The following is a 143,380-nucleotide window of genomic DNA, read 5'->3' as shown; positions in this document are numbered from 1 at the left end:
GGAAGGGAGGGAGGTTGAGAAACATCGATGTGTGGTTGCCTCTCGTGCGCCCCCTCTTGGGGACCTGGCCCACAACCCAGGCATGTGCCCTAACTGGGAATCGTTCCACCCTTTGGTTCTCAGGCCTGCACTCAATCCACTGAGTCACACCAGCCAGGGCTCTCTTCAGTTTTTAATACAATCATTTACCTATTCAAGAAGATTATTAACTAGAGGACAGCTTAAAGTAGGGAATAGATAATCTCCTCTCAATGTTTTTTGTTTTAATCTTCATCTGAGGACATGCTTATTGTTTTTGTTTTATTTTGTTTTGTTTTGCTTTTTTTGAGAAAAAGAGGGGAAGAGAAGAGAGAGGGGGAGAGAAACATCAATGTGAGAAAGAAATATCAATCAGTTGCTTCTCGTACACACGCCCACCAGGGACTGAACTGCAATCTAGGCATTGTACCCTGACCAGGAATCAAACCCAAGCCCTTCCAGTTTACCTGGCTACTCTCCAACCAACTGAGCCACACAGGCCAGGGCTCCTCTGAATGTTCTGAGTTAGTGAACTCTCAAGACTGAAATAACAAGGAGATACCATTAAAAGAAGCCAAAAATACCTCTAAGAAATCAAATTCTCTATAAGCTATTATCTCTCAAATTTAAGCCCTTCTATACCACTGTAATTATGCGTGTTTCTACTTCTAATGCTCCCTCCCAGAGCCCCACAAGTTTTGAAGGGAGAATAAAACCCCTGAGAAGTACTATAAGCTAATGGCCACAGTTCAAATATCCCATCTTGTCTTTGGGGAAATACTGCATACTCAAATTGTTTCCATTTTTTTTTACACTGGTAACATCAATGCAAAAATATAGAGAGAATAAACTGGAATAAGAAGATAATTTCATTGTTCTATGAACCAATTCTTAATAAGCGTGATTAGCATAAATATTTTTACACTGAGTAGAATGAGGCTTCACCAATGAGATTAGACTACTATAGGTCTGCAGTATTCAAATTAGCTTTTAAACTATGTAATAAAAGTTATGTGAGAAGGGAACATAATTACTTGCCTGATTCAACCTAAGCTTATTCCCATTTATTGGTTGTGTGATCTTGGATAAATTAGTTAACCTCTCTGAGTCCTCCTTTCCTCAACAATGAAACTGAGAGAACAACAGCTATGTTGTATTTTGTCGGACTCAATTCCTGACACAGTTGATAATCACCAGTAGGTGTGTATGAATCCACAGCAAAACTTCCGGAAGAGAGTATGTGCCCCTGTCTGAAAAGTGTCCTTGGGGGAGTTTATCCCAGCCACTTTGCATAGGATATAGTATTTTATCAATTGAATAAAGTAGAGGGCTTTCTTAAAACTTTGTCACCAAGGCAGAAGAACAAATCTTCCCTACTAATAAATGTATATTTACTGGAACAACCAATTCAATTAGATTAGCTTGGATGTTTGTGGAAGGACCTGACTGTAATAATGCACCAAAGTTTGCCTAATGGCTGGCCCTTTGCTGGCAAAGGCATCTGTTTAATTACTGCAGCAGCCCCTAGATTGGCTGTGGTGCTGAGGTCATTAGAAAATTCGACCCTGTGGTACTTGAGATACGAGAACATCTTCTGCTGATGGAAGCCTGTACCCTGTGGAAATGTTTTAATGTGATCCTTGAAGCATGTCCTAAGGAAAGCTGTCAACACATATTCTTCCTTGTCAGGCCTTTATTTGGTCAGGAATACTCCAGAGCTCTCCTTCTGCCTGTGGTTCACCACACTGTCTCCCGTTTACCTTCAGCTCTGGCTTAGCTGTGTTCAATGAAGCAGAGGCAGCTGAATTAGGGGGGCATCATCAACATTGCTCCTCCAGAGACAATTTCCGTCAGATAAATCACTAGACCAGCTACCATGTTCTCAAGCACAGACGCCACTTCCTTGCCGCCTGATCGTTCACTTGCAGGACAGTGTGGTCTCCACATACTGAGCACAGGGCGTGCCCACAGACCACATGGAAAGCAGAGGCCAAGTGCAAGTCCCCAATATAAAGAATTTCAAAAGAAAAAGAAAAAAGCAACCAATAAAAGGACAACTTATACACAATTCACACTCTCGAGGTGATGTTTTAAAATAAAAAATAATAAAAATGGTTTTTGGAAAGTACTATTTAATGTAAGCAAAAAGATATGGCATATCTTTAAAAATCCACAGATACTACATAAAAATAAATGTTGTATGCTATGAATTGATAAATTAGGGTAAAAGAGTACTAACAAACATAAGAATTTGCCATACCCACAGGAGTGGAGAGGTTCCCCCAAAGTATGTTGTTGTTGTTATTTGATTTTAATGCATAGGAATTCACAGGGACTAAGAAATTGCCTTAACTGCCATCATCTGAACAATTAAAAATCTTACTGTTGCCCTGGCTGGTGTAGCTCAGTGGATTGAGCACGGGCCTGCGAACCAGAGTATAGCGATTCGATTCCCAGTCAGGGCACATGCTTGGCTTGCAGGCCAGTTCCCAGCAAGGGACACACAAGAGGCACCCATACATTGATATTTCTCTCCCTCTCTCCTTCCCTTCCCCTCTAAAGATAAATAAAATCTTTTAAAAAATCTTATTGTCATGGGCTTTTTACTATTTCTAAGAATGCAGCATATCCCAGTGCACAGAACTAACTTTGTATATGTTTTTTGCTGTTCAAAACAACTAGAATTTTGATTAAAAGTAAGGCTTAGTGTATCCTTCATTTCTAACTGGGTCTTTTTTATGCTGCTGAGGCTTAGGGAACCTATCTGTGTGCTATAGGGAATGTAGCCTAGCCCCTACTTGGAAAGGCCAGTGGGGAGCAATGTCAGCACACAGGCCCCATGCCCATGGATAGGTTTTTCCGTGGGGAATCAAGCCTGCATTGCACCTAGGCTGCTATGAGACTCATTTTTGCTAAAACTCCCTCACCCTGGATTGAGGCAGCAAATGTTTACTGGGTATCTTTAACTTCCTAGAATCTATGCTAAACCTTCCAAGTATGGAGTGTAGCCAGTTCAACCACTTTTCCCCTTGCTCTGCAACATCCTTCTTTTTGAAGTAAATAGCAACATTCTTTCCTCTGTTATCTGTAAAAGGTAATCACCTACAGGGAAACCGTGCATAGCAAATGAGGACCATCCTCCATGTAATGTACCCAGAAAAGCAATAAAAACCTGTCCAGACAGGGGTCGGGTCTCTCTCTCTCTCTCTTAGAGAGTGGCCATGCCATCCCTTTTTCTCCACAGGACTTCTGTAGTCCGTGTGAATTTGTTTGTCACAGCCACAACTCACTGACCCTGTGGGCCAGGGTCTGCATAACTGAGGTCCTCACTAAGTTCCTTGAGCTTCCTTATAAACAGTGTTTTGAACTCTGCAACTGATAGATTGCTTATCTCTATTTTGTTTAGCTCTCTTTCTGGCATTTTGAGCTGTTCTTTCATTTGGGCTATGTTTCTTTATCTCCCCCTTTTGGCAGCCTCCCTGTGTTTGTTTCTATGTATAAGGTAGAGCTGCTTTGATTTTGTGTCTTGGTGTATGGCCTAAGGTAGTAGGCGCCCTGCAGGGTCCAGTGGCACAGCGTCCCCTATTACCTAAGCTGGGTACTCAAGGTGTGCCTTCTTGTGGGCTAAGTACACCCTCCTGTTGTAGTTGAGCCTTCGTTGCTGTTGGCAGATCAATGGGAGGGGTTTACCCAGACCAGTCAGCTGCAAGGATTGGCTGTGACCCCTTACCACCAACGTCCACCCTCCATGGAGGATCAGCTGTGCAGGGGCAGGTCAGTGGTGCTCTGGTGTGGTCTGTAGCTGTCCACCGGGTTCACTGGCCCTGGGGCTTCCCAGGTGGTGCAGGCCAAGGTCAGCCCCCACCTCTGTTTTGCCCAGGACCACCCTGCCTGAGCTATAACACAATCTGAAATGGCTGCTACTTATGCTGAGATTGAAGATTTCCAGACAAAACCAAGCTGTGACTCTAGGCTGACTGCTGCTAGCACCCAGCCTGTGGCTCACCGAGGCCAGATGTTGCCTGTTTGAGAGGAGTTAGGAAGTTGTGAAGCAAGAGCCAAGCCAGCCATTCAAATGGAAAAGTAGCTTGTGTGGACCTGTAAGTTGGGTAGGGCAGAGACTCTAGGGATCTCCAAGATAAGTCAAACAGTGTTAGCCAACTTGGTGGAGTCTCAGATATGGCACCAGCTTATTGGCTCTGAGCAGGGAAGGTTTAGAAAAGGGACAATGGCCTCTGCTTTGCTTGATACTAGATACTTCAGTTTCTCCCAGTTTGCCACTGGTGCCTTTCAAGCTGCTACCCCAGTGCTGGAGCTCAGAGGGAGTGAGTCTGTACAAGTGAGTCCATGTGTGGGTTCTTTAAGAGGAACTGCATGGGAATCCAGCAGTTTCTTCCACCAATTCAACCACCACTGGTCTTTGCATCCAGAAGTTGTGGGGCTTATCTTCCTGGCACTGAAACCCTGGGCTGGGGGACCTGGTGTGGGGCAGGGACTCTTTGGCTGGGACTACTCGCTCCCAAGATATCCCTTTCAAATTTTTATCCACCACACGTGAATGTGGGACCAGCCTGTTCCACATCTGCACCCCTCCTACCAGTCTGGGTGGATGTGGTTTCTTTAATTCCACAGTTGTCAGACTTCCATTCCACTCGATTTCTGCCAGTTCTGTGTGATGACTGTTCTATACTTTAGTTGTAATTTTGATGTGGTTGTGTGAAGAAGAGAGCCATGTCTGCCTACACTGCCATCTTGACTGGAAGTCTTTATTTATTTTTAGAAAGAGAGGAAGGGAGGGAGAAAAAGAAGGAGAGAAAAAACAGTGTGCAGGAAAAACATTGATCAGTTGCCTCTCGCAAGCCTGCTGACAGGGGACCTGGCCTACAACCAGGCATGTGCCCTAACTGGGAATCAAACTCGTGACCTTTCAGTTTGTGGGATGACACCCAATACATTGAGCTATACCAGTCAGGGTGAGTCCTTTCCTACTGAGGAATGACACTTCTAGAATTAGAAGCTTTCCTTCCGAGTCACAGAATGTTACAAGAAAATGAAATTCCTCAGTTTGAATTTATTGCTAAGAAATAATGATAAATTCATCAGAAAAAGTCCATGAGAGAGTTTATCCATGCAATATTTATGTACAAGGGGGGAATATGAATACATATGCAAATGCACGAAACTACAGCAATGGTCACTTGGGCAAAGGAAGCTTGTCTGCAGGAACACGAGGGAAGGCTGGATGCGGGAAGGGGAATTTTCACCCTATACCTGTCCATAACTTTGAAGTTCTGAGCAATGTGAATGCATGTCCTATGAAAAAATTTAAACTAAATTTTCACTGGACACTTTTCCTCTATGAATTATTTGGAAATTAACATTTTTACATTATGAAATGACTTTGTAAGTATGCATGTGACAATCCCTATTTTTTAGATAGAATCGTGGTAAAAGCAATTACTATTTCAATTAGAAATAGTAATTTCGAATTTCTTTCTGCTATTTAACTTTAACATAAAGTTTATCCCATAACTATAATTTACAAACAAAAAAATTCTGAATATCTTGAGTATAGCAATCTCTCTTGATATTGAGGAAGGCACAGGAAGATAAATGAGAAAATAGACTTTATGTAATATGTATTAAAATGTTTTTATATGTTTACATTTATTTAAACACATTTCTGTATAATATTTATTTATTGTATTTATTTATATTACATCCATACATACACAACACACATTTACAAAGGGACGGAGGGTAATCTTTAGGCAATATAGCACTATCTCAGTTCTTTATCACTTGTTTATACTTACCACACAACCAACATATCCCACAACACACTGATCCTTGTTCACATGTAAAGAAGTAGGAGGCTCCTCAGCCAGTGTGGCCCAGTTGTTTGGGCATCGTCTCGCAAACCAGAAGGTCCCTGGTTGGATTCCCAGTCAGGGCACAGGCCTGGGTTGCAGGTTCGGTCCCCTATGGTGCATGCGAAAGGCAATCAATTGATGTTTCTCTCTCACATCAATGTTTCTTGCCCTCTCTTACTCCTTTCCTTCTCCCCTCTCTAAAATGAAAATAAATAAATAAAGTAAAATATTTCAAAAGAAAGACAAATGTATGGGTATGTTTAAACAATGTTATATTCACTGACTCGGGAAAAAATAGTATCACATTGGAGTCAATGGACTTCTGCCCTTGAGGATATGTAACGAATTCTTTATGGAGAAATGTCCTGTTGGGCGCAGTGGGGAAGGGCACAGGAGTTTGGAGTGAGGCCCATCTAGATCAAATCCACTGCCTACGTGACCTTGGGTGAGTGACCTATAGGGCATTGTTTCCTACCACATACTAGATTCCTCATAAGTGGTTTATTAAATAAAACAATGAGTATAAATAGTTTAGCACAGACATCTACCTGAACTCTGCCTCCATCCATTATGAAGCCTCTCTTCTTTAAATGTCTCCACATTCCTGTAGGTATACAAGCTTGCAGAGAAAAAAAAATAAACAAAAGAACACAAAACAAGCAGACACTAGGGAAGTCATTGACCTTGCTGACACAATTTGAGGGGCTTGAAAAAGGCTTTCCTGGACAGACACATCCCACCAAAGAGGTCCCCAGTATTCCGGAAACTTAATTTGAGAAGTCAGTCCCCGGCTAGTCCCCTCTAGAAGGAGATTAATCCATTAACTATTAATATTTAGCACAGCACATTAAACAAATGTTACTATAATTTGTTTATCTTAAGCTCTTAGAGAACGGTCTCTGGGGAGAGACAGCACCTGATGTGCCACTTCGGCTGTGCCCGGAGTCCTTGGGACATGGTTTGAATGAGGCAGGAGTAAGACAGAGGGAGCAAAACTATTCTCACACACAAAAAAGAGGGATTTGTGGGAACAGGGAGTGCACCTCCTCAGAGAGAAAGAACAGACTTTGAAGTAGAGGGAGAGGGACCTCTGGGCCCTCCTCCCAGTCCAGAGGAGTGCAGCAGCCCGGTGGCAGAATGACTGAGGGCTTTGAGAACAAAGATTTCTGAAATTCAATTGTAAGTAGTGTGCACGGCTTCAAAGCCCCCAAATCAAGACTTCAGGCAGGGAAAGAACTGGAATGACGTCCAAGCAGAAGACACATGCCAAAGCAGGCAGCAAAGAGAGTAGGACAAAACGCACAGTGAAGGCTCCCAGAAGTGGAAAGGCAGAATCAAAGGGCCTTAGTCTGTAGCATAGGTCCCCCCAAGAATCCTCAGACACAATAGGAATAAGAGCGGGGACAAGGATTGCCTTCATTCCCACCACATGAGATGAAGGGTTCAGTCCACTGAATTAAGTCTCAATGGATGGAGTTACCTGGCTGCATGTTGGCTTCACCAGCTCCCTTTCATCCAGCTCTCTAACAACAGGGGGAAGCTAAAAGTCAGGAGCTGGAGGGCCTAGGACCCAGGGCCGACAGAAGAATAACACAATTTAGAGGAGGAAGCTTAGGAGAAATGATACATAACAGGCATCAAATGGGGACCCCCTCACAAGAGACTGTTGCTCCGAACAGGGAGAGGCACCATGGGCTGTGCATGCCCTGCACAGATTACATGTTATCATTTTAATATTATTCACCTGAAGTTAAACGTGGTGTATGCTATGTGGGTAAGTGATCAAATACCAAATTACCTGTGATAAGTTACTGAAAGGAAAATATTCAATCTGTTACCTGACAAATGCAATAGAAAAAACCTGGAATTAAGGGGAAAAAAGCATGAAAATGGTATGTTTTCTCCCCAGCAGTCTGTTTAAGAGAGTCAAATTAAGACATGAAGCAATCATATCAGCCTTAATTCTTCTCTGTTATTAATTGAACACCTTCTTGGAAACATGCAGATAAAAGTCTCATCTCAGAGAATTTTAGATAAGAGTGAACAGAAAGGAGGAGAAATTAGCAGGCTTTACCAGTTCACACTCAGAACCATCACAGTCTTTGTGCAAAGCTGCCTACAGATACATAATATTAAACTGAACCTTTAATGTATTCTGACATGGGGAGAACTTACCATCATCAAGCCTGTTCTTAGGTCCACACTTCTCTTTGTACTTAGTATGAGCCGTAAAACTGGGTGAGTGGCAAAAATCTGTTGTGAAACAAGAAAAATTAGAGTTCTGTTTGTTACAAAGAAACGTAAGCTGCTTTCTAGGATGGAAATACACATATACTGTAGATATGCCTCAGCTAAGGACAGCGGACCCTCCAGTGTCGTAGTTTAAACACACTAATATGATCAGAGAAATGCTGAGATTTGGTGCTTTGCCTGAAGGAAGATTTGTTAGAAACAGTAAAACTGGCCAGATGTCCAGTGATCCTAAAAATAGGTAAGTTTCTCCTGTAAAACCTATTACTTCATAGGGAATAATGAAAGAAACACAGCCACGCTCTATGGAAAAGATCAACCAAGAAATAGCCAAGATAATTTCCTTCATTTGACCGTAAACCCATCAAAACTTCATGAAATGTGGTTACTTTATTTATGCAGTAATTGTGCTCAGTCAACCACTCACCCTGTAGGCTTCCTAAATAAGGAGAGAGATAGAGAGGCCGCCTCGGGGCCTCTGCGTTCACAGGATTCCAGTACCAGTGCGTCTCCAGAATCCTGAGCAATCGGCGACCGAACTTAATTAGTCGCCCCCACAGACTGACCTAAAAATAGGTTGCATCTTATTCTTCCTTGGCATCACTAAACATTCATCTTTTAAAATATAGCTANAAATAGCCAAGATAATTTCCTTCATTTGACCGTAAACCCATCAAAACTTCACGGAATGCGGTTACTTTATTTATGCAGTAATTGTGCTCAGTCAACCACTCACCCTGTAGGCTTCCTAAATAAGGAGAGAGATAGAGAGGCCGCCGCGGGGCCTCTGCGTTCACAGGATTCCAGTACCAGTGCGTCTCCAGAATCCTGAGCAATCGGCGACCGAACTTAATTAGTCGCCCCCACAGACTGACCTAAAAATAGGTTGCATCTTATTCTTCCTTGGCATCACTAAACATTCATCTTTTAAAATATAGCTACTTAACATGAGCTACTTAAAAAAGAGAGTCCACGAAGGAAGAATATAATCAAATACATTGATTCTGAGAAGCTGATCATCAACTACAGAAACAAGGAAACAGTAATTTTTTAATGAAAATACACAATATTAATACGGGCCATAAAAACACTTGAAATCTTGATCCATATGGTGTCATGGAAGTTAGGCCTGTTCGACACCACCATGTGTAATTCACTTTTTCTGTTTCTTTGTATTTCCTTTGTGGCTTACTGCTTGGTGACGCAGTAGCAGACTCTTGCCCTGCTTCCCCATGGTTCTGTCGGAAAACTGCTGTTTTTCCACCCAGTCCTCCAAAGAGCAAATTATCAGTGGTACTATTTTGCCAAAAAGATGACTTGTTTTAAAATACAAAACAGGCTGTGGTCAGGATGTGGGTTCAATTCCCACACACATACGGCACGTACGTAGGGTGAATGTTCAATCCCAAGTCAGGCCACAATGGGAGGCAACCAATGGTTTCTCACATCCCCCCGCCCACCTCTCTCAAATCAGTAAACATATCCTCAGGTGAGGACTTAAAAATAATAACATAAAACACAAAACAGAAACTTATAGCCAACAAGCAATCAACTTAGTACCAAAAATTACGTCTTCGGGGTATATTTTAATGAAGATGGCATTCATGGAAGTTCCTAAGTAAAAGCTAGAGAGTTGCAGTCTGTCGATACGTTTCCCTCATCATGGTGCACCGTTGGCATCTTCAAAGGCATGGATGATGTTAGATGTTAAGGGGTTACCACTACATCTTAGCCCGCTTTGAAAAATCTTGTTTATTGGTTTATCCCCAAAGTAAAGCTGGTGAGCCCGTGCGCAGCTAGTTTGCGGCACCATCAGCTGTGATTTTTGAGATTTTTGAAGCCACGGACCTATTTCTTCAAACAAACACTAGAAATCCTCTTTGTAAGAAGTGTAACTGCTCTGGCTAAAGAGATCAGAAGGCCCCCGGATCTGAATCTAGACCCCATTCATTCCCTTCACTTCCTTGAGAAGCAAAGAGTAACCGTGAACCTTGGGTACAAAACTGGCCTTGTTTTATTTCTTTATTTCCTATTTTGCTTCTCAAATATAAAAATGTGTGAAGTTTAAAATTTCTAAGCAAAACATACTTTGGAATTTAAGAAAATAAGCACAAAACCTCTCTGCATATGGAACAAGATCTGAGCGTAAATTTTAACAGAACGAGCTAAAAATTGTTAGCTTAACCTGTCTCGTTCTCGTCTCTGACTGTCTGCCTCTAGGTTCTCTTTGTTCACCGCAGCCCGAAGCCTTTCCAGAGCCACCAGCCTCTCCTCCTGGGAGTGAAAAGAGGCACAGTTTTCTCCTCCTCATGTATGTTTGGGCCCCTTCAACCAAAATTTTAAAAGTAAGATTGTACTGACATGCAAACCGTTTCTGGCTTCAATTTAAAAAATTTAAATAGTCTGATTTCACTCCACGGGGTGGGAGGGAGAAATCTAAGTCTAGAGTTATTACTGTGATTGAGGTTTTTGCTACAGATGAACGGATACTGCCATCTACTGTTGAGAAAAAAGAAAATGGTTACGCCAGAAGTTTTCAACCTTTTTATTAAGGTTTTGACAAATTGTAAATTCAAAATGGGAAAAAATGTCTTTACAAAAGTCGTCAATGTCTCTTCGCTTACACAGCTATTTAGTGTCTATAAAATAATTTGAAAACTAAAGAGAATAAAAAATATAACAATCCAGGAGACTTTCTTCTCTAAAATCAGAAAAATTGCTGTGTGTGATTATTCTTACTTTTGATTAAAGGTTGAAAGAAAATCATTGTTTTATAAGTTACCTCTTGGCCCACCATTTTAGATACTATAATGAATATGAAATGTAAGTAATTTATCCCTTTTTAATTGTCTTAACATTATTTCAAAATTAAAATTAATATATAAATTAAATTATTTTTTGTTTTCCTATAAAGCCACTAGAAATGCATACAGCAAACCCAGTTTTAATTTTATGTTTTAAAGATTTTATTTATTTATTTACTTGGAAAGGGAGGGAGAGAAAGAGGGAGAGAAACATTGATTAGTTAGTTGCCTCTCGCATGCCCCCAACTGGGACTGCTACCCAGGCATGTGCCCTGACCGGGAATCCAACCAGCAACCTTCTGGTTTGCAGGACGACATTCAACCCACTGTGCAACACCAGTCAGGGCTTAATTTTAGATTTAGTTATAAATAAATTTTCTTTAGAAAAATAGGGTAATTAACATGTAGCCTTTTTTAGGACTCTACTAGGGCACACTTAAGCTGAAATGTAGAAAAAGCCCATGTAGGGTAAAATGCTACCACAAAAGCACCGCATCTGCTTCGGAGAATCAGCCACATTAAAACTCCCCTGCTAATATGGGGAGACAGAGTTCTGTGCCTCCGGATCCACCACTGTGAAGAATGAGTTGTCTGTATTCTGGTGGCTGGGGTTGAGCTGAAAGAAATAATTTGGTGGCCAAAATTCAGTTGTTTTCACACATAAAAGAGCATTTCCCCTTTAAAGAATATTTATTTAACTCTGTCAACAGCCGAGCACCGTGCCATGTCCTGTCTCAGCTATCTCACAGTCCAGAGAAGCGGATGTGGAGTGTGACGTGTGGATGGTGCAGAGCAAGCTCCCAGCATGCACGTCTAGGAAGAGGGGAAAAAAAGACCATAAAAACCACAGGGTGTCACTCTATGTGTGAAAGCTGATTACACTCTATGCACTGTGTAAGTATGTACGTGTGTGTGTGTCTATGTTTAGAGGTATTTAAAAAACTGAGGACTGATTTTGTTGTATCAACAATTCTGGTTCCATACCTTGTGGATTATTTTGCTGACCTCATTAAGGAATTTTCTTTATAATTAACATTGGTCTAGAGCTGTTCATAAGGCACCCTTACCCATGCCACAATTTATTTGCTCACTTAACAAATGTGTACTGAATATAAGCCACATGTAGGGCTCTCACAAGCATCAGAAAAACAAAGCTAAAGAGAGAAAGAAGAAACCTCACAGCTGAGTTTACAAAACAATGTAAACCTGGGAGAGGAATGAAGGGGAACTATGTCAAAACCAAAGATAGATAGCAGATCTGTTTCTGCTTGGGTGACAGGCAGGAATCAGGAAGGTGCAGGCGATAGAAAAATGCATAGCACATGAGCCAGCAGAAGAAATATGTCCTGAGAACCACAGGTCACTGTTGGGTGTGACATGCACAGTGGCATCAGTAGGAGAGTCTGGTGAGGAAGTGTCACTCAGAGGAGTCCCAGGCATATATGCCTAGTGTCATATCAGCCGGAAAGATATGAAATTAAATGTTATAAGAGAAGAGCTTATAAGCAGAGAAGTAGGGTTGTGTCCACAGTCACTCTGAACTCTCATTATCCCACAGCTTAGAACCAGAATAGATGGTCCACATGCCTCATGGCTAATATCCCAGCCCAAAGGGGCCCTGCCCCATAATACTCTAGGGGCCAGGGAACATCTCTGTGCCAGGGATGCTCCCTGGTCAGAGACGTGACCTTGACAGAAAAGGAAGACTTCTGAAGTCCACACACTGATACCAGTTCGTTCTTCTGGTGCGCTAACTCTGACTTGCTATGCCAGCTGTCTACTAAGATCTACCAAAAATGAGGAGGAGATGAGGCTCTAGGACATGCAGATATCTTGGTCCTAAGAGGAGCATAGACTAGGAACGGAAGGCTCTGTTTAGTTACCACACTGAGTTGACTCAAGCCGCAGGCATCTGGGAGCCACTAGCTATCCCTGGGCAGAGAAGTTAGAGCATCTGATTTGTATCTTAAAGAAGTCATCACCATTGTCAAAGACAGGAGGTCAGATTGGAGGCCAGAGGTGGGGGGCTGTTACAGAATGTCAAGCTACAGGGTCTGCAGAGGCAGAGAGGCTGGAAGGACGGCAAGACCAGAGACATGCACACTAGGGGTGGAATGAACAGGGCTTTGAGACACCCTGGTTACTTCAGGGTAAGGGAAAGAACGGAAGCTAAAACTACTCAGTCTCTGGCTGAGTAACAAGCTGGATTAAGGAAGAGGAGGTGGGGAGGGAGATGAGAACAAATGGCTATTTTTTAATTTTTTATTTTGAAGTAATTATAAATTCACAAGATACATATAGATTGGCAAATACAGTACAGATAGGTCCCATTTACCTCTCATCCTGTTTTCCCTTATGGAATCATCTTGCATAGGTATAACACAACATCAAAACCAGAAAAATGACCTTGGTACACTGTATGTGTGTAGTTTGTTGTCATTTGATTAAGTGTGATTTGTGTAGCCACCAATGTAATCGAGACATGAAGCTTTCTGTAAGTATCTCCCTCGTGCTGCCCTTTTACAGACACATCCACCCTCCCCTTCCCTTCCCTATCCCTATTCCTGGCAACCACTAATCTGTTCTTCAACTCTGTAATTGCGTCATTTAGAAAATGTTATGTAAATAGAGTTACACAGTGTACGACCTTGTGAGACTTGCTTGTTTCACTAAGCGTAACGTCCAAGATGCACCCAAGGAGTCACATGTATCGATCGTCTGTTCCTTTCTGTTGCTGAGTAATATCCCCTGATGAGTATAGCACATTTTGTTCAACCTTTCACCCACTGAGGGACATTGTGGCTGCAGGTTTGGTTATGAAAAATACAGCTGCTGTGCACACTGATGTATCGGCTTCGTAACAACGTAAGCTTCATTTCTCTGGGTTAAATGCCTGGGAGTGTGATTTCTGGGACATATGGTAAGTGTATGCTTAGTTTTGTGTATGTTTAGAAATTGAATAAGGCTTATCTTTCACCTTAAGTATGGTGAAAGAAATCATACCTTAAGTATGATCATACCTTATCATACCTTAAGTATGATTTTCTTCCTGTTTTGAAAGTAAGAAATGAGAAGCATGGTGATTAGTAGCTCAGGCTTTGGAGGCGAACAGTCTTGGGCTTGAATCTGGCACTGGCATCATCAACTGTAAGACTTGGCAAATTAGTTAACCCTGCTGTACTTACGTGTCGTTTTTTCTCATGTGTAAATTTCTGTAACCTGTCCATGGCACCGGAATAGCACCAGAATGATAATTTGCTGCTTTCCTTGAATACAGGACAGGTGGGATTTCTAGGAGTGAAATGTAGAAGTGTGCCTGTTATCGAGTAAGGAAAAGAGAAGCTGGGCTGGATAGAGCTGAGAATGTAGCTGACGAGGCAGTTTACACTTCGGTTAACATGGGTAGGGAGCAAACTGGAGACTGAGATGAGACAGGAGAATGAGGAATGGATGAAGGTTTATAACGGGGCAGCTGCAGGGAAATCTAGACTACGCCAGTCCCAACGTTCACACAGGAAAAAACGAATGGGGTATGTGATTTGATTAAAAAATGAAAAAGACTCTCAGTCTAGCAGGGTTCTGGCTGAGGTGGTTTTCTGAGCTACAGGTGTTGTGAGGGATTCAGGGGTAAAAGGAGAGGGAAAGTGTGATCAAGTCAGCAAATATTATGACTCATTCTTCACATGTGGTTTTAAGCTCCCAAGTAAAGGTGTATCATTTGGGGTAGAGATGGCATTATAGGTGATTTAAGAAAGGCTGGCTCTAGGTAGAAGTCTGCAGGAAAGGTCAAATAAAAGCAGAGTTTGGACAAGGTAGGGTCCAGTTGAAAGAGGCCATCAGGGGCAATAAAAGGCAGAAACATTCTCAAGTCCAGGCAACCAGAGTCAGCTATCAGGAGACCAGCAAAATGGATAAAGGAAGTGGAGTGATACACTTCCGATTCTAGAACACGTATTTCTGCTTTTTATTTGTTTTCTGCTGTGTGCTGCTTCTGTGAAGCCCTGTGCCTTTAGGCATTAGTTCTAGCCAGAAAGGGATCAAAGACTGGGCTATCTTTGAGGAGAATAAAGGATTGCAAGATTAGTGGAGGAGCTCTGGCCAGTGAGGGCCAGTTGGTAGGTGGCTGATTGATCTTTCTCTCTCACATTGATATTCCTCTCTCTCTCTCTCTTTCTCCCCCACCATTTCCTCTCTCTCTAAAATCAATAAATGTAGTTTGAAAAAAAAGATTAGTACAGCTGAATGTATTAGGATGCTTTTGAATGCAAATAACAGTTAAAGCCAACTGAAGGAGCCTCAAATAATAAAGAAAATTATAAGTTCATATAACAAAGTCCAAGGAAGAAGGTTCCAGAGCAAGTCAAAATAGCAGCATAAAAACACCAAGGATTCCTCTGTCTGTTCCATCCTTCCTTCTGCCGTCATCTTTACACTGACCTCTTGTGGCCATGGAATGTGGATGGGCGAACAAGGTACTAATCCCAGGATAAATCCAAGAAATTTCTTTTAGAGGTTTAGAATCAGAAAATTTAAAAGCTAATCCTGATTAAAGGCTTCAGTTAGTTGAATTCTAACTAACTGAGATTCTCTATGTTTCCTACTTGCCGAGGATTTCTCTCTAACATCAGGATCAGGCCATCTTCATGGGTTTCAATGAACTTCCTTTATTCTCATTCTCAGGACATGGAGAGATGTCCCAAACTATTTAAGAAAAGAAGTGTATACTTAAATTTGCGTAGTAGAGTACTTTCACATGGCTTGTTTAATCTAATCTTTATGAATCCTTGTGAGTTAGAGCAGACATTAGAAACCTCATTTTGAGATGGAATAGGCTCAAGTGTAAGTGAATTTCCTCAAGTTCAAGTTTAAGTGAAGGTCACTGAGAAACTGCATTGCAAAACTGAGACTTAAGACCAGATATTTTATTTCTCAATTCAGTGCTCTTTCTAATTTCGAGGACAATAAGTCTGATTTCTCTGGGCCAGTCCAGGGTTCACACGTGAAGTCAGTCTCTCAGCACTACAATAATAACTGTTGGAACACAAGAGTTGGTTTTTATATTAAGAATACACAAGCACTATAATCAAAACTGTGGGAGGGCCCAAAAGAGGAATCAGGTCAGACACTCAAATACTCTAAATTTCAGTGTGATGAATAAATGGCTATCTTTCATCCCCTTCCATTCCACCCACTAAAGTGGAAATGAGGAAAATTAGATTAAGTACCATGGGGCCCAGGTAGGTGGGAAGCACAGTGGAAGCATTACTTAAGGGAGAGGTATCATAGACCTTGCTCACCTCAGTTTTATCCTAGATAAAATTCAGAGAATAGTACCTACAGTACACTTTTTTACTAATAAAATAAGATGGTGATTATTTAAAAAAATATTCAGCAAAGGATTATTTGAGTATTTGAAGAATAAGGGACCCCTTGCTAATATATGACCTAACTCTAACTTCACAAGGGGGGAGGGGAAGATAAAAGTTCCAATCCCCCCCCCAAATAAATTTTTTTTTTAAATTTTAAAAACGTTCCAATCCCCTAAACACCCCATTGACTCCCCTAGCAACCGGCCCCCATCCTTAGATGCTTTCCAAAGTCACCTTGTAACATAAACACCTGTGTGGCTCAGAGGGTTTGTTGTGAATATCAAGACACCTTTATCACTCTTATCACTCAGGAAGTTCTGGGAGTTTGAGGAGCTCTGTGCCAGAAATAAGAAGGAACACCAAATACATATTTTTATTATAAATAACATGCCTCTCCCCAGTCCACCAAGACTACTCTAACCAATACACAGGATGACCGTGTAACTTATTGTAAAACCAGGATTGTTTGGAATGAAAGAGAACATAATTAACAATTACCCTGGAATGATAGGTATAAACAGGATTCATCCTATACACATACTAGGACTTACTGCAACTCTATAAATATTTCCACTTGGATGTTTTGAATCTTACTCAATGTAAAAACACTGAACCTTTGATTTTCCTAGACAAATATGTTCTTCTTCATGTTGTTAAATTCCATCTATATTCATTCTGTTTGCTCAAGCCCGAAACCTGGGAACCATGTCCAATTTACCCTTCTCTCCTCTCACATCCATTCCATAAAATCTCTATCACAGAACTGTCTACAAAGTATAACCCAAATGTATATACGTCTGTCCTCCTCCATCTCCTAAAACCTTCTCCCCTACCCATTGTACCCTGTTCGTTTCCTTCACAGGCTGTAATACGGACCAAAGGGGGCGCTGTAACAAATCATAAATCCCTCACTGAGCAGGGTATGGTGAGTAGTCACACCCCAGGCATATAACGTTTTAGTAAAAAATTAATCTTCGCCTTAAGCAACCTCTGTCCATCGTTTCTGTGCACCTAGGTTAACACATCTTCAAAATGCTAAGCCCAATTTCAGCCACCCTCAAGAGAGCACATAATTTTGTGACCTATCCTGGAATCCAATCCTCACTCTCTCCCCCTTCCATGCGACCTTCCTTGTGTTCCCTCCTTAATTTCAAATGCTTAAAAGAAGCTGCAAAACTGTTACTCTGAGGAGCGTTTGAGATTCTCTCCCTGACACAAGTCATCAAATAAATTCAGTTTGCCTCCAATAAATTCATAGCATTCTCTACAGGTTTGGATGTTTCTTACTTTGACAGTAATTACAGATTTCCTAGTGCACTTGTCATTGTCTTGTCTAGTGTGCTGCCAGGGACCCTAAGGGACCCAGTGCCTGGCATTCTTAGCACCCAGCATAATGCCAACACTGACTTTATACTCAATAAATATTTATTGGATGAATGAATACATGAATAAATGGATACAAAATAAGCAAACCTCCTGCAAAACACCTTTGGGAAATTTGGTGTAAACAGTGTGAAATTGAGAATAATATAGCTGAGTATTTGTGGCCCTATCAAAAGATCAGTGTCTGAATCTTTGAGACAAAGACCTAACAACCAAGTAAGGTCAGAGTTAATGCTAGGATATGGCAAGAATGAAGACAGACTTGGAGAAAAGCAGGGAACTGGTGAGTTCAAAGCATTCCCTCTACTCCTCTCATTTTCTCTCTGTGTCATTCCATTTTCATCCATTCCAATCTTGCACTAGCAAAGAAGATTACATTGATAAACTGGTAAAACCAATCTTTCTGGTTAAGGAATGAAGAGGACCAAAGTTTTGCCACCATGAAACTGCCTTTTGGGATATTGATTTTAAGCCATTTATTAAGCCTCAGAAAGAACATTTGATCGTCTCCCTTCCTGCCTAAGAGATTAGGAGGAAAAGACCTACCCTGGGAAGGGAATTGCAGGATGTTGCCTTAGCCTAATTTAGCCAAACTGTAGAAAATAGGGAGGCCTCCAGCAGAGGCCTGTGGGTTAGAGTCCCTGTGTCCCATTACTTTCCAGTTGCCTAAGATTTGCCTGTCACACCGGTGCGTGTTCCGTTCTTCTTCAACCACATGTAAAGCCCCCGTTCTCACTTCTGAAAACTAAGACCCTGTTATCTGCTTTTTCCCTTTGTCCAGAACATCATATATGCCCAGCATTGCCTCACTGTCTTTGGGAATTTTTATGCATATGTGAATTCCTAAGTGTGTGTATCAAAATCTGATTTTCTTTCATTAATCTGTCTTTGTTCCTTTGATCATCTGCCCAACAAGAAGAAATTAGAAGGTAGAAGTAAACGTATTAATTATTTTTAGATCCCCACAAGAACACCCTTCTGTCTGATAGAATCTGGAAGTCAACCATTCAGAAGTATTATCATCAACAGTGTTTTATATATATATATGTTATATATATTACATTATATATATAAATACACACACACATTTTCTCTAGAGTCAGGTTGTTGCAATAAATACCAAAGGAGGACTCATTCCCTAACAGGAATAACACACTGGACAATCATCCAACAGCCAAAAGTATTAACGCTTTTTAAGCATTAACTCTAAGACAAAAATTAAACCAGAGATATAGTCTCTGGCCTAATATAGTCTCTGATGTTCAGTTATAACATCATTCATATGAATCTCTCTGTAATAAACAACCAACCGAGTAAGGTGAGAGCTGCTGCCGGGAAAAGGAAAGAATGGGAGTGGGAGATGAAGAAAGGCCACGAGCAGGCAGTTTTCATTAGTTCAGCTCATTTTGGAAAGCTGCGCACCAACACAAACACACACAAGAGCAGGGTCCTTCACCTCTGAGGAGGAACATTTCAAGCACACTCTGTGGTTGCAACTTGCTAGCCTTTGGCCTACATCCCTGAAAAGCACAGCGCTGTTGTCAAGTTCGGCTCTGCCTCAGAATTACTTACTGTTTCTGTACCTTTCCTATTTGATATTGGAATCAATCACAAAGTACATGCTTGGTAAAATTTGCTGTTACGAAACATCTCTAATAGGAGAAAACTTACTTGCAAATATATCTGGAAGTTGAAAGTCTTGCTTTTAGAAATGGCAATACCACCTATTGTTGTGTGCAGGGCCTAGAAATACAAAGTGGGAGAAGAGCAGACCCCAGAAGTCTCTGAGGCGGGTCTCCTGGTCGGAAGGAACTTTTCCTCCAGGACAAGAGCCGCCTTCACCCCTCCTCTGTGGGCCGTGTCACAATATGGTCATGTGGCAAGAAAGCCATCCTATTTCCGTCATGCCAATCCTCCTGCACTAGTTAAGGTACTTTGGAGTGGAGGCAAAAAACCTCAACTCTGATTGGCTTAAACAATCAAGGTAACTCGTCAGCTCATGTATCTGTAAAGTCCAGAGTAGACAACGCTTTTAAGTAAGGTCCACTGAGGGCTCTACCTCTCCTCTGCTTCTCGGGATCCTTCCTTTCTTTACATGTTGACTCTGTCCTCAGACTGGCTTCCCTTTGAGCTACTTACAGCAGCAACACTGGTTTCTTGCTTCTTTGTTTCTTTTTTTCCTCTTCAAGGACAAAGAACCTTACTTCACTCAACCATTAGCCTGAAGTGCTTGACTTGTTCCAACTGGATAACCCCAGAAGAGATCATGATGGCAAGGAAGATGGGATTAGAACTATCCTGGATATAGGCAAGGGTCAATCCATCCCACCTACAGTGCATGGCTGCAGCTGAATGTAGGAGGGTGTGACGTGCCGAGGCATCATGTCCACATGCAGCCTGTGGGTGGATTTCCTTGGTCCATCGCTTAGAACCACAAACAAAGCTGAGAACAGATTCACTCAGTGGTTTTAGTCATTCTTTCTATCTCCCTCCTCACTTTCTCTTCTTCTTTCTCTTCTCCTCCTCCTTCTTCTCCTGCCTTCTTCCATCCCTCCCTCCCTCTCTCCCTTTCTCCCTCTCCCTGCTATCTTTCCCTCCTGCTTTGTTAGAACTAGCAGTGAAAGCAAGGTAGGAAAGAAGATGAGGAAAGGTAGGGCAGCAAAGATATAATGTCTTTCATTTTGGTAAAGGGACTCTGGGAAAGATCCAGTTACTCAGTCTGCAGTTACACAAGGTTTGCAGCTGTGGCCAGATCTAGTGCTTTAGGTATATAGATGTATGATCAAGAGAAAACCTATGTGGGGAAATTTTGGAAGAGGAAGTAAAACAGGTACTATGCAAGTCTGGACAATTATTCAAACCAACTACAGTTGGCTTTCTGTATTTAGGAGTTTTACATTCTCAGATTCAACTAACCACAGATCAAAAATATTCAAAACAAAACCCCCAGAAATTTCCAAAAAGCAAACCACTTGAATTCGCCACTGGCCAAAAAGTGTACTGAATCCAGAGGAAATAAGTGATGTATAGGCATAACCTGCTGTAGCTGGTATGTATAAATACTTTACCATTTTATACAAGGGGCTTGAGCATCTCAGGATTTTGGTATCTGAGGGATAACAAATCCCTAAGGAACCAGTGCCTCGAGCATACTGAAGGATGACTGTAGTACTGCTTTTGATAGCCAGGAACTCTTAGAAATTAAGTGAAGAAATAAAAATAATCCTGGCTGGTATGGCTCAGTAGACTGAGTGCCAAAGGGTCACTGGTTTGATTCCTAGTCAGGCCAAATGCCTGAGTAATGGGCCAGGTCCCCAGCAGGGGGTGTACAAGGGACAACCCCGCGCTGAGGTTTTTCTCCCTTCCTTTCCCTCTCTCTAAACATGAATAAATAAAATCATTTAAAAATACTGTAACTATTGTGCATAATAATTATTCACAATTGCTGAGAAAAAATCGAAAACAACGTAAGTATTCACCAGTGGGTGAAGTGTTATGCAGATGAGGGCACATCCATTCGATGGAACAATGGGCAACAACATTAAATAATAGTTCTGAAGGCTGTGTACTATTACAAAATAAGGCTTAGGATTTACTATTAAGTGAAAAAGACAGAATTTGAAAAATAGTTATGTAAAATGTGCATATCAGATATAATTAGGTAAAATATATATGTAAAAAGAGACTGAAACATATATACTAAATGATACTTGAGTTTTACTGACATATGGTTGTTTTCAACTCATTTTGTGATGCTGCTACATTAAGTCTATAAGTGAAAGAAATTAGAAAGCACTGTTACTTGGCAGATATCTTCTCAGCACTTTGCCTATGTGCTGGCAAAAAAGCAGTTACAGTTAGGTGGTCTGTTGTCTCTCCCAACAATACTCACTCATTTATTCAACAAAAAATTATTGAGCACTTATTATGTACCGGACACCAGGGACAGATCAGGAAGGTGAATGGCTGGGTCCCTGCCTTTGTCCTTGCAGCCCAGTGAAGAAGATGGGCAATAAGCAGATAATGTACTACAAATCAGGAAACATGGTATAAAGGTAACCAATACAATATCATAATAGGAAGTGGAACCTATTTTTTAATATATTTTGTTGATTATGCTATTACAGTTGCCCTATTTCCCCCCTTTATTCCCCTTCACCCTGCATATCCTCTCCAACCCACATCCTTGGTTCATGTCCATGGGTCATACATATAAGTTCTTTGGCTTCTACATTTCCTATACTATTCCTAACCTTCCCCTGTGTATTTTGTACTTACCATTTATGCTTCTTATTTCTTATAACTTTTCCCCCATCCCACTCACTCCACCTCCCCCATGATAACCCTCCATGTGATATGCATTTCTGTGGTTCTGTTCCTGTTGTAGTTGTTTGCTTAGTTTATTTTTGTTTTTTTTTTAGGTTTGGTTGTTTTAAGTTGTAAGTTTGTTGTCATTTTACTGTTCATTTTTTTATCGTCTTCTTTTTCTTAGATAAGTCCCTTTAACACTTTATATAATAAGCATTTGGTGATGATGAACTCCTTTAACTTGACCTTATCTGGGAAGCACTTTATATGCCCTTCCATTCTAAATGATGGCTTTGCTGGGTACAGTAATGTTGGATGGAGGTCCTTGCCTTTCATGACTTTGAATACTTCTTTCCAGCCCCTTCTTGCCTGCAAGATTTCTTTTGAGAAATCAGCTGATAGTCTAACGGGAACTCCTTTACATGTAACTGTCCCTTTTCTCTTGCTGCTTCTAAGATTAGAGCTCTCCTTATCTTTAATCTTGGGTAACTTCATCACAGTGTGCCTTGGTGTGGGTTTCCTCGGGTCCAACTTCTTTGGGACTCTCTGACCTTCCTGGACTTCCTAGAAGTCTATTTCCTTTGCCAGATTGGGGAAGTTCTCTTTCATTATTTGTTCAAATAAGTTTTCAATTTCTTCCTCTCTCTCTTCTCCTTCTGGCACCCCTATGATTCGGATGTTGGAACATTTAAAATTGTCCCAGAAGTTCCTAAGCCTCTCCTCATATTTATGAATTCTTGTTTCTTTATTCTGTTCTGGTTGATTATTTATTTCTTCCTTCTGGTCCAAACTGTTGATTTGAGTCCCAGTTTCTTTCCTGTCCCTGTACATTTTCCTTTATTTCATTTTTCATAGCCTTCACTTTTTCCTCTGCTTTGTGACCCCTTTTTTTTTGGTCTCAGCATGCCTGTTACATAGTAAAGGGCGGAGCTTCAGGTATTTGCCAGGATGGGGCAACCCAGGTCACTGTGTTGTGATGCTGTACATGGGGGAGGGGTCCAAGAGAAAACAATGCTGCTTGCTTGGCTCTCTGCCAGCTTTCAGTCACTTTCCCTGCTACCCACAGGTAAATTAGGCCCTTCTGGTGCAGATTCCCCGGTGGGTGGGCTTGTGTACATTCTAGCACCCTGTGGGTCTCTCCAATAAGCTCTCTTGTGAAGCTGGGAGTTTATCCCACCACCTCAGCCCCCACAGATTTTTTTCAGTCAGAGGTTTTAAGGCTTTATTTCACCACACTGGAACCCTGGGTTGCATGGTCCGTCTTGCTCCCCAATTATTCCTCCTGGTTTATCCACATGCAAATGTAAGACTGCCTACTGCCCCAACTGCCACCTTGCCCTATCCGCCACCCACTACCTTGCCCCACCCTTGTGCCCCAGCCACCACCTTGCCAAGAGTCTTCTCCACCCGGCTACATGTCTCTACCCCTCCCACTGGTCTGAATGAATGTTTTTTCTTTAACTCCTTGGTTGTCAGACTTCCACACAGCTTGATTTTCTGTCAGTTCTGGTTGTTTTTTGTTTTTAAATTTGTTGTTGCCCTTCTTTGGGGTGTGCAAGGAGGTACAGTGTATCTGCCTATGCCTCCAACTTGGTGGGAAGTCCCAAGGGGAACCTATTTTAAAAGGGATGTTAGAGAAACTGTGGAGTAGGTGGTGTTTAACTTGAGGTAAAAGTGAAAAGGTGCCGGAACTGCAAGTGGCAGGACAGCAATCTGAGCAGAGGACCTAAGGTGAGAAAGAGCTCGGCAAGTCCTGGGAACTGAAAGGAGGCCCCGTGGCTGGAGCACGATGCAAGAGAAGAGGGGTTCAAATGAGGTTGGAGAGGTAAGCAAGGACCAATTCACAGAAAATCTTGGTTCACAATTTTGTATTTTATTCCAAATGCTATGTGAAACCATTGAAGGGTACACAGAGAGAAACATTGTTCAGTTTGCATTTTGTAGGGATCATTTAGGCTACATTGTGACGAATAGGGACAAGATAAAAAGCAACGGGCTAGTCAGAAGGACTTTACAGGAGATAGTGAACTGGAATGGGGTGGTAGAAACGGTAACGGATTAGACTAAAAGGTTTCTGGGTATATTTTCAAGATAGACCAGATGATATGGTGGGGAGGGGGGTGAGTCAAGGATAATGTCCAGATTAATGGTTTGAGCAACGGGGTATATGGCAGTGGCACTTGTAGAGATGGGGAAAATGGAGAAGAAAATAGATTTGGGGGATAAAATGGAGAATTCAGTTAAATTTAAATAGCACTGAACTGCAACCCATAATCTGCTTATGTATACTCCTTCGCTCCAGGAAGACCTTAAAGGACGGGGAACGTGTTTTTCACCTTTGAAGTCTCAACATCTTGAACAATGCACGTGTTACAGACGAGGCACTCAGTGTTTGTTAAATGAACATTACAGCTTTGCAAATATTTCTTTCACTCCAGTGCAGTAATATTTTAGTTATTGTGAAAAGCCGGATTTTAGACAGGGAAAACTTGGTTGGCCATTAATTATTCTTTAACGTAAGGGGAACAAAGTACGAGATTCTTTATTTTTAATCGTTTGTTTATTTTTCTGTAAACTAAAATGGAAGTTAAATGCTTTAATGTGTGTTTAAATTCTTGGGCCTGCTACTGACCTTGTTCAAGTGATTTTACCTCCCAGTGTTTCCGTTTCTCCATTTGCAAAACAGAGATAATGGTAGTTGCCTTATCTCACAAGGATGTCATGAAAATAAGTCAGATAAATTGCTTTGCCTTCCTTGAAGAGGGACTCTAGAAAGTACGCATTATTAGATACGATGATGAATACCCGCAACTTCAAAGATATTCTTAAATTGCCCCCTCCCCCAGTCTTTGAACGTGTTAAGCCTATGAATAGCACTGTGTTAGGTGTTTATACATTTCTGCCAAGCGTTCACCTCTTGTTAAGGCAGTAAATGGTCTTTGAACAAATGTATTTCTCAGTCTTTGATAACTATGCTTCCTTGTTTGTACACTTGAAAGATGATTATCATCTGGCATATGAGGTCAAGTCGAACTCCTTGCTGCCATTACAGTTCAATTGCTGCTTTAATTGAGTTTTTCTCCTAAGGTTGAAAATAAGTCATTTGTTTTATGTTGGTAAGCTACGTGCATTCTAAAAAGCAACTGTGAGGTAAATACAACTATTTTCTACAAATGATATGTATAAATAATTCTTTTCATTTTAGCTATAATAACCTCATTCAAAAATTAATATAAAATTCGATATTTTTATTTCTTCATTGACATATTGTCCAATGGTTTTTTCTAAAATTGCTTTTAATAGCTATGATTATGCATTTTAACATGTTCAATATAGACAGCCATGGCACACATATAAATGTCACCAAAGTGAAAACCTACAGCCCTCCAGACAAAATACAAAATAGTAAACATCATCTAGAACAACGCTTCTTATTGCAGGTGGGCGTCTAGTTCACAACAGTGTTACCGAACAAACTGACAAGCCAGTAGCACTTCCACCCTCACTCACACATCCCTTAACCTATAGACACCACACAAAATTCCCCTGCTGGGGCAGCCACGGTACTCCCACCATCCCAGCAGAGTGCCGTACAAGCTTTCCTTGCAAAGGAGAAGAACACGACCTGCCTCTCCTCTTTAATGATAACAGCCTTCCAGTGTGTTATTGTTCATCTGACAGAGGTGGAACCTGAAGTTGGGCGAATTACAGTGTGTCCCCGGCTGGCTCGGAATACAGGCTAAAAGTGCTTGCCCACAAGGACACCCCTATTCCCATTTCTTCCTGTTTCCACTTTTCTCTCAAGGAAGGAATGAGAATTGAGACAACACAAATAAAAACACTGCACACTTTGATGAATTTCTAAGAAGGGAGATCTAAATCAGGATAGAAGAAGGCTATAGGGGAAATAGTCTCAGTTCCACCATGCAGTGGTGGAAGCTTCCTCACAGGCCCACCAGGATCTGACAGAATGGACACTGAAGGACCGGCTTATTCCTCGGGCAGAACCACTGGTACAAATTTCCTAGGTCCTATATGTGGGGAAGGAGTAGTACTACTATTTCAGAATATCACTAAAGTTAGATTTTGAAATTCATCTTTAGTAATATTCCCAGGGGCCTATAAAAGAGCCAACAGCATAGCCTCTTCTCAAATACGATTATCTTGCGTAGGCCTTGAACGCGTGGAATGGCCCAAACTCCATTTCTGGGGAAGGAATTCCTAACTTCTGGTATCACTGAATTTGCATAGGCCAAATGTTGTAAATTAGTAGCCTATAATGGGCTACATTTCATCTCAAAAGGTTTAAAAAGAAACTTTATTTTTATTGTTGACACTATTATAGAGATCCCCAGTTCCCCCCTTTGCCCACCTCCACCCAACTCACACCAGTCACAAGTTCAGGGGACCCCAGGCCACCTTTGCTTCTGACCAGCAGGATACAAATTCAGAGGTTCCCACTACCCTCTCAGGTTTGATGATTTGCTAGAATGACTCAAAGAACTCGGGGTAGTGTAGTACTGATGACCACAGTTTTATTACAGCAAAAGGATTCAAATCTGAACCAGCCAGAGCAAGAGACGTATAGGGTGAACTCTGGGAGGGTCTCTGATGTGAAGCTTCCATTGTTCTCTCCTGTGTCCTCGGGGACACACGATCCTCTCAATGAACTGATACGTGATAATTCAGAGTACTGCCAACCTGGGAAGCTCATCCAAGCTTCAGTTTGTCCAGAACTTTTATTGGGGCTTCATTACTTTGGCGTGATTGATTGAATCATTGGTTGAATCACTCAACTCAGTCTCAGGCCCCCTTCCCCTTCCAGGCCAGACTGACGATTCCACTTCTGGTCTTTCTGGTGTGACCAGCCCCACTGTGAGTCACATCATAAACTATTAGGTGTAGTCTCAAGGGGTCCACCATGATTATGAAAGGCGCTCTTACCACTCAGGAAATTCCAAGGAAATAGAGGCTACTTCCCAGGAACAAAGGCCAGACAAATTCCTCATTATACACTCACACAATATTTAAATTTTATTTCAAAGTAGCTACCAACACTTAAAAATCAGTGCTTATACAAAGTCTAAATTTTTTGTCCTCCACTTAAGTACTGGCAATTTTGGGTCTCCATTTGCACAAGGCTACTACCCCCTTTTAAAGTGACACTCATTCTCCTCACCATCTTCACAGGGTCTATTTTCCAGATTCTCGCCATGATTTACTGCTTTGTATCTTTCATGTCCACTGCAGACATTTAGATTTACAAAATCTGGCCTAAGCCTTGGGTATTTTTGTTGTTTTTATTTTCATCACACATTACTACCCTAAAAAATTAATGGGGGAAGAATGATAATCACCTTTTCACATTTCAGTCTCGTTATGGTTTAAAACCCCTCTCTTCCTCTCCACTCTGTGTGAGTAGAGGTGCATGTGAGCATATAGGTATGCTTGTGCTATCTATTTGTCTTTTAAGTCTTGAACCAAGCTAACCTGAAACATTTGACTGCAGAAACAGGACAAGGTGAATTAAAGCTCATGTCATATCCAGGCTCAACAACTACAGCCGTTCCAGCAGTTTAAAAAAGAAGCCCTTCACTCTAAAGACAAAACCAAATCTGTTTTTCATTTTTAAAGCTTTTTATACCTTCCTTCAGGAGCATAAAATTCTCACATCCCCCTCCTGTATTATTTGAAATTCAAAATAAGTAACAAAAAGTAAATGGGACAAATACTTATCTTCAAACTTCATACCTTCTCAAAGCCACTTCTGCAGATGACTTGTTTAAATAATATGAAAGGCATGAGGGAAGCCCCAAGTACTTCAGGGACCATGTGGACACCTACAGACTCGGGTACAGGTGTCACATTGACCTTGATGTACAGCAGATGCCCCCAAACTGTAGATTCTACATCCGTGAATTCATCAACTCACTAAAATTTATTTGTAGCCTTAAAATCAGTATCTCCAATGTTCTCAGGCATTTATAGACATGTGCCAAGCAGGGGGAAATTCCAGTCACCTAATAAGAAGGTTCCCAGATAAGATCAAACAAGGTGGCACTCTACCTTCTTGTTCCAAAAAAGAACACTGTACACAAATGCCTTTTTTTAACATGTGCCCTTTTTGTGGTGTATTTAGTGACACTTTGTGTGTGTGTGTTCTTTTTGTGCTTTTCATGGGTGATTTTGCTGTTTAAAATGGCCCCCAGGCATAGCAGCACTGTCTGCTGTTTCTAAGTGCAGGAAGGCTAACAGGCCTCCAGAGAAAACACCTGTGTTCTTGTGTTAGATAAGCTTTGTACAGGCATGAGTTATAGTGTTGTTGGATATGAGTTAGTTGTTACTGAATCAATAACATACATTAAACAGAAACACAAATAAAACAAGATTATGCATTGATCAGTTGTTCAAAATGTTGTGACCAGAGGCCCACAGGACCCACATTTTATATTTTCCCTAGGAGAAATGGTTTAGTATTCACTAAGGCAGCATTTATGGTGACTTTATAGAACATAACTACCACCAATAACAGGGATCACCTGTCCTTCTATTATAGTGAAACATAACATTAGACTTTCCAGCACATAATCGCATCAAAGAAGATTGTGGAGGGAGGCAGAAGGGATGAGGGATTGAAACTAAGCTCACAGGCAAGTAACCATAAGGATGATATTTTAAACCAGAAAGTGATTGGAGTTAATATTAGCCATCTTTCTTTCCCAGACAACATTAAGGTGCTATACAGTACCATAAAGAGGACACAGGACTTGAAATTGTAAGGCCTTTGTCACTGGTCCCAACTCTGCAAATAATTAACTGAAGCAAGTAATTTAAGCTCCTCTAATTATCAATGCTAGAGAGATTTAAATATTGTAGGAATAAGAAGCCATAGCCTTTACCAGCCCTTGCTCAGTTGGTTGGGCATTGTTCTAAAAATCAAAAGGTTGCTAGTTTGATTTCCAGACAGGGCACATACAAGTGGCAACTAATGAACTGACATTTCTCTACCACATTTTCTCCCTCCCTACCTCTCCCTAATAAATAAATAAAATACTCAAAAAAGTCACATTTGCTATAATTATTTATTATATGCAAAAGGTTTTCATTTAAATCATCTCACTGGGTGAACTTGATGGCCCTTCTTGCTCCCAAATTACGTAACTTAAGAGAATCATTTTGCCAAAACAGAAAAAAAACATATCAAATATTCACAATACTAAGAATTTTCCCCTGAAATATTACAAGACAGAGGGAAGGATTTCAAATGTAAAAACTAGACAACAGCTCTGGGCTCCTTTTTGAATTGTATTTGTTACAGTATTTTCTTCTTAAAAATGAGAAAGAGAATAGGATTCCCAGTAGATGGCCATCCTTTGTCTCAGGCCAGACATCACCCCCACCTTTGTAAACGTGAGGAAGCAAAAGTACCACTAGATGGAGCAGGAACAAAAGACATGTATTTACTTGTAGTTGCGAGAACCCTGGCAGTCCAAATCTTTAAAGGCACACCTTCCGAGTAAAAGGAACCTCAGTGAAGCAACCTCGGTTACTTTAAAGAATCTAGAAAATCAAGACTAGAGCTTCATTCAGGTGCCCTGAGAATCCTTTCCACAAAACCACACTGCCTGAGGGTAATTCTTTTTCCTTAGAGAACATTACCGTCAACAATGCATTCCGGTTTATCCACATTTCTGAACAGTATGAAACTAAGAATTGTATTAGACAAAACTTAGGGACCTATTTCAGTTAATAGGCTGAGATACTATAGAACTACACATTCATAAAATTGTCAGGCATGGTCCTCCCGACTAGCTTTTTTGGACCACAAGGTCAGGATTCAGGCGGGGTGACTTGCCTTCATAACAGGTCACTGGCTACTCTCTCACAGCAACCGCCCCCAGAATAGCTGCCCGATGGACAAAGGCATTGACTTGGGATGAATCCACACATAAGCCTAGAGTGAGGTTTTGGGGATAAGTGGTCAGAATAGCCTGTGGGTTGTTTCATTTAACCTAGTGGGCCATCAACTTATCTTTTCTGAAAGGAAACCAGACCCAATTCTTTGGGGAATGAGGATGGGGGTACACATTTCCTTGTAAACTTGTTTTCTGACTGACACCACTTAATATCTTGCATTCAAAGGCAGAGGCAAAGATGAAAAGCAACGACCATCAAGGAATGTTTTCATTGTTTTGAGAACATACTAGCTCTCCTAGTTAATAAATACTTATAAAATGTTTAATAAGCTCTGGGAGAGAGAGAGTGAGAAATCACTGCTCTTCCACACTTGATTGAACTGGTCTAGATCTACTTTGGAAACATCAAAAACTTCAAGAAAATTCCCAAGCAGTAAATATGTTGTGCTACAATGATGAACAACAAAATCAGAGGCGAGGGGTTTTCCTTCATACAGGACTGGCTGGCTGCCTACTCAGCTCACCACTGCCCACTCACATGGGCCAGCTTTGCAGGCGCCTTCACGTGTCCTTCGGCCACCTACAAGTACCCAAGTCCCAGCTGCAGATCTGGAGGCCCAGGAGCCTACTATGGAATGCAAACCGAGACGGACTGGTACAACCCAAGCCACCCTGCACCCCTCTCAAACCCCACGGCCCGCGGCAGGCTGCACGTGTCCGAGCCCAGTCCCTGGTGCAAGTCCCACAGCTCAGGGAAGTGCACCGTGCGCGGGGACCCGCTCCGTTTCTCTCCCTGCGTCAAGTGCTTCACCCTCAGCCCCCCGAGAAACCCGCGGCTGACAGAGCCCAACTCTTCGCGGCGGCAACGGGCACCTCCGGAGAAGCCCCAGGCCGACCGCGGCCTCCAGGCGGGGCACGGAGGCTGGACGGGCGAGCACTGCAGGGTCCCTGGACGGGTGAGATAGCCAGTCGCTGACTTTTTTTTTTTTTAAGTGCTAAACTGGATGGTGGACGGCGGTAGGCCAAGGCTTTTCCGCCCGCTGAAAGCCAGCGAGAAAAACAGCGGGCGGTGAGCAAAAGCACGGCGCCTACGCCCAACTCAGTTAGGGTTAGATTAAAAGGCGGCCATCACCCGACTCACGAGCAACCCTCCGCACCCGACACGCACTAGGCTGCGCCTCCTTATAAAGGAGCGGCCGCCGCCCGCCCCCATTGGCCGAGGCCCGCCCGCCACAGCTCTCGCGAGATCAGGCCTCGCGAAAAAATTTTTTTCAAATTTCTATTTCCGGCCATGACCGTAGTCGCTGCGTTTTCCCAATGTCCCAGAGAAGGTTCGGGTGTTTTGTTAAGGTGTACTTTGAAACTGATTTGTACTTCAGAGTACTGTACCCCATCTGCTGCAGACCAGGCACTATGCACTCGACTACCTACAAGAAATTAGATTTCACAGAAAAATTGGCAGGCGGGAGATACAAGAAAGTGATTCTTAACTCTGATCGTGACATTCAAAGCACTTGGATTCTCGGGCAGCACTAAATAAATGACAATCTTGGCTGGCCTTATTGGGTTGCGTCCAACTTCCTGTCCCGGTCCCTTCTCCTTAGAATGAATTGTCTTCAACATCTATAGCAAAGTATGGGTTTTATTCAGTGTAACTACTTATTACAGGAAGGACTAAAACTCCCTTCTGTTCCGAAGGGCTTTCAAATACTGGTTTTGCCTTCATGTAAAAGCAGGGAAGCTATCAGCAGAATTTTTACATTTTGTTACCTATTCCCAGGTTTCCTGACAAGGATCACTTAGAGCCTCACATTAGAAGCTGGAATCATAGGGGAAAAGGGAATGGACTCACATGAACAAGTATAAAAGACACATGGACAATAACTAAGGGTGGGGGGTGGAAAGGGGAGGGAGGCGGGGAGCATGGGGTGGGGGGCGGGCAGGGTTGGGATTATAAGACAGAAACCTGTACTTGAACAAGAATTAAATAAAAATTATATTTAAAAAATAAAATAAAATAAAAAGAAGCTGGAATCTACATAATATTCCAGGCTGGTTGTTGGAATTAACTACTTAGAGACCAGGATTAAGGATTGTGTGTATGCCTGCCTAACCTAGCAAACTACTTCGGGATTGCTTTAAATTTAAATCTCTTAATCTGTTTAAATCTCAGTGTCTTAACTGGTAAAATAGGGATAATACTTGTCTATTTTTCTGGGATGTTGGAGTTTAAATTAGGTAAATGATTATTCCCATTTTAGAAAAACAGCACTTCAATAATTATAAAGTGAGCAAGAGATTGTGATCAGTCTCTTCAGTGCTTGTGAGTCTGAGTGTGGCATTAGTTGTTTAAGCTGCCCTGGGTTTCTACAATTTACCCCATCTACTCTTGCTTACACTCACTAAAATGGGAGACACATGCCAAACATTTGAATGCACCACCTGACAAATGCTTGACTCTAACCAAACTGAGTGAGTTACTGCTACTTGTACATGCCTATAATTTTTATACCTTGGAGCCTTTGCCCTAGTGTTCCCTCTGCCAGGAATGCACTCCTGGTCAATTCTCTTCATCTATATGCCTACTTGTAGTCCACTATAGAAAGCATTATAGAAGGGGACATAGATGAAAAGGTAAAGTCCTCAATCCCTGTCTTCTAAGAACATATCTAGTGAGGAAGAAAGACAAGCAAATGAAATGAAGACTTAGACTAATCAACTTAGACTCCATGGAGGAAGCAGCATCTGAACTGGACCTATAAATTCTCTATTAGTTTGCTATTATTTTGCTAGAGCAAAATAGTTTCTTTGAGGATATCTACTTATCTGAACCTCACAACAACCCTGTGATGGATTGGGATTAGCAACTCCACTTTATAGATGAGGAACTTGATTTTCAAGATGTTTAAACAATTCCCTTAAGTTGTGCAGTTGGCAGGTACATGGCAGGGCCTGGACCCAAGCCCACATATGTTGCCCCTAAATTCAGAGGGAAGGGTACTCCATTAAATTCCAGCTGTCCTTCAAGTCCTGCCTCAGAGCCAAATCTACAAGAAAGTCTTCCTTGAGCTCTTAAGGCATATTTGCTTCTATGAAACCCCAGAGAAGTTTTATACTTTCCTTAGGACACCAAATTACTCTATCTTGTATTATAATTAAAGTATGGATTCTCCTGTTATGCTAGACTGCCGGCTTCCTCAGAACAGGGTCTGACTCCAGATTTACCATGTAGACAGATTTGCATAGGGCAGATACTAAATACTTTATGTCAATACTGCCATCATTCTTTCCACTACACAGGTCATTTCAGACCTTTCTTTCCCCTTTAGACCTATCTAATTAGGCACCAAGACTTGTCCACTTTTTATCATTTCTTTTTTCTATTGCCCATAATCTTGAGTATAAGACTTAACTACTTTATCTCTAGTTTTTAACTGATTATCAAATCCTCAGGGCCTTCCCAGTAAAATTTATCCTCCAAATTATTGCCACATCCATCTAATTTCCTAATGTCTTCTGTTTTTAAATCTTTGTTACCCTTAAGACATTTAACACAAGGCCTTCCAGTCCCTGGTTTTAATTTACTTTCCTAGTATTTGCTCTTGGTCTGCTCCATATTTTTCTTCATTTTATCAAAACCATTCCATTAAACATGCCTTGATTATGCTTTGTTCATTTTCATCTAGCCCCTTGCTCATTTCAATTATGCTTTTCTGGATATCTGCTCTCTTCTCCTCTCTCTCTACCCATCCCAATGCCACCCCATCCATGATGGCATACCTCTGCTATGCAGTTTTTTCTCATAGCCACTTTCCTGAAGCTTCACTGAACTTAACTCTATGTCATTCATTTAGCATATAGCATGTTACATCACAAATTGCACTTTCTCCAAAGGAAATGTAAGACCTCCAAAGTCAAGAATAATTCTTTGCAAGCCCTGGCTGGGTAGCTCAGTTGGTTAGAGCATCATCCCAATACCAAGGTTATGGGGTTTGATCTCCTGCAGGACACATACAAGACTCAACCAATGAATGCACTAATGCATTCAGGAACAACAAATCGATGCCCTCCTCAAATCAATAAATAAAAATGCTAAAAAATGTTTCCTCCAGCATTTAATTTGGTCCTACTCAATAAACATCTGCTTCACCATTATTTTTCTGCATTATAGAAATGCAACAGAAACATGGATATTCCAATAATTGAAATATTTTCTCTTTTCCCAGAAACATAATATCCAAAGTTTTCTGTCCCACACACTCAAAACATTTTCTTTTAGCCATCCGTCTGTGTTTAGAAGCATCTCTGGTGTACTATGTTGGGACCAATTTCTTTAAATTCTGCAGCAGTGATCCACATGTCCTGGAAGGCAGACAGGGACGCAAGGATAGAGCCTCCCATCCACACTGACATTTTTCTTTCTGGGGGAGCTATAACTTGCACAGGGGTATTGGCAGGTGCCACGTTTGCCATATCTTTAACTAGCCGCTTGTCTAAACCAGGGAACAAGGTTGACCCCCCAGCAAGGATAATATTGGAGAAAAAGGAATTCCTCAAATCTGAATCACATTTCATTATGCTGCTGAAGCACATCTTATCAATGCCAGGAGTCTCAAGGTTCATGAGAGATGGAGAGAAGAGGGCCTCTGGACATTGAAAGAGCTGGTCACGGAGCCTGATCATCTTCCCATCAGGTAGTTGGTAAACTTTCTCTATAGTACTAGGTTTCCTGGCTATTTCCTCTTCATAGTTCATTGCCACATAACAGGAGGTTTCCTTAATGTGTGCAACAATCTTTCTGTCTGCAGCACTAAGCAGCATGATGCCATGGTCCTTCAACAGCATCGTGAGGTAGTTGGTGAGGTCAAGGCCAGCCAGATGTAGCTGCTGGACACCATGAGGAAGACAGTAACCTTCAAAAATGGGCACGCACTGGGTAATCCCAGCACCTGAATTGACCACAAAGCCAGTTGTGAAGCCAGCAGCAAAGAGAGCCAGCACCCCCTGAATGGACATATAGAAGGCAGGAACCCCCAGGTGCTCAAAAAACACTTCAGTGATCTGTTGTCGGTTGGCCAGTGGGTTCAGTGCTGGCTCAGTTATCAAGACTGGGACGTCACAGGGCTTTAGCTTCAGGTTGTGGTCATAGATATGCTTCCATGTGATCTCCATGTCCCCCCAGGAAGTAATGAGACCACGCTCCACTGGGTAGCTGTGGGAAGAAAAATAGCATAAATAAATGGCAGTTTCTACCTTTCAAACCTGGGTCAATCCCCACATTGGGATTGGTCAATCCCCAATGTCCCTATATGGTCAGTGACTGCCAGAGCCTCTCGGAGAAGTGAAGTACCAGCTTAAGTAGCACTCCCTTCCTCTGCAGTTTCTGTTGCTTTCCATTCTCCCTAACCACTTTGGAAGACCTTTCGTGACTTAAAAAAAAAAGTTGGTGGAGGCGGGGTTCATCTCCACATAATAGTTAATTGAAGAAAATAACCCAAACAACAAAGGAATGTTAGCATGAACTAACATTCTTAAATGAATTTTAATTTTGTGAATGATAACTTTACACATTTGGGTACATTCGCATAGATACAGAGTGCAAGTAATATTCACTCATTAGATGACTGGTATCCTCGGAGATTCCCGGCCTGGGTTTGCAATAACGCAGGCTAGCTGAGGCTCTCCTGGCTTCCTTACCTTTTCTCTCACCCTTACCCACCTCATCAGGGCTCTCGCTCCTTCCCCTCCCCGCAGGTCGTTCCAGTCAGAGAAATGCCAACCTGATGCACAGCGAGCTTCTCCTGTCCCGCACTTGGTCACCCACGCGCAGCTCCAGCGCGGCCTCCGCCGCCCCACTGTGGCCTTTGGCGCGGCCGACGATGTTCGGGTAGATAAACTGGGGCTCCCGGGATCCAGCCAGGCCCGCCTTAATCACTCCCGAGCCGTTGTCGATCACCACCCGCAGGGGATAGTTGCTCATGCTGCCCACGCCTCCGCTCGCCCGGCTGCTCCTGCTGCTGCGAGCACAGCCTAGAGGACGGGAAGTGCGGGGTGCAGCCCTTAGGCGGCGCTACAAGGTTCCAGGGATGCGCGGGAGCCGGCGGCCCGGAACGCCGCGTCACAAAGGCCCCTCAAAGGCCCTCCGCGCCCAGGCCGGTAGACTCTGCGGACACGGGGTGCGTTCCACAGTGCCGCCCGCTCGGGGGTCTCACCGAGGTCAGGGAGTTCACCTCTGGCATCCCGGAACATCTTTATCAGGAGAAGGCTATTTTCCTCCCCAAAGATACAATCCAACCCTTCAGAAGTGGCTTTCTCTAATTCCTCCAGTGGCTTTCTCTATTTCCCCAAACCATTGAATTCTGGCTAATAAGCGTTGGTCTAGGAGCCTGGGAAAGCTCTGGAATACGCTGTTAAATGGAAAGAGATGGAGACCTAATTAGACAAAGGAAAGTAGTCCCAGTAGGGTGCGTAGGTTCCTGCTTTTGAAACCTTGTCAACTTCTGAAAAGGCAGGAAAAATGCTAGGATTTAAAGTGAGTTTAAATTTTTGTTATTGTTTCTACATACTGGGCAATGGTTGTGTTTCCTGTGGTTTGTAAGCATAATGTACTCAAAACCAAAGGGGTAGAATCTCGATGTTTATTTATTTGTTTGTTTATTTAAGCGATCTCATCAGGTTAGTAATATGGAAACTCATTCTCATAACGAAAACTTCTGGATTTTTAAATCCAGAGAGACTAAGGAAGTCTCTCTCTCTTTACAAGAAAAGTAATATTCCTTAAGTCAAATGAAGCTCGGGCTTAAAAAACATTGTGTTCCAGAAAGGGCATCTTGGTGTCTGATTTTCCCCTCTCAATTTTGCACATCCTGAAGAGGATTTTAAAATAAGTACGCAACTTAGAAGCTCTGATTTACAGAAGCAAGGAAGGCAATCCAAAAGCTGTTTGCACTTCCCTCCAATAGCGGCTTGGAAGAGTCGCTTTCTCGGCAGCTAAATCCCGGCTCGGAGGTTTGGGGATGCGCGCTGTTGCGGAATCAGGGAGTGGGGTGCTCCGCGAGGGCGCACCCTTCCAGGCCGGGGAAGTCCCGACGTTCGCCTGGCACTCTCAGCAGCCCAACGCAGGAAAAGGATAGGTAATAACCACTTCTTTCCCATGGAAGAAAGTGTACCCACAAGAAGGGCAACTAGCGGGTGGGTAGGTGGGGACTTTAAAAAATATTTTTAAAATGCACGCAAATTCTAACTTTTGAAACAGTAGCACTGTTCCATTGGACATTTAGTTATTTTCTCTTCCCCCGTTTGATTATTTCTTTCGGATAAAAGTTACACTAATACTGTTAGTTTTAAGAGCAAGCACACCGCACGTTAAAATACTTACATATAGCCCTTCTTGAGAGGGCTCAAGTAGCTGGGTTTCCGTAGTGTAGTGGTTATCACGTTCGCCTAACACGCGAAAGGTCCCCGGTTCGAAACCGGGCGGAAACAACGCTTTGGATTTTTAAATGAGAGTACTTACCAGACAATGTATGCCATGTGCAGTAAGGGCTACAAACTTACATTTTTTAAAATTCAATTCACAACTTGATGCTGGGAAAATAACGTACAGCTTAGAAAGGGAGATCCGTGTGAAAACTGCCTTAGCCCTATCGCTCCCTGAGACTCTCTGTGTTATGTCATTTGGTTTTCCATTAGTTTGCCCCCTAAGACTGTAGATTTTTCTAAATGCCAGACAGAGACCATGCTTTATTTGTATTCTTTATACAAATTGTCATGCTTGACACCTAGGAGAGACTCATACATTTTTCTGAATTCATCAGAAAGGGTTCCGACAAAAATTAAAGTGGAATCAGAAAGAATGGCATACTCAGAAAGCTAATTTTGATAGGACGAGGATCTCAGGGTCTGGGTCATTCTCACTAAATGTTAGAATGTAGCATAGCATTTTACATACCAGTTGTAAACAGGATCAGCTTGACAGGAACTCAACTAGATAAGTGTAGCCAACTGCAAAGAATAAGTTGGCGTGTAATTGACCGAATAGTATATATAATCAATGGCTAAGCCTCCCTTCTGGGAGACAGAGCTTTGGGTATGAATACCCTGTGTTCATTTGTTACAAGTAAATAAAACTACCATGCAACAACCACTTTGTTTTTTAATATAGCACCTCAAGCGGCCAACCCCTTGAGTTCAGTAACAAAATCAAGAACCAGCCTCAATTTTTTTCTTCATAAACATAACAGTTGTGGTTTTATGCACCAAAATGATTCTGAGTAGAAATAAGTTACAAAAAAAGCAAACAGAATCTGGTTGGAAAAGTCTTGGAGAGAAGAAACGAATAAATTCAAGTGAGATTGTCCTTTAAAATAAAGTTGCCAATACGTTTCCTATGATTCTGACACAATTTTTTAACAATTGATGTTGAAGTTTTGTTTTTCTGAGATTTTTTATATCCGCGAATACGCGAGAATACGCCTTAACATAAATGACTGCTTATGGATCTTACTGTTTCTGATCTTTTTGTATATTATGCAAACTGGCTTCCCTCTGCTTCATTATACAAAATATGAATTAGATGTAAATAATTGTATTAAAATGTTTCTAGCCCCGACTCAGAACTCTTTCCGGTATAACGCCCACCTTCCTCCATTGCTGCGCATGCCCGTGCGCCCTACTGCTCTGCTCTGCTTTCGTGCTTCAGACTTCTGTCTCCAGGTAAGGGTATCCTGGAAACTGGGCTACAGTTGGCCGATACAAACAAAACCCAGGAGGTACCAAGAGCTTTCGGGTACGTAAACTGACAAGGGGTGATCAGTGTCAGCTCAAATATTCCCCACAGCGGAGAGCCCAGTACACAAAGCAGTTGTTCATGAGGAAGGGAAGGATGATGGGAGAAGACAAGCAACTACAAACCCCAACATGCAGTGCGCAGTTTGGCTTCTGGAAAGAGGACTGCGAGGCAGCTCTGCCAGGCCTCGGGCCAAATTCGGGCAGAGCGCGAGACACCGACTGTCGTCCGACCAGAATGCTGAGAATCAGGAAGACAGGAGGGGCGCCGTGAGCGAACCCTGAGGTCCCTGATCTTTGACGCTAGCAATTTGGGGGGCCCCTGGCATGTAAGTGGGTGTGCATGTGTTTGTGGGCCAGCCAGTTCGGCCCAGGCCAGTATTGGCCCTCCACGGTCCTAGAGCCTCCAGTGTTGCCAAGGGACGCCTGGGCCGGATGTGACGTTAGCGTAGAGGAAGAAGAGAGAGGCGGAGCGTGGCGCGGTGACGTTCTCCCAAGATGGCGGCAAGGGAGTGAAGAAACAGTGTTTCCGCTTGGTTTGCTATTAGGTGAGTTCTCTCTTCAACCCCAGCCCCCTATCCCCGTGCTCTTCAGACCCCGGGCCACTGGGAGGCAGGCGCCTTGGAGTTCGAGCTCAAGTCGGGACAAAATTGTTAGTATGGAAAGCTTGGACGAGGCAGCCCGGTGTTGGCCTTGGCTACAACCTTTGCTGTGGGAATTTGGGGGAGTGGGAGCTGGGCAGGGCGCCAGAAGACGCGAGAAACCGGCTTTCGTTGTCACTCTACCGTGCCACCTCGAGTGGAGAGTGGGGGAAGTGAAGGGGTGTGGCCTCTTCTTAGAGAGGGACGGAACCTTTGACAAGTCTTGGCCTTGCTCCTTCTCCACCCGCTGGACACTCGCCGAGCGTTTTGAAGCAACTGTACCGCGAAAGCTTAACAGGTTTCGGTGACTTGCAGGCAGTTTTGAAGATCTCATACCGTGTCTTTTCCTCATCTTTCCCATGGAATCACTCCTTAATGTGTTTTTTTTTTCCTTAGCATGTATGTTTGCGTGCTGAGCTTGAAAATCTGAAGTTTCAGCTGGTGCAAAATCGAGAAATTTTGTGGTGCTTTTTTCCCCAGCTTTTGGATGTGTTTTTTCACTCTGCCATTTATTGATGTGACCAAATATTTGTCACACCAAATATTTGACAATATTTGTCACATCTTGGCCATCTGGCCAAGATGAAACGAAGATAGAACTTATCCCTTTAGCATTTTTCACCATTATGTATTTGATAAGAATTTTCTGGTGGGGAGATAAAATGAGAACTGACTTTTTTCTTGTTCCTGTTATGCCCTTACCAATTGCTTGGGTGAAGTGTTTGATGGAAACTTAAAATTGCTGATTTGATATTTCTTTTTGTCTTTTAGAGCAAAGGTAAAATTCCATTGAGATATCAAGATGCAGTATTCACACCACTGTGAGCACCTTTTAGAGAGACTGAACAAACAACGAGAAGCAGGTTTTCTTTGTGACTGCACCGTAGTGATCGGGGAATTTCAGTTTAAAGCTCATAGGAATGTGCTTGCCTCGTTTAGTGAGTATTTTGGTGCAATCTACAGAAGCACTTCTGAGAACAATGTCTTTCTTGATCAGAGTCAGGTGAAGGCAGATGGATTTAAGAAATTGTTGGAGTTTATATACACAGGAACTTTAAACCTTGACAGGTAAAGTACACAGTTTATTTCATCTGTAAAAGCTAATCAAAAGTCTTAAGAGCTAAAGTAGATGTGTACTTTTTATATTCAGTCCCTGAACTCTGAGTCTTCAAATATCGATGTGTACAATGTTGTTTTCTGTTTGTTTTCTTTTTTTTAAGAAATCAGTATCACTAATTTTGATACGCAGACTGTATTTTTAAGTACAAAAGCTCGGATGTTAATACGACTGAAGTGCTGTTTCTGACACTTACTGAAACAAAGCCTATGGTTTCAGTTATGTAAATTGGAAGATCAAACATAATGAATTCTAAGTGAATTCTAGTTTTCCCTTGCTTTTTGGTCTTTATGTTCCTCTAGACTTCTCCTCACTTTCTGTCCCCTATAGTGTTTGGGGTGAAGGACTGTAGATAAAGAAGAACCTCTGTGTTCATTTAATAGCGCTCCCATTTCCAACTATAAATAGCAATGTGCATAGCAATAAGCTGCAGTGTAAGAGAGGAGGATTTTGCTTAACGTTATGTGCACATATCTACAAAGATCATCTGGAAAAAAACGAAAGACTATTTTTTCAAAATGTTAATAGTGGTTATCAGTGAGTGGCAGAATGTCAGGTGTTTCATACTTTTCTCCCACTTTTTCTCTAAGAGATGTGGAATTAAAGGGGGAGAAGGGAAAATCAAGGAAACTAATTTTCATTGGGAGATGGGCCTTCAAATAAATCCTTAATCTTCATAGTAACACCAAGGTGGTTATTACCATATCACTTTTACAGATGGGAACTGTGAGGCCCAGAGAGCTTGCATCTTGCTCAGAGACATAGTGACTGATAGGCAAGATCTAATTCTAAAGCCCACAGTTTTTCTGTCAGGAGATTATGATCTATTCATGTTCATACTCTCATACGAGATAGAGGGAAGAAGAGCAATATGGATTCTTTCCTTTAACCCCCCCCCCCAAATAAATGCACTGCTATCAAACTAATTATATTGATCATTATGTGTGGGAGACACACAGTGCCTGTGTTATCCAAGTCCTCAGTACCTACTTCTTGTTGGTGCAGGAACAGCATTCAGCATACTGGAGAACCATTCTAGCACCTTGGACCTGTCTTCAGCAGTAATATTGGACTCACTGCCATTTAATACTCCAATGTAGTTATTTTTGTGAATCAAGATCAGGAAGAGGCTGTAACAAAAGATGATCTTAAGTATTGTTTTCTTGTCTATGGGAAAGACTCCCTTTGCAAACAGATGTTCCCAAACTGTATTTGTAGTATGTTTAGGAACTTGGAGTGGAATTTCTCAGAGAATTAAATGTTCTTTAGTGATTAGGGTTACAAAGTGGCCTATAAATCTAGTCAATAATCAGCTGAAAAATGGTTATATATATAATAAAACAAATTTTTAACAGCTGTTGTAATGCTAAGTTTAAAAAGGTGAAACATACAGGTGGCACTTGAGGCAAAGCAGATTTAATTAGATTATGAGAAAATGGATAGAGAACTGTAGATACTGTATTACATATATTCTCAATGATCTGAGGTGTTCATGACACTAGTTATTTTTATTTCAAGTTTTATTTCTTTTTTTAAAGGTATATTAATAGTGCTATATTTATATTATTAGCTATGACCAAAACCCTTTTCTTGCTTATACACATAATAAATAGGAAAATGAGTTATTTTTTTCCTGGAGAATTAAATAATATTTGGGGAAAATGGCAAGTAGAAAAGTTACTTGAGAAAGGACAGTGTGTGGGTGTGTGTGCACCCCCTCAAATTATTAAAAGGGTCACATTTTTGGTGTTAATGAAAACTCAATTCTGATTTTACAGTTAAGAAAACTGAAGCCAGTATTAGAGTAATCAAATAACCTTTCACTACATTGTAAACTTCTGGAGGGCAGGGACTATTTGATAATTTTAATATCCCTCTTAGTACAACATGTGGTGGGTGTTCAGGAAATACAGCCTGGAATGTTGGACAAGGTGACTTAAATGTTTCTATATAATTTTAATATGACAAAGCCTGGTATCTCACACGCAAACACAAAGTGGAAGGGTTACAGGAGAGGGAGCACATTCTAAAACCTCTTTCTCCAAGTGTGATCAGCAGCATTGGCATCACCAGAGTATGTGTTAGAAACACTCAGGCCCACTGCAGACCTGCAGACCTTCTGGATCTGAGTTTATGTTTAACAAGATTTCTTGGTGATTCACATGCTCAGGAAAATTAGAAAAGCACTGTTAAAGCCTCTCACAGAGGGAAGCAGGGAAAGATAATAGGAACAGTTTTTAAGACTTTTCCTGTTGTAAGGTCAGAAGAGTTGGTTGCAATCTGAAGAGGGCTCAGGGTGAATGGGAGGAGGCAATAAGTTATGTTTCAAGTGTTGTTTAAAACAGGTAGAAATTTTAAGATTTATTTTTCAGTAGTGGTACCTTGATAGCTATGAATAACCATTATTTTTCAACTTTTCAAGTTCTGTAAAGCTGGAGATTTTTGCTTAAACATTTTCTGAGCAAATGAATAAATTTGTTCTCTAGACAAATGCATAGTTTTGTTCTCTTAGTTATGCCTTTCTCATCTTTCTACTTCATTAGATCTTTAAAGATGTTGAAATATATGTGCAACTCTGTTACCAAAAGTTTTCTTTGATCAGAATAATGTCATTTAGCCTTGTTTCTTTACAGTTGGAATGTTAAAGAAATTCATCAGGCTGCTGACTATCTCAAGGTGGAAGAGGTAGTCACTAAATGTAAAATAAAGATGGAAGATTTTGCTTTTATTGCTAATCCCTCTTCTACGGAGATATCTAGTATTACTGGAAACATTGAATTGAATCAACAGACCTGTCTTCTTACTCTACGAGATTATAACAGTCGGGAGAAGTCAGAAGTGTCTGCAGATTTAGTTCAGGCAAATCCTAAACAAGGGGCGTTAGCAAAGAAGTCATCTCAAACTAAAAAGAAGAAGAAGGCCTTCAATTCCCAGAAAACAGGGCAGAATAAAAGAGTGCAATATCCCAGTGACATTTTAGAAAATGCATCTGTTGAATTATTTCTAGATGCAAATAAATTGCCCACACCTATAATAGAACAGGTTGCACAAAGAAATGATAATTCAGAACTCGAGTTGACATCAGTTGTAGAAAATACTTTTCCAGCACAAGATATTGTGCAGACTGTTACAGTGAAACGAAAACGTGGAAAGTCACAGCCAAATTGTGCTCTGAAAGAACACTCTATGTCTAATATAGACAGTGTCAAGAACTCTTATGAACTGGAGAGCTCTGGGGAAGAGCTGGATCAGAGGTATTCCAAGGCCAAGCCAATGTGTAATACGTGTGGGAAAATGTTTTCAGAAGCCAGCAGCTTGAGAAGGCACATGAGAATACATAAAGGAGTCAAACCTTATGTTTGCCACTTGTGTGGAAAGGCATTTACCCAGTGTAACCAGCTGAAAACACATGTAAGAACTCACACAGGTAAGACTGGTTTGTAGGAAATATAATTGTTTTTATATTGTGACCGAAATAATAGTTTTTATAGTGAACATATTAATATACAGTGACCAAAATTTGATATCTGCTTGTATGCATAAAAGTACTTAGCATGTTAAACTGTTGAACATTTCTTTACAATTGTGAGCAAGTATTTAATGGCTGTTTTATCGTAACTGATACTCTGTAGTCCTAATACATGAGTTCTTTCCCCCATAGTTAAACAAATTTTGGTTAAGTTTATTAAGTATTTAACACAAAGATACTAAAACTAATAACAAGAAGAAGTAATTACAACTCAGGCCAATACTCAGATTTTGCCAATACATCTCACCACCTGCTTCCTAGACTTTGTCTACTTCCGAACATTTATTGACATTACACAAGAGTCCTCAACTACAGTTACCTAGTGGTACACTTAGGTTTGTACTTTGTAAGTTGCAATATGTATTTCTCTAATTGATCACTTTTTACTATTGTGAGTTAAAAACACTAATAATTTTTAACTCTACTCCTGTTTTTAATAGTTAATCTGGAAGAAGAGATTCTATTTGCTTTTTTACTCCTTGTAATTAACATTTTCAGAATATTGAAACTAGTATTGTTGATGGACTCTTGATATGACTTATGCAACTAAAACTATTTCTTTCTAAATATAGATTTTATTTCTTTTTTTAGGTGAAAAGCCATACAAATGTGAATTGTGTGATAAAGGATTTGCTCAAAAATGCCAGCTAGTCTTCCATAGTCGCATGCATCATGGTGAGGAAAAACCCTATAAATGTGATGTATGCAATTTACAATTTGCAACTTCTAGCAATCTCAAGATTCATGCAAGGTAAAAAACAAAAACAAAATAAGTTGTTTGATCTTCGAGTCTGTCATTCACAGTAATCTTATGAATAGTACTGCATTAGAACTCAGGATAGTGGAGTTCTAATATTCTTAGTACATACAGTATTCTTAGTACAGTCAAGGAACCACAGGCTCTAGTGGGTGGAGGAAAATAAGTGAGAAAGTGATGTAAGATCAGAATGGTAGTAAGGCATCCAGATGGTGTAAGGTTTTATGCTTGAGATTGAGAAATAAGTGATGTGATATTGCTGGTCTTTTATGAGGATCGTTGTGGCTGCTATATTTGGAAAAGATTGTAGGATTGCAAGAGTGGAAGCAAATTTTCCAGTTATGAAGTTCTAGGTAAAACCTGAGTGAGCATGATGTTGGTTCAGTTAAGTGGTAGCAGTGAAAGACAAGTAGTAGGTTCTGGATATATTTGTAAATGTAGGACAAACAGAATTTGATGCAGATTGGATGTGGGGTATAAAAGAAAGGAAAGGAAGATTGATCAAAGATGATTTTGACATTTTGAGCCTGACCACTTAAAGAGATGGAATGACTACTAACTGAAATAGAGAAAATTTGTGAAATGAGCAGTTTAATCAGGAGTACAGAAGTTGTTTGAGTTCTGAACATGTTAAATTTTAGATGACTATTAGACATCTGGAGATATACAATAGACAGTTGGTTATGTAAGTCTGAAATTCAGGGCACTTGTTTGATCTCAAAAGATACACATTTGGAAGTCATCAACATGTATTGGGTTGGCCAAAAAAAATTTTTTTTCCTACACAATAGCTCTAGTAGCTCTTAGTTGTCTTTAACTTCATTCAAACCAGTTTTGTTAGATTGTATTGTGACAGCTTTCCTATTGGGTGCATTTAAAAAAAATCAAAGTTGGTGAATTTTTGTGCAGCCATTTTAATATTGAAAATGGAAGAAAATAAACATTCTCATTATATTATGCTTTACTATTTCAAGAAAGAGAAAAATGCAACTGAAACACAAAAGATTTGTTCAGTGTATGGAGAAGATGCTGTGACCGATCGCACTTGCCAAATGTCATTTGTGAAGTTTCGTGCTGGAGATTTCTTGCTGGACAATTTTCCATAGTCACGTAGGCCAGTTCAAATTGATAGTGATCAAATTGAGGCATTTATTGAGAACAATGTTCTACCACCCAGGAGATAGCCAGTATACTCAGAATATCCAAGTCAATAAAGTTATTGGTAAAAATGAAAAACGTGTTTTTTATTTACAGAAAAAAACATATGGACTTAGATAGTATAGTATTGTATTGTATAGATAGTATAGTATTCCAATAGATAGTATTGAAAGCTGTACATTGAATGAGGTTTTAAATATATGTATACTTGGTTGGTTAAGATGAACTAAAATGAAAGTTGGAAGTATGAAAAGTATGAAAGTTGTGTGAAAAATGCTTGCTCTATAAATTGACCTCCAAAATGTTTTACTTATTAGCACATAACTCTGTGTATTTACTAATAGGAAGCATAGTGGAGAGAAGCCATATGTCTGTGATAGGTGTGGACAGAGATTTGCCCAAGCCAGCACACTGACCTACCATGTTCGTAGGCATACTGGAGAAAAGCCTTACGTGTGTGATACTTGTGGGAAGGCATTTGCTGTCTCTAGTTCTCTTATCACTCATTCTCGAAAGCATACAGGTAAGAACTTAATGCAGAGAGATTGCTTAAAGTAAGGGAAGCTGTAAATAAAATAAAAAGGGAAGTTGAGCCTTTACGGAAAGTAAATTACAGACCGATCGCACTTGCCAAATGTCATTTGTGAAGTTTCATGCTGGAGATTTCTTGCTGGACAATTTTCCATTAAAATAAAAAGGGAAGTTGAGCCTTTACGGAAAGTAAATTACAGACTGTAGTTACATACCTGTTGTGTTTGTACTTTTTGAAGCTTTTTATGTTTATGATTTTTGAATGTATATAAAAACACTTATTTTTTTAAATAATATACAGTGGGTAAAAGTTTTATTATGTAACATACATTAAAATCATAATTTTGACAATCTACAAATTTGAGTTGAAAAGCTTTATGACCTCAGAAAAACTCCTTAGCCTCTTGAAGTTTCATTTCCCTTGGATAAAACTATAGAGTGAAATTAAGGGGTAGGGGTGGATTTGGGAAGAACATTGATTTTGTGACTTCCTACACAGACATTCTGAGATTTGCATATTAAACAGTTTTCAGACAAATTCTGTTCAAAGATTTTCATTATTCGTAGGGTACATTTTTAATAGATTTTTTTCTAAATTTTATTCTTAATAATATACTAGATAGCAAGAATTGAAATATGGATTGATGAATTTACATGTTATTAATCATATAAAATCAAATTTCTTGCCCAGCTCTAGTCTACTACAAGGACATTTGCAGAAATAAAGTTTTGTTATGCGAAAAGCATTAGGTTACATGAACAGTGTAAAATAATACTAATTTCAGTTGGATCACACTGAAAAATACCTCTATAATACAATATAAAGAGGTTTTAATTTAAATATTTTAGAACAGCTTACTTTAGATTATTATAATTGATAAATATTATATTGGTATAGTACACCACTTCGCTTTTATTTTTCATCTAGGTGAAAAACCATACATATGTGGTATTTGTGGGAAAAGTTTTATTTCCTCAGGAGAGCTCAACAAACACTTTCGATCCCATACAGGTCTGTGTTTAGGGGGAACGTATTATTTTTTGTTCTCTCTAATTTCTTTTTATGTAAACCTTGACTTTTAAACCATTATGGACTCTATGGTATCTATATAGTACTATTTTAATGCATAAATACCAACTTTTCATTTGCTTATTTTGTTTTTTTAGTTGTTAGGAGTATGAATTGAATGTGGTTGAGAATTGTGTAATTTTCTAAGAAATATGCCAGATAATCAAGTTTTTTAAATGATTTGGATTTAATGGCAGATACACCAAGAAATGAAAAGGGATCAGTAATACAATATTAGATTTTCATATTAAATAGTGTTCAGTATGCAAGTTTTAGGAATAAATTTTAATATTGACGTGTTCATTTTAAAAGGTAGTGTGTAAATAGTATGAAGAAAATACAGAGTGTAAAAAAATGTAAACAAAGGAAAAAGCCATCTTGACAATGTGCTGTTCTGACTTTTTCTTTTTAAACATTATCCCTCATAATTGTTGCCTTGGATAGTGTGAGCATCTAGGAGACATTTAACAAATCATTGGCAACTTCTCTATTCTAATGCTGTTTGGTTTGCATAATGAAGCATCAAATAGTTTTTACTTCAAAAGAACTACGCTTTTGTAGCACTTTATTTTGTTAGTTTTTGAAAGGGTTTTTCTAGTAATTTGTAAGCTACTTGAGAACAGAAAAACATAGTTATGCTTCTTCCCCATTATATGTCTCAGGCAGGCTCTGGCATATAATTGTACTCACTAAATGTCTGATAGAAGTAAAAAAAATGTTTTTTTTAATTGATTGGAGAGAGAGAAACATCAATTAATTGTTCCACTTACTTATGTATTCACTGGTTGATTCTTGTATCTGTTCTGAATGGGGATCAAACCCGAAACCTTTGTGTATTGGGACAACGCTCTAACTCACTGAGCTACCACCAGGGCTTAAGAGAGAGGGTGGGGGTTTTTTGTTTTGTTTTTGTTTTTTAAGTTTAAAATTTCTGTTAATAAAAATGCTCCGTTCTCCCTAAATTGGGGATGCTTTACATAAAGTAAAGGAGTGCCTATATAGAGAGTTTTTATTTCACTATATTAGAACCATGTGATTAAAATGGTAATTTGAAACTAAATTTAAAGTGTAGTAATGTTTGCCTTGTGTTCCTAAACATGGATATTTTTGTCTTAGTTAGCTTCTAAAATACTGATGTTTTAAACTTTTAACTTGTTTTTCAGGAGAAAGACCATTTATCTGCGAATTATGTGGAAATTCTTACACAGATATTAAAAATTTAAAGAAGCACAAAACAAAAGTTCATTCTGGTAAATGCTTATGTTTCTTAAAAATTTGGTGTGCTCATATTGGTGCTCTTACAATGCTGAGATGCACATAACAGTTTAGATTTTTTTTAAACTAGAGACCTACAAGTAAGGCAGCTTTATAATTTGCACTATGAATGTCTTTTTATGTTGACCTGATAAGTAGTATTGAAATATTTCCTCCTTTAAAAATCTGGTTTATGAATAGTTTTAAAAATGAATATATAAGCAAACTATGTTTGAATATATAAGCATATATTCAATGAATATATAAGCATACTAGAATCTGAGTTGCCTAGAGTTTACTGTAGTTTTATGGGGTGGCGGGGGTAGGGGGGAGATCCATCATGAACATTAACCCAAATATGTTTGTGTGTGTTTGTGTGTATGGAAATAAGGAAATGGGAAGCTACAAATTGTTACATAAAAATAGAACTAAATATGATTATGAGACCAAATGTGGGCTATAATAGAGACAGAGAAGTGCTGAAGAAGAGTCAGTACTTCCGAGGTATTGGAAAGGCTGAGTTTTAGGGAACTTGCAGGACAGAGAAGAGCCCGGAGGGTGGATGTGGGAAAGGAAGGGCTGGTTCCAGGCAGCATTTCTTGGACAAGAAAGTGCAGGCTGTGTCCTTGGCTTGTTGAACTGAAGAGTGCTGAGCAAGAACTGAGTTACAATTTCATAAGAACAAACAGGCAGTTTTGCCTAAAGAGGATAATGGGACTCAAATCTTGTCAATACTTTGGACTGTCAGGAGCACAGTAAAGCTAGTAGAAAATCTGAAGGCAAAATATGTCTTCAGTCAGTGTGATAATTACTCCCTTGACTAGAGTAGGATTCCTCACCTCTGAAAATGTACGAACGTGCCATTCTGATTTTGAATTTACAGAATAGTATGAACGATTCATTAATACAATCAGTGAACAAATAGAGTATTTATTATGGGTATAGCACTATTAGGTATTTCAGTCTAGTTGAGGATTAGAGCATACCTAAGTGTTAAGTAGCACTGACAGATGGGATGTCACAACAAGGCAGTATATGAAACATTGGAAAATGAGTGATAAAATAGATGAGAAACAGCTAACCCTGGGCTAGAACAACTAAGTCCATTTTTACTGTGGAGCTGGTGTTCAGATCTAGTCTTGAAGTCCATATTGATTTGTATGGATAATAAGGGCAACTCAGCAGAAAAGTAGCTTGAGTAAAAGTGTGGTAGTTGAAATGCAAGTTCTGGGAATGGTAAGAGTTTTCGTTTTGTTTGTAAAGATAGTATAATTTTTTTCCCCTTTCATTTCAGGGGAAGATAAAATTCTAGATTCTAGTATAGAGGACCATCCCTTATGTGAACAAGATTCCATACAGAAAAGCCCTTTATCAGAAACTTTGGATGTGAAGCCTTCTGATATGACTTTACCACTGGCCCTTCCACTTGGGACTGAGGACCACCACATGCTTCTGCCTGTCACAGATAATCAGTCTCCTACATCAGATACATTGTTGAGGTCATCCGTGAATGGGTATTCAGAACCACAGTTGATTTTTTTACAACAGTTATACTGACTTTGTGAGGAATGTGGAATTGCTAAGACGTCTCTGGTAGTAAACATAAACATCTCTGGTAAGGTGCAGATACTCATCTTAAAATACTGTGTATTTGAGTTGTGGCCATTATGATTCCTTCACTCAAGTAAAGGCGCCCGATGCTGCATCGTAACCGCCATGCCTGTTTTGAGTTCCGGCTTTTATGTCCATAATACACCTGCAGTTTTTTTAAGAGATGAATTCTATAATACAGTAGCACTATTTTGGGTGGTTAGGTTTCATTTTCTTTTAGAGCTGCCTTAGTTCCATTTTTATTTTGCATCTTAGAATTAATTGCCTTCCATGTGTTGAAATGGAATCTATCAGTTTATATGATTCAGTTTGACCTGTGTGATTTAAAACTTTTCTTTCCCTCAAAATTGAAGCAAAACCCAGGATGGCATCAGCCCAAGAGTTGCTGTTACAAAGCCCCACAGACCAATGCGTAAACTGAGGGGAAAAATAAAACTTCATATTTCTGCCTGAGAAAATTTAGGCACTAATAAGAATTACACTATTTCTCTATTAATATAACCCATTGGAGATAACTTTTCTAATGAAACAAAAATAAGTCTTTCTCTTAAAAGCTGGAAAACTGTATACATTTTGTTCATTTTAGAACTCAGTAGTCTGGAGAAAACTAATAATACTTTTGAGTTACCTGAGACTCAAATTCAAAATAAGTTTATAATAGATATTTGGTGTTTTTACCTTGTTACAAGACATTTTCAAAATTTGACTCTGGTTATGTTTCAATAGGTTTCTAGGTTACTGAAGATGAGGAAAATTTTGATAAGCCTCTTGTTACGCACTTTTTAAAATATTAAATTCTAAAAAGAATTTTCTAAATATAAACGTAAAGCATACTATAAATCACTTGGCTCCTGAATATGATTCATTGTATTACATAGGTTTAGGAAATGAACTTCAATTGTAAGTAAACATCTGAGTTATCAGAAAGCCAGTTTATTAAACGTTTTATATTTGAGTGTTCTATAAGTTTTGGAACTTAAAATTTTATAGTAAACCACAACATTTGGTGGTGGTGGTAGCCTCACAGTAGCCCCTCTTCCACTGAACGTAGAACGTTCAGTCTTACTCTCTTTGCCCCCACTCTTCCTTATCCTGCTTTTCCCACAAACTGACTTATTTCACTGTGTGATCTTTGGACATTAAATGATCAGTTTCATAAAATCAGTTCTTATACTGCTGATTGAACACCATGGTGACATTATATTTTATTTCCGCCATGCGTTAGTTGTGGTTTGTTTTTGTTTTTAAAGTAAACCTGTAATAAAGTTAATGTATTTTCCATTGGTATTGATTTCATTAATTGTATTTTTTCTGGGGTCCTGGTCATAGGAACCAACTAGAGGATATAATGAAACTACGTAATTCTTGTAAACTGTAGAAATTGTCACCATTTCACAGCACACTCAGCATTTTCACAATAAATTGCTACCAGTGGGATTGACTTAATTGAATAGAGTTTGAAATATTGCCTTGTATTTCCATGAAACATAGTACTTAATTATTTATCTAAGAAATCTATGCATGAATATTAATATACTGAGTTTAAGTGCAATCTATAGAATTATAAAATGTTCAACTAATCTGTTTTGGCTTAAATACAATAGGAATTTATTGGAATGTGAATATTTTGAAGAAAATTAAAAGACTTAGCTTTTTAAAGAAGTCTGCTGAAATGGAGAGGTTATATTTAATTGACATCTTCATTAATCTAACATCTAATGAGCAAAAGTTCTTTTAAAAACACCATAGTGATGTCATAATTCTGTGAGGGTAGAAAGTACCAAATTTTCTCGAACATGGTAATTAGCATTCTGCCTTTGCATAAATTTAAAAAAATACCTTCACATTTATTATTTTAAATAATTAAATAATTTTTAATGCCTAGATTAAAAAATACCTTTCACATTTATTATTATTCTTAGTCTTAGTCTTACTGGATTAGAGTGGGGGTGTAGTTGATTTGCTGTGCTTTTTTAATTACATCTGCTTCTTAAATAATTTTATTTTAAATTGGGATGGCTTGATGCTCTTCCAGAATGACAGGTAAACAAAGATTGAAAACTGAAGTTACTGTCTTGTCATTCTTGTACCACCATTGTTTGTTATCATGATGTGCATATATTTTAGTTGTATCATCATTCTAAAACGATTATCATTTTAGTTCAGTTCATCTTTAAATATATTACAATACAGTGTGCTAAGAAGGATCTATAAATTATTTAAGTATTTTGAAAGTGTTTGGGATAATGATCTTACTGAGAAACAAATTATTTTCTAAATTTTGTTTTATATTTGTATTAGATTTTTCTTACTGTATTGATAGAGATTAGACTTTTCAAAAAGAAACAATAGATTATATATAAATGGGTTTTGCTATTTTTATTTTTATTTTTTTATTTTTTTTTTTTTTTTAGCAATATTTCTTTATTATCACTTAATCTCCAGTCTGTTCATTTCCAATTGAGTAATGAAAATAACTTAGCTTGACTTTTTCAAATCAGGATCCAATCAAGGAACAAACTCCTTCTTCTTGTGTTTCTTTTTTTTTTTTTAATATATTTTATTGATTATACCATTACAGTCGTTCTATTCCCCCCTTCTTTCCCCTCCACCCGCACACTCCCTCCCCCACCCTTCTCCCCCCTTAGTTTATAACCACGTGTCTCAAGTTCTTTAGGTTCTATATTTCCCCTACTATTCTTGCCCTCCCCCCTATCTATTTTCTACCTACTGTCTATGCTATTTTCTGTACCTTCTCCCCCCTTCTCCTCCTCCCACTCCCCTGTTGCTAACCCTCCATGTGTTCTTCATTTCTATGGTTCCACTCCTGATCTAGCTGTCCTCTTGGTTTGCTTTTGTTTTAGGTGTGGTTGTTAATAACTGTGTGTTTGCTGTCCTTTCACTGTTCATATTTTTCATCTTCTTTTTCTTATATAAGTCCCTTTAGCATTTCATATAATAAGGGCTTGGTGATGATGAACTCCTTGAACTTGACCTTATCTGAGAAGCACTTTATCTGTCCTTCCATTCTAAATGAAAGTTTTGCTGGATAAAGCAATCTTGGCTGTAGGTCTTTGGATTTCATGACTTGGAATACTTCTTTCCAGCCCCTTCTTGCCTGTAAGGTCTCTTTTGAGAAATCCGCTGACAGTCTGATGGGTACTCCTTTGTAGGTGACTGTCCCCTTATCCCTTGCTGCTTCTAGGATTCTCTCCTTCATTTTAGTCTTGGCTAATGTAATTATGATGTGCCTTGGTGTGTTCCTTCTTGGGTCCAACTTCTTTGGGACTCTCTGAGCTTCCTGGATTTCCTGGAAGTCTATTTCCTTTGCCAGACTGGGGAAGTTCTCCTTTATTATTTGTTCAAATAAGTTTTCCACTCGTGGCTGTTTCTTTCCCCCTTCTGGTACCCCTATAATCCGGATGTTGGAACGTTTAAAGATGTCCTGGAGGTTCCTAAGCCTCTCCTCATTTTTTTGAATTCTCATTTCTTCATTCCTTTCTGGTTGGATGTTTCGTTCTTCCTTCTGGTCCATTCCATTGATTTGAGTCCCAGTTTCCTTTCCATCACTATTGGTTTCCTGGACATCTCCCTTCATTTCAATTAGTTTAGCCTTCATATGTTTCTCTAATTTGTGACTGTACTCTACCAATTCTGTGAGCATCCTGATAAATAGTGTTTTAAATTGGGCTTCTGAGAGCCTGGCAATCTGTTGGTCGCTTAGAGTTATTGGCTCTGGGACTTTGAGTTCTTCTTGAGCCATCCTTTGGGCTGTTCGTGCCTGTTAAGTAGCAGGAACGGAGCCCTAGGTTTTCACCAGAGCAGGGCAACTCAGTCACTGGGTTGTGACGTTGTATGTGGGGGCGGGGTCAAAGAGGGACAATGGCTTCTCTCCAGCGCCCGCCGCCGCCGCCACCGCCGCGACCCCCACCAGCACCGCAGCCACCACCGTCACCAGGGCCACGCGCCCCACTCCTTGGCACGCGGGTGTGCCACCGCTGTCCGCCCTCCACCACTGGGTTTGCCCCCTGGGGCCTGTGTGGTCCGTCTCACTGCGTGAGAGTGTGCGACCTTGGTCAGTCTGTTCCGCACCCCGACTAGGTCCGGGCTGCCCGCGCGCCTAGATCTGCCCTGGCTGACCCAGCTCTGCTGCTGGTTCTGCCTCTTACCGTCCTCGTTGAACGGTTCGTAGCTGTCGGACTTCCGTATAATTCGGTTTTCTGGCTTCTGGATGTGTGGTAGTTCACCAGAACTTTTGTTGTATCCAAACTTGGTTGTGGGAGAAGGCACAGTGTTTCCACCTATGCCTCCATCTTGGCGGAAGTCCGGGTTTTGCTATTTTTAAATGGTATTTGTTTTGTGTTTAAATCCATAGAAGGATTTAAGAGACAAATTTTAGAAAATTGTTTTTCTTTCCAAAAGAAAAGGTTTTATTAGTTCTGTTGCAGCAATAGTTTATCATTTTTCTGTATGTTTTAATTCTACAGAAATTGTGCAAATGCATAGTTGAAACATACTCATGTAAAGACATGTATTCATGTTTCTAAATATCCAAGAATAATGGTTCTACCACTTGATGCATATCCAGAACATCTTTATGGAATAATGATATCCAAACCCTGCCCCAGCTTAGGCCTACCGAATCTTCGGGCCAGTGGGGCTGGCAGAGTCCCACTGGTTATTTTAATGTGTACTATATGGAGGACTATTATCCCACATATTTCTTTATGTTCTTTCATTGGGAAGCATTTATAAATGAAACTCCTGATACAACTTTCCATCTTTCTCAGAGATTTTGAGTCTGTAGAACTTAGCTAGAAATACCACTGAGTAAAAAGAAATTGTATTTTAACACAATACTGTGAATTCAACATTTTTTACTCATTTATGAATAGTATTGAGATAATAATATGGTTTATTCTTTTGTCTTCTGCAACCTCTATTCCTGTTCATTCAAGTGAGATTTGGTATGTTTGTTTAAGGAATTAAGTAATCATGCAGAAATAGGTTATCTCATTTCTAGAAGAATAGACTAAAATAAACACTGGATGTGAAGAGATATTTGAATTAAAATATCTGGCTATTTCAAATGCTTGAAAGTTAAATCATAATACATAATAGCAATAGAATAAACTAGAATGTTGAGTATTACAGGGGAGGAAGGCAAGAAAGGAAATGCTGAGCAGAGAAGTGAATGGACAGAGAAAGGACCATTGCACCCCTGGATCTGCAAACAAGATGGCCGATGGGAGCATGTTGCGCACAGCTGATCGAGACAGGCAGAATGGGAAGCAAGTATGAAATGAGGAGACAGACGTCTAAGACATGTCCTGTAGACACGGTCTGTACTTACACCATCTTACTTGCCATAGTCCTCGACCCTTAGCCTGTGCTGAAGGAATGGGATTAGACAGCCAAGTTTATAACCCGTGCTCTCTCACACACTGAACTACAAGTTGAGTGCTGAAGGGCAGGGTTTGGACAGCCACATGTGTACCACATACCACCACAGCTGACCGAACACCTTACTGGGAAGAAACCATTCTTAGGCCAGACTGAACTAGTTCTTTCTGTGAAATGCTGAGGCTGTTATGCATACATGTAAGTGAAAAGATCATTTACAAGTAGCCCACAGTTGGTGAAGCAAGCCAAAGTCTAAAGGAAACAGCAGAGAAAGTTGATCTGTAGAGCAGAGCCAGGGGAGAAAATAGGTTTGCAGAACCACACCTGAGGCCTTGCAAAAGGAGTGGCCTGGGTTTCTGGCTTTTCAGTCCCATTTTGGAGGTGGCACAGCTATACTTCATTTCCTTGTCCCTGGATGCCAGTGAATTTTTTTTTTTTTTTTTTTGCCTGTTAACATCCTTACAGTAAATCCCCTTTTTCTTAGGCTTGGGTCAGCTTCTGTTCCTTGCAGTTAGCCCAACTTAAAGACTCATAAGTTTTGATCCTTAGTGATTGAAATGGTGATGTCAAGGACATTTATGTGTGATAAGACTTTATTTTGGATGTACTGAATTTGATTGGTGGTGAGGTATCCATGTGAAACCATCTAGCAGTAGTTGGAGATGGGGCTTGAGACCCAGAGGAGGTTAAAACTGGAAATACAGATCTTGCAGAATAAGACTAATGATTACTGTGATAGAAATGACTAAAGCAGCCCTGGGAGATGGTACAGAAGAACAAAGGATGAGGACAAAATCTTGGGGAAATGCTTTTAAAGAATGAGCAAAAGACAGAGAAGGAGATGGAAGGTGACTCACAGAAAAACGGTGCTGCAAGTTTCACAAAGACGAGTGGCTATGGGTTGGGTACGTGGTGCAGGGAAGTTAAAACAGATGCCAGTCACAGACAACACTGGGTTGGGTGACTGGGAGGGGGATATGGTTTGAGTAGTAGGTAAGACATACTACCACTTAGTTTGAAAAGCAGGTCGTGTGCCACAAACCAGATCATTATTTTATCGAATATCTAAAAAGTATAAATCAGTTGTTTCTTGTTTTGCTTGAATTTGAAACATTGTAAAATAGGCATTAAATAATTTGCAGCACTGTGATACAGCATATCAGCCAGATCCTAGAGGATTGCTAAGAGGAAAATGGAAGGAAACTTCCATTGAAACACATGCACAGGTGCAGATTTGCTCATCACACGTCACATGTGCAGAAGTAGAGTTTTCCTACAGAACTTAACCTGTCCTTCCTCTTGACCCCCCACCAGTGGGAGATCTGGAAAATAACTTAGTCTTAACCACTGTAAAACCTAGCCTTATAATATCTTTAAATAATGCTTAAACTCTTGGGATACTGTTATCTTATTTTCTGCCCTTCTATCCAAAATGGTGTCCAGATATATGGAGGAGGGGGCTTACATGACACAGTGGCATCGAGGCAGTCAGGGTCTTCAGCTCTTCCATTCTCTGGGCATCTTCCTGGCCTCCGACACACTAGGCAACGGCTTATGAAATATGTGATCAGGTTTTTCCTATGCTGGATGGAACCCCAGTAGTTCTTGACTAGACTGGCCTCATCTTGGTCCTCTTAGGTGCAGAGAACTCTGGAGACTTCTGCAACTCCGTCTCCTGAGTCTCCTCTTGGGAGGGAGAATATGGGAACTTGTGGGACCCCAACCATAGCACACAGGAACAGAAAAGCCTGGAAAAGCAAGCCGGGTTACCAAGGTTTACTTGGATGTGACTGTGTCCTAGCTGAGAGGCAACCTTTCCAGAATGCTGTAGATTCCTCTAAAGCCCAGCATGTTATAGAGTATTTCAAAGCAGTAAAAGATGGACAGCTGTTACGTAATATAAACGAATCACTAATGCTGAGCAACCAAAGTCAGATACAAAAACGTATGTACTGTTTGATTCCATTTATATACTATGGAAACAGCCAAAACTGTTCTGCTGTGAGGAGTCAGGACAGTGGCGTCTATGGGAAGGGGGTTGGAGGAGCATCGGGGAGGCTTGTGGCATTTGCTGTCCACCTGTCGTGGTTAGCATAGGTGGCGAGCTTTGTGATTAGCTTTGCTGCTCACTAATGGTTTTTGTACTTTTCTGTGTGATTGTTATACTTCCATTTAAAAGAAGTATGTATGTATTTTCTAAAAAACACAAATTTGAAGAATGAGAAAACCAAATAATTGGTTCTTAAACTGTAGTGAGATTAAAGGTAACCAGGATTGTAAAAATACAGAGTTCACAGACTGCCTAGAAATTCGGATTCTGTAGGTCTGACTCTAATAATCTAAATGTATTTTAAACATTTGCCCCAGGGATTCTGATGCGCCACACTTTAAACAGTGCTGATTTAGTATCTGTAGTTTGACAAACTGTGCTCATTAACTCTGGACAGATTTTCAAGTATAAGAAGTTTGTCACATCAGTTGTCATTCAAGCTTGAGTTTATTGGATCTTTAACTGCTAGGAGTAGCAGTTGTTTAAAACATTTTTATTTTTTTCCTATACATGGTTTTATTGGCTTCACTGAATCCTGCAGGTTTTCAAATTTGATTAAGAAATTTTATCCTCTTCCTATTGCATTTGTAATTATTACATAGACACTTTGACTTTCCTGGGACATACAGCTTTTTAGATATTTAGTTCTAGATATATTTGGCATGTAATGATGTAAAAGAACTTTGTAAAAAAACAGCAGTCTTTTTATCTGCAGGTGCGGGATCTTAAAATGGAAAGAAAAGATTTGAAGCATGTAGAGAAGAACACTGCCATGTAAGGCTTAATAAAAATAAGAGTAAATTGTAAGAGTCAGGATATATTCTGTGCTCTCTACAGCTTTATTCCATTGTAAACATTTGCTGACAGCAAATACTCAATGTGGGTGTCTTTTGGCATCATGGAAGGTCATACATAAAATTCCATTCCCAGATATGGTAGTTTTATACTGTTATTAAGCAGTATAAATATTGTTTATACATCATAATGTACTGAGTGTATATTTTCACCCGATTCCAGACATTTTCAGATACTGTTTTTCAGCACAGACTCAACCTGATGGCAGCCGTCTCTCTTGGCTGATTCAGATTGATCTCTGCAAGCACGAGAATGAATGTGTTAAGGCCTTCAGGTTGTTTCTGGCTCAGTGACTCCCTAACATTAAAATAAAATAATGCCCGATACAATTTATTCAAATGTTCTTCCCATTTTATAACCACCACCACCATCCTCACCTTCCTAGGGAGTATGGAAAGGTACTGAATATAAGGAGAGACCTGTTAAACTTTAAAAATAATGAAAAGTGAGGAGGAGACATTTACCTTAATTGTTTAATCTACTAAAGTATGGGCAGTGGCAGATATGTTTGGGTTTTTTTAAAATGTTTCATATTTAGACGACAGCTATGATTTGAGGGATTCACAATATCAAGAACATCATTACTTTGATAACTGTAAAGCTGACCACCACCTTTATTACACCACCTTTCTCAACATTTAGAGATAGACTGTCTTTACTTTTAGACTGCAGAACCTCAATTCAAAGTACCTTTTAAAAGCTGTTTGTATACTTTTTTTAATATTTTGTCTGGCTTGAGCAGTAATAAATCATTCAGATTAAGCAGTCTGTGCCTGTGTATGAATCAATAAGTTTGTGAGTGCAGTCTCTAATCAAAGGATCCTACTGTCAGTTGCCTTTTCGTGGGCATCTTAATTTGAAAACAAGATTGGACTCAGGCAATTAAATCATTAAATCATTTAAAATGTTACTGGCACCCTCCGAAAGAAAACTATCTTAAAAAGTTCATTAGCAGCACTGACTTGTTTGTAAAGATACATGTATTTGTAAATGTTTATATTTATATATACTTGCCTTTATTTGTGAGGTTCTACCAACACCCATCTGTATTACCTAAATAAGACATATAAAATACTTCAACCCCTAACCCCTTGCAATTCCATCCCCTAAGAATCTGCCACCTGAAACCGTTTTACCACTTCATGACAACTTGCAGTTGGCACACCTCTAATGACTTGGCTTCACTGCTATTCTACACTTTTTCTTTATAAAAATAGTTTAGTTCCTTGATTCTCCAGGGTTAAAATTTTAGTCTCTATTTTTGTCAAATTTCTTTTAAAAATTACAGCCCTGGCTGGTGTAGCTCAGTGGATTGAGTGCGGGCCTGGGCCTGGGAACCAAACGACTATGGTTCGATTCCCAGTCAGGGCACATGCCTGGATTGCAGGCCAGTTCCCAGCAGGGGACACAGGAAAGGCAACCATAAATTAATATTTCTCTCCTTCCCTTCCCCTCTAAAGATAAATAAATAAAATCTTAAAACAAAATAAAAATTACACTAGTCAGGTTTTTCATAGTGCATAGTCATACAAAGTTTAATATATCTTTTATGTATTTGACAAAAGTAACTTGTTCTAAGTTATGAAAGTTAATAGGCAATAAAATGCTAATCTGTGACTGTAATAAGACAAATGTATGAACTTGAAGCGCCTTCTCTCACAGCTGTTTACCCACTGGTACAATACTAAAACCTGCATTAGACGAGAGGCGGCAAGCTTCTCCATAAGTTGGTGTCCAGTAATAGTGCTTTTTAAGGCCGTTGGAGACTTCTGCAAGATACGCACGTCCGTCCACCACGTAGGGCTCCACATCTGTATTGTCTGGTTTTAGACGGCCCGTTTGAATTAAGTCAGAATATGCCTAAGATTTTTAAGAAAGGAGAAACTATATCATTAAGAAAATAGTTTGTTCACTGTATAATGCTTAAGCAAATTAGTCGTGCTAATTTTCAGTGTATCAATAAATATTCTGAGTAACACTGCCAAGTCTTAATATTTTCCAGGTACTGTGGTTAGGCTTTATTCATTTAATTTCACACAATGAAATTATCATTTTGTAAAATTTCTAATATTTTAGGCACTTTTTAAAAATGATTATCAGAGTTAACAATTTTCTGTACTACCAACTGTGTGGACCAAAAGATCCCACGGTCAAGATTTTCAAATCTCACATAGAGGTGGTTCAGTACCTGGATTTGAGTACATGAGATCTTGAAGATCTGATGCCAGTGAGGAAACCACTTCTCAGAAAAGTGAACAAGTGCAGATTTTGTCATACAACTATGTGGAGCCACTGAAGCCAATCTACAGATTTAGGCTAAAAGAGTAATCCCCATAGTATTAGATGCTGACCTGGCTGACTGCGTAAGTATTTCTTCATTGTAGAAATTACCTTGTATAATCTCATGGATCATTGGTATCTGTGTAAGGGTGTCATCCAAATACATTCAACTGGTTTGTCAATAAGTTGTAATTATAGAGAAAGGCAAAAATTACTACAGTAAAAGATTTAAAGGTCTAGTCGCTTTCTGCTTTAGCTTTTCACTACTAGTTCTAAACCCAGGTTTTAGTATATGACCTTACATTTATATGTAGTTTGATATCTTTTGCAATTTCAACCCCAAAATTTCCAGTAGCCAATTTTTAGGACTTAATGTTAAAATGTATCAAAACAAGTGTCTTACTCTACTTTGTAATCATTCCTAATGCACTTGTAATGGTGTAAATAATTATAATGTCTGATGTTACAGAGAAGACCCCAAGAAATAAACCTTCAGTCAAGAAACAAACTTACCACACATGTAGCCTCATCAAATTTGTTTCCCCAAATGTAGATATTAGAGAGTGTGGTGTTTGTTTTCATCGACTGTGAAAGCGCAACAAGTCCTTCTCCCTCTATGCTGTTGCTGACTACTGACAACCTGGGGGAAACAGAGAGCAACAACCCTAGAAACCAGTATTTCCATGAAAAGAACATGTAAGTTAGCAACAACACTTATTACAAACAGGTTATTGTGTAAAGTAGCATTATCCTTAAATATGTTTAGTGTAATAGTCAAAATATTGACCATGTAATTCCTAATATCCAGGAGACATAGTTTTCTAATCGTATGCTTCATGTACCTACTAGGGCTACCTACATTTTGGAAATTGTTTTACTATTATTCAGTAAACCTTTGGGGATGGATTACAGATTATTTTTCAAGATAAAGTCACCAAAGTAATTTTTTATTCCTTTATTTTTAGTTGACCAATATGAATAATTATGCTTTTTGTTAGAATTCAGAATGAATATAAGCAGTAAGAATTTTCTAATTTTAAGCAATCATAACTAGAATCAATCTTATTTTACAAGTACTTTTCAAAAATGGAAGAAATTGAAATGTTTACTGTAAGCTTAATATTATGTCACTTTAGAAAATGAGTTTACATATTTCATCATGAATCTTAAGTGCTTTGAAGTTACATTTAGATTTTTCTGTTATTTTGATTAAATATAAAACCATACTAACGCTTTAAGACTTCTGTTGTGTGAAGCAAGAGTTTCACTGAGTTTCTTTGCTCCTACATTTTCTATTCTGTTAAAAGAAAGATCTATTACTTCCAGCGTAGTATTGCTTTTCAGGACATCAGCCAAAGAAATGATTCCATCGTGAGTTATTTTATTGCTGTGAAAGGAAAAGATATGTAGTTATATTTGAAAATATGAAGTATTTTATTCATAGAGATAACATGCTTAAAAACTGCTATATAGTGCCCTGACCAGTGTGGCTCAGTTGGTTGGGTGTCGTCCTGCAAACTGAAAGGTCACCAGTTCAGTTCCAGGTGAGCGCACAAGCCTGGGCTGTGGGTTCAGTCCCTGGTTAGGGCATGTATGAGAGGCAGCCAATCAGTGTTTCTCTCACACATGGATGTTTCTCTCCCTCTCTTTCTCCTTCCCTTCCTCTTGCTCTAAAAAGAAAATCTTTTAAAAAACATAGTGATAAACAGTACTAGTTTAGTAAACATTTATTTTTAATCACTCAATTTCCAAAAATAAACTAATGAAAGTTTACCATACAGTATAAACTAAATTCTAAAGCTTAGGATAAAAGGTTGATAACAATGGTTGTGCTTTTCTAATCTTTGGAATAAAATATCCTACATACCATGAATATTTACATAGATTATTCCCACGTCTTAATTTCTGAATCGCTTATTGTCTTACATCATCACCTACCAGCTGATATCAAGGTAGCGCAGGCTTTTGTTCAGATACAGCGAGTCACTCAGCTGCTTGAGGCCAGAATTTCTTACGTCATGCTTACTCATGTACAGTTCCACAAGGCAGTGATTTTCTTTTAACATGTGGCCTAGGTGAACTGTGGACTCTTCCTAAAAGCAGATATAATCATTTTTCTAAAGTAGAATTTTGAAATAGTACGTGTTTGCTCTGAACATACGCTAAATTATTTTTTTAAAGATTTTATTTATTTATTTACCTTTAGAGGGGAAGGGGAGAGGGAGAGAAACATCAATGTATGGTTGCCTTTTGTGAGTCCCCTGCAGGGAACTGGCCTGCAACCCAGGTATGTGCCCTGACTGGGAATCGAACCGCGATCCTCTGGTTTGCAGGCCTGTGCTCAATCCACTGAGCTACACCAGCCAGGGCTATGCTAAATTATTTTTAAAAGCTTTTTAAACCTGGCTGATGTAGCTCAGTGGACTGAGCGCGGGCCTGCGAACCAGGCGATCAAGGTTCAATTCCCAGTCAGGGCACATGCCTGGGTTGCCAGCCAGTTCCGGCAGGGGCCAGTTCCCAGCAGGGCATGCACAAGAAGCAACCATACATTAATGTTTCTCTTCCTCTCTCCTTCCCTCCCCCTCTAAAGATAAATAAATAAAATATTTTTAAAAAAAGCTTTTTAAAAAGATTACATCAGTTAAGACAGTCTACAATTTGCATTTTGTTTGGCCCAGCTTTTTTTAAAAAACCATGTTGCCATGATAACCTTTACCATTTTTGCCACATAATGGTATGTTCACGGTCTTAGAAACTGGCAGCAGGCACTTGTAAAATGCAGTGACTAAGTAATGTAAGGGGCGAGTTAAAAAATCATAACTGGTACCAAAAATAATCATTTCAGAAAGAAAAGAAACAACTGGCCCCATGATGTATTGAGCATATAAGCTCCCTTACCGCTGTCCTCTGTAAAGGGTCTCTAAACCGTTCTTGACCTTCCACATGTTTCTAAACTCTGCTCTTGACCTCCATGCTTCACAATAGGCAAGATACAAAGGCATTTCCCAGTCTCGAATCTATTTTAAAGTATTCATTTTAACCAACTGATATATCTGATTCCTCCCTTTTATAATCATCCCAATGTCTAAATATGTTTTACTCTTGTTTTCTGATCACTGGAAAACTTTTTTTTAATCTTCAAATCTAGTTGCTCCCAGGCAAAAGGTATATAACCTCAAATGAGGATTTGAATACCAAGCACGTCAAATTTTTAACAAAATAAAAAATGTGCTTTTAAATGAATGGGCCAAAGTATTTCATGGTCCTCTGGCTTGACTGTTGCATTTGCAGTAAGTTTTAGGGTAATTGGAAATGCTGATCACAAAGATTGATAACTATACATGAGTTCCATCCAGAAAAAGTCTAGCCATTGTTAATATAACGAGAACAGTTTGTGCCGACATCAATGTAACCTGGCAGCCAGGGAGAGGGGACTGGAATGTGTATATGTGAACAATGATGACTTCACTGTACTAGTCAGTGGGGGCGGTAGACAACATTGAGCGTGTACACTGTGTGGCTGTCACATTCAAAGGACTGAGCAAGAAGAGCAACAAATTTTGTGTTAAGCTTGAACACTCCTCCATGGAAATTTTTTGAATGATTCAGAAAGCCACAGCTAAGGGCAACTGGTGATGAACAGCTTCATCACGACAACACATCCACTCATGCATCACGTCTCCTACAGAGCTTTTTTATGAAACATCAAATCACCCACGTGACTTTGACGTTCTGTGACTTCTGGCTTTTTCCAGAACTAAAATCACTTTTGAAAGGGAAGAGCTTTCAGACCATTGACAAGATTCAGGAAAATATGATGGGGCAGCTAACAGCAATTGGGGAAAACTGTGTGAGGTCTCAAGGTTCCTACTTTGAAAGGGACTGAGGCATCATTGTCCTTTGCACATGTTTCTTGTATCTTCTTCAATAAATGTCTCTATTTGCATGGCTGGATACTTTCTGGACAGGCCTCCAGAAAGTACTTTGAAGACAAACTTTAAAATAGTTTTTTTAAAATTTATTTTTAGAGGGTAAGACAGCTAGAGAAACATCAATGTGTGGTTGCTCTGGCCAGCAACCCAGGCATGTGCCCCAACTGGGAATCGAACCAGTGACCCTTTGGTTCACAGGCCAACACTCAATCCACTAAGCCACACCAGCCACGGCTATGACAAACTTTAAAAGTTAAATGGAACTACACAGCAATAGCAGATTGTACATATGCTTTATAATAAAACTGTCCAAATGCTAGATTTCCCTTTTGCTAGCTATATGAGCAAATTATTCCATGTTTCCTTTTCTGTGAAATTATACTTCCGACACAGAATTAAGTACCTACACGAAATGAGTTCTATAGAAAACTATAAAGCATTTATCACTGTTCAGTACTCTATAATCCTGCATCTGGTTTGTTTAAATTATTGCTTTGACAATGATAACATATACCCAGGAGGAAGCTGTAGTCTGTGATGTTTACAAATGCAAACCAATCACTCAGGAAATCCAGTACTGCTCTGAATGGTGCCTGGAATGGAGGACATACTCAAAAATGTTTGTGTTTTGAGAACAGGCTGACAGTGACCATGGGGGCGGGGGGAGGGGAGGGAATCTCAGGGAAGGGGGGAAGTGCAGGAACTAGTATAAAGGACACATGGACAATAACAAGGGAGGAGGGGTGGGGACAGGAGGGAGGAGGGGAGGGCTGGGTGGGGTGGGCTGGGATGGGGGTAAAGGGCAGAAAACTACTTGAACCATCAAAATAAAAAACTTTAAAAAAATTTTGTTTTACACACCTTAAACGCATTTTTAGGTTGAGAAGTTTGAAAGAGAAAACTAGTGTCAGAAATAGTAAAGGGTGTTTTTTTTTAGCCCCATTCACTGAGTTTGTGATTTAATTTGTCTGGGGTAATAATTTGGGTAAGAAAACTAGTGTCAGAAATAGTAAAGGGTGTTTTTTTTAGCCCCATTCACTGAGTTTGTGATTTAATTTGTCTGGGGTAATAATTTGTCTTTGTTTGTGATTTAATTTGTCTGGCATCGATACTTTTCCAAGCTCCCCAAATAATGAAAAGTAAAACTTTAAAACAATAATTCTGCAGGCTTACATTTCAGAACTGCAGAGTATGAGGAGGCATAAGAGGATTCTGCTCCACAAGTGTGTAAGAGAACACTCAGTGACAGGGTGGGGGTGTCCAGCAGAGGAAGAGAGGGCAGGCTAGAGTTTATTCAGCTGAAGCTCTAGCCTGAGAGCAAGGGCCTGGGCCTGAGAAAGAGCCCTGGGCTTGTAATAACTCTTCTCAGGCGGATTTGGGAGTAATCAATGATCCCAACATATTTGAAAGAGAAATTGTGCTTCTAATGTGATTTCACACAATTTAACATTTATTTCCTTGGGACTTTAATCCAGAAAATGTTTAGCCTTCTTATTTGTCAGGCCCTCAATCTGAGAACCTACCCAGCCGTCTCTTGGCCCCTTCCTCCTGCTCCCAAGGCACCCTGAGCCTGTCACCCTCCAAACTCGATCCCACTCCATGGACACGGAAAGCTCTCTGCAGACAGCTAAGTGCTTTGTTTGACTTCTTATCCCTGACAAGTACTGTGTCTGATGTAGGTTGCGTTCAAATATTAACTAAATAAATCACAAATGAAGCAATTCACTGAATCCTTACTTTGAGCCAGGTATTTTGCTGGCCTTTAAAGAAGGGTGCTTGTATTTGAGGACTCTGAATGTCTTGTTAAACAGATTAGATTCATGTACATGAAGCAATTAACATGTAAAATTCCCAAAATTTTGATACAGAAGAGTGCAGAAGTAATTCAAAGGAGAGATCCAGGTAGGCAAAGAATACAAAAACACAAATACGAAAAATACTTTTAAAACGTGGTTAATTCTCAATGACTCAAACTAATGGAGAACTATAAAATAGATTAATTTAATGGCTATATAAAGTACTTTGAACATTATTTTGGTAGATAATGTTTTGGTTTAGATCAGTAATACAATGAATTCTCATTCTCTAGCTTTTACAACCGATAAGAGAGGGAAGCCACCTCCAAAGGAGCAAGGAGAAGCTCTGAAAGTCGGAACCACATTTTTACTCATCCTTCTGTCTCCAAGACGCAGCTCACCTACAGGGTCAAGTCCAGGCTTCCTGGACTGCCATTCACACACATTTTGCCATTATTACTCATGATTTCAACATGACAAAACGAAACAGTTCACGCTTGGCTTATGACATAGCCTTTAACATTTTTAATCTTTTATTCTTTCATTGTAACTACTCTGACTCTCACAGGTTTACTCATTAAGAATTTGAGTTTATGAGAGGAAAAAAATGGCATGTGATAGCTTAAATAAGCAAGCTTAAAACATATTTAGTTTTAAACTCTTATCCAGAATTAATAATTTTCCTTTAAAGTTTCTTTTCTGTAAACAGTTTACAATTCTAAAAATGCGATGCGTTTGTGAACCTTGTCATAACATTTATTAAGTAGTACCTTTGTTTCCTTCACATGTGGTAATAACTACTACCATTCGGAATACATACCTGTTCACCATACAGTATAGGTCGGTTTAGGTTTATTCCTTTAATTGTTTGGTTTTGCGTCAGAGCTGTAGAAAATGCTATCACACTTTGCATTCCCTAAAAACAGGTGAATTCATTAAGGAAACTGGCAAGGTATATAATTTCCCTATAAATAAATATTTCAAGGTTAGTAATTGAATCTGATAAATCAAGTTGTGCTTTTAAAAAGTTTAAGCCTTTCCTGCTCCTCGAATTCTAGGTTGACCAAACTCAGAAATGGACTGTTACGCTCTCTGCGCCCTGCCCTGACACCTGTGGACAACACCCACGGGGAGCCTCAGTACCCATTTCCTAGGGCATCTGCCTCCGTCTGCGCCCAAGCGCTCAGGGCGCTATATGGCGCAGACCTCAGACACACAGACACACATGTGGGTCCCAGTTGGGGCTCTGTCCTACTGAGGACAGACATCCTTGTGCGAGCATTCTTTTGTATTCACACTCATACTTTTAAGTGTGTGTGTGGCAGGGTAGGGTTCCTAACAGCATTTTCACCACTCCACAGGCCTCCCTCTCTATCGTACTGGGTGGGCCTGGTCCTCCCCATCTCAGTGACGGAACCACCACACACACCTGGCAGTCATGCCATAAAACCTGGGCCTCCTCTCACTCCACAGTCCTGCTACCCACCCCCCATGCAGTGAATCAGTAAGCCTTCCAGATTCTGCCTCTAAAAAAGGCTCAGATTACTTCACCTCGGTGACTACCCCCTACCCCCAGTCCTCATCACCCACGAGGACTCCTGTGGTAACTTCCTACATGGGCAGCGGGTTTCTCCTCTTGCCTGCCTCTAATTCCCCACAGAGAAACCAGAATGATCTTTGGAAAGCACCAGTTAGATCACATCAACTTAAGGGCTTCACATGATTTGTGTTTATAATAAACCCCCTCTTCTTCATGGGAAGACCCACACCCATAGCCCACACAACCTTCACGGGCTGCTGCGAACCTCTCCACCCTCACTGTGAGGTGCTGTTCTAACTCCCGCTGTCCAGCCACTGGCTTTGCGGTTCTCAGAACCTGCCAGACTTGGTATCTCATCACTCATGTACCTCCCAAGTGATTTTTGCCATATCTAAACATCATTTTACTATTTATCTAATACTTTTTCATGAAGTCAACTCACTTTTTCACTTTATTTTAAAACACTGTACCACTGCTATAAATGGAAAACCATAATCCCTTGAAGTAAGTAGAAACACCCGCAAAATATGTACCTGTGTATTAAAATCACCCCAGTCTGTATCAGTAACACTACCTACACCACACTTGGAGAAGCACTGTCTGAGTCTGTGTATCGGACTCCTTGCGTGGAATGTTCTAGACGGACCCTCTCCGATGCAGGTTTTTCTCATCCTTCCTGACTCCTAAATGTTGCTTCCTCAGGTCTTAGGCCACGAACCTATTATGCAAATTACCTCCTCCCCATCATCAAGAGTACTTACTTCACTATCTTGATAGCATTTTTTGTTTATTGATATTTTCCTAACTAAACAGAAGCTTTATAAGGGCAGAGAGCATATCCAATGCACTCATATATCCTTATAGGAATCTAGGGTTGCGGCTGGTGTGTGTAGAAGGAACACACTGAGTTAACATGCTTTCCCAGAGACATGCTGGCTGCATCCACTACTTTTTTTTTAAATTTAATTTATTTATCTTTAGAGAGGAAGGGAAGGAGAGAAGGAGAGAATTATCAGTGTATGGTTGCCTCTCGTTAGTCCCCTGCCGGGAACCGGCATGTGCCCTGACTGGGAATCGAACTGCGATCGTGTGGCTCACAGGCCCTCACTCAACCCACTGAGCTACACCAGCCAGGGCTGCACCCACTACTTTTTGTGGCCCAGAACCTATTACCCCAAAGAGCCTCCTGGACCATCTCACTGTTTCCATGTCCTTGCATAACAGGTTCCCAACATTCGGCCTCAAGGTCCGGTTTAAAAGCACATTGAGAAAACAAAGCCTGGAATTTCAAGACATGCAAAAAACACAGGCTTCTCATTGTCAGGGCAGGTGGAGGCCCAGAGCAGCTTTGGCATTTTAGGTGTTTATGCTACAATGTAACCACTCACCCCCAAATTTTTTCAGAAGTAAACAATGTAAATTACACTAATAAAGTAGTATTTGTTTAATTAAACTGAACACAGTCTTTTTCTTGTAAAATCCCATACAGGTTAAGAAGGGTTATGGATGGAAGTGTAGTAAGATCTTTATGATACTGGGGATTTTCCTATAATGTTATTTACTACAATCATTTTATTAAGTAAGCACTATCATGTCAAGAAGAAGAAACTTTCTGTCTGATATTCTCTACTAGACATTAGGGGCAAGGCAAACCATTTTTTCCTTTTCCAAAATATCAGTGTAATATCATTACATTTAGTTTTATAGATAGAATAATCATAATTTCCAGTAATTTTTGAGGAAAGTTTACTTTTTCCATACATACTTAAGAAACTGAATGCTAAACCAATTTTACCTTCAAAACCACACTAATTTTTCTTTTTCTAATCACTTTTAATTGTTATTCTATTACAGTTGTCCCAATTTTCCCCCTTTGCCCTCCTCTGCCCATCCCACCCCCACCCCGCTCCCCCAGTCAGTTCCCACACTGTTGTCCAAGCCCATGGGCCATTCATACATGTTCTTTGACTAGTCCCTCCCTCTTCTTTCCACCCTTACCCTGCCCCCCACCCCGGCTAATTATTTATAATGGTGTCATGTAGCTGGTCTCTATGCCAGTTCCCAGGAAAAACGATCCATTGCCTGGGTGACCTCCTCATAACCAATGTACTCACCAGATCGCAGTCGCCCAGATCTAACTTCTCTAAGGACGAATTAATTTGTAGCATGGCAGCAAAAAACATCCCACCTTCATTTTCGACCTTGTTTCCAGTCATTCTTAGGTATTTCAGAGTTGTATTTGTCTGAAAAAGAAAACAAACAAGCCTTGGTTAGGTTTTTTGTTGTATTTTTCCATTACCATGTAGTCCCCTTATGCCCCTTCCCGCTGCACTGGCCACACATGTCTGAGTCCTTCTTCCTTTTTGACTCATCAGTTTTTGATAGAATAGGATGTGTTTCTCAAAGGTAACATTCAATTTTCCATAATAGATAAAAATTGAGTTTAGCAGAGAAAATGCCAAGGAAGTCGATGCCAAACAATGACCCATTAAGTGAAGGAGACTTTTAATATACTCTCCTTTCATTGGAAAATCTATAAACTTATCTTCTAAGAAAATTAGACCACTTTGTTATTGGGGTGAAATTCTCATAGCACAAAATTAACCACGCAGAAGTGACCAACTCACTGGCTCCTAGCCACTCCCTGGCTTTCAGCATTGTGCAGCCTCCATCTCTTGCCAGTTTCAAGCACTGTTGTCACTCCCAAAAGAGACCCTGTGCCCATTACGCATCCCTTCGCTGTGTTACTTTTAAAGATCCAGTTCTCAGGCATTTGCAAAGTTTAATGCCTTCTCTTATTTCACTATTTGGATAGATCTTTCACAAAGAAAATTACAGATATTTCATTGTCCCAATGAATAAATATAAATATCAGGACACATAAATGCAAACAATTATCTTTAAAACTAATTCAAATTCCCCTAAGAGCAGAGAGAAGGCAAGGATGTCCACTCAGCAACTCTTAACATCGTATTGAAGATTCTAGACAGGGCCATCAGGCAAGAAAAAGAAATAACAGCAACAACAAGGCATCCAAACTGGAAAAGAAGTAATATTATCTCTGTTTGCGTATGGTATCACCTTGTAAGTAGAAAACCCTAAGGAACCCCCCACACACGAAAGTCTGACAAGATGAACAAGCTTAGCTGGGCTGCAGGACACCACATCAGTATGTAAAACGCAGCTGTATTTCTACCCACTAGCAGTGAACAATCCAAAAGTGAAATTAAGAAAACTCCATTTACAATAGCATCAAAAAGAACAAATTTAACAAAAGAAGGCCAAGACTTTCACATTGGAAGCTACAAAGCACCACTGAAAGAAACTAAACAAGACCTAAATAAATGGAAACATCCCCAAGTCACAGATCAGAAGAAAATATCGTTAAGATGGCAATACTCTCCAAATTCACATGAAGTTTTAAAGCAATTTTACTCAAAATCCCAGCTGCTTCTCTTGAAGAAATTCAAAAACTGATACTGAAATTAATCTGGAAATGCAAGGGACCCAGAAGAGCCAACATGGTCTTGTAAAAGGAACAAAGAAGTCACACTTTTGAAGTCCACACTTGAGGACTTCAAAGCTTACAATACCACAGTAGTCAGGATAATGTGGGTGTGGCCCAAGGACAGGTAGATGGATTAAAAGAACAGAATATAGAGTACAGAAATAAACCCTCACACTTATAATCAACTGGTTTCCAACAAGGGTGGCAGGAAAATTCAGGAGCGGAAGGACAGTCTAACAAACTGCGTCGGAACGACTGGGTTTGTCCACAGGCAGTCGAATGAAGTCAGCCTCCAGCTCCGATCACACAGCGAAACTCAACTCAAAATGGATCAAAGAACCAAAAGGAAAAGCTGGAACATAATATTGTTAGAAGAAAATAAGTATAAATCTTTGTTTCTGAGTTAGGCAAAGCCTTCTTAGATATAACACCAAAAGTACAAACAACATGAGGAAAAATGGATGAACTTAATCAAAATTTAAAAAGACTGTCCTTCAAGGACACCATTAAGGAAGTAAAAAGGCAAACTACAGAATGAAAAAATACTTGCAAAATATTTATTTGGTAAATATTTGATATTTATTTGATTTTGTATCCAGAATATATAAAGAACCTGTGCAACTCAAAAGGACAAACAATCCAATTTTTAAATGGGCAAAGAATTTAAATAAACATTTCTCCAAAGAAGACCAACAAATGGCTAAAAAGCACACATATTACAACGTGAAGAGGCTCAATGCCACTATTTATTACAGAAATGTAACTCAGAACAACCACAGAACCTCCTCATACTGCCGGGTATGGCTGAAATCGGGAAGGAAGTAACAAATGCTGGTGAGGATGGGGAGAAATTGGAACATTCACATACTGGCGGTGAAACTGTAAAAAGGAACAGCCACTTTGGAAAAGAGTCTGACAGTTCCTCAATATATTAAATGATCCAGCAATCCCAATCCTAAGTAAATACCCACAAAAAGTAAAAATGAGTGCACACAAAACGTGTGCAAACATCCACAGAAACATTATTCATTACAGACGAAAATGGAAACCCAGATGTCCATCAGCAGGCAGATGAACAAAATGTGATATAGCCATACAATGGAATATCACTTGGCAATAAAAATAATAAACCTTGAAAACACTATGCCAATCACAAAATGTCACCTATTGTGTGATTCCATTTATATAAACTGTCCAGAACAGGCAATCTGCAGCGGGAAAGCAGGCCGGGAGCTGGTGGGTAGGGAGAGAGGGACGGAGAAGCACGGCCACTGGGCAGAGAGGGCTTCTTGGGACGACCGTGTTCTGAAAGTGGCGACAGTGGTGACCGCAGCACCCCTCTGTGACTGAACCAGAAGAAGAACTGAACTGAACACTTTAAAAGGGCAAATTTTATGTATGTGACTTATATTTTAAGCTATTTATTTTTAAATGAGTTCAAAAGTGCTCATATAATGTTCACATTTTAATAAATCGAAGTGTAATAAAAACATATATTCCCACAATATTAAAATAAGATAAATCACATTAACATTTGATTCCGTTGGTTCCAAGACGTGAGAAGTCAGAAATCCCACACACAGTGTTATTCCGAGGCACCTAAGTACCTACATGCAGGGCTTTAGCAATCAGTTCTCCACCTTTGGGCCCAATATCGTTAAACATGAGGTTTAAGTAAATGAGACTGTGTTGTTTCTATAATAAGGAGAGAAAAGATGCCATTACACATGTGTTATTAGAAATCACGTGGGGGGATCAATATTCTCATTTAAACACAAATATAATTGCAACATAAGTAAAAGCAAAAGACTATACTCAGCTCAGACCAATGGTTCAAACTGTGGATGTGCTCCGTGTTTAACCGTAGTGCACAGCAAGTCTGTGGACGACTCAGGAGCTCCAGTCACCAGCACTGCTGAGGCCAAATGCACAATGTGTTTTCCAATATATTCCAAGCATTGTAAATATACCATAGTCAGGAATAGACATTTTGCAAAACTAGTGTTTTGTGTGTGCTATTACACTTAGCAGTTTCACAGTAAACAGAACTCAGATTTTGATGATTTTTTAGCACTTTCATTTGAAAGTGATTGCTGAGAATAACATCTCTTCATCTTTTAATTTTCACCCTGCCTGTACATTGTGTGCCATTTTAAATTCATTAAAAGCACTTTTAGAAAATGAGGTTGGGATAAGCAGTTATAAAATTAAAAAGCCAATGTAAGAGAAGAATCAAAAGATGATATATTTTAACTAAGAATAGAAGCACACACATATGTGCTGATGTGAGGCTGAAACAAGGCCTTTTTTTTCAAGTGCACCTTCTCTAACTAGGAGACCACACTGTCTTTCTTAGATAAAATGCAACCATATGCAGCATTTCAGTTTGAGTGTCTCCAAAGTGACTCTGTAATAAAGGGCTAATTTAGCAGGCTTAGCATGCTCGAACCCTGCACGTTCCGAAGAAAGGACTGGTTCTTAATTGGCCTCTGGAACAAAGAAAAAGACCCAAAACGTTCAGTAGTAAAATAATACCTGAAGCAGTCTTGCAGCATAGTATGCACCAACATCACTTATGAGGTTATATCTAACATCCAAACCTGAAGAACACAGATGAACAGAAGCTGATATGCTTAATAATGAATACTTAAAGTCAGGAAAATAAATGCATGAGTAATGATCTTTAAAGAGACATACCATTAATATAAGGATTCTTCTCTAAAATTTTGGAAAGAATCCAAAAATGTTCACCTGTGACTCTTTCCACTGGAACTGAGTGATTGTTACCAGCAATGTTTAATGTGATTCCTGTCAATCTGTTAAAATACAAATCAGAAACTCAGTAAAGAAATAAAAGTCTTTTTTCTTCACATGTAAATAGTAACATAATGGATAGTATTTATCAGAACCACACATGTACCACGATATAAATTTTCCACAGCACTTTAATATATACTATATAACCTACTGGGTTGGCCAAAAAGTCCATTTAGTTTTTTTCCCCCATACGATGGCTCTAGCAGTGCTTAGCTGTCTTTTAACTTCATTCAAAACAACTTTGTTAGGCTGTATTATGACAGCTGTCATATCAGCATGCATTAAAAAAACATCAAAATTGGTGAATTTTTGTGCAGCATTTTAATATTGAAGATGGAAGAAAATATGCAACATTTCTGGCTATTATGCTTTATAATTTCAAGAAAGGTAAAAACAGGCCTGGCTGGTGTAGCTCAGTGGATTGAGCGCGGGCCTGAGAACCACACGATCGTGGTTCGATTCCCAGTCAGGCCACATGCCTGGGTTGCAGGCCAGTTCCCAGCAGGGGACTCACAAGAAGCAACCATACATTGATATTTCTCTCCTTTCCTTCCTCTCTAAAGACAAATAAATAAAATCTTAAAAAAAAAATAAGGTAAAAACACAACTGAAACGCAAAAAAAGATTTGTGCAGTGTATGGGGAAGGTGTTGTGACTGTCAAAGTGGTTTTTGAAGTTTCTTGGCACTACTGAACATTTTGGCCATATAATTCTTTGCTGTGGGGCTGTTTTGTGCATTGGAAGGTTTAGCAACACCACTGGTCTCTACCCACTAGAAGCCAATAGCAGGAGATAGCCAACATACTCAAAATATCCAAATCAATATAGTTATTGGTAAAAATGAAAAATGTGTCTCTTATTTTACAGAAAAAACTAAACAGACTTTTTGGCCAACCCAGTAATTTCTCTCTCACACACAAAAGTTTCCCCACTTGATCTGTAACAACATTGAAGGACTTCAATGATCTGTATAAACAAACCAAGCTCACAGGAGTTAGGGGCGCACATCTGGAACCCAGATTTGGAGCCTGCTGGTCTGGCGCTGTTCCCAGCAGACTACACACACTACCTCTGAAACCTATGGACAGTGTCCATAGGACTACCTCCTCCTCTGAATCAGGAGGTCTGCCCATTTTACCAAGCATGTGCAAAGGGCTTTGAGTCCACTCAGTATTCCAGGGTTTTCACACAGATGAGTATCAGGGAATATTATTGATATAATCAAGTATTTGCTTTCCTTACCCCCTTTTGATTTCTTCATCCACTCCTTGGAGTATATGCAATAGAAAAGGGTTAATTTTCTGGGACTTTTCCATACACAGGTTATTATAATGTTTCTGGAGACTGCCAACAGGTTCTGGAGCTTTTGAAAATAAATGCATTATTATTACCCTTCATCATATATAAATTATCCCAGGAGCCCCCGTCCAAAAAATTACACTTCTTTCAAAGATATGAATGTGTGTGTATAGAGTTGGGTGGAGAAGAAAAGGAGAAAGAATTAAGAACACAGAGGAAAGAAATAGATGTAAGGGATGGTAGAGAATACAAATGCTGTCTGGAAAACCGGGGCCATAGAAACGCCCCCTGAGGGGGGCAGACACTGACTTGACAGCGACATAAAAGAAGAACTAACCTCCGTAGGTACAAAGGCTGATAGCTGAGGAAAATGCTATCAGAGGAATGAAATATTTCGTTCCAAGTCATGCAGTTAATAAGGGCACAGAAGAGAAACTGACTCCAAAGCTGCTTTCCACTCTGCCATACTGGGTTAAGGTAACTCCAGATTTCATATGATGGCTTCAAATAGACAGTTTTATCAGAAAATCAAATTTGAAAGAGATCTGAAAAATCACCAAGTCCCTCAGATTTCTTGGATACACTCACAACATGCAAGTTGATGGCATCTTTGAACAAAGCTCTATCGGTTCTGAATGCTACATGGAGGTCGGACTCATAGAAAGAAGCTCTTCACCTACACTGCCTTCCAGTTCCTCTTTCTAAGGTGATTCCCCCACCCAGCTCATTCCTTGATAAAGAAGGCAAAAACAAAGCAGTGGTTGAGATCTCCTTCCTCTGTTATCCCTACACCTTTCCATTATGGTCTTAGTGTTTCGGATATTACTTTAAAAGCATCTAGAGAGAGGGGAAGGGAAGGTGAAAGAGAGAAACACCAATGTGTGGTTGCCTCTCATGTACCCCCTAATTGGGGACCTGGCCTGCAACCCAAACATGTGCCCTGACTGGGAATCGAACCAGCAACCCTTTGGGTCACAGGCCCACGCTCAATCCACTAAGATACACCAGCCAGGGCTCTTTTACATGTATTTTTAAACAAAATTGGAACATTTAAGTATAGTTCTATATCCTTTTGTTTTCAATTAACATATTGTGAATAGCTTTCCCTCATTATTAGACATCCAGCGAAAATGTTTAATGTCAGCATAATCTCTGTCTTGTGGATGGATGTACCTAAGAAATCCTTCACCTATTTTAGGAAATTTTCCTTTATTTAAATAACATTTTAGAACAGTATTTCCTAAACTATGTTCTGCAGAATACCAATCTTCTATAAGATGATCAATCAAGATGTTCTAATTACACTGGATCTTATGGTCAAGTAAGTTTGAAAAGTGCTCATTAGGGAAAGCTAAACAGACCCTAACCTACACTTCTCAGGACATTTAAAACACTCCGGTACACGAAGACTCTCCAAGTTGTTGAGCCCAGAGGGAAGGATACAAATGCTCCATTTCCCAGACACACGTGACCATCATTCGCATGCAATCTAGAAAATGTTATTCATGTCCTGGACAGGAAACAAAGCAAGGAGATCTCAAACAGATTTGCATGGTGGTGCTGAGCTCCCACTGGGCTTCTTTCCTCCCTTGTGGCTACTGCCTTCCTTAGTATTAAAATTTGGAGAGGATTGCCCTGAGGATCTGAGGGTGGTGCCTGCCCACAGCTAGCTGTACTACGTCCAGGTCAGAAGAAATGTGTCAGACTTAAACTCGTTTGTTTTTGTGTGTGTGTGTGAATAAAGGAATCTAAAATTACAAGCATATTTATTTAATTGACTTGCCATGGATTTAAAGTATTTAAACCTCTGTTATATATTTTTGCTACTATCTTTCATTTAAAATGAAAGACACACACCCCTATGCAGTGTGTATGTCAGGACTTTGTGGCACTACTAATGTATTTCCTATACTGTACAAGAAAAATAATAAATCAGTCCTCAAATTGTAAAACCAAAACTAGGAATAACCAGCCACGCAGGAAAATGTCAGGAATCTAACCTAAATTTCACTTTTCATCCTCACCTAAGCATTGAATTACAAACAATTTTCACTTAGCAGCACATTTTAGAATTTCTAGAGAAAGACCTCGTTTGGAGGTGGTTCTGGCCCTCCTATTCTGAACAGCCAAGCACTGGGGAAACTCAAGGGCCAAGGGCAATCAAATTTAGGTGCGACCTAGTTTTAACAAGTTACTTAAATTCTCAAGCTTAAATTTCCTTTTTATATTCAATGCCTGTCTCATGTAAGACTTCTAGCACAGTTCCAAAAGAACAAGCACAGGCTTTAAAGCAAGCATCCAAAATGTAAACTTTGAGGAGGAGGAAGCGTGCTTCATCTGCTAAAAATAATTCATGGGCGCACAGATATTCAAAAGGTAGGTGGCATACAGGTGCAACATCAGAACGGTCTCAAGAGTCTCTCATCCACCTGGGCCCTGCTCTCTGGCGCTTCCACAAAAAAGGGGGCCCGAGAAGTGCACCCAGTCACCACCACCCCCACCCCACCCTCGCCACCTCAAGCCCAGAGATCGTTAAGAGAAAAGCAACAGACACACTTCCCTTTAGAACAATCAATGGCGCGAAGGGCAGACCCGCTGCGGGGGCCTGAGGCCCCTCTCCTGTCCGCGTTTGGAGGAGCCCCAAAGTTCCCGCCACAGTTGGGGTTCCCGAAGTCCCCTTCCACCACGCAGCCTCCGGCCGCGGGCGGCTCAGCAATGGGCAGGTGCAACCCCCGAGTTCAAGCTGCCCCGCCCCTTGCGCGTTCCCGGTAATGAAGAATACCTATTTCTTACCGCCGCCGACCGCCTCGGCCCCAACCGGAGTAGGAGTACGGCTCGTCATGGGGGCCTGAGAGGGTAACGAAGACCCGGCCCGGATGGTCTTCTCCTTGTGCCACATGCTCCTCTGATCAGGCAGGACGCGGCGGCGGCGTTGTCATGACGACCGCGCGCCTGCGCCCTGGCCCGGCGTGCTTTGCGGTGCAGCGGGGTGAGCTGGACGGTGCTTAGATAAACCGCGCGACCCGGAACAGCGCGCGTGGTCTTGCTGGCTGAGATCCCCTGCCAATAGGCACTAGAGCCATGAGGCTTGACTAGGCAGGCAGTGACTGTCCATGCCATTGGAGGCTCCTTGGTCACCTAGATCTCCTTGATCTCCGTCCAGATGACAGTCTTTACCCCCAGGGGTTAAAGACACACCGATGATGGGCTTACGGCAACTTTGCCGGGAGAGGTTTTCCAGATTTAGGGGGCACTGCTGTTGGGCTGGGCGGGGATTACAAAGATGATTATGACACAGTCCCCTCCCCAAAGTGTACACACACCTGCGGAGGCCAGGACGGGCAGGGCAGGACGCGGAGTTAAGGGAGCATAAAGGGACATGCAGATCAGTCTTGTAGAGGGTTGGGGAGCATCCAGGAAGGGCTGCTTGAAGAGGGTAACATCCTGACTGGTGGAGCGAATCTGCCAGAGGCGGAACTGCTTGGTGCGTGCTTGAGTTGTGCTGGGGACGTGCAGCTGCTTGGGGCCAGATGAGTACAGAGGGGCGGGGGGACAGGCAGGGCCAGATCCACAGGCAGCCCTGTTACAGGGCTGGGCGCCGGGAGTCCCCGGATCTGGAACAACTGTTGGAAAATGGATTTGACAGGTCTTTAGAGTGATGAGGTCTGAAGCAACTGCAGTAGCCCAGAAGAAATAATAAGGCCTCAGCTAAGACCAGACTTAGGGGGATGAGGAGAAAGGGACAAAACCCAGAGATAGTTGCAGGGTAACATGATCAGGATTTTGGTACTTGGACATGCAAGGGAGAAGAGGAAGGAGGGAGGGAGAGGTCTTCTGATGGGGTTGCTATGGGCCCAAGAGAAGGAAGTTCGGGGCCCTGCAGAGGACTCTGGAGCCAGACAGAGACCCTCCAAGTGAAACCAGGCTGTTTATGAACACAGTTCAAAAGTGAAAAAAAAAGTCTGAATTCGCTCTCCCTGGTGCCAGCCCACTAGGCAAGCCCAGACCAGCACTCCACTGCCAAGAAATTGTCATGCTGGGCAAGGCAGGTATCTCTTAAAACCCTGTGTCATGCACAGATTTTAAACATCACTTGAAATATTTCATAAGGTTAAACATGATGATGATAGAAAACACAATTATGGGCTCATTTACACTGTGAGCTTCCAGCAAAATTGAGAGGTGGTTTGAAATACTAAAGTGTGAGTGCAGGTTCAGTTTAGCATCTGCCCTTCCCTATGCCTCCCTTAAAGTGTTTTGAGTTAAGAAGATAGGGAAAAGTCAAGAGAAGTTGAGGATTAATTAATTGCTGCTCCGGGGGAGAGAAAGATAGTCTTTCAAAGGAGCAAGAAGTACAGAATCAGACTTTTGTTTTAGAGAGTGATGAATAAATAGTATTAGAATAGAATAAACAGAAAAGCGCTGCTTTAACCAGACAAACAGCACTACTCTCTCTAGCTACCATAGCCGAACAGAAACAGTATTTACACAAAAACACAGCCTGCAATATCAAGATGCATATTAAACAGATGGTCAAAAAGATACTGATCACACCCACAACTCATTCCCATCAGTACATTTAATGTTACCCTCAACGATTTCCAGGTGGAGGACGGATGTAATTGGGGGGAACCCCTCCCCTGGAGAATCACTGAAGGGTAGGGAAGGTCAGAGAGAGCGATGCTGCTGAGCGGAGTTTAAGGAAATAAGTGGATTTATTGGGTGCTTTTTTGTGTCAAGAACCCAGAGTAAAGGTCTAACTTGAATCTGCTTTCTAGAAGAACCAAAGAGGGCATGAAGGTATATAGTCCCCTTGCTTCAATGTAAGGCAGTATTTGTGTTTCTCTGGCACCCTATAGTAGGAAAGTTTGCCAGGTATATCTTTATATAAGCAACTTAATAGACATATCTTTGACTATAGTTTTGTCGAAGATCCAGAAATATTTTTCAAATTATTGTTTCTTTTACTGTAACTCTATTTAGAAAGCCAATGGCATGGTGTTTAATTATGATAATAGTTTCTCGGTAAGTTGTTTCCTGAAAATATGGAGGTAGAACCCAAAGGATCTACGGAAATATTTAACATCCATTAGCTATTTTTCACAACTATCGTGTGGCTGAACTGCGGTGCCAGCAAGTGCTGGCCCAGAATAAAGTCCTGATTGATATTCTGACAAGTATCTGAAGTGCTGACTTCTAGTGTTGCTCATACATGAGTGTTGGTACTGAACACACAGATGGGAAAATGACTGCTTTGTTATTTTAAAAATTGCTTTGGCCCATGGATAAAATCGTGAGTTTCATTAAAAGTTTACATCCTAATTTTCTGCTGATATGAGAAAGTATGTCAGTGTTTAATAGTGAAATAGTGTCCAAAACTCTCCTGCCCATTATACAAGTAACGTTTGGAAAACCAAATTCTAAAAACAGGAGAAAAAGAGGGCGAAAGGCTCTGTCAGTGAGTCGACAGATCTGCAGTTTGATAGTAGGGGTAAGGAATTGAGGGTGAGACATTTTAAAATCAGACAAGATGCAACTATTGAGTCTATTTAAGGGAAACAAGCCCTAGGAAGCTATTGCAGATCAATAATTTGGCCATAGTGCAGGTAGAAGCACACCTGCAAGTTGCTTGCTTATACAGTGTTTTCCACTGATGTCTGAAGTTTACGTGGAACTTCAGCTCGCTATTAGCTGAGACAATATTTCTGATATATATATATCTGATATACACATATATATGTATGTATATGTATATATGTATATGTATCTGTCAGAGGGCCACCAAATTGGTTCAAGACATAAAGGGGATATATCTGATTAAGCTGAGATAATATAAATACACAGACATTCTGACAGTCTAGTCAGGTTTTATCATGGAGCAAGATGAATGTTAGGAGAAATAGTTCTTTTATGTGCCTGGAAGCCCAGCCATATTGTGTTAGCCCTAATCAGGATGGCTAGTCCCTGCGATTCCCCCCTCCCCCGCCCCCGATAACTGTTGGAAGGCTGAGAAAGAAAAATCAAGCCTGAAATTTCACACCCAAGAAGATTTATTCTAAGAGAAACCAGGCTTCTTGTGAACAAATAGTGCTAAAAACCTGTGTGAGGTTAAGCAAAAGTCTCTGCTTCTGCTCCCACTTCCTACTATGTTCTGAGAAGGGTCCTTTTATTCACTTTATCTCTAAAACAGGAATCATAATGGTGCCTTCTTCTTAGGTTCTGGTGAGGATTAAGTAAGTTAGTTTAAGTAAAGCCCGGAGCACATGAGCATCCTGGCGTTACTGGCCTAATGGGGTCCATTTGCATGCTCGCATCAAAGCCCAATAAAACACAAACGGAAGTTTGCAGGCAGGAAAGTATGGGTTTGTTATTTGAGGAAGTGGTACCAAGCCTGGAGTCACATGTAAGCTAATGTTCAAAGACCTAACTCCCTGATGGCTTTCAGGAGATGAATAATATAGGGGAAAAATCATTAACCAAGGTGGCTAACAGAGCTGGGGTCATGGGCTCTACTGACCGGCTGGGGCAGCATAGGGAGTAGATGGCCAGTGCCTGTGGTGCTGATGTCAGCTTTGGCAGCACTCTGTCTAGCTTCCTGAGGCTGTGATCCCTAGAGTCATCCTGACTTCATGGGTTGCATCTAAACAGCTGAAGTCAAGACGTTACCTTTAGCTTGACTGAAACTCAGTTTCTGTGGCCAACAGACCTGACTGAGGCTTGTTCTTAAGATACTTTGATGCTGACCAGAATCCAATGTCTTAAGGGCTTCACACTAAGGAAGGGAGTGGATGGACAGAAAAGAAAAGGGGTCATGTTAATGAAATAGAGTTTCTACGTGTTATACTGGGTGTTCTTTATTTTTTATGTTTTCACCTAAGTCTGAATACTACGGACTATCTAGGAGCCTCAGCATCTCAGTAGTTTGTATTGAGGAACCTGGAGATGTTATCTTACAGGACTGAACAATATTAATCTGTCCGAAGACCAAGTGATAAAAAGGCTGCAGACAGCTATTTTTAGTATATTTAATCAATAGTAAATCTTTTCTCTATTTAAATAACAGAGAGAAATACCATCCCAGAGCTCCTTTTGAGGGTGGGTATATAGTAACAAGGATCTGAACTGCAAACTCTTATATTGCATGCTGCAGTAATATTAAGCATGGGGCTGAAAACACACACACACCCCCCTCTAGGGACTGGGCCTCTGGGCTAGAGGAGAGGCCCTGTACTCCAAAAAGAAAGCCCCTCACCCCACGCTACCTCCCACCTATGAGGTAAGTCAAAGTTGCTACTAAAATTAACCTATCCACCACCTGTGTCTTCTCTGCTTTCTTCCTTAGGCTTTGTGTGCGTGTGTGTGTGCGTGTTAAAGATCAAGGACCTAGTCTTCCATAATACAGTATTAACATCTTGGATTTATAGGACTTATACATCTAGTAGTGTAAGTCTGCTAATTTAGTTCTTATTATTTAAGGTGGTCTTTTGCAGTCTTACTTTTTTTGCATTTTAAAGTCAGCTTGTTAACTTCTACCAAAAAAAGAAAGAAAAAAGCTCACAGAGATTTCGAGTGGCATCGCATTGAAACAACAGAGCAATTTGGAGAGGATTGGCATCTCAACATTATTGAGGGTTCTGATCCATGCACATGATTTATCTCTCCATTTAATTTCTTTCTAGGTTGCAGATTTAGTTCATTTCAATTCACTGCAATTTCAAATGTATTGCTTAAGGATTTATGCCCCTCCTCCCCTCAGCAAGGCTTAGGGATGTAAGACCATGAGAAGACAGGATCTCTCTCTCTGCTCCTTAGCCCAGCCTGCACCCGACCCTAGAGCCATGGAGTCGGCCCAGCCTAATGGGGAGAACTGGCTGGTGGGAAGAACTGACGCTGCACTTGAGGCTCCTCCAGATTCTAATCCACCACGGCTGTTAAAAGTTTGGCCGGCTTCTCCTTGTCCCTCAAGGTCCTTTGCCTATGTCAGTGGAAGGCTTGCTTCTCTACCTGCCAGTCACCAAACTTGAAAACGCCTCCAGGCATGAAAGTGCCCACTGGTCTCTACTTATTTAGGAAGGACTAGTCTATTTCACAGATTTAATTCTTTTGACCTTCTTTGCATCTACAACTCTCTGGTGGTTTTAAGGCAAAAGGAAGTATTGCATATTAAAATGCTAATTTTTCCTAGTGTTTTGCAGTGTCTTTTGCAAATTTGTACTTCCTACCTGGAAAGAGAACCAAGACAGACATTTTTAAAAACTGAAATTCAATACTCTTTTTTTTTTCACATTAGTCAACCTGTTAGGAAAAAGGGGGTCTACACTTTGGTTCTTCTCCTAACACAGAACACAAAAAAACTACATTTTATGTTGTGTCGTAATGTCAAGCACTGAATTTAATCAACTAAATTTTAATTTTGTCTCTCTTAAGGATACCAAATCTGATAGCAGGTAAACTCTGATTTTTTCTCTTCATGCTGTTTCAAATTTTGAATATTTGAATTTTTCACCCAGATAATGTCAAATAGCAGTATGAAATCAGTAGAACAGTCCTCTATGATACATCAGAAATATGACCCTCAGCAAACCTCTGATAGAACATTTTTCATGGACGCTTCTAATCAGAACCTGGCTACCATTCCATCGGAGATCTTAGAATTAAAAGAATTAGAAGAAGTGCACCTGGAAAATAACCAGATTGAAGAAATCCCTCAGGATATTCAGTATTTAAAGAACGTCAAAATCCTCTACCTGAACAAGAACAAGCTGAGCGAGCTGTGTCCCCAGTTGACCAGTCTGGGGAGCCTGGAGGGCCTGGACCTGAGCGACAACCCCCTCCTCCCCTCCTCCCTTCTGGTCCTCAGCAGCCTCCGCAGGCTGCGCGAGCTCCGCCTCTACCGCACCCAGCTGCGGAAGATACCCGTGGAAATCTGCAAACACCTTCACCACCTCGAGCTGCTCGGGCTGTCCGGAAACCAGCTGGCAGCGCTGCCCGTGGAAATCGTGAACCAGACCAAACTGAAGGAGATCTACCTGAAGCAAAACCAGCTGGAAGCTTTCCCATCGGAGCTCTGCGTCCTCTACAACCTGGAGGTCATTGACCTGGATGAGAACAAACTAAGGGTCCTTCCAGAAGAGATCGGGAACCTGACCAGGCTGCGGAAGCTCTACGTGGCTCGCAACGACCTGCACTGTCTACCCGAGTCTCTGGGCCAGTGCAGCAAACTGTCAGTGCTGGACCTGTCCCACAACCGGCTGCACTCCATCCCGCCCACCCTGGAGGAGCTCTCCGGGATGACGGAGCTGGGGCTGAGCGGGAACCCCCTGGAGAAGGTGCCGCGCCTGGTCTGCAGGTGGACCTCGCTGCAGCTGCTCTACCTGAGCAACACCGGCCTGCGGGCGCTGCGGCGCTCCTTCTGGCGGCTGGTCAACCTGCGCTTCCTGGACCTCAGTCAGAACCATCTGGAAAGCTGCCCGTTGCACATGTGTGTACTGAAGAACCTGGAGGTCCTGGCGCTGGATGATAATAAAATACGGCAGGTACTGATTCCCTTCCTGGTGTCGCCATACTCTCCTTAAGGGCCGTTCCTGCCCGCAGTCGGAGTGATTCTGTGGCTACACAAATTCCAACTGACAAATACCCCGCGTTAAACAAATATGCCCAACAAGGTGATCATTTACACTACTCTCCCCAAATAACAATATTAATTATAAATAGTAGCTAATATTTATAGTATGTATGACAGTCACTGGGCAAAGTGTTTTCTGTGGATTATCTCATTTAATCTTCAAAAGGATTTTTGACATGGGTAATATTATCTTCAATGGTATGAGAGGAAAATGAGGGAGAGGGAGCTTAAGTAACTTGTCGAGGCCACACTCCTATAATGATAAGGGCAGGATTCCCACCCAAAGCATCTCGGCTCCAGGGTCTAAATTCTTCACAAAGACCACCTCCTAACAGGAATTGCTTTAAAATCCTATTAGCAGAATTTCTACCATATACAACCTTAGACCTGAAAGGTCCATTAATGGGAAACTGCAAGCACAGCTTTTCCCCTAGGGAAATTTGCTCCCGTAAGTGCAGGGTGTCATGTTCAGAAATGTTCATCAGAAATGGGTGTCATGTTCAGCAATGTTCATTGTTGATAATCATGAAGTAAGGGGAGACCATCTAAATGTCACTAGAGGAATGAACAAGGACATTGTTGGTATACATATTCATAAAATGCAGCTCTGTACAATAATTTAAGTAAGCCGGAGCTATAGTTGCAGGATAAATTGTGGATAGATCTCACAATTCATTTGTTGATTAAAAAGTAAAACACCAAGTTGCAGAATCATATAATGTCACTTATTAATCTTTAATCACACACGCATGTGACCAAACACATATCCGGCTGCCTGCCGCAACGAAAGCCAAACTCATGAGACATGCTGGTGAGCAGGAACGTGGTTTGCTCAGATGCCCGCAGTCTGAGAGGATGCCGACCTCTAGTCTCAAAGCCCACCTTAACATCCCAGTGCAGTGGAGGTTTTTATACGGAGAGAGAGAAAGCAGGATAAAGAGATCAAGGGAGGGGGTTGAAGAGTTCTCTACGTGCAGAACAGCACAGTCCATTCTGATAAGGACCTAGAAACAGGTCAAGCAATGGTCTGGTGTGCGCCATCCTGGTTTTACACGTGGAGGTCAGCAAATCTGGAGCTGGGATGCCTGAAGGTAGGAGTCTTTATCTTTTGAAGTTAGTTTCTAGGATTCTTATACAAACATGCTGTTCATCTACAAGCTACATGTTAGTCAGAGTCAGCATTTACAGAAACAATGTCAGAAGAGTGGTAGGGTAAGTTACAATTCCCCACTGTTACACTGAGATATATGAGGTCTATCCAGAAAATATCCAGCCATGTAACATGAAAAATAGAGACGTTTATTGGAAAGGATACAAGATACAAGAAACATTGTACATAGAACAATGACACCTCAGTCCCCTTCAAAGTAGGCACCTTGGGACCACAGTTCTCCTAATTGCCATCAGCTGCCCCATGGTATTTTCCTGAATCTCGTAGATGGTCTGAAATCTCTTCCCTTTCAAAGATGACTTTAGTTTGGGAAAAGTCAAAAGTTGCAGGGCACCAAATCTGGGCTATCGGGGGGCTGAGTTGCCTGGGTGATTTGATATTTCACCAAGAAACTCTGCAGGAGACGTGATGCATGAGGTTGTCATGATGAAGCTGTCAATCACCAGTTGCACATAGCTTCGGCCTTCTGAATCACCTGAATAGTTTCCACAGAGGAATGGTCAAGCTTAATGCAAAATCTGATGCTGTACTCACTCAGTCATTTTTAATGCCATGGCCACACAGTCCACATGTTCACTCAATGGCTTCTACAGCCCCCAGTGACTAGTACAGTGAAGTCCTTGTTCACACATGTGAATTCCAGTCCACTTTCCTTGGCTGCCAGGTTACACTGACATGACTCAAACCATTTCTATTATATTAACAATGGCTGGACTTGTACCAGACAGACCTTGTATACTTAGGCTTTTTTTTTCCCACAAGAAAATCAGCATTTCTAACATAACCAGTGGGTGAGTGTGTCACACATTTTAAAAATGATACTTTTCCATGTGGTTCCAGAGGGTCAGAAAAACCTACAGTGACACATAATAGTGACACTGATTTGGGCTTGAAAAAAGAAGAAAATTTGATGATTAGAGCATTTTCATCCAAGGTAATAAGTTTTTCATTTCAGGAGATGGCGTTTAAATTTGGCCTGTCTGGTTAGCTATGAAATTTATTCAACCACCATATTAGAAGGTTAGAATAGAGGGCCTTCCAACCCTGAAGGTCTGGGAGCCTGGAAGATGCCTACCTAAAACCCACACAGAGCACACAAGCCTTGGTATTTCCTGGAGGGAAGAAAAAGGACAAGATATAATAGTCTTCACTGTTTGCATCTGAGAGTTCAACTGAAGTTTCAAAGTTGCTAAGTTACAGCTATAAAAAAAGAGTGAAATCTTTCTATATGTGACAGCATGGATGGACCTACAAGGTATCATGCTAAGTGAAATAAGTCCTACAGAGAAAGACAAATGCCATATTACTTCATTTATATGTGGAATCTAAAGGGCAAAATGTACAAACAAACAAAATTAAAATAGACTCATAGATACAGAGATCAGACTGGTGATTGCCAGAGGGGAGTAGGGTTAGGGGTAAAGGTACTAAGAAGTACAAATTGGTAGTTATAAAATAGTCATGGGGATGTAAAGTACAGACTAGCAATTATATACAATAATATCATAATAACTATATGCAGTGACAGGTGGTTACTTGAAATATCGGCAGGACTACTCTGTAAAGTATATGACTGTCTAATCACTAGGCTGTAAACCTGAAACTAATACATAATAATATTGAATGTAGAAAACACATAAGTGCAGTTGCAGCTACAGGGCTGTTGAATGCCACTGTGCCATTCTGCACCCTTGGACTTGGGCAGCACACAATCTATACATGGCGGCACTGTTCAGACACTCTACTTCCTGATAAAATATCATAGAACTTGTAAAAAATGCTGAGTTAAAGGCTTTTAGTGTGAGAGATCCTGTCATTAAATTTGTCAGTTCTAATAACTTAATTATGACTACTATAATTGCAATATTACACTGATAACTTTAGTCCTTTTTTTCAATAATGTCAAGCATTTGCTACACTACAGTTCAAAAATTTGCAATAAAGGCTAAAAATTGCCCCAATTTAAAGCAGTGCATAAAAGTGAAGAGCAGAGACGCTCAGGGAAAAAGTAGAACTCCAGACTGCCAATCTACAAGTATAAATACTATCTATGCAGACATGTGCAAACTTGTCGTATGTAGGAATTGCTAGATTGCTCTATTTTTTGTTTAAAAAATCGTCCTCAAAACTAAAGGCCCAATTTATTTTCTTACTATTAAAAATAATCTTGACCTGAAACTTATCTTTTCTGATTACTTCTAGCTACCTTCAGGCTTCGGCTCACTTTCAAAATTGAAGACACTTGGGTTAACTGGGAATCAGTTCCCTTCATTTCCAGAAGAAATCTTTTCTTTAGAGTCTTTAGAGAAATTATACATTGGGCAAGATCAGGGAGCCAAGCTCACCTATGTGCCAGATCACATTAGGAAACTACAGGTAAGCATCCCCAAAGTAGCAGTTAAAGAACTACATGCCTCCTGATTCCTTAAGTTGGCGGATATTGAGAAAATACAGTGGCGTCCCCACAGGCTGTGTCTGGAATCACCCATAGTGGATTTCCAGCTCCAAACAGGCAGTCATTATCATACTTTGAAGCTTCCATTGTCTTCCTGAACAACCCCCAGATTTACACCCTAAGAATGTTTTGCTGTGATTGCTCTTGGGTATATTATGCCATATTTCTTTCCACTGTGTGGCTTGTCATGTTTTGTTTGTGTAAATTGAATGATACTGCTTTTCACTTAGTTTCCTCTTTCTTAAAAGTTGCCCCTGAAAGTTGAGTTATTTTGAAGTTAAAGTATCATACAGGTGACATGACTGGGAGCCTGCGTTTTGGATGGGGCAGTGAGACCTCCCACTCCACATGGCAGACGGCCAATCATGGTCTATTTCACTGCTGCACCGGATTCGCTGAAGATGGGTCCGCCCGCATAGTGCTGAATCCTAGCAGAGCAACAAGATAACTTCATTCAAAGTAGCCATACCAGTTTGTCTTTATCTATATGCATACTTTAAAGACTTGTTATTCTTTTTCATGCTCCTGGTACTACACTCTTAATACTGATGCAGTAAGTGTGGGCTGCACATTATCCCCAGTCATTAAACTGAGCGATGGTATGTATTACTCAGATAATTCCCACCTGTGACACAGGGTTCCTATTCCCAATTTTCCATTCCTCTGCTCTGTGTTCATAGAACTTCGTTCATCAACTTGCTCCTTGTGTATGTCATGCCACACTGTGCAAAATTTTAGGGTGAAATATAAACAAATATTTCCCACTAAATTTGAAAGTAGTTAACTTATTATCTGTACATTTGGCTACTTCCACTTGGGCAATGTTGGATTGATAGTTGAGCAAATGACATTTCTCAGGCTAATTATCATCTGAGATAATTAGCTATTGAAAGGGATCGAATGCATTTAAATAATCCAAATTATTTTTCTAATAAGTTCTCATGAAACAAATAAACACTAGATTCCCATGTTCTCTTTTCCCTACATAAATGAGAACCACATCTAATGGCTTAACTCAAAAATAACTATTTTTTGATGATGGTTCTTTAGATGTTTTCTTTCCTTTATCGTAATGCATAATAACCCTCATTCAAAGACCTTAGGAACTCACAGGTGATTCTAGTTATGGTGTTATTTTTCAGTGTAAGGATTATTACAGTATACACTGTCATATTATTTCAGAATCTCAAAGAGCTGTATATTGAGAACAACCATCTGGAGTACTTGCCAGTAGCCTTGGGGTCAATGCCTACCCTGGAAATTCTTGATTGCCGCCACAATCTGCTTAAGCAACTTCCAGATTCCATCTGCCAAGCACAAGGTGAAGAATCTTAGTAGGTCCACAGCCTAGCAGAGTTTGAGGCCAGCATTTTTCGTGATGAAGGCTTCTTTGTTTTAGTGCTTAGAGAGGTTGGACATTCTTGCAGGGCTTGTTTGTAATGTGGGGAAGGTCAGGGGCCTGACTAGTACAGCTAAGAACCTCACAAAGGCAGATTATTTTTTGGGAATTGAAAGTTAAATAGCAACTACTAAGAAAATTAGCATTCGCCCATGTAGTTGTTATACCACTGAGAATAATTTACTGAGCATCTACCCCATGCCAGAATTGGGAGTTATGGTGCTACAGTAACTTCACAGCACACCATTCAGTCACTTGAAGAAGAGGAAAACTATTAAATAAGAGTGGTGATATCAGCAAGGGGCGGGAGCTTTTGGAGCTACATAATTAATATAAAAAGTCATAAATGATTCACATTTAAACACTCAAGCATTTTCCACCGGGCTAACCTATGATTTGTATACCCATTAATCCATTCATTTATTTAATAAGCTTTAGCTGAGCACCTACGGGGGCCAGATTTTTTTTTTAAATTTTCTCCGCAGTGTGCTGAATCTTCAAGTTTATAGATGTGTTTCCAAACTATGACTATTCTTCTTTAATGAGAGGAGGGTGAAGAAATATGAGTGGAAGCTGCTACCTACCCACAAGACATTGAAAGATTAGGGGCCAGGGGTGGGTATGCAGGACTCCTTCGTAATGCTCCTGACCATACACTTTATCCCGTCCTTCATCCCTGGAGGAATGAAGTGTTCTCAAAATATTTTGGTGTTTCCTATGTTCCTGTCTCTCACTCTTGATTACACTAGCTCCAACAACTTGAACTTGTTTTAAAGAAGAGGACTTGAGTTTGCCTCGTGGAGTCTGATGTCTCTTGTGAGATGGCACAATAGGAAGCAACCACTTCTAAGTGACTGGGTGAAAGAATTCACGCGTTAATCTTGCCTCTTTTTTTAAGACAAATCCGTCATTTAAACAAATCGTTTCAGCTTTGAAAGAATTACTGCTGGAGGACAACTTGCTCACCCAACTTCCGGATGATTTAGATTGTCTAGTGAATCTAAAGGCTTTGACACTGACGGGCAATCCCATGGAAGAACCCCCAATAGGAGTATGCACTGAAGGCAAAGAGGCTATATTCACATACCTTATGGAGAAAAGAAATATGAAAGTATTAGCAACAAAGGTAAAATCAGCAAAACTTCCGGATAATATATTCATAGTTGCTTTGGAGAGGGGTTCGTGTTACACGCATTACAGATCACCCAATGAGGCTGCTCTTGGCACATTTATACCTCGTCCGCAAGGGTAGACTCATTGCCTTACCCAGGGCTGAGCAAGGGAATTTGGAACATCATCCTAGCATTTTTGTCTTTTATGTTCCTGTGTCCTTATCAGACAAGAAGCCAACAATCAGGCAAAAGAACTGAAATTCCAAATCCTAAAATGACCTAAAACCCTTAGGCTATTTACTGGAGTGAACAGCTGGTATTGCCAAAGTCAGTCAGATACATCTGAAAAATCAGAAATGAAAGCATCCCTGAGTCCAGGTCTTGAGACCAGAGTTCAGCTCTGCCACTGACTAGGATCAAAGAGCTACGAGCTCTGTCTCTCTCCTTCTTGCCCACCAAGCTCTGGAGATGTAGGGTACCTCAGGCAGTCCAGGACTGTGTCCACTTCAGTCAACATTCAGGATTCTCTGTTCAACTGATCCAAGCCCTCTTCTTCTCACGTCCCCACTTCCACACCTGCTCCCTTAAAACACAACTTCCACTCAGCAGCAGACGGATGCTGCCACAACACAGGTGGATCAGCCTTCCTGTACTAAAGTTTACCATGTCCCATTTCCCCTGGAACTAAACTCAGGTACTATAACCTACCAAAAACACGCAATTTTAATAAATCAAAGTAATGCCTGAGCTACAAAGTAAAGGAAAAAGAAAAGTATATTAAAAAATTTATGACTACACTGGAAAAATAAAAAGAACACTTTTTTCTCTAAAAGCATTTTTGAAAATCCATATACCTTCTAGTACATTTTAAATTTGGTATTTAAATTTTTTGCCACTGGGTTTAAAATATTGCAAAAGATATACTTTCCAGTGAGTTTTAAATACTGATATTTTCAAACAGAGCTCTAAATCAATATTTTGAGTGTATCCAATGGAATATAAATGTTTTGATTTGATATGTCAGTCAACATGAATTTACAAAATACTTGAACAAGCTCAGAAATTTTGTCATATTCTTTTCTTCTTGAACATTTATTTTTATTCCATTTTCCCGAGAATTGATCTTAATGTTGTGTGTGTGTGTGTGTGTTTGTCTTAAGATTTACCTTATAATAAAATATACATTTTATTAGTCATATTAAGTCATTTATATATTACCTTTCAAACTTCTAGGCAAAAAAAATTTTATGCAAATTAAAGTTTAAAATTAAATTTTTTGTGTTACCATAGTATTTTTGGTGTTCTGGATTATTCCACTTTATTAGTCATATTATAATTATTAGTAGTATAAAATTGACTGAAACATAACATCTCTTACATATTTTGATGTTTAATTATTTATAGGATTTTTGTGAAGTACAGATACAAGTGAAAGAAACTTTCTCACGTAGTGTATACACCCTAACATAAGGATGCATAAGGATTACTTATTGCTGGAATGAGACAGGGCCTGGCATTAGTTCTGCGCCTGTTTTTCATTCTACAGATGAAATGCTAAGAGACCTTGTTCAGATAAATAAGTTGGCAAGAATGGAAGAAGGGTTTTTTTGCCTACATTTTGTTTTAAATGACAATGCATTACACATATCCTGGACTTTTCCCAGATTTATGCTCCCCCAAATCAGATAACAGGCTCTTAGCAGACAAATCAACAGGTCTACCTTCAATTTTCTTGAAGGCAAAGAGTTGGAAGGCAAAGGGATTGGTTATCCCACTCTTGGGACCAACATAAATAACACTATTTTTAATTGTCCCTCTTTTGGGGAGTCCTGGGCAACACCCCCTAGTCAGATGCAGGTGGATGAGAGTTGTGCCGCAGGGACAGCTGTGAACAGGAAGGTGGGAATAGAGAGTGGACAGTTGTGTTCCTAGGCAGATGCCTTTTAGGAAAGGGCACATATGGAAGTTGACGTTTGGGAACAGATTGCCTCCAAAAGATGCGAGCCCACATGTACACCCTTGGGAAGCCTTGGTGGACCAGGGTGCATGCCGCACAATTGGAGACTACGAAACCTTCCAACAAAAAGCCCTGTAACTTTTCGGAATACCTCTAGAGGGCAATACCGTTCCCTTGAACAGTTACCACCCGAACTGGTCTGCTGCTCTCACTCCCCATCTCATCTTTCCCATTTTGACTTTACTTGAGTCACAGTCGGGGTCCTTGGCCGTTTCCAACATCCAAGCACGCTCCTCCCTCAGGGTCTCATCTCGGGATGCTCCTGCCTGCAGACACTGCCCCCTGATTCGGACAATACTCTGCCCTCATTTAGTTGAGTCTCTTCTCAACTAAATATCCTCACACCTGCCCTTAATCCACCTTGTATAAAATAGCATCCCCCCACGGTACTCATTCATTCAACAAATATTTGTTGAGCTTCCTCCATGTGCCAGGCGCTGTTCTAGGCACTGAAAATACATCATGGCACTAACACAAATATTGTTGTCCTCATATTGCTTGAAGCCTAGTGTGATGGGAATAAAAATATGAAATATAAAACATTAAATTATATACTGTGTTAGAAAGTGTAAAGGTGTATTGGAAAAAAGTTCAAGCTGAGAGGAGCTGAGATTGCCAGGCATTGAGGGGGTATGTATTGTGGGATTTTAATTTATTTTTTAAAGATTTTATTTATTTATTTTTAGAGAGAGAGGGGTGGGGGAGAAAGAGAGGCAGAGAAACATGGATGTGTGAGAAAAACATTGATTGGTTGCCTCTTGCAGGCCCCCAACTGGGGACCTGGCCCACAACCCAAGCATGTGCCCTGACTGGGAATCGAACTAGCAGCATCTTGGTTCACACAGGCAGACACCCAACCCACTGAGCCACACCAGCCAGGGCATAGAATTTTAATTTAAATGGATAGTCAAGGTAGGCCTCATTGGAAAAATGACTGCCTTAGTTAGCTCAGGCTATGGTAACAACGGACCATAGGCTGAGTGGCTTAAACAACAGAAATTAATTTTCTTGTAGTTCTGGGTGCTAAAGGCTCAAAGAGTCTTACTACTAGATGAGGGATGGTCCTAAATAGGTGGGAGGAAATCAAGTGAGGGGGCAGGGGAGGGCTGGCTGTAATGGGTAGGGGCACGAGCAGTCTGGTCAGAAGGTGAAGGCAGGGCAGAGGCACCCCCGACCCCCCTTCCTTGCACTGTCATCTCCAGGGCACTTAACACATCCATGTGTTTATAGTTTATTGTCTCTTCCCCTCCCTGGAGTGTGAGCTCCACAGGGCCGGTGACATTGGTATTTAACTGCTGTTTGCCCAAGGTTTGGAACAGTGCTTAGTGCCTAAAAGCACTAAGAACTTTTTTTTTTTTAATTCATGGGTGACTGGTCAATTGAGAAAGAGAGAAAATAAGGTTTAGAGTTCTGGTCACATTCCGTTTTCCACATCTTTAAGACCACATGTCAGAACGAAGAGATGTCACCGTCCCCAGTTCATAGTGATACCCGCTGATGCTGTTTGGGTTTATCTCGTTTTCAGATTCAGGCATGGTGGCGTGGAATGATGGTACGGAAAGGAATGGGGAAATTTGAAGAACTGTTAAAATTACGAAAGAAAGGAAAGAATTCTCCAAAAGATAAGAAAGGAAAGAAGGTCGAAAAAGGAAAACCTGTAAAGGAAAAGAAGAAATAATTTTGTGTATTAATGTCAAGGTAATGAACCCTCATGACTTAAGGAGGCAAAATATATAGGAAGTGGATGCCTACCACACTAAAATTATTCATAGAAGTATGGCCATGCATAAAAAAAGGACCTTAATTTTACTGAAATATTTGTGATAAAATGCTGTGAAGCCTGGGAATTGCTTCCTAATAATATCAGGGAGAAGTAAAAGTGGGGGATCCAAATAAAACAAGAGTGGCCGTGAACAGATAATTGCAGATGCATCTGACAGGCACGTGGAGGTTTGTTAAGTGCTCTGTCTACTTTTAAAAACCTTTAACTTTGAAATAATTATATATTCATGGGACATTCTAAAGAAACACGCAGAGAGGCTCATGTGCCCTTTACCCTGCCTCAGTGCCGTCACCTGGCGTAACCATAACACAGGAATAAGATCAGAAAATCTGCATGGTGCCGACAAGAGAACTTATTCAGACTTCTCCAGTTATACACACACTCACCTACGCGTGTGTGTAGGTCAGGGCCATGGTGTCGAATGCAGCTTCACGTAGACACCACCGCAATCAAGATGAAGAATAGTCCCATCACCACAGGTCTTCACTGTGGTTTCGGTGGGTTTGTTTTTTTCTTAGGTACATCTACCACCTACTCCTCTCTCAATCCTTAAGCCATTCTCTGTCTCAGTAATTTTGTTATTTCTCTTTTTTAAGGATTTTATTTATTTATCTTTAGAGGGGAAAGGAAGGAGAGAGGGAGATAAATATCAATGTATGGTTGCCTCTCGTGCGTCCCCTGCTGGGAACTGGCCTGAAACCCAGGCATGTGCCCTGACTGGGAATCAAACTGCGATCCTTTGGTTCGCAGGCCAGCACTCAATCTACCAAACTACACCAGCCAGGGCTCTGTAATTTTGTTATTTCAAAAAATATTACATAAACAATCATATATGTGACCTTGGGAAAACAGCTTACTGACATCCACCGTGGTCAAAGCGAATGCTGCTTCTGTGGTCTTGGTCAAAGCGTTCCAGTTCTTCCTCCAGGGCAGGGGGGAGGACCCACCTTTTCATTCCTATCTCAGTGATCTCCGGAAGTCTGGTCACTGCACATAACAAGTGCCTAAACCATTGTCCACAATCTCGAAAAGTTGATGGCCGGAGGCTGATATCCAGCTCGGTTAACCCTTTGAGGAGCCACACATTCTGGCAGAAGACAGCCCATCCGGCATCACACACACTGTCGTTGTAGCTCAGGTCGAGCTTCTGCAGCCTGGCCAGATGACCTGTCTGCATTACCGATGCTGAAAGACAAAACCACTATAAATGCTAAAATACAGGAACGCTTTCTGTCCTGGTTGCTTCCCACTTTCAGTAACACAACATAGTAGCTCCGAGATTCATAATGACAAGATTGGTAGTTAATAATGATTTGTTGTTGGCAAGCAGCTTTATTTAGGGCATCTGCAATTACTTTTGTAACAGAAGTCCTCTCTGGGCAGCCCATGTACAACTTGAAAATGGACTTTTTTTCTCTTACTAAATCCCAACCCGAAGAATTTTTTTTTGTCAAGTTCCTGCTCTTTACTCCACTGGGGGCCCAGCTCTTTCTTGCAGACTTTCTCTGATTAAATGTGAGAAATAATGGTTCATCCGCTTCAACTGAGGACCATTGGCAAACAGTCTTTCTGTTGTTTAATACTGTTTAATTGTTCATTGATCATTCATTCAGTCCTTCTTCATTCACCAATCATTTAACTGAGCACGTTCCATGTGTAAAATTTACCTGGATAATTTCTAATCCAACTAAGAGACCTCTAATACACAATTTTCCCTTTGAATAGCACGTATTACAGTACTACCTACAATGACACTTAATACATGACCATTAAAATGAAGCTAAGAGAACAGCTCTAGCCAAGGGAAACAGTACATGCTTTCCTTTTCGGTCAAAAGTCAAAATAGATTATAGAGATGAGAGGATAGTGTAAAGTCTTGGAGTTGCAAGGCACCTTGGAGGTCTCCTCACTCAAGCTCCAGATCCATGATCAGAGAAGAACCCCTTTTACAGCTTCTCTAGGGTGTGACCAGCCAGATTCTGCCTGAAGCACCTGGTTAGGTTGCCCCACAGAGGGAAGCAGCTCTCAGCAGGGGGACGCCCTTCCTGTGGGCCCCAACCTGCCTTCATTTCAGCCTGCCTGAGCCCTCAGCTCCTTCCCGTGCTCCTGCAGCATCAGACAAGTCAGGTGCCCTCAAATTTCCCCCCTTTAGAACATTCCTGTTTTTCCAATCATTTCTTACACATCATGGCTGCCTGACCAAGCGGGATGCTCCATTCCCATTACGTTCATTTGTGACAAGTTTGATTCGACAGTGCACTTCACAGTTTAGCAGTAGGTACACTCGATGGTTGCACTCAGTCCCTAGATGCCCGTGTCCATGTGTTTCTTCCTTTCTGTCATTAACGTCACTCACCACATTCTCAAGACCTAAGCAATGTAAGTGATTCTCAGACCTAAGTGTGAAAGACAATGTGCATGCTTTCTCTCTTCAGAAAATTTTCTATTATGGAAATTTTTGAAACATACTAAAAGTTGACAGATTAGGAGAGTGAGCCCCCAAGGCCCAATCACTCAACCTCAATAGTTATCTGCATTACACCAGTCTCGGCTCAGCTGGCCCCCCTTACTTTCTTTGTTTGTCTGTTTCTTTAGCATTTTCAAGCAAATCCTAGGCTTCATTTCACCTTTCCTATATTGTTTAAATGTTCCAATCATGTGAGTGCTCTATTTATTGTATTTTAGTATTTTATATTATTTATATATTTTTAATTCTGGGTAATTAGATCATAGACAATGGAAATACTTTTTTCATAGTTTACTATATGAAAAAATAATGCTGTTATTTGTAAAAGAAAAAAACATAAGCTACTAGTAATTTAAAAATCTTAAAGAATGTTCCTGCTAGAAATAATAAAAGCCATATAAAGTGACAAGGGTGAAAACCACACGTAGTGGTATATATTACTGGATAAAAATTGAAAGGAAAAAATTCCCTTGACAAAATGTAAAAGGATAAATTTGATCTGAGAAAAAATACTGGTAGTACAATTTTAAAAACATATAATGGCTGACCTATGATTAATAAAATTTGATGCAGACAAAAATATTGGAGAAGCAAATTTTACTTACAGGCTTTAAATGAAATAGCTTATATATGTGTAGTGGTGTCCAATTCAAGCACAAAAATAATGACACCAAAAGCTGATTCTTCGAGAAGGTGTTAATATTGACTGACTTTCATACTCATGAGAATTCTATGGTGGCCCCAAGGCTTACACTCCAATCCCCAGGAGCAGTGAATATAATGGATTTCACTCCCATGGTTAGGTTATGCTATATGGCACAGTTGGTTTTAAGAAATGCAGATTATCCAGGTGGCTTTAATTTAATGACATGAGCCCTTTAAAAGCAAAGATATTTCTCCAGCTGGTAGCAGAAGAGAAATGAAGTCACTGAAAAGGTCAGAAAGATCTGAAGTGTGAGAAGCACTGACACCCTGTAGCTTCTTGAAGATCAGGGGCCATGTATTGAGGAATGACCTCCTGTAGCTGAGAGCTAGCAAGAAAATAGGCACCTTAGTCCTGCAGCTTCAAGGAACTAAATTCTGCCAACAACAAGAATGATCTGGAGAGTGGACTCATCCCCAGTCTTCAGATGGGAACTCAGCCTGCCTGAAACCTTGATTTCAGCCTTGTGACACCCTAAGTGGAGAACTCAGATAAGTTGTGCCCACCTTCTAACCTACAGAATTGTGAGCAAATAAATGGGTATTGTTTCAAGCCTCAAATTAGTTTGTTACACTGAAACACAAAACTAATACACAAATGAAAAAAAGAAAAGAAAACACAAATGACCAGTATCAGGAATGTGAGAGGGGGTATCACTACATACATTAAAAGTGTAATAAGACAACAATTTCACTTCCATAAATTCAACAAGCTTGATGAAATGGGCCAATTACTTGAAAGGCATGAATCACCAAAATTCAACCAAGAAGAAATAAATAGTCCTGTATCTATTTTTTTTTAATTTTTGTCCTCGCCTGAGGGCATTTTTTCATTGCTTTTATTTATATTTATTTATTTATTAAAGCATTTTATTTATTTATCTTTACAGAGTGGGGACAGGAAGGAGAAAGAGTGAGAGAGAAATGTCAATGTATGATTGCCTCTCACGTGTCCCCTACTGGGGACCTGGCCTTCAACCCAGGCATGTGCCCTGACTGGGAGTTGAACCAGTGACCCTTTGCTTCACAGGCCCGTGCTCAATCCACTGAGCTACACCAGCCAGGGCTTTTCATTCCTTTTAGAGAGAGAGGAAGGGAGAGACAGAGATGTGAGAGAGAAACATCGATTGGTTGCTCTCTCATACATGTCCTGACAGGGAATTGAACCTAAAACCTTTTGGTTTACAGCATAACACTCTAACCAACTGATCCACACTGGCCAGAGCTCTATTTTTTAAATTACATTTTTAATTTAAAACTTCTCACAAGGAAAACTACAAGCTTAAACAGGTTCAATTAAAACTTCTGTGAAATAGCCCTGGCTGGTGTAGCTCAGTGGATTGAGCGTGGGCCTGCGAACCAAAGTATCTCAGTTCGATTCCCAGTCAGGGCACATGCCTGGGTTGCAGGCCAGTTTCTAGCAGGGGATGCACGAGAGGCAACCATACATTGATATTTCTCTCCCTCTCTCCTTCCCTTCCCCTCTAAAGATAAATAAATAAAATCTTAAAAAAAGAAAAGTTCTGTGAAATAGTTAAGGAAAAAAATAATACCAATTCTACATAATGTTTCAGGGAGATAAAAGAGGCAGGGACACTTGCCAACTCATTTTATGAGACATCATTACCTGATACCAAAGACACACAAAGATATTACAGGCCATTACTTCTCATGAACACAGCCACATCCTCAACAAATATATAAAAAAGATAATACATCACAACCAAGTGGGGCTTGTACTAGAAACATAAGGCTGATTTAACATTTGAAAATTAATTATTTTATTTACTCTAATAACAAAGGAAAAAATACTCATCTTAATAGATGCAGAAAAAGTATTTAAGAAGATTTCTCTTTTTAATTTTTTTTTAGATTTTATTTATTTATTTTTTGAGAAAGAGGGAAGAGAAACATCGATGTGAGAGAGAAACATCAATTGGTTGCCTCTTGCATGCACCCCAACTGGGGACCAAACCTGCAACCCAGGCTTGTGCCCTGACCAGAAAGTGAACTGAGGACCTTTCACTTTGCAGGACAATGTCCAACAACTAAGCCACACTGGTCAGGGCAAGATTTATCTTTAATTCATTGTAAGAACTCTTGCTAGATTAGTATTCCTTTACCTAATAAGGTCATACCTATTTAAAAACCTACAGCTAACGACACACTTAGTGGTGAAAGACTAAATCCTTTCCCATAATATTGGGAACAAAGCAAAGTATCTGCTATCATGACATTCAACATCTGCTGGAAATCCTAGCCCATTAAACGACCAGGAAAAAGGATCAAATGATATACAGCCTGGAGAAGAAGAGGTAAAACTGTTTCTAATTATAGAAGACATGTAGAAAATCCTATAGTGTCTACAAAAAAAAATCTAGAACTAATAGATGAGTTTAGCAAGGCTGCAGTAGAAAATGTCAATATACAAAAATCAGGTGTGTACCTACATATATACTATGTCAATGACCAACTGGAAATCAAAATTCTAAAATAGTGCCTTTTATAACAGTACCTTTATTAAAAAATAAAATACTCAGATATAAACTTAACAAAATACATACAGGATCTATATGGTAGAAACTGCAAAACACCAATGAGAGAAATAAAAAAGGACCTAAATAAAAAGATTGTTACACTGCGTTCATAGGTTGGAGCGCTCATTATAGTGAAGATGTCATTTCTCCCAAATTTATCTGTAGGTTCAGTGCACTCCCAATCAAAATGGCAGCAGGATTTTTTTGAAGAAGTGGACAAGCTGATTCTAAAATTTATATGGAAATGTCAAAGAACAAAGTAACCAAAACAGTTTTGCAAAAGAACAAAGTCAGAATACTCCTACCACCTAATTTCAAATCTTGCTGTAAAGCTTCAGTAACCAAGACGCCATGGTATCAGCAAAACAGTAGTTATATGGATCAGTGGCAGAGACTGGACAGACCAGAAATAGACCATCACAAATATGGCCAATTGATTTTTAACAAAAATGCAAAGGCAATTCAATGAACAAAAGAGTCTTTTCAACTAGTGTTGCTTGAATGATTGAGCAGTCATACGCAAAAACAACTTTGGTCCATAGCTTACACCTTGAACAAAAATTAAATGAATAACAAGTCAAATAAATGACAAACAACAAGTCAAATGAATAACAGATGTAAATAAAAACTTGTAGAATACAGAAAAATTCATTGAGAACTTGTGTTTTGCAAAAAGCTCTAAGATGCAACACAGAAAGCTCTATTCATCAAATTAACAATTTAATAAAGTCTTCAACAAAACTGGACTCAGCACTCTGCACTCTGCAGAGTGCTTACTCTGCAAGATACAGTTAAGAGAATGAGAAGACATGCTATGGAATCGGGAAAAACATTTGCAAAGTACAGATCTGATATGTAAAGGACATGTAAATCTAAAGAACTCATCGATCCAATTTCTAAACTTAGGCAAAAGATTAGAACAGATACTTGACCAAGGACTACAAGCAATGCACAAATAACTATATTTAAAACATGCTCCCCATCATTAGTCATTAGGGAAATGCAAATTAAAGTCACAATGCTTTGTCCTCATCTCCTAATTATAATATTTTACCATGGAATTTGTTTTGAAAAAAATGTGTCCCAACTAGATTGAAATATCAGAAAACAACGTGAGTAGAACACAAATTTTTTGTTTGCTTATGCATAATTTGTCCACAGGAAACACTAAGTAAATGCATAAAACTGTATGCAGCTGTGCCAAGCCAGGCATAGGCGTAAACAAAATCTCCACACCCACCCCACACACACCTCACAAGGACAATGAGCCTCACCCACCCACATCCGGGTTCAAACATTCCATCTCACGGTCAGATAATCCTTCCACCCCTTAAAATAACTCACAAGCTGCAACCCAACGCTGCACAGTCCTGAGCCTTTGCCTCTTCCATTTCCCCCTTCCTCTCAGCCTTTTGTCTTGTTCTTCTCTGTCCTCCTTTTCTCCCCCTTTCCTTGTCTCTCTTTGTTTCTTTCCTCTAGTGTACAGGCTGTTGGGTGTGGGACAGAGAGGAAAGCCAGTGAGAGTGCCCGCTCCCACAAACCTTAATCCTTTGCCAGATGAAATGCCCCATTTGCTGTTGCAGTTATGCATTTCTTAGCCACTTCACACCGATAAGCCTTACTACCATCTGTATTAGTTGCCTGCTTTTAAAAATGGGTCACTGATGAAGTTTCTGAGACTTGTGCTTCTAATTATAAGCCCTGGGGTTACTATTGTGTGATTTTTGCACAATGCATGACTTTTTAGGGACACATGTCATGTTAGAGCAGAACTGAGTGTAGGTGCACCGAGGACACAGGTGCAACTAGCTGAAGTGCTTGTTCTGGACCGTTTATTTGGAGTGGCACTCACTGCTTCAGAGACTGGCTGCTGGCGGCTGAATAGTGGCCAGTGGACACTGTGTGGAGATGAGGGTAGATAGGAGACAGATGTACTCTCTAATTCACTGTTTCCCAACGGAAGGTGGATGTGTAGAGGGGCTTCCGGAGGATATTTGTTTAAGTATTGCACTGGAATCCCACCGTGCAAAAGCTGCTCCTTATTCAATTCTCTTTCCATCTTTCTAAACTGACATGGGAAAAGTGTCTGACTGGTGCCACAGAGTCCTCTACTCCCTTCTCTGTCTAGCAGAGTGAAGGAACCTTTACTCAAAACCTTCAGCTGGCAACGGTCTAAGAATGTCTACCTATGAGTTATGATGATCGGTTTCCTGTTTAAATAAAAGCATTTAAGTTAAAGAGTCAATATAAAGAAAAAATGAGGTGATGGCACAGGTACCATATGGATAGGGCAGCATTTGTAGAGGTGGAATGCAGAGGACTGAAGCTGCGTTAACACTGAGTTGGTAACGGGCAGGCACCAGAGGCTCTCGTGTGTGGGGAGGTGTGGAGCTACCTGCCGCCAGGCAGGAACCTCCCGCCACCACATCTACGTCCATCTCCTTTTATGGAACATCCTCCAGTGTCTTTCTGGTTTAGATTGCCCTCCTTCACTTTAATGAGCTCTCTTCTTAGCAGGTGCCTGGGGGAAGGGAAGCTGCAGAGAGGGCCCCAGCCTCTCTGCCTTCTCTACCTGCCTGCCCCTGGGCTTGCTGGGCAGGCACACCGGGCTCTGCAGGCCAGGACTGCTTTGGAACCTATGGATACAAACCCAGGAGAGCCACGTCCTCCGTCACCAGGGAACAGCTGCTCAGCCTCAGCACTTGAAGGGACGTCGAAAGCTTCAGTGTTTCCAGAAGCAGCTTCAGGTTGCCACCAACACACTTATTCCAAGAAAGGTTGAATACTTCCAGAGCAGGGAGGTGAATGGAGGCTTCAGCTAAAATGAGAACAATAAGATTAGCAATCACCTAGGCTTCCTCAGAGGCCGTGAGCCTTGAATCTGAGGAACAAAGGCCAAGGCAGCAGACCAACCTAACTGACGTGCCGAAAGTTGGGGAGAGAGTTCTCTCCCGCCTCATATTCACGGCCTGGGTTTATGTTATCTATTTTTGTTTAGGAGAAATGTTGGAAAATGTAGAAAAGTAAAACTTGGTTCAATGGAATTTACTATCACCTCAGATTTCTGTCCTTTCCTTCACATTTAAGAAGAAGAAAGGCAAAGAGTTTGGGCAGCTAGGCAAGATTTCCAGCCTGAGCTCTGGTTGGGCATAGCCCACTGTGCAGTCACCACTGAGAGTTGGAGCCGGGGCCGGACCTCCCTCAGACCCCGAGCCGCAGAGTGTGTCTGTGCTTGCCTAGCTGTGGCTACAGAGACAAGGAAGGGAAGTACTACACTTTGAAAGATCTTAAAAGAAAATAAAAAGAATTTTTTTGTTTAATTCTTAGTTTCCCCTAACATTAAAATTCACCAGAACAACTGATTCATAAGGTAAGGAGTTAACTACATTTTAAAGTTCTTTCCTTCTGCCTTCTTTCTAAAAAATAAAATGTGTTCAAGGAGAAAAATATATATTCTTTTATAATATCTAGTAAGAAGATTCCTCTGATTCATATGGTACAGAGACCTCTCAGTAAAAAATGGAATTTTTTTCTTCTAAGTGATGTAGAGAAATACATATCACTTGATCTTAATTTATGCTGAAGATTGCATAAAAGATTTAGGTTAGATGAGATAGTTTAGTATAATATCTACTTGGTTATGATCCACTGGTTCTGCAGCTATAATTGGAACAAGCTGTGTCTTCTCCAGAAAACACAAAATTAACAACAAAATTCAACATTTTCCAACTAGGAAGAATATTTATAAAACACCATGTTGTCCCCAAATTTATTTTTTGTGGAACTATTCTAACTGAACATTACTCTGAGCAGTGGAATGTGGTGTGTCAGGGTGTATACATGCTTACCTAACCATTTGACCCCTTTGAGAAGTTAATCTATTTATCTTCTTACTTAAAGTGTAAAAATATAAAAAATATTCTGTGGGTATGCAGTGAAGAATAAACTCAATCCTTGCCCTCAAGGTTATGATCTGGGAGAATGCGGACATTAAAAAAAATAAACAAATGAATGCATAATGATTAATTCTGATAAAGACTATAAAGAAGATACAGGGGCTTCTGATGTAGGTAGGGAGGAGCTGTGTTAAAAGGGGATGTTTATGAAACGTGAAGTCTGAGCTCCCCAGGGAAGGGTGAGGGGCAGGGAATTCCAGGGAACAGAGAGGCCTAGAGGCAGGAGAGAGCTCGGTGATGTGAAGGGACCCAAAGAAGCCAACCGAGGACGGGTTTGGGGAATAAGAGGAGAATGGCAGAGAGGTACTGGGCCAGGTCTCTTAGACCACATGAAGGAATTTGGATTTTACTAGAGGTGTTATAGACAGTATTGGGCAATGATAAGATCCATTTTTAACTGGTAGTGATAAGATTCCATTTATGTTTTAAATAGAATTTATAGACTCTCGCTCCATAAAAATATTAACAATGAACATTTATTGAGCATTCACTATGTGCTCAGCACCTTTCTATGAACTTTACATGGATTAACCTCTGTAATTCTTACAATCCTACAAGATAGGATACTGTTGTTTCATTTCGCATTTTACAGACAAAGAAACCAAAGCACAGAGATGTTCAGTACCTCGGGTCACAAGAGCCAGAGCCGGGACTTGATTTTAGGGGCAGTCTGATTCCAGGGGCCAGAAAATACATCCTATACCTCCCACAAAATAATTGCCATCAATTTTAGGGAATTCACACAGACCCCTACCCCAAGCATAACGACAGACTGGCCATCTGACCTGGGTGGGAACTCCAGATCTGAAAGGCACATATATGCTCCTCTTCCTCATCCAGACAGAGGGGTAATGATATGAGCAATGCTTGGAGCAGTACACGGCAAGGACCAAGTCTATGGGAGCTGAATGAAGTACTTGGGCTGAAAGTGGGGGCAACAGTATCCTAAATACAGAGTTGTTAGAATTCAGGGTAAATTATATATATATATATATGCATTTATTTCTAGTAAGAGATATTAATAAATAGCTACTTATTAATAGAACACATTTATTTCATTAATAACAGCCTTTGTCTGGTCCATAGTACAATTCATATTTAAGGAAGTGCCAACTGACCTAACAGTTGCAAGTTCAGAGAGAAGGACTTTATTTTTTCTCCTGTTCCAAGAAGCACCAAGAATCCAACCTCTGGTCTTGTACATGCGTGCAGGAAAGAGTGAATCGACCAGGCCCGAGACTTCTCTCCCTAGGAAGGCCTGCTTGCAAGCCTGGCCCTTGGCTGGAATCTGGCATCTTAATTTGGAAGTGTTCCCACCATTCCCTGGCTGATAAAGGTGGTTTGCGATGTCTAAAGTGTTTGTGTACAAGTAATATGGTGTATCCAGGATGCCAGCTCTCCTCCTGTGAGTCTGGAGTTTCAGTATGTGTCGGGGAGAGGGTGCCTGGCTGACCAGCCCCCACTAAAACCCTGGACCTGGGGCAGGAGAACCTCCGGGGAGACAGTTCGCACGTGTCCTCACAACAGAAGGGGTGTCCTGTGTGACTCCGCTGGCAGCAGGCTTTGGGAAGCTTGTGCTTGGTTTCCCCAGACCTCGCCCCATGCACTTTTCCCTTTGCTGATTTTGCTTTATATCCGTTCACAGCAATAAATCTCAACACACGCACGACTATATGCTGAGGCCTGCGAGTCCTGGCAAATCTCTGAGCCAGCTACTGGGGACTCCCACCAGACACCACATGCCCAAATTGCTGGCTGATTGAGTGGTGTGCTTGGGAGAATACTGCAAAATCCCTTTGCCTCAAAATGTCTCCCTCTACTTGCTGGCCACACTCTTGCCCTCAAAAAGGCAGAAACATCAGATTCATTAGACCCTTGATGGTTGCTAGGCTGTGTCCATGACCTTTAGGCCTGCCCAGGGTCCTGAGAGAGCACAGCAAATCCTGTTGGGAAGTGGGTGCTACAAGTCAGCTAGGTCCACAGGCTGGAAATTGCCTCCCTTTTCCCATCAGACAACAGTCCCGATTTATATCGGTGCCTCACTGAAATTACAAGGTACTGTGGGCATGGACCTCTGGGCTTGGTTATATACACTTCAAATTTTAAATATTAAATATATGAATGCCAAAGTTATTCATGTGCCCTTTAGAATGTCACTTTTAAGAAAGCATATTTTCTGAAAAGAAGACAAAATAGTACTTCATACCTTTGCCTGTGGCTGAGTCTTGAAATAATGAAGTTCACGTATAGGTAAGACAACACCCCCACCCCAGGTGCCACTATCCCACAATTCCTGGGAATGTGCTTACCTAGGGCGGTGAAAGTCTCCCTTTCCAAAGCATAGTTGTTGAGTAGTAGTGACTTCAATGCTGGTAAAAATCGGATCCTGCTGAGCAAGTTTTCAGAAGAGCTGCCCATCTTTTTGTTGGCAGATAAGTCCAATTCTTGAAGATGCGAGAGTAAAGGGATGACCTGGGCTGTTCAAACGGCAGCAGTGACATGTTTTAGGCCCCGTCTCACCAAGAGTCCCTGGGTGTTTGGCTCCCCCAGGCTCCCTGATGGGCAAGCCCTGCCCTCCCCTGCACACCACCCTTACACTGCCCTTCCCTGCTCGCAGCCTGGGCCCTTCCCCTTCTAGAGCTCTCTCCCAAGACTCTGGAGACCAAGAACCAGCTCCAGTCCCAGCTCTGCTACCAAAGAAGGGTATGATTTTGGACAGTTTACTTAACATGTCCGAACTTCAGTTTTCTCAATAACAATATAGCCATTCTACTTCACAGGGTCATGGGGAAGGTTAAACAACTTGGTACATCTAAAGGGCTGGGTAGAGCGCCCAGCACACACCAACTGCTCGATGAAAGGTCACCGTTATCTTTCTTTCCTCAGAGTGTAAGTACTAGGAAGGCAATCAAGCAGTCCTAACAGACGTCTGTTGGGAGCAGCACAGGATTAGGCCCTGAGGGCCCCGGAGATGGGAAATCGTGGCCTCCTGGGATCTCTGCGAAGCTGGCTCACCTCGGAGCCTTCCAGACCACCTAAACCCTAGTCACACTGACCTCTTAGTCACCGTCACATCACCCTAATTTATTTCCCTCACTGCACCCCCATTATGTAACGGGGTGTGTGTGTGTGTGTGTGTGTGTGTGTGTGTGTGTGTGTCTTCTGTCTTCCCTCACTGAAGGTGAGTTCTGTGTGTAGGAACTGCTCCATCCCCAGAGCGTGCATCAGAACCCGGGGCACCAGAGGCACAAACCAAACAAACAAATACAGAGTTCTCGATTATATAAGGAGGAAGGGGGACAATAGGAAGATGAAGGGAAGGCAAGCACCTGGGGTCCCAGCAGATGCAATAACTACTCCCCCTTTGAACCTCCACAGTACTTCGTGGTTCACTGTGTAATTTGAATATTCATTAGTTTATTACTCCCCCTCCCAGATGGAATTTCCCTGACCGTGAATTTTCCTAAGCCCACAACACAGTTGTTGGTTAAGTGATCTACAAGTCTATTTCTTTGGAGCTGCCTAGAATAATCAGATAAATGAATGATTAATTTAAAAAAAGAACACGGCCCTGGCCAGGTAGCTCAGTTGGTTAGAGCATTGTCCCCACACACCAAGGTTGTAGGTTTGATTCCCGGTCAGAGCACACACAAGAATCAACCAATGAATGAATACGTAAATAAGTGGAACAACAAATTGATGTTTCTTTCTCTCTCTCTCTCTCTCTTTCAATTATTTAACATCATAAAGATTTATGTATTTAGTACATAATACATCAACAAATGAATTTTATTTCCATTTTCTCAAAATTAAGCAGAAGGAGAACAATGCAATTCGCTACAGCTTTTAAATAACTAGCTTTCCAGGGCCATTCCCCTGTGTTGTGGGCTGTGAATCTAGATGAGAGAGGCTAACTCCTCTGTTACATTAGTAGTAACAGTGGGGTCCTCTAGCAGTTTAATCTTCCCCTGAGCAACAACATGAGATGTGATATTCATGCTGTTCAGGTGTACCCAGGGAAATGTATTACTGGGAATCTGATGGCCTGATAACTTGGGAGTGTCTGTCCCAGGTATGATGCTCATAAGTATGAGGGGATACCTCATAAAGCTCTACCTGGAGCTCAAACAGGGGTTGTTTTGTTACTTTAAAATCTTCGAGCCTTGAACTCTCATTTTCCAAGCTCGAGGGATAAGAGCCTAAGAAATAGCTAAGATCCAAAAGATAGATGTTAGATCTAAAAACCTATTTTACTGTTTTCCTCCCCAAGTTGTACTAAAATCAATGGAAAACTTCTTTTTTATTCTTGTTCATTGAGTCACTCATTTATTCAATCACATAGTCAACTAACATTTACTGGGTGCCCACTGTGTGCCAGCTGCTGTGTTTGGGCAAAGGGGAGATGCTGAAGGTGGTGCACCCACACCCAGGATGAGCCCATGATCTGAAGAGAGCTCAAGGGCAAGGGCGCCGGGGGGCAGAGCCTGGCTGGTGTGCGTGAGCGTCAGCACAGAAGGTGTGGCTGGAGCAGCGCCACTGAGGGGAAAGGGTAGTGACTGAAGTCAGAGTGATGGAGGACGCAGACAACCATTTGGACCCTCTCGATAATCTAGGCAGGAGATGACCGTGGCCTAAACCAGGGCAGTAGAGGGCTAGATGGTGAGTGTGATCAGATTTGGGATGTATTTTGAAGGTTTATTGTGGTTACAGGTGGAATAAAACCCTTAATGGCAAGGCTATGCTTGCTGTGTGTTATGAAAACTGCATTTCTACATTACATGTTCAAATGTAGTAATAACAGGTAGTAACTACATGTAGTAATGGCATATAGTATTGCATGTAGTAATAACAGGGCTATGTCGGGGGTAGAAAGTAAGTGTACTACCTGAGGTTGTGATGGACACCTGTTAGGCACCAGCCAGCTGACTTTTCTGTAAGTTCATCTGTGTCTGAGTGACTTAACTTACCTGTTAGTCTGCAGGCCTCAACACCCTTCGTTTGGGCTTTCTCTCTAAACCTGTCTCTGTAATAATCTTGGTGACACTCACAGCTTTGTTTCTAAACAGCAACATAAATCCAAAGTGTTCCCCTTCAAGTGCCATGTGTATCACCTACAGACGCACATAGGAGAACTTCCGATTCGCTAACATTTACTGGGTATTTAATACATGCCAAGTACTATATTGGAGCATTCAGAGCACTTTTATGATTTGAGCCCCCCCATAACTTCATNTTGAGTCACTCATTTATTCAATCCCATAGTCAACTAACATTTACTGGGTGCCCACTGTGTGCCAGCTGCTGTGTTTGGGCAAAGGGGAGATGCTGAAGGTGGTGTACCCACACCCAGGACGAGCCCATGATCTGAAGAGAGCTCAAGGGCAAGGGCGCCGGGGGGGGGGGGGCAGAGCCTGGCCTGTGTGCGTGAGCTGTGCTGAAGCCTCGCCACTGAGGGGAAAGGGTAGCGACTGAAGTCAGAGTGAGGGAGGACGCGGACAACCATTTGGACCCTTGCAATAATCTAGGCAGGAGATGACCGTGGCCTAAACCAGGGCAGTAGAGGGCTAGATGGTGAGTGTGATCAGATTTGGGATGTATTTTGAAGGTTTATTGTGGTTGCAGGCGGAATAAAACCCTTAATGGCAGGGCTATGCTTGTTGTGTGTTATGAAAACTGCATTTCTACATTACATGTTCAAATGTAGTAATAACAGGTAGTAACTACATGTAGTAATGGCATATAGTATTGCATGTAGTAATAACAGGGCTATGTCGGGGGTAGAAAGTAAGTGTACTACCTGAGGTTGTGATGGACACCTGTTAGGCACCAGCCAGCTGACTTTTCTGTAAGTTCATCTGTGTCTGAGTGACTTAACTTACCTGTTAGTCTGCAGGCCTCAACACCCTTCGTTTGGGCTTTCTCTCTAAACCTGTCTCTGTAATAATCTTGGTGACACTCACAGATTTGTTTCTAAACAGCAACATAAATCCAAAGTGTTCCCCTTCAAGTGCCATGTGTATCACCTACAGACGCACATAGGAGAACTTCCGATTCGCTAACATTTACTGGGTATTTAATACATGCCAAGTACTATATTGGGGCATTCACAGCACTTTTATGATTTGAGCCCCCCCATAACTTCATAAATAGTAAGTTTAAGGGTGTATCTCAAATTTGCCAAGTTTCCAAACATATGTCAAGGCTTGCAAGTCCTTCCTTGGCTCTGTGGCACATACTTACTCAGCGACACCATGTCGCCAGCTGTTAGAGAGCACTGGTGAAGATCCAGGACTTCCAGGTGCTCCAGCGTGGCCAACTGAGCTGGCGAGTCTTCAAAACCTCCACCCAGCTCCTTGTTGCAGGAAAGGTCAAGTTTCCTCAGCTCACCCAAGTATCTAAAAGCAGCATCTGCAAATCAAGTCACAATCCCATTCCGACACGTTACAAGGTGGTAAGCAGGCATGGAGCAGGGGAGGGGGCATGTATGCAAAAGGGAGATGGAGGAAATAGATCAGAAAAACGCCAAGACGGAGGAATAACTGTAGACTGCAGACTCCCTACATCCTGCCCTCTTTAAATTTGACAATGACTTCAAACAGATGATGGTCCTCCTACTCCACTTGAGCTTTGGTGTTTTCATGGAATTCTACACTTACTCAAGCTGTTGGTAAGAAGGATACTATAGGTTCTGTAATCAAAGGGAAAACTCACTTTCACTTCATATTTTCCCTTAACATAGATGCTCTAAGCTGAGAAATAAGTTTTATCTTGGTACCATGGAAGCCATTCTTTTTATCGGTACCAATTCCTACTTACTACTGAACAGAAAATAATGCTGACATGTTTAAAAGGAAGAGAAAAAGGAAGTGCTTTAATGGCACAGAAGCTTCTGCCCAGTATCTATCTTAAACCTAAAATATCCTGGCTTTTTCAGTTTCATCCATTTTAAAAGTTTGTTTTTGTAGTCCTGAAAGTACATGCTCACTGTAAAAGAAAAATACACAAAGAAGATTTAAATTACTCATACTCTTATTCCACAACATAACCACTGTATATATTTTATATAAAAGTTATAAAAATATAGAACATATAATGATATATACTCATAAACACATAAAATAAAATTATATAGTATATAAACTGCAGCCATTGCTAACTTACCCAGTAGTGTGACACTCTTTTGTGATAACCCGCAGGACTGTAACTGCAATACTTTCAGACTTGAGGTACTTTTTAACCCCTGAGCAATACTGTTTAGACTGCCACCGATGTTTCTGTTCATGGAAAGATCAAGTACTTCAAGACTTTGCAGCGCAGGTAGCAACTGACCTGGAAGGAAGGCAATTTGAACAAAAGAGCAACTCAGTAAAAGTGCAGGCGTGGGAGGTGGGGCAGGCAGGAGGGGATGAAGCCCCGTGGGCCTCGGGGATGGAGCCAACCACTCTTTCAATTCAGGGTGAGAGAGAACACGGCCAACTTTGTCTCCCAGGTTACCCAAACCTGGGCATTTTTACTTTCCCCCCACCCCCCGAAAAGCCTCTTCCAACTCCATTTACCCATAAATGTCCCATCTTCTGAGGTCAGGGCGCAATCCACAAGCTCCAGCGTTCGCATCTTGCTCCCTGCTTGGAACTCCTGGAAGATCAGAGGCACATTTCCTCCCACTTTACTGTTCCAGGACAGATTCAGCTCTCCGAGGTCAGGTATCGCTTTAAGTGCTTCTCCTGTCACAAAGTGGTCCAAAGACTGATCACTAGTGCGCAAAGTGGGTAATGCATTTCGAAGTCAACCCAAACGTTATCTATGGAGTATCGAAGCAGGCAAGGTACCGGTTAGGTGCCAAGGACCAAAGAGAAGAAAAGGCCCCAGTCTCTGTGCACTCCCAGCAAGGGGAGTGTCTGCATTTACAGGCAGAGCACGCTACTCCTTCCAAAGTCCCAAAGCCATGCTTACGAGCAAAAATTATTTTTTAAAAATCCTCCTGTGAGTGGGGTGTTTCTTACTGAGTTGGTTTCATGGTAGTAAACATTTGCACTAGTCCATTCCTTTCTCTCCTGCCCCCTCCCTGGGAGCAGCATTGCTGAGAAGCTTGGCCAGAGGTAGACATGAGACAAAGCCAGTCACTGGCCCCATTGGGGTAAAACTCACTCGACATCAAGAATGTCACATACAAATGAACCAACCACTACAGAGGAGAACTAATAATAGAGCATCAGGCACTAACAGCTCATAACAACCACACAGCCTTTGGGGGTAGAGAAGGGGGCAGTGAGAGATGAGTGAAATGACATTTCCGAAACCATTTCACACCAGAAAGCGCCTACGGGCTACACGGGGGAGGCTGGGGGAGATCAGGAGAAGAGACCGGAGGGATGGTTAGGAATGACTTTCACCATCATGGGGAGGACAGGCTGGAGAGCCACACGTAGAAAACGTACTTGTCAATGTGCAGAGTCGACCCTAACCCTGAACAGTCAAGAGTGCTGGAAAGTGCCCTGCGTCAAGAAGCCTTTCTCCCACAGCCCGCTGCTGGGCTTGGACTTCTACTTTTGGTTATTCATTCTATGGATTATTCATTCTATGGATTAAGGCGTTAGGAGTCCAGGAACCCCATGTTAAAATGCACACTCTTCCCACATAGGTATCATTTTGCGTGACATCGGCAGTCAGCAGGGGTGGCTTTCTATAGCCCTGCAGCACCAGAATCAGGGAGTAATGGTGACGAGCTTGTCTGCAGTGCTCATGGCACCGGACCGTTATGCACTGGACACCCTGCACTAAGCAATCGTAACAGGTGCGACGATGGGGAAATGCTTCCTGACTTACATTACCTGGCCGGTAGCGTGTTCACTGTCCCCATACCCCATCTGCCATTAAGGCGAAGGAAAGCCCCTTCTGATGGAGGAGGATACAGAAATCCTCCCAGAGAGGAGAGAGACTGAGGCAGGGGAAAGGGCACCAGACTCCAGAGCAACGAAGATGCACATTCTCTCCTGGACACATGAGCTTGGAGCGGGTCCCCAGGCAGAAATTCCATTCCCTGGTTTCTCAAGGAAATGGAAGGAAGATCATGAAAAGATTAGACTAATCAAAGAAAATAAGGAAACTACATTTTATTTCCGTGCCCAAGTAACAATGTGTTAAATTCGCGATTCTGCTACACCATAATCACCTGCTAACCAACAGAACTAAATTCCTCATGTGAAGCCATAGAAAGGAACTTTTGGACGAAGGAGTAGGGAAAGGAAGATCTATCAGCTACTGAGCACCTATTCTGTGCCCAGTATGTAGTAGACACTTCACAGAAATTATTTACTTATTTAATCCTCACAATAATTTTTTGAAGTGGGTATCACACCTTTCCAGAGAGAAGAAAACTGAGGCTCAGAGAGGCTAAACAGTTTGACCATGGTGGCAAAGGTAGTTAGAAGTGGGATCAGGATCTGAACTAGGACCTGGCCCACTCTGAGATGTGTGATGTTTCTCCCCCGCTGTAGGAAGGGTGGCCCAGGGGCATCAGCTGGCTCCCCTCTTGTAGGGAGGGATCGGAGAGAAGACATTGGCATGAATTGTGTCGTTTTCACAGAAATCTTTGCAGAGATGTAAATGATCAAAATACATCACTGCAACAAGAAGCTTCAGATAAAGAAAAACTTAAAAATATTAATGTCATCTAAAACCAGCAAGCTTTTAAACAGTCATTGGGTTAGTAACAGGACAAATTTCATCCGATGTCCTGTCACTCTATGTTCAGCATAAGAACTAACTTAATTGAGGTTCTACTGCTCTTGAAACCATTTCTTTTAGTTGAAATATCTTGTTTTTGATCATTTTTTAAAAAATGGAAGTGGAAAAACAGAAGAGATTATTTTGGAATTGGAGGAAAATGTAATTGTTATTGACTCTACCTCCTCTAGTTCACAGGTGAGGAAACAGACCAGAGAGCAAGTCGGACAGGAGTCTCCACTCACACCCCGTGAGGACAGGTACCCGGTCAGCCTTGCTCCCTTCTCTCTCCTGCAAATGAGCCCAATGCTAGGTACGGGTTACACAGCTCCTTGGAAGTTACGCTAACGCTGTACACCACGTTGTCTCAAGCACAGCACCCTCCTCCAGCGCTGAGGGAGTGGCGACCCAGAGAGTTTGCCCTTGAGGGGGACGCTGCAAAGATGTTTGAGGGAAGTCCTTCACAAGGAGCACTCATCATACCCAGTGCTCGAACGTCGTCAGTGGTGAGTCTGCAACTGCCCAGCCTCAGGCTTTTTAACTTGTTGACAAGATGCATTTGTTCAGTGATTAAAGGGAGGGTTCCGCTGACGAAATCATTCCAGGAAAGGTCCAGTTTTTCCAAGTCTGGGAGAAAAGGCAGCAAAGCAGCTAGACGTGAACAAGAGAAAATGCAGATTAGCACATGAAAGGTGTGATGTGTAGTGAGTAGGATCCATTGCCCTTACACACAGAACGTCGTTGTGCACCGTAAGAGAATAAAGGGGACGAGGGCGCGCGGGTCTTTCACCCGTGCAGTTGGAGAGAATGTAACATCTGCATTTCTTATTTCTTGGGACGTTTCCTATTTTTGCCAAATAACAGCACCCTGATAATGCAGTGGTGTCTCTGTAAGATTTCACAGAATCTCCCATACAGTTGAGACAGTGGTGATTCCACTGTGGCCACCACTGTGTCTCTAAGGTGCATACCAGTCCTCTCATTCTGTGGATCCCTCTCACATCCACCACCCGGGCATCCTACTGGCTCCTCGGGCTGATGGCCTAGACTGCTCTCTGGGCCAGGACTGCTGAGGTTGCAGGCAGTCCATCACCTTCTCTTTTTTGTCTTGGTTACCTGGGCATCGCCACCTTCCAAAGCTGCTGTTACACTGTAACAGGCTAACATATGGGGATTTAGAATGGCACAAAGCCAGACTGGAACATTCTCTACCACTGCTCATTGAAAGTGAACCCACTCTCTGTGAAAAAGGTGCTCCAAGGCCATCCTTATCTCCAAAGCTACTCGACAAGAGTGTTGAGTGGCAGTGTGGACACAGAGGCAGTAAAGCCTGTTTGCCTTTAAACGTCGGCCTTGCACATCACAAGGAGGCGGCAGTCAGAAGCAGCGTCCCAAGCGCCTACGCTCACAGGCACAGCCACTCCAGACCTTCCAAAATCCTGAGGCCATGCTTAGCGGCAAAAACTCATTGTCTTTTCATTTGTGTTCACAGCACAGTGGCAATTTCATCTTATTCACGGTGACCCTAGCTTTATAAAGCGATAAGTCTACTGTACCTACTAAGAAAGGAAAAAACCCAGGGCCTCTGGGGTCCACTCTCAGAGATTCCAATTCAACGGGTTTGGGTCGGACGCGAGTCCCTGCATCTCTACACGCTCCACAAATGATTCTGACATACAGGCGCTTGAGGCCCCCAGGCCTGCTTAGCGCTCCCTCTTGGAGAATTGTCCAAAATATAATGGCATGTATTTTAATTAAAATAGTCAAGGACTCCTCATTCAAAGTGCAGTTCTTTTGCTACATCTTTGTGGGGTAGACGAATCTAATTTGATTAAAGGATTGGTTTCAAGTTTCTGACAAAAAGAGGGGGAAAGTGGGGATGGTGGTGTGGGCCTGGGTTCCTCACAGTTCAAACTCCTCCTTCAGTGTAACAAAGGGCAGTGATACTTTTGTGTACACAAGTACACAGTAATTTCTGGTAGTTTTACTTTTCATTCCACAGATAACTAAACAACACAACACCACTTTAAATTCCCAGGAAGTTTCTGTTTTACAGCTGAGTGTCTTGAGTTTATCTCGAACGCAGGAACAGATGTTTCTCAGGGAGCCAGAGGCAACCAGTAGAGAACTAAAAATGCTCAGAAGAAACAAACAAAGGAACTTCCTCAGCTCAAATCTTTGAAGCTTCAAGAAGGAAAAATTAACTTGTGTTTTAAAAAAACCAGTGGCACAGCTGCCCTTTGTGAGTAGTCTGGGGCCACCCTGCCAACCGTCGGCACCAAACGAGCGATGACTGTGTTTTGCCTCTTTGTTTCAATCTATGGGCCATGAGTTCCTCTCTGTGCAAAGTCAACTGCATACAGACCCGTCTCCCTCACGTCTGCCGTCGTTAATCTGCAGTTGTTCAGATCTAGGCCCTTGTCCACAGCCTGCTTGCCCAGCTTCTGCAGGAACTGCCCATGTTTCTCTGTCCCGCATCCTGGTTCCGGTTCCAGTTCTGAAGACAGAGCCTTGGCTGCATTAGAAGTATAAAGAAGAATTTGCTGTTAATGATAGATAGCAGTGAGGATGCATAATAATCACACACAAAAATTGAAAACACAGACAACAACCCTGAGTGGGTCTCTTGCTTCGAGCATTTACCAGAACCAAACCTCTGTTCCAGCCTCCAGGTGCTTGACACTGACCACTCCCCTAACCCTTCACTCAGGAAGGAGCCCAAGGAAACTCAGTGGCTTTTATTAAGTTATTTTCCAACTTAAAATCTGTATTGGCCTCTGTTGTTTACAATAAAAAATCCCAATGTTTTCACAAAACATTACCTGTTTGTAACAAGATCACGCATTCCTGTTTTCAAGGAGCTACCTGTCTAGTGGAGGGACAGACAAGAAAGCCACAGTTACAATACAGAGAAGTGCAATGGTGGAGGCATGCCTAGGGTGCAGGGTACACAGCAGTGACCATAAGTACCTCTGGTGTGGTGGGTGGGTCTTGGCAAGCTTCCAAGAGCAAGTGGTGCATGATTTGCACCTTAGAGGACCAATGAGAGTCAGCCAGGTGGGTGGATGTGAGGGAGGGGTGAGCAAGGGAAGGTCTTTCTAGACATCCCACTTAGGGAAAACACGGCTAGTTTAGGAAACTGCAAGTGAATCCAAATGTCAGGAGTAGCGGGTGAATGTGAGGCTGGAGCGAGGCAGAGGTCATGGAGAGATAGGTACCTGATCCCAAGCACCTCGAAGGCCATGCTTGGGAGTGTAGACTTTCTCTTCAAGGCAAGAGGGTAAGCAGGTGAGAGACACCAGCATATCTGTGTTTAGAAAAAGCGCTCGGGGGCAGTGTGGGGGACAAGTTGGCAAGAGAGCAAGACTAGAAACAGAAGAACCAGTTAGGAAGCTGTCACAGTGGTCCAAGCAAGAGAAGAGAACCAGAATAGCAAGGGAGAGGATGATCCAGAGTCCGTGAGCCATTTGGCAGGCAGACTTCACATGACTCCAGGAGCCACAGAATCTTGAGAGACATGAAAATCCAGAAGCCGTGTCTGGCTGGAGCAGCCAGTGTTCACCAGCAGGGACCACCAGCTGTTGGGTGCTGCACTGTTGATTTAGTGAACACCTGGTTGCAGGTATTTATTCACCATGTTCCTGAAGCTCCAAGCCACACTTTAAAACAAATACCAACAATTTTCTAACAGACATTGTCTTCCTCTAGAAGTAGACTTTAACTTCCTACTGACAAAAATACATTTAAAACATATCTAACCTACGTGCAGGTAACATGATGCTATTTTAGGTATGTAATACAAGTAGGCTGGTGGAAGTGAGGTAGGGATAAATGGAACAACATCGGTCGCAGGCTGAAAATTGTTAGAGAAAGATGGTCCTGGGGACTAATTCTGTTCTCTATACCTTTGTGTATGTTTGCATAAAAAGTTTTAAATGTTTTAAATATATTTAATCTAATTAATAATGAATTGATGGCATTGTATATGCCATCATATTGCCAAATAATATGATGGTATGTTTGAAGAAAGATTGGACAGTATTTATTTTCATAACTCTCATATTTGTCATTTATTTTCTGGGAATTTATACTTTAAAGGAAAGCTGAAATTCCATGAGGCAGGGAATAAGGGAGAAGGAAAACCAAAGATAATTCCTGAAGGGCAAAAACAAGAATTTGCTATGTAATTATGGAGATGCATATAATGCAATATTATGCAGCTGTTAAAATTATACACAGGAACATCGTGAAGCAAGTTAAGAATTGAGCAGCATATGCTCCAGAAGTTGGGTCACTGTTTCATTCAACTCAAGAGGAATCTGTGAGCTTTTATAACTGCCAAACATGCCCATCTGGCCCCGGCTGGCCTACCTCACCTGCCCGTCGCTATTACTGCCCCTCTCCCATCTCTCATCCAGCTTCCCCAGACTTCCTGACTGCCTCTCAAACACCCAGGGTGCAGTCCCACCTTCAGCCTTTGCATTTACAGTTCCCTTTTCCTGGAAAGCTATTCCCACAAATACCTCGGTGGCTGGCTCTACTCATTCCTTCTACATAGCTGGCTTTATTGGATCTCTGAACCAATGCTACCACGTGAGAGAATCCTTTCCTCCAAGTCTGTCTAAAATAGCACCTCCATCCATCCCATCATTCTCCACTTAGCCTGCTTACTTGTCTTCATATCACTTATCAACACTGAGATTGTACCTGCATTTGGTTCTTTGTTTACACAAGGTCCTGTTTCTCATGGCTGTATTTTGAACACTTACAAAATACACTAGCAGGCACATAGTAGGAACTCAATAGATGGTTGTTGACTGGCTAACTGACCACAAATGCATGCACACAAATGAAAGATCAAAAAGAATCTTGAAGAAATGATCGTTTGTGTTTAAACAAAAGGATATTAGGTATTTTCTCTATACCTTTCTGTATTATTATAGTACTATTGACAATTTAAAAGTAAAATTAACAAACTATCTAAATATTTAAGTAAGATGATAAATGTTTAAACAGAAACTCATACCAGGTTTAGTTTAACCCAATAATCTCTTTAGGGGAAAACTTTATTCTAAAAAATAAAAAAGTAACAGTAGCCAGAAGTTTACCAGTATCTAAGGGGGCAGGCTTCTGCGTCTCGTCGCTGGGGTGGGAGTCAGCTGTTTTAAGGTCGCTGCTTTCTTTTCTGCTTTCGGCTCTGGAGGACCTGAGTTTTGGGCCCCTGAGGAATCTGTTGACAAATGACGTCCGGGGTTTAGTTTCTCCCTCTGAGGAACTTTTCTTCCTTGTTTGACTCATGGTCAAGTTGAAGGATGCCTTTCTTCTGTTTCCTAGAATTTCTGAGAAGAAAACAAGACTGTCAAGCCTGCGTGGGATCAGGACTTTCCTACATGAGTTTTCATTTCCACCTTTTCCTTCTGTTTGTATTGCTGGTAATGTTTAACATAAAAATAGGAATGATGTAATCCAGGATCCAGGAACTAGCTGATGGTAGCAGATGTAAATCCAAAGCAAATTTACATTTTTAACTTTGCCCTATTTTATTGTGTGAAATACAGGTCATTACACACCACTTTGGTAAGTACATCAAATGTGTCGATGAATTTTACATTTCAGCAGTCAATTAATTACCTTCTAAGAAAGTTAGTAAAAGATGATATAATAAGGGGACTAAGTGGTGATGGAAAAAAATACAAAAAAAAGACAACTTAGCATAAGAGTAAGCTGTCTGGACTCTCACAAAACTGTCTCCCAGAGGAATTTGCCTTCAGTGACCCCACCCTCCTCTCTTGGCACGCTGCTCCTTTTTCTCTTGGCATTTTTACTTTCTCTACTCCAACCCTTTAAAACACATTGACAGTAAAGAATTCATTCGTCCCGTCAACAGAACCTACTATGGGCCAGATATTATTCAAGATGCAAGAGATTCAGTGAAGAATGAGACATAGCTCACGTCCTCACTGGGTGGGAAAATGGATCTGAGTGTCAACGATTACACTGGGGAAGTAGAGGATTTTGGTTTGCGGGTAGCAATATATATGGCGAGGGTGGAGGTAAGCAGACAATCTGGTGTGATTTAAAGCTAAAGGTTACTGAGGGTCACTCTGTTTTCCCTCCTGGGATTTGCTTACATTTAAGGGAAGTTAAAGACATAAACTAAAGGGATAAGACTGTAAACGGAATTTCAGGTCCTGTTAATAGAATTTAGATGCTGTTCTTGGGCTAGGGCCCAATATTATTATATTCTTCAAATTACAATTTTCATGACTTCCTTACTAAAAAAAAAATAGGTCTTTCTGTAATGTTACGTTCCAGAATGGTCCGAGAAACATTTTACACGGGAGCTCCTAAAAATGACCTTGCAGGACCCAAGGGCGAATTCCTTCACCCCTGGGGGATGGAATGTTCCATGTGCCTGCAGTACTATTTTAGAAGTCACAAATGGGCATCCTCCTTTTTTTTTGAAATTTCTTTCCAAATTAGATCAGGCTCTACTCAGCCCAGGCTTACCCAGGCCCAAGCAGCACTAGAGCCAGACAGTTTCCCCGGGGCCTCAGCCCCACAGCCGGCCAGAGCCTCAGGAGGTTGGCTGAGAAAGATCTTCAGCTTATGAATCCACCCACATCCTGCAGCCCTGGCTGCCCCACTGCAATCACACCACCATCCCGACAGTCCCAGACTTACCTCTGTGGTCATACTCACTCAACTTCACCTTTCGGGGATCTATGCAGAGCCATTCTCTGGAGAGCCATCCAGTAAATATTTCACTTTTCCCCTCTTGACCTGCTGACTCCAACGGCCAAGTCTTAAGAAAACACTAGTGCATGGTGCTCCAGGATGTGGTAGTTTACCCAAGTGAAACCCCACCCGCTGAGAGGCCCCCGCAGGATTCTCTGCACAGATGAGTCTACTTCAGGGCAGAACGGGAAGGGCCGGGCAGCCAAGGAAAGCAAGAAACTGCACTGGACTCAAGGGAACAGAGAACACAAAAGCACGGTGGGCAAACCAGAAAGGCAGGAAGGAGAGAAGCACAAGAGAGGCTAACAGGGAATCAGAATAGGAGCAAGTGTGAGGAAGGCAGAGATGTGAACCAAGGGGGAAGGGGGGGAGAGCACCAGCGAATTTCTTGCTATTCACTAGAAGAGGTTACCATGCTCACAGTTAGTAAAAAAAAATGTTTTTCCAAATGTGTTTGGGAGATTCCTCTTTATATACAAGCTTCAGCAAGCACTCAGGCTTCCCATGCTAATTCAAGCTTCAAGACTGCCTTTTCTCTCTCCTCACCCCCTGTCTCCACACTGGGTTTAACTTTGTGAAGGAAAACCCTGAAAACCAAATTTGGGGAAATTTGCAGATCACAACATAACCACTGGACCACAGCAGCTAAAAACTGGGGTGTTGTCTCTTCTCCCAGGATCAGAAGTGTTCACTCAGGAGCCCTTTGGAAAAACCAAGGGCTGGCAATTCAGTTTAACTTTGACTACATTGGTCAAGCAGCTACTTTTGATGTTTACTGTATTATCACTAGACAAGGCTCTTTGTCATGAAACACCAAGGATAGTAAACATATATGACATGCTATTTCTCTGTACTTCAGTGGTTTTTATTTATTTGTTTTTGCAAAAGTGAGGAATACCTTTTCTTTCTTTTCCATCCTTAGGTTTGGCCTTAATATATACTTGACATTTTTAAGGAATGCTTTCAAAAGCCTTAAAATTTTTGATCCAGTTTCAGAGTAAATCATATTTTCAGTGCTCCTGAGAGGGAAATGGATTTTACGTTCTCCACAAAACTTCATTAAAAAGGAAGTCATGACACATGCTTACATGAATGAACCTTGAGGACATTACACGAAGTGAAATAAGCCAGTCACAAAACCACAAATACCACATGACTCCATTTACATGAGGTATCTAGAGTAGTCAAATTCATAGACACAGAAAGTAGAATGGTGGTCGCCAGTGTTGGGGGAGGGATAAATGAAATGGGGAGATGTTTAATGGCTGCACAGTTTCAGTTTGCTAGACGAAAGTGTCCTGGAGATCTGATCCAAAACAATGTAACTGTATACTTATAAATGGTTAGGAATTGTACATTTAAAAATAATTAAGAAGGGCCCTGGCAGGTGTGGCTCAATGGATTAAGTGTCAGACTTTGGACTGAAGGCTCAGTGGTTGGATTCCCAGTCAGGGCACATGCCTGGGCTGCAGGCCAGGTCCCCAGTAGGGGGCGCTCGAGAGGCAACCACACATTGGTGTTTCTCTCCCTCTCTTGCTCTCTCCCTTCTCCTCTGTCTAGAAATGGATAAACAAAATATTTTTAAAAAAGCATTTAAAAATGGTGAAGATGTTGAATTCTATATGGTTTTTAAAACCACAATTGGAAATTTATATTAAGTATATAAAGTGACTCAGAGGACTAGGGCTCTCTAAATGAAAAGAAGTTCTAGGAATACCTTAATCAATTACAGCTTTTATTTTTCTTCTAATTTATACACAAGTGTGATTTTAAAAATCCATGCTTAAATACATCTAAGTAGGTTTTAATAAGTAAAAATAAAAATCCTAGGTAATAAAAAGAATTTAATTCAGTCACTCAGTTCTAAAGCATTCTGGTGGCATTCAGTGCCTTGAGTTATATGTCTGATGGATTTAGTGCAGCCTTATCCGGAACTCTTGTCCCCCAAAATGCATTGCTGTAGATCTTTTTCTAGCATTGTAGTTAGTACTATCATTCTCAAATAATTTAAGCAGAAAAGAAATTTATTAAAAGGATGACAGAACTTCTATTAAAGGGACAGCAGAGGTGAATATGTCCTCCTTTTGAACCTATTTATACAGTGATTAAGGGATTAAGAAATACTTCACAAATCTGTAAGGACGAAGAGAACTAGATAGATGTCAACATAATTTTGGAATCTAGAATATAAGGATGAGTTAAACTGATTTTACCATAAAGGGCCTAGAAAGGTTAGGGAACAAATTTCTCAAACTTCAGAATACCAAAAGGCTCAGTAATTGAGTCAATGATTATGCCAGGCAACTTTGAAAGAGAAGGTAAGTGAGGGTAGAGCTGAAAATAGAATGATTAAAAAATGTGTAAGTTATGCGATTAAATTCCATCTCTCATGCAAGGATAACCAGGAGACTGCCTTTTCCCCACCCTAGCGAAAGGCAGAAAGTTTCTTTTCAGGACAGGTTGAAACATAGAGGACCTGAACTCAGAGTCACTGGTCATGTTCTGAGTACCTTATTGGAAGGGGAAGTTAAGTGAAGTCTGCATGTTGAACCATGAGGCCCCTCCCCAATCTCCCTTCAGTTCCTCTGAGAACACAATGGCGACTAAGTCTAACCACCCTCTTCTACCACCCAATAGAGGTTTATGGGGGGACAACTATCTGGGGACACTGATCAGCCTGAGAGAAAAGACCTGCAGACATTAACTATTGAGAGTCCCTCGACTAAATAACTCTGGTTCTGTAGGACTGACTGATGAGTCCGACATATTCACACAGAACTCCCAATATAATGCCAAATTCTAAAAACGCTTGGAGGGCCAAAGATTTCAAGATAGTTGGGAAAAGACATTGATGTGAAAATGAGACGCAGAACAAGTATAAAAGGTGGCTCAGAGAAAATAGGGACAATGTAGACAGGAGAAAGGAATTCCTAAAATCCCTATTGTACTTAGAGAGTGAAGGGTCCATAAACAATGAAGCAGAAGATACAAGACAGGGAAAATCCAGAAAACAAAGGAATGTCTAGAAATTTAAGATGTGATAGGTGCTGTGCAAGATTAAAATGGCGATTGAGCAGTTGTGAATCTACCAAATCCTCGAGCAACAACCTCCTCCACAACAAGTGCACGGTTGTCTACTATAAAAATAATGAGGTCCTCTTTGAGTGCCAAAATACAAAGATGGGATTGCTTTACTGACAGCCACAAGACCCACACGGCATCAGCAAGAGGACAGGAGGAAGCACAAAGCCAGCAAAGGGCCTTCTGCTGCACTGAGTGCCAGCAAACTCAGTCAAACTGCCAAAGGCACTCACCCTGAAACTCAAATGTCCCCACTCAGCATAGAAAGCTAATTGAGTTTTTTGGGGAACAATGCCAGAGCTGGAAGGGCACTCTAAGGGGGATGGCAAAAGAAAGATTAGGTGGTGTGGAACAGTCTGGGCCCTACTAAATCTCAGAGCTCAGCAGCTGAATCTTTTTTCCAGGACAAAGTTGGAGACCGTGCTGGGAATAGAAGCTGGATTGAGCATCACAGAGATGCTAGGGAGATAAAAGAAGTGAAGAGGCAGAAAAGGTAGTTTCAAAAAACACAAGGCAATAATGTTAAACTCTTTTTGATAACATTAGAAAAGCCATGGAGTGAGGAAGCAGCCCTCACTCACCTTCTCCTCCTAAGGCACCGTGTGGGCCTCTTCCTAGGGCTGCCTGAGGCATTCTCATGAAATGACAGCTGACTTCCCAGAGCACGTGACTCACGAATGAGAGCAAGGAGAAACCAGACCAGGCCCTGGTGACATCATAGTGCAGTCCTTAGAAGTGAGTCAGTGAGTCTAGCCCACACTCACAGAGAAGGGAGTTAGTTCTTACCTTTTGAAGAAAGGTGTATCAGAGAATCTGTGTACATTTAAATACTGCCGGCGATGTACAAAGGATTAGAAAGAAAGAGGTACGAATAGAAAGAGATGTGAATAGACAAAGATAAAACAACGGTTGTATAAGGGAATCCCCTGAAGAAGAAACTCAAAGCAAAGTACTAAAACTTTTAATTTATGAAACTATCAGATAAAATAAGGTTTACACCTGCACGTTTAAATGGCATACCTAGGAAAATCTATCTGGGATGGATAACCCCAAAACACATTCAGGTAAAATTAATGAGCCTTAAAGAGGAAGACAGAAAAGGCAGCTAGATCAAGTCATTTGTAAAGGAAAGACTTTTCAACATTAGTGTTTTTTCCAAATGTGGGTGAGGATTAAAAAAATAAAAGAAGAAAAGGAAGGAATACATAGACAGAAAGGCACATGCTTTAACCAAAGCAAAAGAAGTGGAGAAATACACACTTTTACAGTGATTTCACTCTTTTTAATTTTTATCTTATTTTTGATTTTTAGAGAGAAGGGAAGGGAGGGAGAAAGAGAGGGAAAAAAACACCCATTGGTTACCTTCCACACATGCCCCAACCAGGAAGCAAACCAGGGACAGAACCCACCACCCAGGCATGTGCCCTGGCCTGGATGGGGAATCAAACCAGCCACCGCTCGGTTCAGGACAATGCCCAACCAACTGAGCCTCACGGGTGGGGGCCAGTGAATTTCCTCTTGATGGAGGAAAAGGCAATAGAAAGACAGAGAGTGGCACTAGGTAAGGACAGGGTTTTAAAGAACTGAAAGACTAAAAAGTGGGCATCTCACTTTTTATGATACATGGTGTGCCAAACACCATGAATTATACACCCAAACTCTCTTTCAACCCTCTTCCAGTGGCTTTTTCCTGCTGCAGAAACCACAAACTGAAAACTTTGCCCAGCCTACCCTGAAGCTGGGCCCTGGATGTGAACCAGCTTCCGCAGATCCCTTGCATGTGTACAAGCCTGGACTTTGCAGCTGAGGTTCATGGGGGAGGGGCAGGTCACGTGACATCCAATTTCCTGATGTGTGTGGTTTCTAGCCAGGAGCTGTGGCAGCTGCTTCCAGGTTCAACGGGCAGCATTGTGATAATGATAGGGCACACTTTCTCAGTGGCCTAATTATGTGCAGTGGCTTTGAGTTTTTCCTTGAACTACAACTTAGCATCTGTTTCTCCATGATTCTGTGGATGAAAGTGGGACCACGTACTGAACCTAACAAGCTCAGGGAAGGCCTGTGGAGCGGGTTTTACAAACTCAGAGACGTTTTGTAACCACATAGGGTGGTCTTAAATGAACGCTTCTTAACTAAATTGAGTCATGATGGGTAGTCACGCCCTAGGCCTGTATCTTCCTTGACAAAGGTCATTCTTTACCTTAACTGAGTCTGTCTATCATGCCTTTGCATCTTTGATAACATAACATTGGAATGTCCGAGGAATCCTGTTTTTCCAGACCCTGCTGGGCACAATCTCCCAACAAAGCAGGAGACCAGGGGACCCCTATCGCTGTCTTGTTCCTCATCATCTTGTCTGTGTCCTGTAAATGTTCATTATTAACTATCCCATACCCGCCAATGTAAAAGACGTATGTGTCCATCTGTTTTATTTTTTACCCAAACTCAGAGAGTTTCCTGCTTAGTTTTATTACACCTTCCTAATCTACCACCAATGGATTTCATCTAACTCTCCTTCTGCCTCCTCCTTTGATTCTAATGTACAAAACAAACTGCAAAACTGCCACTCTCTGTAGTGTTATTATCAGTCCGTTGAGACTTTGATTCCCCGCAGTTTGGCTTAAATAGTCTCACACAAATTCTCTACAGGATTGGACATTTCTTACATCAGCAATTCCATAAGCAATTCAATGCCTGTAACAAATCTCCTCCTTCCAATTGAGCCAGAGCAGACCCTGGCTTCTGCTAGGGCCCTGCCCGGTACCCTGGGGTGGCAGGAGGTGGTGGTGGCACTGGAGGAGCCACCCCACTTGGCGAGATCATGACAGGGTTGTGTGCTCATCTCCCAACTTGGTAGAGCCTCTCCCAGCCAGGAGGAACATGGCGACACCCACAAGGGCCACTGGGGTCAAGAAAAGTATGACAGGAGGGTGGTACTTGACTGTCAATTGTTAATAGTAAGTTTTAGAATAAGGAATGAAATCTCCAACAAAGCCCACAAGGCCTATACAGTGTGGTTTCTATGTGTTTCCCGAGCCTGATGGGCTGACTGTTCCCCCACATTCTCTTGTCCAGCCACACTGGCCTTTTCTTCTTCAGATCACTCTGCCCTTCTCCGTCTCAGAGCTGCAGCCTGGAACATTCTTTAACTAGCCCCTCCTACTTGTTCTAAAATCAATCCTCCCATCAAGTCTCAGACTTCAGGATGTCTATGTTATAGGCTCTCTTTGAAACCAGAAAACTCAGTGTGTATGCTGCCTGTCGCCTACCAGACCCAATAAGCAGAGGCAGGGATTGAATCTTCATGGGTACTTTATTCAGATGGCTGATGATCCGAAAAGACAGTGGGTTTGTACCCTAACAGACCATCTTAAATTCCATTTTAAACTGACCCTTTTTATGAGCAGAAGAAAAGTGTAGGTAAGGGGTTTGGAATTCAGGGGGAAAAGTTAATCAGATAAAAGCTGCTGCATACTTTCATCTGTGCCCTGTGGGCAGTGGTCTCTATCTGAGCCTTGGGTGGTGGGCATCTCACTCTGGAACGCAATGGCCCAGATGCCATCTTGATGGCCTGCAGTCCTCCTGAGCACAAAGGTGGAACTGCTTATGGTCTCCTGGAGTCAAAGTGGGTCATACCTTCAGTTCCTGAAACAATAGCTTTTTACATGCATTGACTACTAAGCTTATTAGCTATTACCTGAAATCAAACTTTTTCCAACATTTGAGTCTCACGTCATCTTGACATCTTATACCTCCCTTTATAATACAAGTCAGAGCCAGAATGAAATACCGATTTATATAAGTCAAAAATAGATGCCTGCCCATGACAGCAGACTTTGCCTTGTACACCAGCATATTCTCAGTGTCTAACAGTGCTTTGCACATGGTTGGTGTCCAACAAGTATAGTTTGAGTGAATACACTCCATCTCCCTGCTCCAAATGTGTTGTATTTCTATCCGAATATGTGTTCCTATGATTGCTGCTACAGGGGAAGACAGCTTGGAGAACTGGCCGCCAATATTTTAACCCTCATCGAGGACATTTTTTCATTGCTTTCAGAGAGAGAGGTCAGGAGAGAGAAAGAAAGAGAGAAGAGAAACATTGATGCGAGGGAGAAACATCGGCTGGTTGCACCCTGACCAGGGACTGAATCCGAGCCACACCAGCCAGGGCTACCCACTGATTCTTAAACACTTCTGCTTGGGAATGACATGCACCGTTTCCACTAACATTCTGTGGACCAACGTGAGTCATGAGGCCACCTACATTTAAAGGGTGAGCCAGGAAGGGGAAGAGAACCGCAAACGCTGGTCAGCTACAGCCCTCTCATCCAAGAAGCTGACCCTAACATTGATGTTGGTTTAGAGGGACGTATTGGTTATTCATAACTAGTGATTTAAATTTTACTTCCTCAAGCAAGAGCATGGCATTCTTTGCTCTGAGGCATATTTTTCCCATCTCGCTTTTGTTGTGACGTTCTCTACTGGTTAATGTGCTTTCTTATTTTGGCAGTCCTAAGCTCAGAGCTTTACCACAAATGTCCCTGTGAAAAGGAGCTTTAGGTGAACAGCAGAATGTGCTTACTCAAGCGGGCCCATCATCCATTCACTGCCTTAATGAGAACAAGCAGACTGAGTCCCTTTGTTACAGGAACTATGGATGTGCTGTTGCTCTCATTCATTTGCTGTTGGAGCTCTGCAGAATAGAGCCTGCATCAATCGTCGACCATGCATTTACTCAACACCTGTTACCTCCAATCCCTTTACCAGGAATTGATAGGGGCAAAGAAACGCAATTTATGGCTCTTGTCCTCCAGGAAATAACCTTCCAGCTGAGGAAACAAAGTATACACTTAGCCAATATTACCAAAATTCGTGACTACGTATGTTTGAGTACAGAGTTGGTGGTCAGGCGATAAAAGAACTTCAGAGGCAAGAAAGCTCCACGTAAGAGGTTGTGTAGTCAGGGGCTTTGAAGGATGCGAAGGGTGAGCCGGGCTTGGAGGTGGTGCGTCAGGGAGTAGAGTGTGGATCTCCTCCTAGGCCTGGGCATTTTGAAGGAGAGCCTGAGAGAGGAGGAGACAGAGGGGCAGGAGCAGCAACCGCAATGCAGGGGAGAGAGCATCGATGGGTGTGGGGAGGACACTGCTGAGGTAGCAGGAGGAGGTGTTGAAAGCAGAGCATTCCCCTGGGTCCAGTCGTGTCAGTTCCTGCTTCCGAGTTTTCCGCAGGTTGTAACTGTACCCGGCATTCCAGAAATTTTACATCCTCTAGGAAGTGTAGCATCGGGATTAATATCTGAATTCCGCTCCACATTAGACATTTTTGTGTCCTATCCAACATCCTCATAATTTAAAAAACGATTTTAAAGATCTTTTAATATTAGCATAGAGGTATCTGTCTGAGTTTTAAAATAATATCCACTATATGGAATGTCATAATTTATATAATCAGTCCTCTATTCACTTATATGGTAAATACCTCAATGAACATCTTCCTGAATGTCATATAGGCTCTTTCCCCATCCTGCCCTTAATCTTCATTTTGATGTGATTTCTCCTAACCAAAGGGTTGGGAGAAATATCTGAGCCTGCACTTTATTAAGATGGGTGAGGATTGATGGATTTCAGGTAGTAAAACTGAGTTGGTAGGGATTTTGGCAGGACATACAGAGAGATGTGCATTTATACCTGTGGGAGTTTAACCAGCTAAGAAGTTAGAAGAAACAGTCGACATGAAGACTACCTCAGTGCTCACTTCGGCAGCGCATGCCCTAAAATCGGAACGATACAGAGAAGATTAGCATGGCCCCTGCGCAAGGGGGATGTGCAAATTTGTGAAGCATTCCTAATCTTATTTTCCTTTCAAAATACATTTTGGCAGGTAAGTAGGCATTCCATTCTGAGAATCAAGAGCTTTTTGCCATATTAAAACAATTTTAGAGAATCAATTCTATTCTAAAATGACTCGTTCTGATAATAAATCTTCAGATCTGCAAAAGAGGGGGAGTTTGAGGAGGCCATGAGAGAGAGGCTACCCTAACTTCTGACATCAGTTGCAAGTTCAGGGTTCCTAAGACCACTTTCAGGGTTGATAACTTCCTGGAATAACTCACAGAACTCACTGACAGCTATTACACTATGGTTATGCATCATAAAGAGCTAAAGGACACAGATTAGAATCGGGCAAGGAAAAAGCAGTCCGTAGGGCAAAGGCTAAGCAAGTGTGAGATGCTGCACTGCTATTTTCCACCCCCTACGGAGTCATCACACTGTCACTTTCTTGGATTGATGTGTGGCTACGTACACTGAGTATCACCAACCAAGGAAGTTTAGCCGAGCCTTGGTATCCCAAGTCTTTCCTGGGTCTCATCCAGGGAGTGATCTCAGGTTCCAGCCCCTCAAGAGATCAACTATATGGCTGGAAACCTAGAACCATTTCCCAGTGCAACCCTCTGGTTGGCCCAGTGCCCCAGGCAAACAAAACACTCCTTCCAGGAAGCTGAGGACAAAAGCCAGACCTCTTTTCCTAGTACAGGTTAGTTTACTAGACCATACCAAACACTTAATCAATTCCACTATATTTTTCTAGGGAAACATCTAATTACTAATGTCTAATATCTTTCCTGAGAAAGCTACTTAATCAGACAAAATGGGAACAACCACCCATTTGCTTGACAGCAAAAAAGTGTCCTTGACTGTAACTGGCTGAATTCTTTTTTTAAAAAATTTATTGGGGTGACACTGTTTCATACAGGTTTCAGGTACACAGTTGTACAACACATCAATCGCTTGTGGTTCACACCACAAGTCAAGTCTCCTTCCTCGCGAGGCTGAATACTTCAGATCCAAATCTGACCCCTAGTTGCACACAGCCCTCGGGAAGAGCGTTTCTTACTTACAAATCACCTGTCTCCTGCTCTGCAGCGCAGGATGCCGTTACAGAGGGACAGATGGAAACAGAAACAATCTGAAAGAACTCTGGAGTGTGCGAAAGGAGGGATTTTTGCCATCGGAATTTTGCTCTTTTTTTTTCCTTTATAAAAAAGTATGCAGTTAACCTCAAGAACCCAAGCTCACTCCAAACCTACCGACTTTTTTGTTCCATATACAACCTTATGTAAATGTAATTTATACATTAAATGAAGTTAGGCCCTTTCTGGAAGTACAGTCACCACCAATTACCAAATTCTGTGGCTAGGAACAGTATTATTTACACACAATAGTGGTTTTCTGCTACATAATTACAGTAAATTAACTCCCTGATTTGGGCACGACTGGAAGACCATGTTCTGCCCAAAAAGAATGTCTGATGACTAACTTGTTGCCTAGGAAAGCACTGGAAACTGTTGTCATTCAAGAAACACGTGGCCAGGCAACTGGTCCCTTGATGGCTAAAGCAGCCCTAGGTGTTCTATTTAGTCGGCCCATTTTCAGAGCGGTCTGGCCACAAAAAGGATTTTTAAAATCCAATAATAGACGTACTAGCATCCTTTATGGCTTTAGGGACAAATGTTAATTAGACACATAAATATTCCTTGTAATCTTTGGCCTCATATCCATTTTTTCCAGGCTAAAATTTCTGAGACTCCAGCTATTTGACGTGGCAAATATTTTATAAAACTCGAAAAGCTGTCGACACTCTTTCAATGGTACTCTCATAAAACAGAGTAGCTGTTCAGTTTTATGCTGGGACATAAGTGTGGTCCAACAAGACACAAGCTCAAAGTGTCCCCGAGAGAAGAGATTTAGGGCCAATGAAAACCCTTTCACTGAAGTGCTTGAATTGAAAACAATTTCATAACAATACTAAGATGTTATTTGTTTTTCACTTGTATATTCTCATGGTTGTACAGTGGAGTTTTTCAGAGGCTACGTGACATCGGGTGTCACAACAGGTTAAATGAAGAAGTGAAACTGGCAAAGTCAGTGTTTTCTGGTTTCTGCCTGTCACGACCAGAACCAGTAAGTAGAGCTAAGGATTGCATCTGTATGGGTGCTTCATTCAGATGGATGGCAGTCTGAAAAGATGGCATCTGTGTACCCCAAAAGACCATTTTACAACTCATCTCAACCTGACCTTTTTTATAAGGAGGAGAAAAGTGTAGGTAAGGATTTGGAATTCAGGAAAAATTAAAGCTGAAATCTGGCAATTTTTCTAGCACCCTTTCATCTGTTGACCTATGATTCTTTATCTGCATCCTGGGCCACAGAATTCTCTCCCTGGAGCACAAAGGCTCAGATACCATCTTGATTGCTTGCAGTCCTCCTGAGGCACCAACGTTGAATTGCCTGTGGTCTTCCGGAGTTAGGGTGGCTCACACCTTCAGTTCCTGAAAAAAATAGCTTTTTACATGCATTAATTACTAAACTTATTAACTATAACTTAAAACTAAAAAATTTCCAACACTTGAGAAGCAGATAGGAGAATCCAGCTATCTTCTTTTATGCCAGCCATTAGAGAGACTGGCAAAAATAGAAACAATGCCATTCTTCTCCCAAAATTTTTTAAAGATTTATTTATTTATTTATCTTTAGAGGGGAAGGGAAGAAGAGAAGGAGAGAAATATCAATGTATGGTTGCCTCTCATGCATCCCCCGCTGGGAACTGGCCTGCAACCCAGGCATGTGCCCTGACTGGGAATCGAACCACAATCATGTGGTTCTCAGGCCTGCACTCAATCCACTGAGCTACACCAGCCAGGGTCCAAATTTTTTTGAAAATATATTTTCCAGAAGTATGTTATTTATACTAACATGCAATGAATTTATTACTTAAAAGTTAATTGATAGATTTTTTTTAATTCTAGGTTTTAATTTCTAATACATTAAATGCTATTGATATACAAATGTTTTTTGAGGCATTTCATACATTTTAAGAGCAAAATGGATCCTCAGACCAGAATAGTTTGAGAATTGCTGGTGTAAGGGAAAGAGCAACGACTCTGAATGGAAACATCCCTACTAGTCTCTCTCCACACGTCCCCCTTTGAAAAGCACACAACACATACACACATGTATCGATCAAGCTCTTTTTCATCTCTACTTAAGGAAAAATTGATTAATTCAGTAAGTATATATTAAATGACTCAACAAAGCAATTGAAAGGAAAAAATTCCCCAACTGAATAATGAAGATGGAGGAAACCAGAGCATGTCACCCTAAAATATGCCTCTTTGAGATACAATCATTTTGAGCTGAAACAGCAAACACAGGCAAAGCTCTCTCTACACTTCATCCTTCCTGCATAAAAGCAGACGTAAATTCCCCTTTACTGGAGATGATCCTAGACTCTGACCAGCCCAGAGATGGCACCAGAGGAACCTGCAAACAAACCTTACTTCATTAGTTCCCTCCGATATATTTACCTTCCCACAGTTCATTGCATTGGAAACTGAAAGCCACCTGCCTTCACCTTGTCATTTCCCTGCAGATGGATTGTTTGGGTTTTTTTTTGTTAAAAATGCTATATAAGCAGAAGTTCCAAGCCACTTTTTGGTTACTCTTTCTTTTTCCCTGAGTCTCTCCCATGCTTGTATGAGATATACATGTTAACAAACTTCTGTATGTTTTTCTTTTATTAATCTGTCTGTGTTACAGGGACACCAGAGAACATAAAAGTCTAGGAAGAAAGATTTTTCCTCTCCTTTAAACATACTCAGTTTGGAAGCAAGGAAGGAAAACCACAAAAATCATATAAAAATGATTTTTAGATTATTTTGGTATTATGCTATATTTGCATGCATACTCAACTGTATTTGAACATTCAAAAATTTTAGTTTTTCTATTAGTTTATTATGAATGCTTTAATTTTTTCATTTTGAATATATACAATTATTTTCCTTTTTCTTCTCCAGTTTTATCAAGGTATATTTTACTATAATAAACTGCAAATATTTAAAATATATTGTTGATGAGTTTTGACGCATGTATATACCTGTGAAACTATCATAAAACAATAAACATATTCATCATCCTCCCAAAGTTTCCTCATGCTCTTTTGGAATTCATCCCACACCTTACTTCCATCCTCCTGTATTTATCTGCTTTTTGTTCATGATAATTTGCATTGTCTAGAGTTTTATAAAGTAAAATCATACAGTATGTACTCTTTGCAACATTATTTTGGAATTTATCCAATTAGAATTTATTGGTAGTTAATTGGTGAGTGATATTCTACTGTATAAATTGACCAAAACTTGTTTATTCATTCACTTGTTGATTGACACTGGGTTTTTTCCAGGTTTTGGCTATTGCAAATAAGGCTATGTACATTTGTGGACAAGTCAGTGTGCAAATATGTTGTTATTAATTCAATCATATGGCAGATGTGTGTTTAATTTCATAAGAAATTGTCAAATTGCCAAATTGTTTTCCAATGTGATCACACCATTTTACACTCCTGTCAGCAGTGTGTGAGAGCGTTCTAATAGTTCCACATCCTTGCTAATACTCAGTATGGTCAGCCTTTTAAATTTTAGCCAATGAAAGGTATGCAGTCATAACCTGTTACTTTTGCTTTACTTCCTGACTGTCCTATAACACCACTGTTTCCAAATTTTCTAAATATTGTTCACCATTCAAGGACAAGCACAATGTGGTATGTTCTTCAATGAAATACTAAACATTTGTAAATAAATAAGTGAGTCCTTTATTTGTGCTCATAAGGAAAATCTCTAAGATACATTAAGTGAAATAGTAATGTGGGACATATATTACAGTGCTTCCTACAGGCCAGGCGCTATTCTGAGCATTTAATATAGGTAGATTAGCTCATTTAATCCTTGCAATGACCTTAACAGGCAGGTACTCATAATTTCCTCCACTTTAGAGGTCAGGAAACAGCCCAAGGTCACATTGGTAATAAATGATAGAGTCAAGATTGGAACACAGGCTTCCAGAGCCTCAGCTTTTAATAGTTCTACAGTACTTCAGCTCTACGTGGGAAGGTACAGAGCAGCTACCATTTGTAACTCTCAAGGGGGAAGAAATATCTATTCACATTTATTTATATATCCATCAAATATCTCTTTAAAAATACCCCAAAAGAGCCCTGGCTGGTGTGGCTCAGTTGATTGAGCACTGGACTTTGAAGCAAAGGGTCACCAGTTTGATTTCCAGTCAGGGCACATGTCTGGGTTGTCAGCCAGGTCCCCAGTGGGGGGCATGCAAGAGGCAACCACACATTGATGTTCTCTCCCTCTCTTTCTCCCTCCCTTCCCCTCTCTCAAAATAAATAAATAAAGTTTAAAAAATATTTTTTAAAAAATACCCCCAAAAGCAGTAACATTGATTGCCATTGTGGAGGAAAGTTGAAGCTGAAGGACAGGGACAAAAAGATATGTAGAATTTTAAACCTTGGGGATATATTATTTACTCAAAATATAAAGTAACATTTAAGTAATAAAAAGACAACCCACAAGTGCAACTTCTTGTCCAACTTCTCTCCAAAGTGCCTTCCGAATACTCAATTCCAGATTTACGTCACCCAGCAAATGACATTTGGTCATTGCCTCATTTTTTATGTGACTCATCTTTCTGGACCAGATTGCAAACTTTTTGAATGAAATAACCCCTTCATCCTTATAAGTCTTGGAGTCCCCTGCAGTACTTAGCACAGTAGGTAGCAAATGCTGAATAACAACCTGTTTGGTCATTGGTAAGCCTGGTCCCAGGAGGCTGAACTCCTGGCTCTGAGCCCACTCTGGGGAGCAGCAGGTTGTCTTCTGTGATGAAATCACGTGGGATGGGGTCAGCCAAGGCGGGGAGACCAGCTGATCAGCTTACAGAGAAGAACCAAAAACCTTTTCTTAAAAATTTAATATTGGAAAAAAAATTAAGTAGTCATCAAGGGAAATATAAATCCTTGGCTGGATTCTCTACAAGAATTTTATAATTTGAAATTGCCTTACTTGTTTATGTCATAGCAAGAGCCCTGTCATCTTTTTAAGGCCCTGGGTCTCTAAGAACTTAATCCAGCTGGAAAATCAAAGGGATGGGACAATTTTCCATGATGATGTAATAATCTACTTGTGTCCTTTTTCTGGATAGATTGATGATGCTGAGCATTAGTAGAAAAATCATGCAGCATCCCATGCTACATAAAGGAGGTGTTTCATCCATGGGGCAGTAAGAGTGGTGGGTTAATATCACGTAACTGAAGAGCTGGGCAGCCCTCCCTTCAGGTGCAGGTCTTTGTGGTGAAGTAAAGGCTCTTCAGTTTTCAGCGCGGCCTTTTGTTTTCAGTTTTGAGAATTGAACTTCGGGGATACATCTCTAGAATAGATCCTAAAATTGGTGACACTTTATTTTTCAGTAATTATTGGTGGCATCACTAAAACAGGGCTTAAATGCTCACAGAGAAAAAAATCAGTCAGTGAAAAAATTTTCCATCATTTGAAGAGGACTTCACCCACGAGTTGCCGAGTGTCTGTGCCTGGGTCCCCTCCAATCAATAGGAAAACACAACTCATTCATTCACATGATGTTGGCAACACGATGGTGTTCTGTTTCCCAGGCAATCCTGCACCCTGCTCTGATCGGCAGTCCTTAGGCTCACCAGAGTGACTACCTCGGGGCAGAATTTCAGATGAGAAACTATTTAGGAGTTCCCATTTTCCTTTAAAGATTATCTTTCTTACTCTCTCAGGTTCTTGTGGCTCTTAGCTTTCTTTGCTACAATTGCAACCAATGAGCAAAGTTTCATGTTTATATTTAGAAATTATCAGAAAATAAATTTTTATTTCATTCAAATTTGCAAAGAATTTTGGCCACCATTTCAAAAGCCAAATGCTGTTCTGACTTTTTTACTGTTTTGGAGAACAAAAGACTGGCTTTTGTTGGAAATATCAGAGTTGATTTTATGTTCAGATACACTGAAGAATAACAACAGGTTTCTCACATCTATCACCATTACTTCCAACACCAGCCTTTCTCTCCATGGCTTTTGATCTTCAAAACACCTTTCAGTGTTATTGAGAAACACAAAGGTTTGCAGTTTAGGAGGATATCAGGATAATTTGGCAGAGAAAGTCCTCGTACTTTAAACTAAATATCATAAAAAGCCAATGGGGAAAATTTGCTGCTGGTAAGGAGCAAAGTCTTTAGTTAGTTTGTCTCAACCAGTCTTTGGCTTCATAACAGCATAGAAAGGCAACAAAAAAGTACTTTCACAGTAATTTGTTTTAACAATTCTTCCTAATTAAAGTCTATTGCTTTTTTAAAGGAAGTTGAATTTTCTGACTTCGGACTGCTCCTTCTCCAGAGAAGATGGATATGGTTCCGTTTCCACATCCATGAAGCCGGCCTGCATGTCTCCACTCTCGAATGTTTGTTTACCCAAACAGGCCTGCTGACCAGATTGTTGGACGTTGAGAAAGACTGGTGGGGTGCCAGGACACTTGAGGAATCTCGGCCGTGCTCAGGGACAAACTCTTGGCAGGAAATGGGCTTGAGCTCTCCAGGCCCCAGTGCTGGAGGCCAGCAGCCTGGTCTCTTTTCAGATGCCTGGCTGGCCTCTTGCCAGCCAGCAAACGTGGAGCTCCCTCCCAGGGCTGTGATTCTCCCCCACTCCCTTTTGTACTGGCTAAGAGAACTCTATCCAGGGACTTCCTAGGTGACTATCATTTTAAACACATTCAACTTTGCCCTGACTGGTGTGGCTCATTGTTGGGTGTCCTCCCACAAAGCAAGAGGTTGCTGGTTCGATTCCAGTCAGGGCACCTGCCTGGGTTTATAGGCTTGGTCTCTAGCTGGGGCATGTATGAGAGGCAACTCGTCAGTATTTCTCTCTCTCCCTTTCTTCCTCCCTTCCCCCACTCTAAAAATAAATAAATAAAATGTTTAAAAAGTTGCCCTGGCTGGTGTAGCTCAGTGGGTTGAGCACAGGCCTGTGAACCAGACAATCGCGGTTCAATTCCCAGTCAGGGCACATGCCTGGGTTGTGGGCCCAGCAGAGGACGCATGAGAGGCAACCATACATTGATATTTCTCCCCTTCTCTCCTTCCCTTCCCCTCTAAAGATAAATAAATAAACTCTTTAAAAAATCTTTAAAAAGTAAAAACATTCAACTTTATCTCATTATTTAAAAATTCTATTTGGAGATGTTTTACTATGTACGTAGTATATAAAATAATAGTACATATGTATAATTCATAAATAAATGTAGAGGGGAGTCATGCTGGATAACATTTTCTAATGGGAGTCCACAACCCAAAAAGTTTGGACCACACTGCTCCATGAGTAAAAGTTCCGGAGAGGGACTTTCCCACCTTTCCCCAAGAGCAGTTACAGCTTATGTCCCAGACTTAAGAACCAACTGGAAACAGCTGCAAATGGCCAATGATGGGACAATTTGAGCATTAACACGAGCAATGGATTAAAACCTAAGAAACAAAGTTAAACACCATGAGTTCACAATGATATTTTAAAAAGAAACTCATCAGTTACCTTTAGAGGATGTCATGAGCCAATTATTCTAAAATGAATCAAGCATCGAACTGGTCTTCTCTGTGTGAACTGAACCCTCACACTCAGGGAATAATAGAATTTGACTGCCATTGTTTGACAAATCTCAAATGGAATAAGATCTAGGCCGTGGCCATCAGTAACCACTAACATCAGAAGGAGAGAACCGAACATGGTATGTCTCCTGACGGAAGATCCAAACCCATCTTTATATAAAGAGGTCCTATCAAAATATTAAACCTCAATCAGACTGAGTGACTAAATCTAATATTTAAGAAATGCGCAGACCTGTGGAACATGTCAATGACACCAGGAGAAAGCAATAAGCAAAACCAGACCATGGGAGACGTGGTAGGAAAGATAACATGTTTTCTTAAACAAATGTATTCCAAGGAAACAGAAAGGGAAAGTGGCTATTGCATTACAGAAACTTAAGGCACACAAACCAAATGTAACATGTGGATGTTTTTTGGATTCTCATTTAAAGAAACTTTTTTAAAAATTCTGAGACAATCAGGAAGCTTGGATATTGACTGGACAATAGATGATACTTAGAATTGTTAATGTTTGGATGTGTTCGTGGCTTCATGGTAATTTTTTGAAGGGCTTTTTATTTTAAAGATACGTACTGAAATATTTGTGGATGAGATGATATCATGGCTGGCATTCACTTTAATGCACTCCAGGGTGGAGAAGGAGACGCAGAAGGCAGAAATGAAACAAGAGTAGGCAGGAGTTTGTAATTAGTAAAGCTACATAATTGGTACATCCAGGTTTACTGTTCTAGTGAGTCTCCTTTAGCGTACGTTTGAAATTATCCATAATAACAAGATTTCTTAAGAAGGCCTAGGTTCAGCTACCATCCTTCTTTGTATTCCTAAACCACACACCAGAGAAAATGTTCTTCAAAAACAAGAATTTCAAATGGTCTAAATGTTCTATGGAAGCCAACAAAATGGGTTTGAATGAACCAATGAATTTCTGCTCCAGCTTCACCTCTAAGCAAATGCCCCCCCCCCAAAAAAAAAGAGGCCGTAGTTATCTTGGTCATTGTTCCATGCAGGATTTCCACTCTAGAAAGGGAAATCTTGTAGCAGATAGCACTCTCAGTGAAATATTCCATACAGGAACTACGAAGTGTCATTGAAACAAATGAACCCTTGTTTTACGCTGGGATGTGCTAGTCAGTCTCCTCCCCACCTGCCTTGCTTCTGGAGCACTGGTCTGGGCAGCAATGCTGGAGATGGGCTTCAGTGAATCTGTTTGTTAAAACATTTTTAAAAGGAGATGACTGCTTAATCCAAATTTTATTTGTCATATGTTTTAAATCTTAAAGGTTGCTGAGTGTACGGTAGGTGCCCGTGAGTGTTTATTTAACAAATATGTGTGCATTTAGTGTTGTATAGGACTCACACTTGTGCTTCAGGGGGAAGGACCCCTAGTCACGCCCCAGCACACGGCCTGGAGAGAACGCCATTTCAGGGGCACACCTCATTGTGGTAGTGGGAGCTGCCCTCCCTTCCGTTCCAGATGCTACAACCAAAATGTTCCAACACCTGGTGCTCTGAGGGCTTTGCTCCATAACAAAGTATCACAAGCTGAGTAACTTAAAGAACACAAATCAATCATCTCTGGGTTCTGGAGGCTGGCAGTTGGAGATCAAGGCCTCAGCAGGGTAGGTTCCCTCTGAGGGCTGTGAGGAAGAATCGGTTCCCCGAGGCTGTGGGTGTTTGCTGACAACCAGTGCCCTACCTTGATCTGTGGGCATATCACTCTAATGTTCACCTTCACGTGTGTGTATATGCTGTTCTCCCTATATGCACGTCTGTGTCCAAAATTCCCTTTTTATTCGGGCTCCATCATTGGATTAGGGCATACCCTAATTACTTCATTTTAACTTGATTATTTCCATAAAGGCCCCATCTCCAAATAAGGTCACCTTCTGAGGTACTGGGGGTAGGATATTTACATATAAATTCGGGGGAATGTAATTCAACCCGTAACATTCCCAGTCCTTGGAGATGACTGCTGTAGCTGAAACTTTGAGTTTTCCAAGGAAGTCACTGGGCTGCAATGCTCTGAACCCCCCTCAGTCTCCTGCTGGCTCCAAGACAGCCCTCCTGGTCTTGCTCCTAGAGCTTTCTCAGCACAGCCGTGGGCATGTTGCCTGCTCTGTCTCTTGGTGGCCTGGTTTAATGCTGCCACTTCCCATCACTGGAATATGATTCTCAGCTGTTTCTTCTTTCACAGCAATAATCTTTAACGCTGAAGAACAGTTTTTCTCCTGCCAGAGCTTTTTTTTTCTTTTTGCTAAACTTCCAGTGGCTTGACTTTACACTGCTGTTAGATTCTTTGTGTCCCTTTAAAAGGTAGCCCGCTCCTTCCAGAGGAACATAGGATGTATGTCCCAGATCTAGACAAAAGTGAGCAGATAACAGAGTGCTTCTCCCCTATTGCCCTTGAACCTTTCCCCAGGAATAGATCTTCCTTCCCTTGTGCAAAACATGGAACATTCTTTGCTTCCCAGGGTACCCCAGGCCCCCTAAATTAAGTGCAGCCCTCATCTGGGTGTTCTAGGCATTTAAAACTTCCCCAAATTCAGTACCCTATTCTTCCAATACCTTGAGGGGCTCTCATGCTAATAGCAATAGAAGTCCTGATGGCCTGCTGTGACTTACTCAAGGTTTACTAGGGCCAAGGTGCAAACAGGGTATCCAGCAAGCTCTACAGCATGTGAGAAACATCTTCACCTGCTGTTTGGAGTCTGTGCCCAGAACAAGCAAAGGAAAGCCTTGCCCTTTCAGATATGTAAGGCAGACTCCCAGCAAGACTGGCTGCATTCTCAATTGCGGTGCTTCCAAAATTAGAGCTAGAAAAATGAAGCTATGGAGCCACGTCCCCTTAGCTACAGTGCCAGGCATTGTTAGCACAGAACTTTCAGAAACTTATGCTCACCTGTGTTTGTGGACAAGTGTATCCCAGGTCACCAGACAAGAGTAATAATTGCAAGAAAAAGCGAATAACTTGGGGAGACAGGACCAGGAACAGGGGAACCAAGAAAAGGCCCAGAAATTCCAATGGCATACACCTGGGGTCCATGTGAAAGGAAGGAAGCTCTGCTTTAGTCCACTCAACTCCAACCTAAAACAGCGTGGGAGGGCAAGAAGATTATAAAGCCAGCGGACTTGGGTTCAAATCCCGAATTCCATCTCCTGTGAGCAACGCAAGCCTAACCATATCTTTAGCTCAGCACCCCAACCTGTAAAATGAAAGGAATAAATAATACCCCCGCCTCTCAGGTCTGCAGTAATGAATACAGGAAAGGATGTGAAAGAAGCACACAGCATAGGGCTTAATGCAGAGTAAGTCCTCAAAAAATCCCAGCTGTCATCATTATCGTATTAAGTCTGAGGTGCCCTCGTGCCCTGAAGCTCTCTCTTCTGCTGCAGAGGCAACGATAACTCCTTTGGCCTCAGCTGCTTGCAGGTATGGACAAAGAATTCCCTCTCACTAAACTCAAATTAGCACCTTCAGGCCCGTGTTATCCTATGAAACACAGGCTGGTGGCAGCTGTCTCTCAAAGGCCGGGCCAGAGCTGCTACATTTCTGTAGCACTTTGTAAGACGGAGGCTCATTTTCCAATATTCCATTTCATAATCAGCCCCACTTCCCATCTTCAGCGAGTCAACAGATTATGGCCAGCTCCTCACCCTCACCAAATAAAACAAATATCCACAAAAGTGGAACTGTGTCCCAGAAGGCACGACTGGAAGGACCCGAATCCAAAGCTTTCTCCAGTTGGAGGTGGTGACAAGGTGGCCTTTCCCTCAGTGAGCAGCAAGGGTGAAACTCTAGCTGCAGCTGCCCAGGTCAAAAGGCTGTCGCCATGGTTTCCGAGGCAGGAGCAGAGACAGAAATACCATTTTGCCCTCATAGATGGAAAAGATAAGCTATCACCCTCTTTACTGGGTGAGTCTTTAGAAGGGCAACAGCAGGTGAAGAGAAAATAAGAAATACTAGTAAGAAGGAAAACAAATGCATTCACCCGAGGGACAAAAGAGAAAAATTACTTATTTTTCTGTTATACCTAGATAATTTATCATTCCTACCAGAAAAAATCACTTGATGTATGGGCAGGTGCCTGTGTTTGCAATTAACTTCTCTCCTTGACTGACTGGTTTTGGCTCCTGCTGCTGGCCCCAGACCCTCCTCTGGGCGCTCCCCACGTGGCTGAACTGGAGGCAGTCATGCGCCTCGGTAATCGGCAAGACGACCAGCCGCAACTTGTCT

At 41.2% G+C, this 143,380-nt stretch overlaps 5 protein-coding genes and 2 non-coding genes across 15 annotated transcripts; 4 read left to right on the top strand and 3 right to left on the bottom strand.

Annotated features, from left to right (window-relative positions):
* Window positions 1-34,119: 34,119 nt before the first annotated feature.
* ACTRT3 (actin related protein T3) lies at window positions 34,120-35,987 on the bottom strand. The gene is made up of 2 exons (XM_037046580.1): window positions 35,702-35,987; window positions 34,120-35,133 (listed from the first exon to the last, which is right to left on the bottom strand). The coding sequence occupies exons 1-2, from the start codon at window positions 35,899-35,901 to the stop codon at window positions 34,215-34,217; spliced, it is 1,119 nt and encodes a 372-aa protein (XP_036902475.1). The 5' UTR covers window positions 35,902-35,987; the 3' UTR covers window positions 34,120-34,214.
* A 1,346-nt stretch (window positions 35,988-37,333) lies between these two features.
* TRNAV-AAC (transfer RNA valine (anticodon AAC)) lies at window positions 37,334-37,406 on the top strand. Its single transcript has one exon. It is a non-coding gene; the product is annotated as a tRNA-Val (tRNA).
* A 1,169-nt stretch (window positions 37,407-38,575) lies between these two features.
* On the top strand, window positions 38,576-51,662 carry MYNN (myoneurin). Of its 4 annotated transcripts, none has more exons than XM_037046577.1 (8): window positions 38,576-39,256; window positions 40,126-40,417; window positions 43,100-43,893; window positions 44,587-44,746; window positions 46,255-46,433; window positions 47,370-47,453; window positions 48,674-48,760; window positions 50,059-51,662. In XM_037046577.1, the coding sequence occupies exons 2-8, from the start codon at window positions 40,152-40,154 to the stop codon at window positions 50,319-50,321; spliced, it is 1,833 nt and encodes a 610-aa protein (XP_036902472.1). In that variant the 5' UTR covers window positions 38,576-39,256; window positions 40,126-40,151; the 3' UTR covers window positions 50,322-51,662. The 4 variants fall into 4 exon arrangements, with proteins under 4 accessions (XP_036902472.1, XP_036902474.1, XP_036902471.1 ...); XM_037046576.1 differs by having other exon boundaries at window positions 38,578-39,256; window positions 40,121-40,417; XM_037046579.1 differs by lacking the exon at window positions 40,126-40,417.
* Window positions 51,663-60,170: 8,508 nt separating this feature from the next.
* LRRC34 (leucine rich repeat containing 34) lies at window positions 60,171-78,791 on the bottom strand. Of its 5 annotated transcripts, XM_037046574.1 has the most exons (12): window positions 78,638-78,715; window positions 76,193-76,314; window positions 75,799-75,919; window positions 74,437-74,555; window positions 74,275-74,339; window positions 73,351-73,434; window positions 70,346-70,474; window positions 67,512-67,607; window positions 62,902-63,056; window positions 62,195-62,350; window positions 61,477-61,603; window positions 60,171-60,543 (listed from the first exon to the last, which is right to left on the bottom strand). In XM_037046574.1, exons 3-12 carry the CDS (start codon window positions 75,870-75,872, stop codon window positions 60,340-60,342), a joined length of 1,209 nt encoding a protein of 402 aa, XP_036902469.1. In that variant the 5' UTR covers window positions 75,873-75,919; window positions 76,193-76,314; window positions 78,638-78,715; the 3' UTR covers window positions 60,171-60,339. The 5 variants fall into 5 exon arrangements, with proteins under 5 accessions (XP_036902469.1, XP_036902464.1, XP_036902467.1 ...); XM_037046569.1 differs by lacking the exon at window positions 76,193-76,314 and having other exon boundaries at window positions 78,649-78,791; XM_037046572.1 differs by lacking the exon at window positions 76,193-76,314 and having other exon boundaries at window positions 74,491-74,555; window positions 78,649-78,791.
* Window positions 78,792-84,383: 5,592 nt separating this feature from the next.
* Window positions 84,384-95,996, top strand: LRRIQ4 (leucine rich repeats and IQ motif containing 4). Of its 2 annotated transcripts, XM_037046568.1 has the most exons (5): window positions 84,384-85,391; window positions 88,854-89,027; window positions 90,289-90,427; window positions 91,435-91,631; window positions 95,160-95,996. In XM_037046568.1, exons 1-5 carry the CDS (start codon window positions 84,384-84,386, stop codon window positions 95,310-95,312), a joined length of 1,671 nt encoding a protein of 556 aa, XP_036902463.1. In that variant the 3' UTR covers window positions 95,313-95,996. The 2 variants fall into 2 exon arrangements, with proteins under 2 accessions (XP_036902463.1, XP_036902462.1); XM_037046567.1 differs by lacking the exons at window positions 90,289-90,427; window positions 91,435-91,631.
* Window positions 95,997-96,202: 206 nt separating this feature from the next.
* On the bottom strand, window positions 96,203-120,139 carry LRRC31 (leucine rich repeat containing 31). Its single transcript, XM_037046566.1, has 9 exons — window positions 119,914-120,139; window positions 117,171-117,320; window positions 115,289-115,456; window positions 112,636-112,803; window positions 112,241-112,408; window positions 111,320-111,487; window positions 107,389-107,556; window positions 103,774-103,941; window positions 96,203-96,602 (listed from the first exon to the last, which is right to left on the bottom strand). Exons 1-9 carry the CDS (start codon window positions 120,101-120,103, stop codon window positions 96,271-96,273), a joined length of 1,680 nt encoding a protein of 559 aa, XP_036902461.1. The 5' UTR covers window positions 120,104-120,139; the 3' UTR covers window positions 96,203-96,270.
* Window positions 120,140-130,373: 10,234 nt separating this feature from the next.
* On the top strand, window positions 130,374-130,480 carry LOC118987530 (U6 spliceosomal RNA). The gene has a single exon (XR_005066585.1). It is a non-coding gene; the product is annotated as a U6 spliceosomal RNA (small nuclear RNA).
* The last annotated feature ends 12,900 nt before the right edge of the window (window positions 130,481-143,380 follow it).

The sequence above is a fragment of the Sturnira hondurensis genome, unplaced genomic scaffold, assembly GCF_014824575.4.
Source record: "Sturnira hondurensis isolate 20B ecotype Veracruz unplaced genomic scaffold, ASM1482457v3 Scaffold0005279, whole genome shotgun sequence".
NCBI lineage: Eukaryota > Metazoa > Chordata > Mammalia > Chiroptera > Phyllostomidae > Sturnira > Sturnira hondurensis.
This window is presented reverse-complemented; position numbering and strand designations above follow the sequence as displayed.

What these genes read in the sequence shown, in the direction of transcription:
- ACTRT3 (XM_037046580.1), bottom strand. Translation starts at nt 35,901, where the DNA reads ATGAGCAACTATCCCCTGCGGGTGGTGATCGACAACGGCTCGGGAGTG. An exon ending in AGAAGCTCGCTGTGCATCAG is followed by an intron (nt 35,134 to 35,701) that starts GTTGGCATTTCT and finishes TTCTTCCCACAG; the next exon opens with CTACCCAGTGGAGCGTGGTC.
- MYNN (XM_037046577.1), top strand. Translation starts at nt 40,152, where the DNA reads ATGCAGTATTCACACCACTGTGAGCACCTTTTAGAGAGACTGAACAAA. An exon ending in ACATGTAAGAACTCACACAG is followed by an intron (nt 43,894 to 44,586) that starts GTAAGACTGGTT and finishes TTCTTTTTTTAG; the next exon opens with GTGAAAAGCCATACAAATGT. An exon ending in AATCTCAAGATTCATGCAAG is followed by an intron (nt 44,747 to 46,254) that starts GTAAAAAACAAA and finishes ATTTACTAATAG; the next exon opens with GAAGCATAGTGGAGAGAAGC.
- LRRC34 (XM_037046569.1), bottom strand. Translation starts at nt 78,754, where the DNA reads ATGTGGCACAAGGAGAAGACCATCCGGGCCGGGTCTTCGTTACCCTCT. An exon ending in GGCCGAGGCGGTCGGCGGCG is followed by an intron (nt 75,920 to 78,648) that starts GTAAGAAATAGG and finishes TATTTTCAAAAG; the next exon opens with CTCCAGAACCTGTTGGCAGT. An exon ending in TTGATGAGGCTACATGTGTG is followed by an intron (nt 60,544 to 61,476) that starts GTAAGTTTGTTT and finishes TAAAAATCTTAG; the next exon opens with GCATATTCTGACTTAATTCA.
- LRRIQ4 (XM_037046568.1), top strand. Translation starts at nt 84,384, where the DNA reads ATGAAATCAGTAGAACAGTCCTCTATGATACATCAGAAATATGACCCT. An exon ending in ATCACATTAGGAAACTACAG is followed by an intron (nt 89,028 to 90,288) that starts GTAAGCATCCCC and finishes ATATTATTTCAG; the next exon opens with AATCTCAAAGAGCTGTATAT. An exon ending in TGAAAGTATTAGCAACAAAG is followed by an intron (nt 91,632 to 95,159) that starts GTAAAATCAGCA and finishes TCTCGTTTTCAG; the next exon opens with ATTCAGGCATGGTGGCGTGG.
- LRRC31 (XM_037046566.1), bottom strand. Translation starts at nt 120,103, where the DNA reads ATGAGTCAAACAAGGAAGAAAAGTTCCTCAGAGGGAGAAACTAAACCC. An exon ending in AGAAGATGGGACATTTATGG is followed by an intron (nt 112,409 to 112,635) that starts GTAAATGGAGTT and finishes CCTTCCTTCCAG; the next exon opens with GTCAGTTGCTACCTGCGCTG. An exon ending in GGAGACTTTCACCGCCCTAG is followed by an intron (nt 103,942 to 107,388) that starts GTAAGCACATTC and finishes TTCTCATTTTAG; the next exon opens with CTGAAGCCTCCATTCACCTC.